Here is a 118,216-nt window from a genome sequence, read left to right as displayed (position 1 = left end):
CACACGAACATGATTTGCCAACCCTAAGAAAAACAAACTCTAATGCTAAGCATTTGTTTCACTATTTGGAAACCAATTCATGGCCGAATGTTTGATCTAGTTGGAATAATAATTGATGAAGAGGCTATATGTTTCCTGGGCAGGACCACAATGTTTGTAAACCACTAGAAATGCGATTGGTCTCTTTCTGATCAGAATTCCAGCTCATACAAAATTGACACTATTTGAACTTTGAAGTCCCAAGAGAGTATAAGACGTACACTTTTAGTCCTAGTACACCTACCTCTCTTTTTCTTCCTCGTGGCCTGAAACTGACCCTTTACACATATTTCCCCATCTGAAACTTGTACTTAATTTATGATTTAATGAATTTTTCTGAGGAACTTCGATGTATCACGGGTTTTTTGCAATGTTGATTGCAACATTTTGCAAACCCTTTTAATTTCTCTCCTACCATTAAGAATGTGCATTAACTTAAACGGTTAACAAGTAAAATGCCTCTTATAACCGGTAAAATTAATAAAAATACATATTTATCCTTTAAAAAATAATTTTAAAAAAAATAAAACAATAAAAAAAGTATTTTGGTCATTTTAACATTCACGTTAGGATTTAACACAAAACCCTAACATAATGGTGAAACTAAAAGGGGATTTAAAACAAAAAAACAAAAAAACAAAAAAAACAAAAAAAAAAAAACAAAAAATTAGAGATATCAACATTACAAATTTTAATAATTGAATGTCAACATTTGCAAATCTGTAATATATATATATATATGAGAGGTAAATAGAGTTTTTTCTTGATTTTTCAACAACGGTACAATACCCGGTTGCTCCAAACTCATGTATATTAGGATATCATTTGAAGACCCTTTTTCATGAACATGATGCTACTTTGTTTTAAGACTAGTTAAGTGTCTTTTCTTGTATTTTCCTTTTATCAAGCCAAATGTGACATTATTTCTATTTAATGACACTCTTCTTTTTAATGCTAAGCCCATCTTTTCTATGACATTTTTTCGATTTAAATTTTAATGACACTGGTTTTCTTCCGACAGAGAGTTTTTTATTCCTTGTAAAATTTTCGCCGGGGGAGGTGTGTTTTCACACCCCCCTCCCCTAGTGGTAGTTACCTACTAGTCTTTTTAGAGCTATGAAATTTTTGTTGTTCCTCCTTAGTGTGAACCAATGGAGGTTAGGTCTCTCCCAGTCATTAGGACTGTGAAATTTTGTTCTCTCCGGTAGATCCGATGGTGGTTGATTTTCCCCTCATCCTCTCAGGCCTATAGTGGCTTGTGTTTTGTATTTTTCTTTTTTCTCTTCTTTTGTTCAGGCTAAAAGGCTCTTCTTCAAGACGTTTGGTAGGGGAGAGGCTAATCTGGTCCATGTCGTCGGCGGTGTGCATAGCCAAATTTTCATCTTCATTTATATTTTTTAAAGCCAGATCTTCGTATTTCCGTCGACTTCTAAGAGACATGAGCTCTTCAGTCGTGTTCACCGTCGTTCTCTGGTCCTGCCACTGAAAGCTACAGCCGCGTGGGTCACCTGTGACCAACGCATGGTCATCACACGCCAACGAGTCTTCTCTCCTTGGGCCGTGCGTGATGGCCACGCTCCGTCTTATTCTGTCAGATCCTTCTGGCTTAGAGTATAGGAGGTCTTTTCCCTCTTATCTCAAATTGTAAGCCTACAGCTTGTGTACAACCACTCACATTGGTGGGACCCATGTGAATGGGTGAGTCCCACCAATGTGAGTGGGTTGTGTAGGGCTCAGTTCCCACAGACATATACTTGCAGTTTTTTTTGATTACGTACGGTATGATTCGCATGTCAGTACTCAATTGATCTGAATGGTTCATATATAATTAAACATATATATATATATATATCTTCATTATATAATAATAAACATGTTTGGTTTCAATCTTTATGGTTGAAGATGCTGATTTAATTTATAGTATTCTCTGATCGTGGAGGTCATCATATTCATTGAATTGATCATCTAACAGTCAACTAATACCAGCAATTTTACCTAAAATAGATGCTTATAATATCGAAAAGAAACAATCTTTTTATTTATTTATTTTAAATAGAGCTGATCGATTCTCTTTCTTCTTTTTCTTTTTGTTGAATGAGCTGATTTTTTAATACCACTTAATATTTATGCATCCTCATGCAGTTTGACCTATTGGTGATCAAAACTAAAAGTAACATTTGAATTATGGGCTTAATTTGTGTCAACTTTAGCTGCACAACATGTGTTAGAAATGACTTCACCTTATCACAAATTGACAATAAGTTTCATCATCCCTTCACCAAATTAAACCTACGGTTGAGTTCTTACAATTGAAAGTTTTTGGTAGCATTGAATATATCAAAAATAATATTTCAGTAAAGTAATATATTCAACAAGCATCTTTCCGAAATAAGATCTTATTAAATAAATCATTTTATATTTTGTTTTTTTGTAAAATTTTAATCATGAAATAAAAAAGAATCATGTTACAATAGTAGTATAACTCCTTTACTTTGCGATCAATCTGCCATGTAGTGAAAGATGGTCTCTCATTCGCTGATGCAGAAGTGTTCAATGGTAATTAAGAGGCTTTCAGTCAGGGACGGAACTAAAGGGGGGCCGGTAGGGGCCATGAGCCCCCCTCAATTCCAAAAAAAAAAAAAAAAAAAAAAGGTCAAAAAAAAATTGCTTACTAGCCCCTACCAATAAAGTTTTTTTGGCCCTTGGCCCCTCACCATAAGAACTTCTGGCTTCGTCCCTGCTTTCAATGGAATGTTTTGCAGTAATTAAGAGACTTCTAGCAGTATTGAAATTGAAAAGACTCATGATAATTCAAATTTTAAAAAGAATTAGTCTAAATAAACCATAAGAAGACCTTATTTAAGAGATTATTTATTCTTATTGAAAAGGGAAAAAAAAAATATGAAGAGTCTTTAGAATAATTAGTAACTATTTATGAATTCTAGTCTTATTAATGAATCTACGTTTGAATCCCAGTAAGGTATAATGGCCAACTACCAGTAGTTGTTGGACCGAGTCCAACCTCAGGTGATCCACACAACTAACAGTGCCACAGGGCGTGACCACCATCCATAAATGATTGCGTCAGCCACTTCCAATCTTTAGATCCAAGGCAATTAATATTAAAAAATAAATGTGAGCCATAGAGTCAAGCCATGTATTATCGTGCACGTATTCCAGATTCTTTACCCCTTTTTCCAATGGTGGTAAGCTACATCAATAAAAATTGAAATTGAGAACATAGTTTATTTCATTGGTAATACAATGAATATTAATTTACTTGTAATAAACATTTATAAAATATTATGACTAACGACATATTCTTACGTCAGCCATGTATATCAAAATGCACAGGTGGTACATGTCGTAAACCTAAAGACCGAGATGCACCTTTCGTCCACATTCTGTCTTTTTTTTTTTCTTTTTTTTTTTTAAACGAGAATCCACATCAATGGCCTTAAAACGCAACACCTATCCCAAACGCCATATAATACAGCTTATTCAGCACATTTTAACACGCTTCACTAACACGTCAGTGACACGTGCGTAATTTTAAACACCTCATATGCCACCAATTTTCAAAAATTATATAAAGTAATTTTTACCCAAACCCAAATTTTAACCCATTTATCATTTCTCCCCAAATATCCCAAACATAGTGACCCTTAGATTTCCATAGATGTTCAACTTTCGGTTTCCCCCAAATCTTCCTTGTTCGATTTTGTTGCGTTTCCCCCAAAGATTCATACATTTAGTCAATTCAAGTGGTCTATACGTTGAAGTAGGTGATTTGCTGTCGTTGGAGCCCTTTTTGAGGTCATCATAGTTTCTGTCGCCAAAGCCTATTTTCAGCACATCTACTAAAACCGAAAGGTGTCTACTCGTGCCCATTTTCCACACATCTATTCTTATGAGTCTTACGTAAATAGACGTTGTTGGGTTTCATATATTCATCGATGGTAGAGAGATTAATTTAGTCAATTATGCATGATGTAGAAATGGGATCGCCAATGGCAAAAGTATTAATCGTTGACGTGTTGTACTATGTGTCGGAAGTAACATCCTACGCCTTCAGCATGTGTGTCAGACCGTACCACGAACGATCGCGGTCATACGCCAGAAGATCGCCTAACCCTAATTTTACAAGAACGTTTGCGATACGCTTGGCAAACGTTCGCAAAAGCCAGATCAGTTGATTCTTATCCACTTTGATTTCTTCTCCTATAAATACCCCCACCCTCACCCTTTTCATATCATTTCTGCCCATTTTGTCTGTAAACCCTTGAGGGAGAGTGAAAGAGTGTTTTAGAGAAAGGAGAATGAGTTCTCTTAGTTTTTTTATCTTCAAGAGAGGTAACATCCTTACTTAGTTTTAGTTTTAATAATAGTTTATTGATGGATTAGTAGTTTTAGTGAGGTTTAACATATCAAGTTTTGCATGGAGGTGTTATTGAGGCTTAGGACTCTGTTAAAGATCATATTTAGACCCTAAGACTTGCTTAGAACTAGTTTTGTGGCTTTTAGTTTCAAATTTGGGATCCTGACCAAACATCGAACGTTCAACATTCAATGGACAAACAAACGATGTCCAAGCCGAACATTCAACCCTCTTGGTCGAATGATCGAAAGACGGTCAGAAAGCCTATTTTGAACTATTTTGGACCTAAAACATGTTTTAGCTTGAGTTTAAGGCTTGTTAGCTTGTCATTGGCTGCATTCTGATTGACAAAATCACTTTTATGTAATATTGCTATTTGATCAGGGATACCGTTTATTTCAGAGTCTTCATTACATAAATGTGCTTCTCAAAGTTCAAAGAAGATTCTGTGCAGTTTCCAAGTCAGAAGAAATCGAATCCCAAGCTTCCATCTGGACAGCTCAGTCATTCGTCTGGACGGCCATCAATGTCTATTGTTCAAGCTTACATCCATCCGAACGTCTCAGCAACACATCCGGACACCCTTCAGAGTTTTAGAAGAATCAAGTGTTCAAGTGCATCCATCTGGACAACGTGGCAATACCGTCTAGATGCCAGTTAGTGTTCAACAAGTAAAAGAATTTCCTTCGCAGACACAGATATGGAAAGACAGCTGCAATTGTTCAGAAATCAGGTCTACACCGTCCGGACGTTATCCTTGATAAGGCAAGACGTGAAGAAGAATTGCAACCATCCAGACGTCAGGGCAACACCGTCCGGACTCTAGTCCTTATTATGGAAATTGCATGCAGCTTAAGTGCAACCATCCGAATGCAGCCTTATTCAGGAAAGAAAATCAGCGCTTTTTGGAAAGCCAATTGCATAGCTAACCGTCCCGACGACCTTAGCTTGCGCCGGACGCCTCCTAAAGAAAACCGAATCATAGTCCATTTAGTTCTTTTGTAGCCTATAAATAGAGGCCTCTAGGCCTGTATTATTTACAGAATCCAGTATTTAATTCTTTAGAGCTTAGAAAGTATATTTTAGGAGTTGTTGTACCGATTCGCTTGCTCTCAAGCCGTTTCCGTTGTGTACTATTGTTGTGCTTGTCAATTGAAGTCTATCTTAGGTATGAAGTCTATCTTAGGTAGGAGCTCTAAGGTAAAGGAATCCATAAAAGACCATTTCAAGTAGGAGACTTGGTTGGGAGGCGTTCACGTTGGGTTACGTATCAGAATACTAGAAACAATCGCTGCATCAGGTATGTGAGTGTTACTGTCTATGTACTAGCTTTGTTTTCTGATAGTAGTTTTCCTAGGTTTGGCTACCCCGAAATGGTTTTACTCTTAACTAACTTTCTACTTCGTTAACAAAATATTTGTGTTACTTAAATTCTACATTTACAATATTTTGTTACACATTGTGCACACACACACGGTAAATTAGAAGTCATTCTATTTTTTAATTGGTATCAGAACTTGATACACTTTGTTTAGATTTATTTCTTGAGTGTTTTCCTTTTTTGATATGTCTAAAAATCTTAATATTGTTTCTGCCTTTGATGGTATGAACTATGGCTATTGGAAAGCTCGCATGCGTTTCTTTTTAAAATTCATTGATTGTTGGCAAATTATTGCATCTAGTTGGACTAAACCAGGGAATGCAACTCTCGAACTGATTCCTGGAAGAAACGCACGACTTGCTAACAATAAAGCTCTCCATGCTCTTTGTTAAGCACTTTCACCGTATGAATTTGCAAAAATTTCAAATTGTGAAATCGCTCAAGAAGCATGTCAAATCTTAGAAACAACATATGAGGGCACAAAACTTGTTAAATCTGCCAAACTCCAAATGTTGATTTCTATATTTGAAGAGATTAAGATGCTTGAAGATGAGACATTCGGAAAGTTTCACTAAAATGAGCGACTTGAGAAACTCGATGGTAAGTCTTGGGAAGATAGTCTCGGATGTAAAACTCATCCGAAAAATTATAAGATCTTTGCCTAAGCGTTTCAGAATTAAGGTAACTACCATTGAAGAAAACAAGGATCTATAAGAGATGAAGATTAAAGAGTTGGTGAGATCTTTTCAAACGTATGAGCTTTCCCTGCCTCTAGTCAAGAAAGTCAAGACTATTGCCCTCAAGGCTTCCAAGAAAAATGCCAGAATCTTATTTAAAATGACACTTATAATGAAGATGATGATGTGGCAATGTTGGCCAAAAATTTCGGGAGATTAATGAAGAATGATAAATTCAAGAAGAAAATCTTCGAAAGACTGAAAAAGGCTCCTAAAGAATTTGAGCTTAAAGAAGCTGAGAAGAAAGACCCAAGAGGTCCCAGATGTTTTGAATGCTCAGGCTTTGGGCATATACGGGCCGACTGTGGGAATCTCAAGCAGGGAAAAGGGAAGGCCTACAATGTGACTCTCAGTGATGAATTCGAGAAGAAGAAACTCCTGCTCCAGATCAATTTCTAGCTTGTGGCTCCACATGAAGACGAGGAGAATTCTTACTACTTTGAGCACAGTGATGAAGACGGGGAAGAACTCAAAGAGGCTTATAAAATCCTCTATGTAGAGTTTGAGAAGTTAAGGGAGACTCGCAAGCAGCACATTCATGAGTTGAACAGTTTACAAACTGGGAAGAGTTCATTGCTACTCAAAATACAGGATCTAGAGAAGAAGTTACTGGAGACACAACTACAGTTGGAGAGGGTCACTGATGAGAAGCTTGCCCATATGCTGTCAATCCAGAAGAGCCCAACAGACAAAACAGGACTCGGGTATGTAGCTTCTCCCTCTAATATCCCCACTACTTCTAGGACTGTTTTTGTCAAGCCCACAGCCTCGAGCCTCCAACCACTGTAATGGATAAACGAAAAAGAAGTCATTGGTGGAGATATTCCTGCTACTACAAAGGCCACTCAAAAGCTCCCCACAATTAGACGGCCTCTTATATGCCACCACTGTGGGTTAAGTGGGCACATCTAACCTCAGTGCTCCCTTCTCGAAGCTCAGAGATCAAAGGTCAAGAAAGAGGTGCCAAGACAAGCTATATTTGGCACTAAACCTCTAGCCCAGCATCAAGCTCCCTAGTATCAAGCTCCATGGCATCAGGCTCCCCAGTATCAAGCTCCATGGCATTAGGCCTCACGGCATCAGGCCGCACAGCATCAAGCTCCTTAGCATTAGAGGCATCAACAACGATTTGTACCTGCCAATCAGAATGGCAAACCCAAGACTAACAAATCAAGGCACTTCATGAAGAAGTCATAGAAGCTTGAGGATGGTCAATTCTATAGGGAGCTGCCTATATGGATGTAGAGTATGATACGGTGGATGGATCACCAAATGAAGTCCCGTAACAACCACCACCAGAAAGGCAGGCATGGGTCAGAAAGGAGGAAGACATTCACCCATTGAGGGGGAATGGACTCACCTAGTTGGTGAGGGTACATGTGCATAGGATTTGATTTCTAATCATAGAGCATCAGGTTTGATTGCATTGCACTATTTTGACATATCTTTGTTTGCTTTGTAATCTAGGAACCATTGTTATTTTTCCCCCTATTTCTCTTGTTGTTTTTGAGAAAATTTTGCAGGTACTATTTGAGGATGATAGAAAAAGCACGTTGGGCAACTGTTTTTTTGTATTGGTAATTTTGATCATTTCTCCTCATGGACAGATTTGATCTTGTCACACATGCTAGCTTTAGTTTTTATTTTCTTTACCTTTGAAGCATGTTTTTGTTGTTTTCCATTTAAAATTAAAAAAAAAAAATGGGGAAAAGATGCAGATTTTTTCTCTTTCTTTTAAATAGCTTTGTAGATATTGTATGTATTTTTGCTTCATATCTCAGTTCATTATGCATTGATTGACTATGCTTAGATATGATTGAGAATTTATGCCTAATATCTGCCAAGTTTTCATGTGCATCTTAATACCGAATAGTTACCTTTCTCATGCGATAATTTTGTGCACTATTCAAGGTTCCCTTAAGGTACATTTTTTTTTTCTTTCTCTAACTTTTAGCTTCTGGACATTCTGATAAGAGAAATTTTTTTACTAAGATAGTCAAATTGATCAACTCTCTAATTGAATCTAGAACTTAAAAATTTTGGCATTCTTTCTAGGTTGCAGCACTAAGTGATAAAAAACATTTAAAAATCAATAAATATAGACAAATAAAAAAATCCACTGCTTATTGTGCTATAAATCTGTTCTTAAACTTGTCCCTAAAGAAACAATCAGTAACCAAATCATTGCGAAAGTAGACGGTCACTAAAGGACTAAGTAAAAGAAAAGTTATGCATCTTAGGGAGAGTGTATCAGATGTAGGTGACTAGGCCCTAGTAAAATAAGGTTTGACTTTAGACTGTTTTATCATTGATTTCTTTCTTGTTTAGAAAATTCAATTGCTTTAAGTCATATTCTTGAACTTCATACCTTATTGAGAAAGTCTTCACACACATACGCATTGTATGAGTTAAGTAATCTACTTATAATTTCTATTTGTAGGGAAATTTGTGCTAATTGAACTCGTAACTCTCACTTCTGTATTTGCATATTTTTTAAATGTTATTTGACTCCTATATCAATTGATTATACATGCGTGTTTTGAAGCTATTTTTAGGAAATATATTTTTTTGCAATTTTTCCTCAAGTTTCAATTTTTCAGTGTGAAGCGTCCGGACGGTATACTCTTGCGTTCAAATGGGTACGATTCAAACAGCCAGATGGTCAAGTGACACGTCCGGACGCACGTGGTTCTGCCTAACAATGACATGGCAGCCCGCGTCCGGACTGCATAAGTGATGTGTCCGAATGAGTACCCTACAGCTTTAAGAACGCATCCTTTTCTCCCTAGCCACCGCATCTCTTGATTTTCTCTTTGTTTTTGTTGTCCTTTTAGTGTGTTTTTCTCGTGTTTCTCACAAGTTATCAGTTCCTTTTGTCCTTTTGTCCTTTTGTGCCTTTTCCTCTCTATTCCAAGTACTTTATTAGTTATTTTATATTCTTTTCAGTGTTTTATTAACTGTTAGAATATTGGATCTTTTGTGGAATTATTTTGTGATAAATGTTGCATAGTATTGATTAATTTATCTGCTATTGAGATTGGGATATTTGTTTAGGCTGTTTTGGGGATATAAGTGTGTATGTAATTTTTGAAAAGTCCAAATTACTTCCGTTATAATGCCAAAATTTTTGGGCACTAATCAAATTCCCTTGAAGTTTTTTTTGGAAATATATTTTGGTTATTCTTTGTAGAACCATGTCTGCTAGCAGTTATCAGCGCAGAGCTAGATAGATGACAGAGGAAAGCATTGCTGCCTCCAGGGCCAGAATTACTAATAGGCCAGCCATTCTAGAGAGGAATGTGGTTAAAGCTGATGTCTTAGAAGCACCTCTAGATGTTATTAATGCATCATTCAGACTTATCACTGGGGCTACCTCTACAATTGTACCTGCATTGTGCTCCCTAGGCTAGTGAGAGAATTCTATGCACATCTGGAGATTGTACAGGATAAAGACAGTGGCATTGTCCTTCAGTTCACTGTAGAAGGGCATGTATTTCAAATTGATCCACAGGTCATCAGCAGGATCCTTGGTGTACCAGTGCTTCATATTTCAGGCAGTCAATTCAATGAGGTTGTGGAGGCTCCTACTTTGGAGCTGCTTAAGGAGTTCTTTCATGGTGTTCCACAAGGCGAGGAGCAAGCTACGAACATCAGAATTGGTGCCTTTTCTCCCCCGCACCGCCTACTTGCGAAGATTGTCCAGCACAATTTATGGCCCACTGTTCGTAGGAGTGACCGGAATCTGAAGAATGCTCAATTTTTGTATGCCATTGTCATGAGGTTGCCATTTTGCTTGTGCAAGCAAATCCTTAATATTATGCTAGAAGCCCGGGATGAGCATACTACATGACTTCCATTTGCATGCATTGTCATGAAAATTATTCTTCAAACTGGGATAGACATCTCTGGAGAGCCTAAGATGAAGATCCAGGATCCACTTGGCAGTCAGACCCTCATGAAATCAAATGCCTAGTTGAGGCATGAAGGCCAAGATGAAGCTCTTTAGCCTCCTCCTGTTCATGTTGAGCTGCCTATTGGAGTGTCCTCTTCTAAGACTGCCCATCAGCTTCCACAATTTGACGCAGGTTTTGCTCAGATTCTAGCCGCTCTAGAGTCTCTTCAGGGAGGTATGAGCTCCATGCAACGGGAGGTTCACTCTACCAACCTCTGAGTAGAGCAGTGCCAGCTTGACATCTAGGAGTGTCTCAAGCACCATCATTTGTTCCCTGATGATGAGGATCATCCATCTCTTGGTGACAAAGATTGATTTGTTTTGTTGTTGTGTTGATTTATTTTGAGATAGTTGTTTTTACTTTGGATTATTGCAATACTTTATAACTCTGGATTTTATTTATACTTTGTTCCCTTGTCCTGTTGAGACTTTAAGGGGCTGGATTTGTGGTTTTTCTATACTCTATTTTACCCTGTCCTTATGAGACAAAATGTAATATCCCAAATTTTTAATAATATAATTAAAAAAAAAAAAAAAAAGACTTGTTGAGTAAGGGTCCGTTTGGGTTTGCGATTTTAAAAAGTACGATTTAAAATAACGATTTTAAAATGTGCGATTTGAAAAAAATGATTTTTAAAAACGCGGTTAAGCGTTTGGCAAAATCGCAGTTTAGCCTTTAAAATCGCGAATTTATCTTTAAAATTCTACGTTTTCAAAAAAGCACCATCTTATCTGCGATTTGAAAAAGCAGATTTTCTGCGTTTTCAAATCGCAATTTTTAAAAATGCAATTTCCAAACGATCTATGTTCTGCGATTTGGTTTAAAATCGCACTTATTGTCTACGAAATCGCAATCTCAAACACACCCTAAGTTAAGTTAACTTTATTGATTAGTTAAAAAAAAAAAAAAAAAAAAAAAAAAAAAATTCACAACTTGCACGGCAAGTTATCTTGTTTATTAAATCTTCTTCTCTTCTTTCTTTTCTTGTCTTCTTCCTTCTTCATTTCTCCTTCTTCGTTCTTTCTTCTTCTTGTTCGGAAATCACACAGAGAGTGAGAGGGAGAGTACAGGGAGAGGCAGAGAGTGAGTGAGAGACTGAGGGAGAAAGAGAGAGATGTCGAGAGAGAGGGACTCGGGAGATAGAGAGAGAGATCGGAGAGAGAGCAGAGAGACTGAGAGATCGGGAGAGGGAGCCGAACCCAGGAGCTCGGACTGGTGGACCAGTGAACCCAAGGAGCTCCGAACCTCCATGATCGGCGGCGCGGCTGGGACTGAAATTCGGCGATGGAGGAGCTTCGATCGTGAAGTCGTGATGCCCGTACAACCGCAACCCGATCCTTCGGTGGTGGACTTCCGGCGAGCCAGAAGCCGATTTCCGGCTAGTCAAGGTCTTTTCCGGCATAACCCCGTGATCCGAAGCCCAGTGACCCAGAACCCGACCCCGTGACCCGAAGACCTGAAGCCCAGTGACCCAGAATCCGAACCCGTGACCCGAAGACCTAAGAGGAAGACCCGGTTCTTCCTGTGCGTTTTCCGGCGGGATCAGTGACGTTTTCTCTGGTGGATTTTCTGGGAAAATCCTAAAAGTGAGTAACTTTGTGAAATTAGTGTTATCCTGTGATGATTTAGTTGGATTGACAGCTTGGGTGTTATTGATTTAAATTTATGTTGAAATTTTGTTGTGGGAACCGATTGGGCTCTGTGAGAGTGTAGTGTTGAGGATTGTTTTGAATATGTGTGCAGTGTATCGGTTGACTGAGGGTTATTGTTCCCTGTTCTTGATCAATTGTGATGTGGGGGTTTTAGATATGTTTACTGTGCAAGTCGGATTTGTGTATAGCATGATGTTTCTTGTTTTAATGTTGAGATTTGCTTCTTGTGGGTTGAATATGAGTTTTGGCCTTTAAATGATTATGAGATACTTTATTTGGAGTAGTCGAGTGGGTGTATTGAATTGTGGATGATTACTAGTAGTGGTTTTGTTGACATATTTTATTGTAAAGGATTATTATGATTTTAGTAGGATTCTGGAATAATTTTGGAGTGAGGGTTTTAGATTGGTTATATTATGGATTTGATATTGTTTGAGGAATTTGGTGAGTTGGTGGGTAAAATAGTTTTAGTTGATTCTTTGGCTATGGGTGTTGGCTGTGCTTTTGTTGAAATTTCTTGGGATTGAGGATTTGGTTTATTAAAGTAGTGGTGCTGATTTATGAATATAATTTATGCTGTAAATTGGATAGAGATTTTGTGTATAAAATATATATATATATATATATATATATATATATATATATATATATATATATATATATATATATATATATATATATATATAGGATAATTAAATTTAAGTCTTAAAACTGAAATATTAGAACGCTCCGCTAAATTCGTCCTTGTGTTTTATTTAGGTAAAAGCTCGACCCTGACGTTAATGGCTAATCCAGGTAAGGGGATACAACACCGAAAAACTCCCAATAAGATTTTATTACAAATCTTTTGAGAAAGTGTTGGGGAATTTTACAAAGCGTTTGCTTATGTGATTTTTAATGCCAAGCTTTATTACTCATATGTTATTGTTCAAGAATTTTGTGCATAAATCACAGATACGATTAAGAGCATATTTAAAAGTTATGACTTATACATAATTACAGTTATAATTAAGAGGATTTTTAAGTTATGGATTATGCATATTTATAGTCAAGAAAAAGAGCATTTGAAAGTTAAGATTATAGAGCATTCCGAAGTATATGATTTTATTCAAGAATACAGTGTTGAAAGAAAAGAGGATCTAAAGTTAAATTCTGCACATGACTACAGTTATGAAAGCGGCTCTTACAGTTTTGAAATAAAGTATACAGTTATAGCAGAGCCTACAGTATTACAGAAAACATTCATGTACAGTAATTGTTTAACCCTAAGGCACTATTACAGTTAGAATTGGTACTCATAGGGTAGCAAGGCAAGCATACCATAAGTCGGTGTGTGCTACCAGCCGGGGTTGGCCTTCACCTAGGGAAGATCCCCAACCCGGATGACTTTTCCCTGTGACGACAGGCTGAGTCCATAGGTCCTTGGGACAAAAGCCAACGTGCTCCGCTCACGGGTAACAATGGTTTAAAGTCTGTAAAGGGTTAAACCACAGATAAAGGATTAAAGGGAAAACAGATAAAAAGAATTTATTAAATCATTATAAATTTCATATGCCATTATTTATATTCGTCATTCATTTGTTTTATTAATTGTTCATATGATTATGTCCCCTGCTTTAAAACAATACATTTCTTATCACAAATCATGTTTTTAACACGTGTTTTCTTATAAATCATAAACAGTCTAATATGTCATTTCTTAAACAATTTGCATAACTATAATCTCCAACTTATAATCACTCAAAGATCACATATCATATTCATACTTTTAAACATCATCGTAATTTTAATATATTCAAAAACACTTAAATCATCTAAAATAAATTAAAATCAACATACTATTGGTTTAGGTTGTAAATCAATTTACATTATGCAATTCATCATATGTGAAATTAATTCTTAACAGTGAGTAGAATAAATCTGTCATTATGCATGACTAAAGATTATAGCATAAAGGTTTATAGCATGTTTTACTTCCCCAAGTGTTGTATTTTTCCTTACTGAGTTGTCGAACTCACCCATTTTTCCCTCCACCCCTTTCCAAATGACAACAGTAAGACGAAGTCTTTTCCTTGTAAGGGCGTAGACCTCGCTAAGAGTGATAGTTCGTGATGAACCGGCCAAACCCTAGTATTGTATAGTATGTTTTGTTTCTTTTGGAGAATTCAAAGTGTTGTAAAGAATTATTAATAGAAATGTATAAAAATAGGAAGTTTAAATTTATATGTTGTAAATGCACGCTTCCATTTAAATGTTTTTAGCACTCAAATTCGCGTTTCTCTTATATCCAAAAACGGGGGCGTAACACAAAAAATGGGAGTATTTTTTTGTTTTAGACTGGGATTGTATTTTTAACCGGTCAAGTAATTTTTGTCCCAGAATGGCCAAAGGGGGAGTTTGTTAGTTTGTGATTGGCTGCATTCTGGTTGGCAAAATCACTTTTATGTAATATTACTATTTGATCAGGGATACCGTTTATTTCAGAGTCATCATTTCAAAAATGTGGTTCTCAAAGTTCAAAGAAGATTCTGTGCAGTTTCCAAGTCAGAAGAAATCGGATCCCAAGCTTCCATCCGGACGGCCCAGTCATGCATTCGGACGCCTATTAGTGTCTACTGTTCAAGCTTGCATCCGTCCGGACGCTCTTCAGAGTTTCAAAAGAATCCAGCGTTCAAGTGAATCCGTCTAAACGACATGGCATTACTGCCTGGACGCTAATCAGTGTTCGACAAGTAAATGATTTCCTTCACAGACATAGATAAGGGAAGACAGTTGCAATCATCCGGACGTCAGGTTTACACCGTTCGGACGCTATCCTCGATAAGGCAAGACGTGAGAAGAATTGCAACCATACGGACGTTAGGGCAACACCATCTGAAGGCTAGTCCTTATTATGGAATTTACGTGCAGCGAAAATGCAACCGTTTGGATGCTAGGGCAACACCGTCAGGACGCCACCTTATTCAGGAAAGAAAATCAGTGCTTTTTGAAGAGCCAGTTGCACAGATAACAATCCGGATGGCCTCAGCTTGCATCTGGATGCAGCCTAGAGAAAACTGAATCAGAGTCGATTTAGTTCTTCTGTAGCCTATAAGTAGAGGCCTCTAGGCATGTATTATTTACAGAATTCAATATTTAATTCTTTAGAACTTAAAGATATATTTTAGGAGTTGTTGTACTGATCCGCTTGCTCTCAAGCCGTTGTCGTTGTGCGTTGTTGTTGTGCTTGTCAATTGAAGTCTATCTTAGAGAGGAGTCCTAAGGTAAAGGAATCCATAGAAGACCCCTTCAAGTAGCAGACTTGGTTGGGAGGCGTTCACGTTGGGTTACGTGTTAGAGTGTTAGATACGATCGATGCATCGGGTATGTAAGTATTACTGTCTAAGTACTAGCTTTGTCTTCTGATGATGGATTTCCTGGGTTTGGCTGCCCCAGAGTTATTTTTCTCTTAACTGAGTTTCCACTTCGTTAACAAAATATTTGTGTCATTTAAATTTCACATTTACAATATTTTGTTACACATTGTGCACACACACACGGTAAATTAAAAGTCATTCTATTTTTCAAGGCTGATGTCAGGTTTTTCTCATATTTTAAAGTTGTGAAGCCTTAATGAGACTTTTTGGGGGAGCCATGCGTTACAAGTAAATAAAACTCACATGGGTACTTGTTAACTATTATATAGGTTGTTCTTTATGGTTAAATGTTTATAATGTGTTATGATAGGCCTTGAATCGAATGGTTGTTTTGTCACCGGCGCATCATGCTTGAATGGGGATCACGGTTACGACTTTGATAGCAGCTTGGGCCACCCAAGGTTGGATTCGTTCGAGCTATTAGCGTATGACCGTATACGTACATATCCGGGGTACCGGTGTTGTATTACAGGTCCCTCATAACAAAGTCAACCCTACTAGGAATGGGTTAATATCTTGGGTAAACCATATGGAATTGAACTATAACATGACTCTTTGTTATAAGCATATATTATATCTATATTGCATACATCATCATCTTGTATAAAATGAATAATATTTCAATTCATGTGATTATGACTTAAACTAAGTTCACCATATGATAACATGTATATCATGCGTATTATTACTCTCTAAGTCGTATGCATATTGTGAATTCAATATGTATGGGTTATAAACCCATTTTCTGTGGCATCTTTTGTGCTAGAATGATGTGTTTTGGTTGGTTGTGTATAACTTATTGTAGAAATTGTGGATTCAACATGTATAGGCTATAAACCCAGATTATGAATTCAACTTTATTTGCTATTGACACCCAAAAATCAGCCTATTTTGTCTAGAAAAAATATACCCCTAAAAAAGCAAGAACTATAGTTATCCAATTAGGCATTTCGTGTGAGTTGGGGAGAAAACAAAAACTAGGGTTCATGCGATTTGGGAAGAACATGAGAAAATTTGAGCTTCTTAGCAAGATGCGTGCAATTTGAGAAGAAAAGGTAATGAGCTTCTTAGATAGATTCGTGCAATTTGGGAAGATAATGGAAACCGCGAAGCTGTTGGGAACTTGTTCGTTTGATTTTGGGAGAAAAGAAAAACTAGGGTTTGTTTTGGGAAACAATGATGAATTTGGGTTTGATTATGTTTGGGTTAAATTTTGTTTTTATTTCTGTAATTTTTTGAAAATAGGTGGCATTTAAAGTGTTTAAAATTTTGCACGTGTCACTGACATGCCAGTTACGCGTGTTAAAATGTGCTAAATAAGTTGTATTATGTGGTGTTTGGGACATGTCTCGTGTTTTAAAGACCATTGACATGAATTCCTATTAAAATAAATGAATAGAAGGTGCATCTCGGTCTTTAGGTTTACTACAAGTACCATTTGTGGCTGTGATAATTTTTGAAACTGAAGCAGCCATATAATTTTGGCCTATGCCACGGGTATTAATTTGTCATTTAACCCTATCGATAAAATATTCATGCTTGATGACATAGTATTTTGGGGGCTCCATGAGCAATTACCTACCTCCAACGCTAAAATCCAACCTCAAACTTTTTGAAGGGTCAAACTCTTGTTTCTACAAGTCCATAGTTTAATATTCACCACACGCACAAACCCTAAACACACTTTAGAAACCCTAATATGCGATTCTGGGCTGCTGTGATCGATCACTAGCATAAGGGTGATTGATCACCACAGCCAGTCATCAATCACTGCTTAGGTTTGATCGACCATTGGCTGTCCAAAACCCATTTTGAGCCATCTCCATGTCCTATCTCCATATCCCATCTCTCAACTTTATCAAAATCCACTAGTACTAGAGGACCCTAAAGTCCTAAAGGTAAGGACTTTACAAATCTATAATGCATTGAGGTATCAAATATTCCATCATTAACACAAAACCCTTAAAAGATGTAACCTTTATTACAAAGTTCTAAAACATCATCAATCTACAAAATTGGTTGTATGTGAGCGTGTAAGACACTAGTACAGACCTAGTCTTATATTGTCAAGCTAAGAAATCACAAACAACATATAAAGTCTTAACCTTTTTCTTTAAAAATAGCCAAACTCAAACTAGATTCATGCATTTAAACAACTAAACAATGTATTAAACGAAAGCTAACTAAGCAAACAGTAAAAAAGAGATAGGGTTTCAGATTATACCTCAAAAGGGGTGTAGGTATCCACCTCCTTAGGCACAAGAAACTCAAAAATTGGTTCTCTCTCTCTCACCGACACACTTTCTCTCTCTAGGTGGCTGAGAGGTTAAACAAATCACCTCCCCTAGGGTTCCTAACCCTTTAAATAGAGAAATTGATTGTGCTTGGGAATTCACTACTTTCTTCCTTTTACTCTCAGCAACAAGAGCGTTCAATTCACACTTCCCTTGGCTTGTAAGGGCCACTCAGATTGAACATTTCTAACCCTTATTCAGTTGCTATCCACCCGCCTTGGTTTTACATTGTCTTTTCACTCTCTATCTTTGCTTTCTTTTTCTTACGAGTAGCGTTATTGTTCACACTCATTTTACACTGTTGACGTGACATGTTTTAAATAATTTTTCATTTCAACCACCTAGCCAAAACACGTCCTATCATTACTCTTTCCTTATTAACTACATTCTTTCACATATATAATTTTCTCAATATACCAATCTACTTCGACTTCTTAAGCAAGTTTATGTACAGCAATGCAAGCCGTGCTCCAGGGAAATGTCGTGTCGTGTCCCCGACCAATTTGAGCTGGGGATTTAGTGATTTACTAATTTCATTAGTAGTTTTATTAAAAATTGAATTGGGAGATTCCTTGTAAATCAATGTACCTTCTGCCTTCTAGTTCATATGTCAAGTCAACGACATCATCTAAAGCTAGATATTAATGATTCAACTTTCTAATTTTCAATTATTACTGCATATTAATCACTCTCATTTTAGCTGTATCCTCATTTTTTCTGTTTTTTTTTTTTTTTAATTTTTATTTTTTAACATCCTCTCATCCTCTTCAGGTATGAGTCAGAAACTCTTATGAGATCATGGGTTTGGGGCAAAAAAAATTTACAGTAAGGGTTAATAAGCTAATGTTTTTTTTTTTTTTACCTAATTATATTTTTTGAGAATCGAAAGGGGCCATGACCCCTACCGGCCCCTAATTCCGCGTCTTTCTCTTTCTTAGTTCTATAGTTGCTTTTCTTTTTTGTGTACTTAAAAAAAAATTAAAATAAATAAAGATCTATATATAAACCATATGCCTGCCATGTTTTTTCATTCAGTAGTACACGAGGCTCAATTTTTTTAATTTTTATTTTTGTGAGTTGCAAAATTAGATCTACCTGTTTTTGCATTTATTTATTTATTTACTTTTTCAACTAACGATATTTTTCACACCTATTTTATATCGGCCGACAAAATTAGATCTAATCATATCAACGCAAAATTATGTCAAAAAAATAATTAACTCTCTGCAATCAACTTCTGTCAACGAACTTAATAGATTTCGTTAATATGACATATCAGAGAAAACAAAATTATAATACGTGTTCTATTTAAGTCAGCATCACACTAACGAAATATGTTAAGCCAATGGACGGAATTTGACTATAAGGAGTAAATTATTTTTTTTGCATACCCCAGAGACCTCTGAGTTTATTTTGATACCACATGAAGCTAATTACAAATCATGTAAACCACATAGACTAATTATACATTTTTTATTTTTTTTCTAATTAGAACAAAAAGGCAGACTTTCCGGTATTAGATCTACCGTAATTATTTGTTCGAATTGTTAGTAATTAGAACAGAAAATATAAGAAAGCTCGTATTAAAATGCAGGCTTGATGAGGACAACTCAAGCACCCTTGCATGGCGGAGTACGGCAGTGGAGGCACCACTGGGAGACTCCTTTAACGAGAACTCGTCAGTCAGTGAGTCAGGAAAGGGAGGAAACAGTCTCCATCGATCTCTGGGGTCACAAAGGAGTTATCTAGTGGTCGGTGACGTGGCAAATAATTAATCTTCAGATTTATTTTTGGCCTTCAGCTAATAATTAAAAATGGAATGAAATTGAGAGCTCCTAATAACTTGTGCTCCACTTGATTGCTATCATTTTCATATCATAGACAGACCAACCGGGTAGAAAGTCAAAATTCAAGAGGCAAAAGGTTGTTTGGTGAGTGTATATATTGAATTTTTTTTTTTTTTTTTTTTTAAAAAAATGTTATAAACCACTTTTTTTATTGGAATAACTTCACAAAAGGGTATTGAATTATACGTCGTTTTGAGATAAGAGTACTGAACTAGTAAACATCTCAAACTGGAGTATCCAAGTTTCCAAACGTCTCACTTAAGGGTACTCCGTTAGGATTTGCTGTTAAATCTTAACGGAGTACCCAAAATACCCTTATTTTTTTTAGGAAAAAAAATGCTAGGATCTAAGTGTTAGTCAGAATTTAACGGAATTTACAAAAATACATATGTTTGAATCTTTGAATTTTTTTTTAAAAAAATAAACGCATGAGTATTTTGAAAATTTTTGTAGGATTTAACAGTAAATCCTAATGAAATACCTGTAAGTGAGATATTTGGAAACTTGGATACCCCAATTTGAAATGTTTACTAGTTCAGTACCTTTATCTCAAAACGACGTATAATTCGATACCATTTTGTGAAGTTATTCGTTTTTTATTTTATAATTATTTTACATTTTTAACGTGTCAGTCTCAACCAATCTATGAAGTTTATTTTTATTTTTTAAGAATGACTAATTCAATAGCTGGTTGGAACTTCCGCGTTAGAATTGTGAAATAGTCTATTTTTCTCAATGAAAAAGAGGTATTTTTGTCCCAACTTATTGTGGTTCATTTTTTCGTCCCCGGTAACAAATTTTTTTGACCTCTAGCCCCCGACCATAATAATTTTTTGCTCCGTGTTTACCGTTAGATAAAGCAAAATATATTATAATTAGTTTAACTAAGGTAATTAAAAGGACAAAACACTGTTAAAAGGACAAAAAAAAAACTCATAACTTAGTTTACCATGTACCTAAGTTTGCCCCTCCAACAACCATCTAACAATCTATCAAAAGCTATTATTTTGTGAGTAATAATGAAAGTGATAGTGGTCCCATGTTTGCTTCCCTCAGTATCCTTAAGGGACCACAGGCCACAGCTTGAATTCCTTGCTGTCGAGATTGGAATTAAAGAAAATTTGTTTGCAATGAGATTGGAAATAGAAATAAACAGACCTTTTTTTAAAAAAAAAAAAATTAAAAAAATAAGTTAATTAGGATAATTATGTATGCACCATCGACTAATTAAATGTGCGTTAGGTATTGCGATTTCGTAGATAACATTTGTGATTTTAAATCAAATCGAAGTAAATGAATCATTTGAAATTGCGTTTTTAAAAAACTACGATTTGAAAATGCAAAAATATATATGTTTTTTTCAAATCGCAAGCAAATTGATGACTTTTTTTAAAAGGTAAAATTTTAAAGGCTAAACTGCGATTTTTTCAAACGCTTAATTATGTTTTTAAAAATTATATATTTAAATCGCAAATCTAAACGGACCATAAATCCCATAATGTGATAGTCAACACCTAAACCTTTAATGCTTGAATTGTCCTCTACATATGTACTATAGGATTTGGCTTCGGTGTTATAAACAATAAAAACGTGTTTATGTGTTAGGTTTAGGTCATATTAAAAAATTATTATAAAATTATATAAATCAATTATAACATTACATTTTAATTAAACGGATCAAATCTTTTAACGCTAACCCATTATTTTTGTGTTAAGTTCATTATAGGATTTATAAATCATGCAAAACATTATGAGCTCCTAGTCAATATCATATAACCACCAACAGGTTATCATGAAAGAAAGACATAAACATTCTACTTTTAGATAATAATAATAATAAAAAAAAATCTCATTATTTTTATTTTTATTATTATTATTTTAATGGTGAGAAATCTGTATATACCACTAAAGTTTGGATAATTTCGAACATTTGAGGTGTCCATCACCCTCATTCATTCTAAGTTTGAAGTTTCCAACCATACAAAACAAAAATACCAAAAAATAAAAATAAATAAATAAATAAAAAAGCTGACTTATATAAATTGGAACCAGTAGGCTAGGTGGGCTCCACTACTGGCAAATAAGCACTACTAGGCTGAATAACCTATGCTCACTCGCTAACAACACAAGTGGGATGCACGTTCCAGTAGTTGGTCACGCGCCTCGAGAGTTACGGGAACGTGCGTTGAAATAGCATGGCATAAATTTAAAAAATGGGGTACGTAATCATAAGCGCAGTCGCATTCAGAGAAGAAATCCAATTTGACGCGCAACCACGGCTTCGAGGGTTCGCAGAATATTCGTGAAATGAAATTACTATATGCCATTCTTTATTGGAAGTTTAGGCTTGGGCGGTAATTTTAACACGACTTAATAATTCAATACGAACAAGACACGAAATTAATGAATATGAATCTACTTTAAATGAGTTTGGATCATAAATAGGTCGACTCATTTATGACCCGTTTAATTTAATCTGGCGGGTCGGGTGGCGAGTCACCCAAACATGATTAACTCTTGTATATATATATAATAATAAAAAGGGAGGGAAATAGAAATTGGGAATTAACTCTGATTTTGTGTTTTATGCTCCGTTTGTTTCAACGTAAAATGATTTTCATCGTAAAAGATTTCGACGAAATTATTTTCAGAAAAAATGATTTTTTCGAAAATATTTTTCGGTGTTTGGTTCGCACGAAAAAATTTCGAAATGCAAAAATAAGAGTTTGGTAATTGTCGCCGGAATCCGGCAACGTCCCGTCGCCGTTGCCGGATTCCGGCGAGAAAGTTTGACCGGATCCGACCAAAATGGCTGGATCAATGGCCGGAATCTTTCGGATCCGGCCGGATCAATGGCTGGATCCGTCCAGATCCGGCTGGATCCTGGCCGTTTTGGCCAGATCCGGCTGGATCAATAGCCGGATCCGTCCATATTCGGCCGGATCCTGGCCGTTTTGGCCAGATCCGACCGGATCAATGGCCGGATCCGTCCAGATCCGGCCGGATCCGGCCTGATCAATTGCCGGATCTGGACGGATCCAGCAATATTCCGGCCGGAATCTGGTCTGCCGGTGACGGAATCAGGCGCCGGCAGAATTCCGGCGGCCTGATTTCGGCGCCGGCAGATTTCCGGCGACCGGATGTTGTCGGACTCCGGTGCCAACTGGATCTCGACGACCAACAATTGTTAAATTTTGACGATCGAATATCAAATATGCGTGTAAGGAAGAGTTTTCCGAAAATTAAAGAAGCTTTTACGGTCAAACCGAAAATGATTTTCGTTGACCATTATTTTCGCCCCAACCAAACACCGAAAAATGCCGAAATCATTTTACGCCGAAACAAACAGAGCATTAGCGGAAATTCAAAAACACAAAGTGACAAAACAGTAAAACACAAAAGACCAAAAATCAAAAGAATCAAAACCCTAACTTTTTTATATGCAATTCCTCAAAATTCTTCAAGAGTAATGTTTATCGCATAACTTTTGTACAACTTTAACAACTTTTTTTAAGATCAACCATTTGATATTTATGGTCCACACGTAAGAAAACAGATCTAATAATTGATCATGAAAAAAAATTGCTAAAGTTGTACAACAATCATTTCTCATTCTTCAAATATACGGAAAGATATATAATATATTTATAACTTTTATACAACTTTAACAACTTTATTTTTTATTTTAAAAAAATCAATCATTGAATATGTATGTAGAACCCATGTGTAAATAAACAAATTCAATTATTAGTTTGAAAAAAAGTTATTAAAATTGTAAAAAAATTATGGCAAAAATTATACAACAATAATTTATCTTACGAAAAAAAAACAAATCTATATCTAATTCTCTACTAAAGAAGTAAAGACAAGTGCAAAATCTTTTAATGATTTCACACAAGTCAAAACTTTTTAGATAACGATACCATTAAAACTTAAAAAGAGGATGGGGACCATAATGGCTAAATCCCAGAAAACAAAAAATATTAGTAACGTAAAAGAGCCCTAAGATAAAATTAATTTTTGATCTAAACGATGATTTTAAAAGTTATTTTATTTTTTGATGGACACTTAACATACATATAGAATTATCTGTAAAGAATAATGACTTAAATTTAAAATATGTTTCATGTACATCTTTTTTTTAAATTAACTATTAGATCTGTAAGACCCACACGTACATTTTTTTTTTAAATCACTCTTTGAATCTGTAAGACTTATATGTAGATTCTCATGGATCTTAAAAATTTAATAATTAATTTTTTTTTTTTTAAAAATGTACAATAAATATACAAAAATCATTTTTCGTTAAATTTATGATGGCATTGGAGCACCAACTAACATTCATAGCCTCCTCTACTGCCGCGAAGCAAGGACCCACCATGATAGACTCAAAACTTAAAAGCTCAATTGCCCATGAACAAATGATGAATCTTTTCGCCAAAATATTGGATCTATCATGTATGGACTATGATTAATAATTTTGAATTGTATCAAATATAAAAACATATTTTACATTTAAAAAAAGAAAGGGAAATCTAAACAAAAATAAAAAAGAAAGATTGTTGTATGGCTCCAGAGTGCAGACTCCAGACAGGTGCAGAGTTCAGTTCCACCATATGAGGCAGTAGGCCCCCCAGAGAAGCCATTATTAAGCAACTTATTTCTTATCTTATCTTTTTGTGCTAAATATTATTTAAATCATAATAATGTCAACAGTTAAGTAATGATTATGATAATAATGGTAATAGTTGATGGTAATTAAAAGAAGAAAAGAAAATGGTTTTTTACTATTTGACCAGCTTTTCTTTGCTCAGCACTCGGCAGCGATCCGCCAATCTAAAAAACGTGTCACTCAAAAGAATTACAAGCGAAACCGATTACTTCCACTCTCCCTTTTGGCGGGGGGATTAGTTCGTGTGTTTTCTTTGTTGTTTCATTCCTCCAGGGAAAAAGGGGCTGAGCAAAAAGAGCCGGCACGCAAGAAGACTCTGTTTCAGAGCCTTCGTTTTTGCTCCTGAAACCGACTTGGTATTGGCCGCCTCTGTGTTTTGGTACATGGGTACGTGAGATTTTTGTTGGTCATCCTGTGGTTGAGACTGAGCCTCTTCTCAAGCTGTGACCCCACTTGGGAGTTTTTGACAGAGTACTGAATTCATTGTCTGTTTTCCTTTTTTGTCTAAGTTCTTTGCATGGGAGATGTGCTTGAGCTTTTCTGTCCTCAAACTGGGTTTTTATTGGGTATTCTGTTTAGTTCTGGTATATGTTAGCTTTCTTGACATTGAATTTGATATAACTTACAAAGAAAACTCAAGTCTTTTTGGTTCATTTTCAGCTTATCTTGGCGTAATTAAAGTTTGAATCTTTGGTTTTGGTTCTTTGTCTCTTTTCCGTGTATTCTCTTTGCATGTGAGGTGTGCCTGAGCGGTTCTATCCTCAATTGGGTTTCTGGGCTTTTATTGGCTTTCTTTTCAGTTTTGGTATGTATCAGCTTTCTTGACATTGGATTGAAGTATCAAGCGAAGTCTTTTTGGTTCATTTTCAGCTTGTCGTGGTGGGCTTAATTATAACTTAAATCTTTGGTTCTTGCCTTTTCAACTTCTATTTGGTGTCATTCATCTTAAAAAAAAAAATGAAAAATTTCTATTTGGTGTCAGTTTCTGCGGGTCAATCATGTTTACCGAATTGACGCCAATTTCTAGTAATTGGATTTGAATTGTCTTCTCTTCGGAATGATAAAGTTTTAAATTGGGTTATTAGTTTAATTTTCAGTTTTTCTTTTCAGATTTGTGTTGGTGGTACAGTTCTTTGTTGGATTCGACATGGATTCCAAGTGAAGATCGAAGTTGAGATTTTAGGTTTCAGGCATTTCTGTGATTTCTGATTGGTTTGGTTTGAAGGTTTGAGTTGTGTTCTGGTTCGTGGAGTGAGAGACTGCGGAAAGGGGATATCAGAGAGGGTAGGTGGTGAGAGCTGCAGAATCATTTGAACTGAGTTTCAAATGGCTTCAAGAGTGGAGATTGAAGAAGAGAATGATAGCACCAAAGGTAGTATGTGGGTGTTGGATCAGAAGCTTGATCAGCCTATGGATGAGGAGGCTGGAAGGCTTAGAAATATGTACAGAGAAAAGGTAAGAGCAACTTTCTTTTCAAGATTCTCTCTCATATATAGTATTCACTTGTAAGTTGTTAAAGCAGGACAGCAATTACTCCTTGTTAATAGCATCTTTGCATTGACGGGTGAATTTTTAAATTCCAACTTAGATTTCCAATTAGAAGGCATTGGATTTGTTGAATCTTTTATGCTCGGGTTGATTTTGAGCTATATGCCGAGGATTGCCAGAAATGAATCCATGGACTTAGTGCATGGATGTTGTTACTGGATTTTGGCTTGCATTACTATTGACGATTACTGTAGTAAGCTATATAATTGAAAGTATTGTTAATATGAGATGTGTACCTGCCAGCGTATGTGAAGTGCATGCATGCTGTTGGATTTAGGCTTGCAGTAGTAGTAACTGCCATGTTATTATGCTGTATAATTCAAATAATTGCATAATGTGAGATCTGTACATGCCAAGCCTGTACCAAGTGTCCCCTGGAGCAAATTGATGGATTTTGAGGATATCTTGGTCGTTGGTATTCACATTCATTTTCTTTGCTGATATATTTTTTTTATTCGTGTAGAAATTTTCTGCTGTATTGCTTCTGCGGCTTGCATTCCAGAGTCTTGGAGTGGTTTATGGAGACTTGGGCACTTCCCCATTGTATGTTTTCAAAAATACATTTCCTCATGGACCTGTAGATCCTGAAGATGTGATTGGAGCCCTTTCCTTAATTATATACTCGCTTACTCTTGTTCCACTCCTCAAGTATGTTTTTGTTGTCTGTAGAGCGAACGACAATGGTCAAGGTAACTTGATCTTGACATATTTGTTTTCTGCATTAAAATTTTTATTTGTGCATTTGTAGATTAGATAAAGACAATTCTTAGTACTACATTTTGATCATGTGCTGGACAATCATCTACTTTAGTTTCTAACTCAATAATAGTTAACATATACAGAAAAAATATGGGGTGATGTTATGCCTCCACCTTTTCTTTTCTTTTTTCTTTTTTCCCGGGAAGGGGTGTTGTTCTCCTTTTGTAGCTGATGAAGTAGATTAATAACCATGATTATTGCTTGTTTCCTTTGAGATAATTGGTGGCAAGTTTTATTTTTAGTCACTCCATGTCAATGACTCTGCAAGCATATATTACTTAAACTAGGCAGAAATCTATTGTTAAGATTTATGTTAAACATGCACAATGTATACTGACATATATAAGAACTGTACATGAGAGGCATCAAATCTGATTCTATGCCTGAATTATGAATTTACTTTGTATCTTCTTATTGCCACTTCAAAAGTGAAAGAAATCTTTGTCTTTTAAGGGATTCAATAATATATCGACCGTATAAAACTGAATTTCTGGGTGAAAAGAATTTATTGAAGTCCCTAGCTGTGGGAAAGTAAATACATTGCAAATACAGATACTGGAGAGAACATAAACTTTGTTAAATAGGGTGCTATATTATTGACGCTGCTATTTGACTGACTTTATTGATTTTTTGTTATTGTGTTTCTTTTTCTTATTACCTTTTTACTAAGCTGAAGCAATTTTAGTATGTTTCTTTGAGTTTTTTTTTTCTCTCTCCACAACAGCAGATCACTTCCTGTCTTGTGCAGGAAGATATATAAGCAAACCACGCTGATTAGTTGGTGTCACATTTGTAGGTGTTTTATTCAGAATATAAAAGGTGTTTAACACTTGTACCCTATTTTGTTTAAAAACTGTTAAACGTGATTTTCTATATCCTTTATTTTGTATTCAGTTGTTTTAACTTCATGCCGCATTGTATTAAACATGATTTTCTATAAAAGGTATACGCTGTAGTCGTATACTGCAACACGGGATTGTTTGCATTTTTCACATTGATCAGGCATACTTTTCATTTTTAGGTTGATGCTGCACTATTAAGTTCCCTAAATTTGTCCTCTTTGTGGTGAAGGTGGAACATTTGCACTTTATTCGTTGCTTTGTCGACATGCAAAAATAAAAACTATTCCTAACCAACACCGAACTGATGAGGAGCTAACAACGTATAGTCGTTCTACTTTCCATGAACAATCATTTGCTGCAAAAACTAAGAGGTGGTTGGAGGAATATGCATTTAGGAAAAATGCACTTCTTATTCTTGTCCTTGTTGGCACTTGCATGGTGATTGGGGATGGGATTCTAACTCCAGCTATATCAGGTATACCGTCCTTCATGCTGGAATTGTCTATTTATTTATTTGTTTGTCTGTCTGCCTGGGTAGTCTACCTGACGAAAAAAAGATTTTTTTTTTTTTTTTTTTACATATAACTAGTGGATGTGTGATAAAAACCATTGAATGAGACACTGCAATCAATGAGTGAAATAAGACGAATGAGAGTCATTGTTTCAAACGTTGCCGAAATTGATGGGATAGCAAATGATATCTTGTTTATCACTTAAGGCTATCAAGAAATCAATGGTCCTCTTTATTTCATGAGAATATCACACAATATCTTGATAGGCATAATGTCTGTATCCATCCAATGATACAACTCAAACCAGGGACCCTGCTTGTAAAACGAGGCACCTTAATTTTATTACTACCTTAATGTCGATTCTTTTTACTATTGTTTGTACAAATGTAATAGTTTAAATAATGCATCTACATGCCTATAGGTACACAAAGAAGCTCACTAAGTGAACAGAAATTGTAGTTTATTAATTAAGCCATTTTGTTTTTCTTACTTTCATAAAAAAATTTGTTCAACTTTGATGATTGTGGGAAATGTTTGGTAGATAAAATAACACATATGGTTAAATACAGTTGATTAAATTGAGATCTTATGCCTGATGTAATAACTGAGGCTGCATATGGATCCCAAAGTCCTGTTATTTTCAACTGTATAAATGTGTTGAGAAATCGATGCAAATGTGGAAGACATTAAAGCATTCTTGTGATATATGAATTTATTTAGAGAGTTCTTGACTTTAGTTAATATTAGAGTTGGAAATTTTTTGTCAGACATATTAGATGTACATTCTTGTCTGAAATTCACTCTCTGGCATTCTTTTTCTTTGAACTTCAATTCGAGTTGGTTCTGGGTTTGGTGATCCAGGACAACCAGAACGTTGCATTATGTTAAAATATCTGGCTTTACGAGGAGTGTCGAAATTAATATTTGAAATTTGTCATATGTGAAAGCAAAATCTTTAATACTTGTGGCTTCCCAATATTTCTATGCATTGATTTCTAACATTTTTCAGATTTCACTTTCTTATTAACCATGAGTTGCACCTAATAAATTTTGATCCAGTAAGTAAGATAGAAAGGTTGAGGAAATCAACTGGATGAAATCATCTCCGTCTATTTAAGATTTATGGGGTTATTCAAGCAGTTCAGTATTTGCTAATCCCTGTTTTTAGCTCTTTCCTTGTGCTTTACTCATTTTCAGCATGTCTCAATAACTTATAGTATATATTTACTGTCCATATTAGGAATATTCCTCTATAATTATAATGTCAATATGTTGTTATTTGCTTGAGTATTTTCTTTCTTGAAGGCCGTTTAAGATCCTTAATCCTCTGATCTGTACAGTTCTATCAGCTGTTGGAGGAATCAAGTTTGACAACCCCCATATGAGTAATGGTATTATATCATTCCTGAAACTAAACATTTTCGTATATTTGCTCCTGGGTATCTGAAAATATTTTAATTCTATTAATTTAAATTTCTCTGTTTTTAATGATCACTTTTATGTGGTACAGGTGTGGTTGTACTTGTTGCCGTTGTAATATTAATAGGATTGTTTAGTTTGCAACACTATGGTACAGATAGAGTAGGTTGGCTCTTTGCTCCTATTGTTCTGCTTTGGTTTCTCGTAATTGGAGGAATTGGCATATTCAACATCTGGAAATATGATAGTAGTGTTCTGAAAGCCTTTTCACCTTTTCATATATTCCTGTATTTTAGAAGGAGAGGAAAAGATGGTTGGACTTCCCTTGGAGGTATTATGCTCAGTATAACAGGTAAACTTTCTATTATTTCGGTTACTCCATGTACTGTTTTTAATCCATCAAGGTATATTAAAATCAAAGAATATTTGGTCCTGTTGGATTCTGATCTCTACATATGAATTGTTGCAGGTACAGAGGCACTTTTCGCTGACTTAGCCCATTTTCCTGTTTCGGCTGTACAGATTGCTTTCACCGTAGTCGTCTTTCCTTGCCTTCTTCTAGCCTATTCTGGACAAGCTGCCTTCCTTATGACTAATAAAGATCATGCTGTTGATGCATTTTATCGTACTATTCCAGGTTTGTTCTAATATATAGTCTGTACTGAAAGTAGACCTATGTGATGCAAGAAACAGCAATTAATGATTGCTGAAGGAAAAAAAATAGAATTCACAATTCATTTGTTGAACAGTTCTTGGTACAGTTACTCATTCTGAAATGTGCCCCAGTGCATCTTCTTTCCTACGGTGACTAATTTATGATAGTTAGCCTATATGTGATACTCATAAGGAACTTAATAATAATAAAATAAATAAAAAGCACCATGCCAACAATGTGTAAATTTAGTTGTGAAGGATGCATGTGAAAGTAAATATAAGTTTTAATCAGAGTTGTGATAAATCACATTTAATTTCTTTTTGGTTAAGTAGGAAGAATGTCATCAAGTTCAGGAAAATAAAAACAATATTGAAGATTAATTAATAATGGTTTGATGACATTTATATAGCAAGATTATAGCAATAGTCTTAAATACCAAACGTACCCAAAAGTCATTTTTGCTTGGACAATCTCCTTCCAACTTCATGTGGAAGCATCATAAAGCATTTCAGTCTACAGGTTAAGAAAAATAAATTAAAATAGGAAACAATAAAGGAAAAAGTTAATATATTTATGGAATACAGATCAATGAATCATTCATCATTTTACACTTACATATGTGTGTGGGAGAAATTTTTGGTCTATCCTGAAATCAGAATTTCCATAAGGAAAAGGCTTTTATACAACTTGTATTGGAATTTCACAAGATATTTCTAAGTCTGAATAATATGGCACAAATCATGACGCGCGGACCCGAATATTGAGTAGTGGAATACTTCAGGAATAAATCCTCAAAATCTTTTCCACCTCGTTAATAGTTTGCACACTCTGTTCAATGTTTTGTTGAATCTCTTGACAAATGTCATCCCATTTTTGGCATCATTGAGTGACCAAAGTGTTCTTAGGGCTGAATCTTTATCTGTTGGATCAACTTTAAAGTACTAGACATTTGGATGTGGTGTTCATTTTACCTGTAAAATGTTGAGTTCCTGAAGAGGGGGTTTGTGGCAATACTCTCAAAATGCTCACATTAGCCTTTCTTTTCTCAGATATTTGTATGAGGTGTTTGAACTGTTTAATGTGGCAAGGGTTCCTTGAAAATTTTTATAATCTGAATACAGTGTCTAATAAGGCAAGGGTTTCTCTAATATTTAATCTTATTCTGCAGATAGCATATATTGGCCTGTATTACTTATTGCAACTGCAGCGGCTGTAGTTGCAAGCCAGGCAACTATATCTGCAACCTTTTCAATAATTAAGCAGGCTCTTGCACTTGGCTGTTTTCCAAGAGTCAAAGTTGTACATACATCCAAAACGTTCCTTGGCCAGATATATGTTCCAGATATTAATTGGATCCTTATGATTCTTTGCATTGCTGTGACTGCTGGATTCAAAAATCAAGGCCAAATTGCAAATGCTTATGGTAAGTTCACCTTCTTTTTAATGTTCTGAAGTTTCTTTGATCAATATTCTTCCATTTTGTTCAATATTTTTCTGCTAGGAAATATGTCAATGCGCATCAATGTTTATTCTTAGGTTCTATATATGAAACCCTTCATGAACATATAGATGGTGTGTCTTTTATGCATATGGTTGTGGCTAAGCTGAAGAATTACAACTTTTTCCTGATTCGGTTCCATCTTAGTTTGCAATTCCCCACCTCCCCCCTCCCCTCTTTTTAAGCTGTCAAGATTTACAAAAACTTTTGTATGGCTTTTAAAAATAGTGCAAATTTCCTGTTATTATTCATAGAGTTTGGGTGGGATTTGTGAATCAGATATATATCTGAGGGAAGACCCTTGAGTTGTTCTGTTTTGATTCTCTAATTACAATATATTGTTTATCTATGGAAGTCAACTACTACTGAAAGTAAATAATTTCCATATCCAATTATTTGTAGTGTTTTGCCGTTTATATGAGCCTCATTTGCATGTAGAGGGGGGGGACTCTAGTGGAAGAGCAAAAAGTTAAAAAGGAACCACTCTTGGTTACATAGAGCATGACTGGAGTCCTGATAGATCATTATTGTCTTTTCAATAATACAGTGTGTTGTTTTCAGGGTCTTCAAAGAATACGGTTCTTGACAATAAACACTGTTTTCCAAGTGGTTTTCTAGCTCAAAATTCTACCTTTATATGTAAATATTTTTAATGCATGAGTTTGAAGATGATGACATTATGTCTCAAGTTTCCAACGATCAAACTGGTTCTTTTCATCCTCAACGATCAAACTGGTTTTTGGGTTAAGGTGGCTTCTTAACATCTTGTATCAAGCCCCCTTGGAGTGAAACTCTCCAAGGTGTTAACTCTCAACTCTCACAAATTGAAATCCCAGAAGTGGTATCAAAGTCGATGGTTTATAGCATTGTAATGTCCAAAGCCAATAGGATAAAGGTTTAAGTTAAAAAGTGGTGTCTCAAGATATTGTATCAAGTCCTCACAAAGAGACATCTTTCCAGAATTCTGATGGGTTATGTGGGATTTTTTCTACGTAGAAGCTAAATCTTTTGAGCTTCGATCTGAGTTTTGTGTGGGGGATGGCAGAAGATTAGCAGAGAGGAGTAGAGGTCTCTTCAGAGCAGGAGCAGTGTTCTTGAGTAAGTTGAGTGTAGGATGGTTTAGGACAGGACCTTCCGGGTGGGTTCTAAAGTGCATATTCTGCAACAACGAGGTAATTCTCATGGAAGATTTTTGGAGTTGTCGGAATATGGCATTTGTGATTCTACCGGAGGGAAGAGAAGGTAGCGGATGGGCTAATTGTCTTGCACAATTGAGGAAATTAGAGAAATTCTTTGCTGGGGGCAAAACAGGTGATGGTGGAGACGGAATTGGCGGAGGGAGATTGCCTGGTTTATGTTGGCGCCGAGATCACGTCGAGTGGTTTTTTTGTGGAAGGAAAACTACAGTCGGCCGGAAAATTCGAAGCAGACGCTGATTTCAATTAGAGAGAGGACGCTGCGAGGTGGCTGGGTCTAATCGATTTGGGCCTAGTGAGGGATGAGGCTATGCTTACTACAGGCCCAAGACAAAAAGGTCCAACAAACAATGAAGTGGCTTTGTCGGGAGAGGGAGAGAATAGGGGATTGGGTCATCTGAAGGAGTAGGCCGTAGGCTAAAGGAAAATAAAGTGATGGGCGGGGTGCTGGGCAAGACGGCAGAGCATATCCATTAAGACGACGGAGGTTGATACTGAGCCAGAGGCCACCGATATAGGGTCTGAACCAGAGGGAACAGATGGTGACTCTGGGGGCATGAGGATGGCCAGTTAGGAGTTTTCACTGCCTGGGTTTCAGGATCTATATGCGCAAGGCATGGAGTGGGGGAAACAAAGAATATGGAGAAACAGTTTCCCAGTCTTTGATGGTGAGTGTCAGTTGGTTTCTGATTCGAGTGTTGGTGTAGGTGAGGACAGGGATGAGGGTGATCAGGGGAGTGAGAGTCCGAGGAATGCAGATATCGGGGTGGGATTGTTTGGGTTGGGAGAGATGGATTCACCGTATGTACGCAAGGGGTTATAAGGCTATAAAAATTCTGGTTTTGTTTCGAAATTTGTGGAGTTTGAGGAAGATTCAAGGGGCTATGTGGGTTGTGAGGATGATTTACGGGGTGGGGTTGAGGGGGATGATTATTTAGTAGTGGTGATACGTACAGAAGATGCTAATGAGGGAAGCGAGATGCTGAATATCCAACCATTGGCGGTTTTGGGGGAGCAATTAGGGGATAACTCTGTGTCTACAGTGTGGGTTGTAAAGAGGGTTAAAGGATTTTGTCATGGTGTAGGTCCGTCTTGTGCTGGTTTTGAAGATAAATTGATGGCTTTATTCAATGATATTGAAGCAAATCGTTATTCCAATGGGGTGGGGCATGATAATACTTTGAGTGCAAAATTTGGGAATCGAGGACAACGTGAAGTGAAGAGATTGGAATGTTCGGTAAATTATGATGGGAAAGGAGGTCAATCGTCTAGGCTGGCTAAAAGGGGAGGGTTGGTAAATGTTAATTATGAAGCCTAAGATAATATCTTTGAATGTGCGAGGCATGAATGAGCCCAAGAAAAGAACGAAGATTAGGAGGTTGTTGAGGGAATGGAAGGCTGATATTGTGTGCTTGCAAGAGACTAAAATGGAGGTAATTAGTAGGAGTAATTATCTTTTCCCCCCATCAACTACTGGTCATTGTCAATATGCCACCACAAACTGACACCTCAACCAAAAGAGAGCATTAAACTACCATTTACATACCAAAACCCTCATTCCGTCAGTCAAATTCGTGAAAATACTCAAATACCCTAACTCAAGTTTAAAATTTACATATAATACCTTTAAATTAAACAATTAAAAAATAAATAAAAAGGAAAAGGATAAGGAAAAGAGAGGGGTGGTTGCTGGTGGTCTGCGAGCCACCCCAGATCCAAGCCGGGGTGGCCGCGAGCCACCCCCTCTATTTTTCTTTTTCTTTTTTTATTAAATTATTGTTTGAGGGTATTTCTGTCTTTAAGCAAAATTTAACGTCTAAAAATCGAATATTTCGTCCAATTTAACAAGATTCTCTAACGGAAGGGGGTTTTTGGTATGTAAATGGTAGTTCAATGCTCTTTTCTGGTTGAGATGTCAGTTCGTGGTGACATATTGACAATAACCGGTAGTTGATGGGGGAAAAAACTAATTACCCTTAATTAGTAGGGAGGTGGTTCGTAGTGTTTGGGGGTGGATTCATGAGGATTGGGTGTATTTGGGTTTGAGAGGGGCATTGAGAGGCATGTTGTTAATGTGGGAAGAGAGAGCGGTCGAGAAGATTGAGGAGTGTGTGGGGAGGTATGTGGTAGCATGTGCATTCTGAAGTGTGACGACGAATTTTGATTGGGCATTTGCAGGTGTTTATGGGCGTAATGATGATGGTGGATTTTGCTGATTTTATGAACAGGGTCTCATGGATATTGGTTAGGGGGGAGATGCACGTGGTCCAATTGCCGTGCTTGGTCCAGAATTGATCGGTTCTTGCTCTCTACAGAATAGGAGAAATATTTTCCAAAAGTTTCTCAAAGACGTCTCCCTCGTCTACTTTCAGATCATTATCCATTGTTATTAGATTGTGGAGTAGGGAGACGGGGTAGGGGGTCGTTTAAATTTGAAAATACGTGCTTGCATGCGAAAGGTTTTCAGGAGCAGGTTAAGAGGTGGTGGGGCTCCTACATTTATGAAGGTACGTCAAGTTATGTATTCGCACGAAAGTTAAAAGCATTGAAAGTTGACCTGAAAAAATGGAATAAGGAGGTGTTTGGGAATGTTGGGGTGCAAAAAAATGAAATGGAGAAGGGTCTGAGTGAGCTGGATATGATTGCTGAGGAAAGACCGTTATCTGAAGAAAAAAATATCAAGAGAGAAGAATATTCTAGAAGTTTAGAGATGAGTATTTATCTTGAAGAAGTTAGTTGGAGACAAAAATCAAGGGCATTGTGGTTAAAAGATGGTGATAATAATACGAAGTTCTTCCATCGGTTGGCAAATTCACACAGGAGACATAATTCGATTGAGACACTAGTGGTTGATGGACATCTGACTGATGAGGCAACAGTTATTTAGGATCACATTGCGGATTTCTATAAACAGCTATATTGTGAGCAATATCAATGGAGACTAAGGCCAGATGATTTATCTTTTCTTTCCATTGATGATGGGGAAAGAATATGGATGGAACGAGAGTTCGAGGAAGATAAAGTTTGGGAGGTAGTACAGAATTTCAAAGTCGATAAGGCCCCAGGTCCTGATGGATTTACTATGGCATTTTCCTAAAAGTATTGGGAGGTTTTAAAGGTTGATATTATTGCGATTCTAAAGGAATTTTATAACAGTGGAAAATTCGAGAAAAGTCTAAACGCTACTTTTGTTTCACTTATTCCAAAGAAAGCCGGAGCAGTGGAAATTAAGGATTTTCAACCTATAAGTTTAATAGGTGGAATGTACAAAATCATTTCAAAGGTTCTGGCAAATAGGTTAAAGTCAGTGTTGGGGAAGATTGTTTCTCATTCTCAGAATACATTTATCAAGGGGAGACAAATCATGGACTCTGTATTGGTGGCAAATGAATGTTTGGATAGCCGGCTTCGCTCTAAAACACCGGGTATTATTTGCAAATTGGATTTGGAGAAGGCCTATGATCATGTAAATTGGGAGTTTTTGCTTTATTTATTGGAGAGATGTGGTTTTGGAGAGAGATGGGGAGGTTGGATTGCTCATTGTATTTCAATTGTAGTTTTCTCTATCATTATCAATGGGTCGCCTTTAGGGTTTTTTAGTAGTTCATAAGGTCTACGACAAGGGAATCCTTTGTCTCCTTTATTGTTTGTATTGGGGATGGAAGCTTTAAGTCAGATGCTATCTGCAACGGTGGAAAGTGGGCGACTCTTTGGGTTCTCCATGAACTCGAGAAATCAGAAGGCTATGATTGTGTTTCATTTATTATTTGCAGATCATACCTTGATCTTTTGTGACCCTAATGTTGAACAATTCTGAGATCTTAGATGTTTTGGAGCTGAAAACAACTTGTCTAAATCCGAGATTGTTCCAATAGGTGATGTAGCGGACGTGGAGGAGTTGGCTAGCATTTTGGGGTGCAGTGTGGCTTCGCTTCGTATAAAGTATTTGGGTCTTCCTTTGGGTGCTAAGTATAAGGATTCTAATATTTGGACTAGCATTATTGAGAAGATGGAAAATAGATTGGCGGGGTGGAAGAGATTGTATTTATCAAAGGGTGAGAGGTTAACATTGATTAATAGTACTCTTTCGAATTTGCCAACATATTTTTTGTCCCTCTTTTCTATTCCAGTGGAAGTGGCTAATCATGTGGAAAAAAATTCAGAGGGATTTCCTTTAGGGAGGTATTGGAGATGAGTTTAAATTCCACCTGGTTAATTGGTCTACGATTAGTTCATTGAAGGTCTCGGAGGGGGGGGTTAGGAGTGAGAAATATGATTTAGTTTAATAGAGCTTTGCTGGGTAAGTGGCTATGGTGATTTGCTATGGAAAGGGATGCTCTTTGGAGAAATGTGGTGGATATTAAATATGGAAGTATGAGGGGTGGTTGGTGTTCAAAGGAGTTGGAGTGTGGAAATGTATTAGGAGGGGTTGGGATGCTTTTGCAGCTCATGTGAGATATGAGGTCAAAGACGGTTCTTGAATATTGTTTTGGCATGATGTGTGGTGTGGGGATTTACCTATTTAAAGCTTTTTTTTCCAAAACTATTTACTATTGCGTGTGGTAAGGATACATGGGTGGATGAGAATATGCAGAGACAAAATGGTAACATCTTGTAGAATATTTTGTTTACTTGACCTGTACATGATTGGGAGGTGGAAGTGGTCTCTAGACTTTTTGATATGTATTATCTAAAAGTAAGGTGTGAAGAAGAGGATAAAATTTGTTGGATTCCATCGCGAAGAAAATCATTTGAAGTGAAGTCTTACTATAAGGTATTATCTAGTCCTATACAGTCTTCTTTTCCTTGGAAGAGTATTTGAAAAGTTAAGGTTCCTCCTAGAGTGGCTTTTTTTGTGTGGACGACGACTTTAGGAAAAATTTTAACTTTGGATAATTTACGCAATAGGAATATTATTGTGATGGAGTGGTGCTATATGTGTAAGACTTGTGGAGAGTCCATTGATCATTTGTTCCTGCATTGTATGGTTGCTACAGAATTGTGGAGTACGATATTGCAGCTGTTTGGTGTTGTGTGGGTAATGTCACGATCGGTGAAAGAGATATTAGGGAGTTGGAGGGGGCAAAGGGGCAACCAGTTGTTGGTGTTGATTTGGAGAATGGATCCGTTGTGTTTGATGTGGTGTCTATAAAAGGAACGGAATGCACGTAATTTTAAAAATTGTGAGACTGGTTCGATTAACTTGAAGAAGTTGGTGATACAAACCTTGTTTATGTGGAGAGTGACAATATAGTCTATGTCTGAGTGTTCTTATTCTGATTATTTAGATTTATGTTCTTCTTTCTCTTTGAATTAGGGGTATTATGTATACATTTTGTGTACTTTGTGTTGCACCCTCTGTGCTTTTTTTGAAATATACTTTACTTATCAAAAAAAAAAAAAAAAGCTGGCTCATAGGAGTTTCCTACGAACCGGTTTGTCAGAAATTTCTGTCATTTTAATATATTAGCTCTCAACTCTCACAATCCAAATCCCAACATAATATGTGACAAAAGTTTTATTCTGTCAACCTAACACTATCCTCTTCCTTTACACTCATGGTATGTGTGGGCATTATCATATCAAAAGTTTGCCATTTGTCTGTGTTCTTTTCTGACTATTGAGTAGAAACAGTGTCATGCCAGAATGGTAATTGGCGATTACTTTTTAGCAAACTAGCATGCCATTGTAAGGTCAAATAATTTAGTTCATATTTGTGGCATACATTTAACTACTTTTTGCCTGTGACTTGTGATCACATTTCCAGCTTTTCTTTTTCCTGAATCAAATCTTGCAATCGAGTAATATTTTGTGTTGCAACAGGAACGGCAGTTGTAATAGTCATGTTGGTAACCACATTGCTCATGATTCTAGTCATGTTATTAGTGTGGCGCTGCCACTGGATCCTTGTTCTGATCTTTGCTGTCTTATCACTGGTTGTTGAGTGCACTTACTTTTCTGCTGTACTCTTCAAGATCGATCAAGGGGGGTGGGTTCCCCTTGTAATTGCAGCAGCCTTTCTTCTCATCATGTACGTTTGGCATTATGGTACGGTGAAACGCTACGAGTTCGAAATGCACAGTAAGGTTTCAATGGCATGGATTCTTGGGCTCGGTCCCAGTTTAGGGCTGGTCCGGGTCCCCGGGATTGGACTCGTGTACACTGAGCTAGCAAGTGGGGTTCCTCACATCTTTTCCCACTTCATCACAAATCTGCCTGCCATCCACTCTGTTGTTATGTTTGTCTGTGTGAAATATCTTCCTGTCTACACAGTCCCAGAAGAAGAGAGATTTCTTGTAAAGCGGATTGGACCCAAAAGTTTTCACATGTTCCGATGTGTAGCAAGATATGGCTATAAAGACCTCCACAAGAAAGATGATGATTTTGAGAAGAAGCTGTTCGACGCCCTCTTCTTGTTTGTCCGACTTGAATCCATGATGGAAGGGTGTTCAGACTCTGATGAGTATAGTCTCTATGGCCAGCAAACCCTGCAGTCTAGAGATGGGCTGTTAGATAACAATGGCAACTCAAGTTCTTCCAACGTTGACACTGCTATATCGTCGGTGGACTCGATCGTTCCTGTTAGATCTCCACTGCATGTAAACAGCACCGTATGTTCATCCGGTCAGGGAAGCGGTCAGACCGAGATTGACGAGTTAGAATTTTTGAAGAACTGCAGAGATGCTGGGGTGGTTCATATAATGGGAAATACAGTGGTGAGAGCAAGGAGGGATTCAAAGTTCTACAAGAAGATAGCCATTGATTATATATATGCGTTTCTTAGGAAAATATGCAGGGAGAACAGTGTGATCTTCAATGTACCTCATGAGAGTCTTTTGAACGTTGGGCAGATTTTCTTTGTATAATGCTTTGGTGATGATATATACAGTAAATCTTGTTTATTCATATGAGCGAAACTGTAAAGTACAGGGTCATGTTTGCGTGCTGCTCTGATCGTGTGCTTTTATATATTTATATTAACAACACATACATGAAGCTAATTCGTAAGTGACCAAATACACAAGCAAAAGTTGAAGTAATATACTTATTTTTCTTTTATTCCCTTATATGGTGGTGCTTTTTAAAATTACTATTTGATCAAAATTTAATGGTGATTCATCCAAAATCTAATAGTAATTTTAAAAGACACATCACATTGGGGGGTTAAAAGTAGGGGTAGCAATTCGTGTTCGTATGTCGAGTTCGAGTTGTATCGAAGTATAGATATAAGACTATATAGATTAATCTTAATCCAATCAATTTAATTAAACAGGTCAAACCCCGTAACCTTAACTCTCTAATTTTGTATTGGGTCGTATTGCGTGTTGAGTTCGTGTCGAAGTATGGGTAGAAAATTATATAGGTCAACTTTAATCAGACCTATATAACTAAATGAATCAGACTCTTCAACCATAACTCTTTAATTTAGTATTAGTTGTATCGGGTTTACGAATCGTATAAAAAATTGACAGTCTTAAAGAAAAAGGAGATAAGAATGCATTACTTTATTTTATTTTATTTATTATCAATTAAATCTATGTGCAAAACCTTTAACAAAAATCTATATCCCACAGCCGTCGCTTCACCTCCCGAAAAGAGAAGTTGAGAAGAGTAGGGTAGGTGTGAGAAAGCTATGGCAATAGAACTTAAAAAACTATTTCTGTCTTATCCTTCTACCAAGCCAAGGGGCCAAAGATAAGGCTACTGCTTTTCTTGACAATCAATTTGCTCCTTTTAATTTAAAAAGCAAGTTGATTTTTGGTGATGGGAAATATCACCCACCCCTTAGGGGTCCATGGGGCTTGATTGTCTTCGGGCCCATAAGGGGTCGGCTTGCTCATCGGACGAGCTGAGCATTATGACAACTCGGGACTCACCAGGTAAGGGAGTTTGAGCGACATATTGTCCTCCGAGAGACAACTAACCATTAGACCCTCGAGTGTCGATGACCCCCCAATGGCCCAATGGACCGAGAGCCCTCCAACTGACCGTCACTTACTCAGTGGTCCTGCATATATAGCACGAGGGCAATATAAGGAAAGGTATTCCCCGCCAACATACTTGCCTATTCAAACTCAGCGTTATACAAGAAAAGATTGACTCTACAAGGGATCATCGCGGGTATATTCATAAAGAAATGTCTCTGTGATGATCCACCACCTTCCATACTAGACCATTGACCTTGATATCTCCCATATCCGGCTACTTGCCTTATTCATGGTAACCCTATAAAGGAGATAGAAAACCCTAAGTTTAAGGTATACACAATATTCACCATTTCTCTGATAGCCTCTAACCTTTTTTAAAATTACCTTACTCACTTAGGTATCAGTGTCCTCTACCGGTAGCTCCCGTCAAGTTACCAGTGTTTGTTCTTCGTTTGTCTTTGCAGGTTTCTTTGACTAAATTACAATGGTGCAACCAACTGTATGAACAATATTATTATTATTATTGTTGGGAATAATCCCACTCAGACCGACCCATCCAAAGAATCATGGGCCTTCAGGTCAGTATCGGCTCAAGGAGAATCAGCGGCCAAGACAACAGGACTCCTCGGTAGTCCTATCCCGAGAGATAAACATCGAGTAGTTATCCTTGGGAAAGCTATACCCAAGAATAATACAGTCCCATGAATGCAAACATCCCAAGATTGAGAGTAAACTTAGTCAGCCAAAGCCTGGGACAAGCATGTCCGGGGAACTCAAGTATCAACTCCACCCCAAGTCGAATTAAGGAATGAGTCACAATCCAGGTCTCCTGGATCGGGATCAATTTAGGGAAATCCAGGATTGAAACTAATCCCGGATTTGTTGCCAAAGATCTCACTTGGAGATTGATAAGGAAAGAACCCTAAGATTAGAGGATAGCAGAGTATGAGTCTATGGCCATTTCAAGGCAGTCCTGAGACAGATCCCCAGAAAGAAAAAGGAAAGAGTTCAGAAAAGCTGATGGGGAAAAGCAGAGGCTAGTAAAGAAATTCAAAGATTACAAATTTACACCTCTCAATGTTGAGATATCAGAATTCCTCGTGGAGATCAAGAGAGATCCGGAGTTTCACCGACCACCGAAGATACCAAGTAATTCTCCTTAGAAGAACGAGGACAAATATTGTGATTTTCATGAACAAACAGGCCATTACACCAAGGGGTGCATAACCTTGAGTTTGTTAATTGAGGAGCTTATAAAGAATGGTAAACTGGTTCGGTTTTTGGGAGAGTAAAAGAATCATCTAGGAAATAATAGGCCCCGGAATCACCAGGACTACCATCCCCAGTATGAGCAACCTAGGGATTATTATCCCCGAGACTGTCCTCAGCTAAATGAGAGGGATCAGGAGAATGATCCCCGGAAGGATATTGAAAGAAGTGAGGGCCAAGGAAGCAAGAGTTCACAACGTAGAGAACCGAGGAGATTATAGCCGAGATCAGGTAGAGAGGATTGTTGGGAGTCCCTAGCAAGACTCTTATTTTTCATAGTTATGTTTCAAGGAACTATGTTATCATTTCAATTCTAATAAAGACAAAAGATTCCTTAGATTTTGGGAATAAGTGTATTCAAAATAAAAGAACGGAGCTGACTTAAGCATCGAACTGTTCCTGATCTAGAGATCGGGAACTCGTTGAAGTCACTTCTTTTACAAGAAGGAGACTGGAGCCTAACCCAGAGAGACAACTCTAAGATAAATCCAAAGAGACAACCCTGCAGAGAAAACCCTAAGATAAATCCAGAGAGACAACCCTGCAGAGAAAACAAGCATGGAAAAAAAAACCCTATAAGTAAATCTAGGGAGACAAACCTATAGAGAGCATGGGAGAAAAACGTAAGGCAAATTCAGACTGGGAGTCAACTTAGTCAGCTAAGGCCCGGGACAAGCATGTCCCGGGAACTCAAGTATCAGCTCCACCCCAAGTCAAATTAAGGAAGGAGTCACGATCTAGGTCTCTTGGATCGAGATCAGTTTTGGGAAATTCGGGATTGAAACTAATCTCGGATTTGTCACCAAATATCTCATTTGAAGATTGATAACGAAAGAATCTTGAGATTGGAGGATAGAAGAGTCCGAGTCTAAGTCATACTCTCACAGCTCTCCTAGGCCAAAGAACACGAAACTTCAGCAGTAAGGGTGCTCATCATTCAGCCTATAAATAGGCTCATACCCCATGTATAAAAACAGACTGAATATTTTATGCATATGACATATTTTTCTCTTAGAAACTGACTTAGCCATCGGACTGATACCTCTGGAAGGGTCTCCTAATTTTAATTGTTTTGTAGGATTCTTGAAAAAGTGTAAAGAACTTTGAAGAACGTGTTGTTTACACCATACCGAAAACTGTCATGGAAATTTACTTAGAAATTAGATCAGGCGGCCAACAAAAAGAAGCAAAAGGAAATAGAGGAGGTTGAATGTAGATACCACAGGCAAATATAATAAGTACATAGCTTTCATTTTCGTTCATTAACAGATGTGCCGCTTCAATAACTTGATCTTTGTTTCATCGTGTTGATTAGTCCAAAAAATAAACATAATCAATCAAATATTTAGTGTTACTTGTTTTATGGGATAGATTTTGAAAGACAAGGACTACCAATATTTATTTTAAGATTATTTATAGTTCCCAACTACTCAGAAGCAATCTAGTGCTTGGCGTTGTTGGAAGAAAAGGGCAAGGAATAGTAGGTGGCGCCTTTGCTTAACTCGTGGGTAGCCACTAGCCAGAGAATCTGAGATATTTGTAGAGCGTGGCGTCACTGGCAATTTGGCGGTTGTTTTGTAATTTTAATTGGGTAATTAAAGTTAATAATCTAATTTATAAATTGTTGCATTTTAATTGGGTAAAGTTAATATTGATCACAAATCTAAAATCTAATGCCTAAATTATTTAAACTGAAAGTGTAAATACAAATATAAAAGTAGTATTTATAGGTTAAATTTTATGTAATAGATAGTCAGATCAAATTTGATATTGAACTCAATCAATTGATACTAAAGGGTGGTGGTAGCTATAATTGTGATATAATGGCAATGGAAATCAACAAAATAATTTGACAAGCTTTTTGGCTAAGTGGTAGATAATAGTGGCCTAATAATGCATGAAACTACCTCAATAATAATAATAATAATAATAATAATAATAATAATACAACTAAAAGAAACTTGGTTAAAGTTTAAAATTAATTTCTTTAATGCCATTGAGATTGTCTAAAACTTGAGAGTGTTTAAAAAGGCTTTTGTTGTTTATCCAAAAATATATATATATATATATATAAAAGTTTCTTGAACTAACAATCGCTTTTAGATTAGCCTTCTCAATTTTTAAGTGTACTAATGTGACCTATCAAATTATCAAAATGTGCCAAAAAAGTTACTTTTGTCGAAATATTCTTATAATATCACTATTTTCCTTTTCTTTTTTCTTTTTTCTTTTTTCTTTTTTTAAAAAAAGTGACTATTGGCCATATTTTCTGGTAAGAGCATTTACATTAAGTTTTTCAAAATTTGAAGAATAATTCTACTTTTTCTATTTCTTTTGAAAAAAAATTATACATCCCATTCTTTACATTTCCCCTACCTCATTCTTTATTCTATTAAAATATTCAAGCTTTTGGAGAGAGATGAGAGTAGTAAGAATTTTTTATTAGGCTTAAAGAAAGAGAAATGAATAATCAAAATAAAGGATGAGAAAGAACCAGATATAGGGTGATTTTAAGGTGTGGTTCTTCAATATATATATATATATATATATATATATATATATATATATATATATATATATATATATATATATATGAAACTATTGAATTTTCAAGTGTGTTAATGTGACCCATCAAACAACCAAAGTGTGTCAAAAATACCACTTTTTTTTTAATTATATTCCTATAATATCCTTATTCTCTTAAAAACTAAAATAAAAAAATTAATAAAAAAACTTTTTTTTCAACAAAAAAAAAAAAAGAACTTAAAAAAAAAATTAATATAAAACTAAAAAGTTAAAGAAATTTAAAACTAAAAAAAAAAAAAAAAAAAAGAAAAAAAAAAAAGAAAAAGAAAAAACTAAGGGGCGGCTCGGTAACCACCACTTGGCTAAGGGTGGCCTGTGAGCTACCCCCAGAGGTGGCTAGGGGTGTCCGCGTGCCACCCTCGACCACCTCTGGGGTGGCCTGAAGGCCACCACAGAGGATGCCAGGGATGGCGTGCGCCACCGCTAGCCCATAGGGGCTCGAGGTGGCCCAAACCAGAGTTAACTTTTTCTTCTTTTTTTTTTTAATTAAAAAAATTAATTGTTAAGTTTTTAAAAGGTATATATATATATATATATATATCTTTTTATTCACAATGATACTCGTCATTATTTTATTAGTGCTGACGTGGCACACAAACGAAATTCGTCAAGTATTTTGATGGAATTTGACTATAGGGGGGGGATTTAATTTTATAAATGTATATTTTTTAATATATAGATATAGTTTTTAGTAAGAGTGACACATGCCATCATTTTATTGGTGTTGACGTTGAAACTAACAGAATCCGTCAAGTATTTTGACGAAATTTGACTACAATGATTAAATTATTTTTTTATTTTTTAAAAATAGTTTAGTTTAATTTTTTTTTTTTTTTTTTTTTGGTAAGAGAATAGGGGTATTACAGGAATATAATAAAAAATTGGCCTTTTTAGCACACTTTGGTAGTTTGATGAATCACTTTAGCACACTTAAAAATTCATGGACTATTTTAAGATCAAATGTTAGTTCAGAGGCTTTTTTATATTTTCCCAAAAATAATCGTCAAGTGTTTTGATGTTCCGAATGTGAATACTCTAACTAGATTTACCCTTGTTCTTAAGTCATTTTGTAACACCATGATCCTATATTAGGAAGAGATGAATAGCTCACATAGAGTGAGTGGTTTATAAAAATACTTATAGGTGCTAAGTCTCACGTTGCCTAGTTATTAGGTGAAATTTGACTTTATAAGGGATTGTACGAAAGCTCTAAATCGACTAGTCATTTTGGGGTGATAGCCTAAATGTGGTTAGCACTTTTCCCTAGATCGTTACAAATGGTATCAGAGCCACCTAGTAACGACAAGTCATGTGGTACTGGAGTACTGTATGACGTGGCCCTAATGAGGACGTCAGTGATTTAAGGGGAGTTTGTAACACCCCGGTCCCATATTGAGAAGAGATGAATAGTTTACATAGAGTGAGTAGTTTATAAAGATACGCATAGGTGTTAAGTCCCATATTGCCTAGTTTCTAGATGAAACTAGGCTTTCTAAGGAATTCTAGGAAAGCTCCAAATTGACTAGTCCTTTTGACGTAATAGCGCAGATGTGGCTAGCGCTTTTTCCTAAGTCATTACACATTTCCACGCCATCCATGAATAAATAATCCCAACAAGTAAGTTCACTTGAAGGAAATTCTAGTAGTATTAAATCATAGCCCTTTTAAGGGCATAAGTTTGGCCAATCTTCTTAAAGTTGTATCAAGAGGACAAAAGGAAGGGCCAAATTAAGGAATTTTCATCAAAGTAAACAAAGTTGCTCTTGACTATTATGGGAATTAATAATGCATTTCTAAGTAGGGTGGGCAATTCGTGCAATCGGGTCGGGTTCGGGTCAACCGACTGACCCGATTATTTTAACGTGTCAACCCGAACCCGACTCGATTATTAATCGGGTTGTGACACGCGGCCCGAACACGACCCGATTAATAATCGGGTGACCCGAACACGACCCGACTAACCCCGAATATTAACCGTGTCACCCGTTTACCCGACACGACCCGACACGAGAATTCCTAATATTTAACTTAAGCAAAATTAAAGTATTAAACCGAATAGATTAGAACTAAATTAACTAATGTATCGAAAATTTAAGAAAAATGAAAAACCACTTGAATTCCTAATAATATGTTTTTATTATTTACAATTTTACACTTTGTTACTTAGGGTCCTATATAATATATATTATAGTAATTCTACAAATATTTTATCTATTTCGGTTTGTCTATATATTGATTATATTCTACAAATATGAGAGGATGTTAGTAAATTTGTAAATAGTAAACATAGTATAATATATATAGTATTACATATTAATTATAATACTTTGATAACAATATTTAGTATGTTAAATTAACATATTAAGTTATTAATAGTTAGTATATATTATACTTATATTATAGTTACTTAGTTATATAGAATATATTAGACTTACTATTTGTTCACATTATACATATACCATTGTTTATACTTTGTAGTTATATATAATAACATATTATTAATTTGTTACTTATAAACTATAGTTATGTAATATATTTTATAATATGCCTTATATACTTACATATTATATATTTATGTTATTAATAAACGCATAGAGGTTGTTCATAAACTTGGGCTTGAATTCTGCTGTGATCACTCATTGAAACATAGTATAATATATTAGTAAATAGTAAACATAGTATAATATATATAGTATTACATATTAATTATAATACTTTGATAACAATATTTAGTATGTTAAATTAACATATTAAGTTATTAATAGTTAGTATATAACAATATAACAATATTAAATTAAATAGTTAGCATATATATATAAACACATATATCACATCACACATGGTTAACAATAGTTATATATTATACTTATATTATAGTTACATAGTTATATAGAATATATTAGACTTACTATTTGTTCACATTATACATATACCATTGTTTATACTTTGTAGTTATATATAATAACATATTATTAATTTGTTACTTATAAACTATAGTTATGTAATATATTTTATAATATGCCTTATATACTTACATATTATATATTTATGTTATTAATAAATGCATAGAGGTTGTTCATAAACTTGGGCTTGAATTCTGCTGTGATCACTCATTGAAACATAGTATAATATATTAGTAAATAGTAAACATAGTATAATATATATAGTATTACATATTAATTATAATACTTTGATAACAATATTTAGTATGTTAAATTAACATATTAAGTTATTAATAGTTAGTATATAACAATATAACAATATTAAATAGTTAGCATATTTAATTGTAGTAAATTCATCTTGTTGGTTAAATTGCAGTAATTTTTGACAATTACATTGGCTCTTGGTAAGTGCAAATTAAATCAACATTATTTCCATTACTTCAATTGTCCAACAAATTAATCAATTTTTTTAAGCAACCCATAGTGTTAGAATATTACGAGAATTGTAGTATATGGTTTATACAAAAATAAAATATAACGCATAAGTTGTCATATTTATTTATCTTACCAAATTTCTGCATGCCTTGTGAAAGTGACCAACTACCAAAAAATGAAAAAAATTTGAAACCTACTCTACTTAATTGCATTTTCTTTTACTAATATTAGGTAGTGAATCTACCAACTAGGGGGGCCAATTCTGAGTTAATAATCGGTTATATCCCCACCAAGTTCATCAACCACATTTAAGCTTCTTTATCAAATATTTAATATTTAATTATTTATATTCTGTTAAAATTTAAGAGGAATACAAAAAGAAAAATGCTAAGCCATTCCTCTCAAGTTAAACTTAAGTTAACTAAACATAACTAAAATTTTTACAACTATTAACTACTAAGGGCAAGACATAAGTTACATAATTCAGTTTCAGTTCGTAAGGGCAAAACAAAACCCATAATTAAAGAAAACGCATCCACATATAAGCCAATGTCAAGGAATATTAATAGAAGCTGTTCCTGATGAACTTGGAACCAAAACATCATTGGAATTGAGATTCAAAGTCAAAATATCTTCTTCAAGCTCTTCAACATTCATTTTTGTCAATTCTACATCAAAAGATAAGAAGAATTAGTGTAATAAAAAATAATAATATAAGTTAATGAAAAAAATAAATATACAAATAACAAATATTACCTTCCTCTTCAAATAACCAATCCCGAGTGCATATCAGTGCCTCAACAATATCAGGTTTGAGCAAACTCCTATATTGATCAATTACACGTCCACCAACACTAAATGTAGATTCTGAAGCAACTGTGGAAATAGGAATGCTCAAAATATCATGAGCCATTGCAGCTACAATAGGATAACGACATTCATTTCCTTTCCAATAGGAAAGAATGTCAAAATCTCCACCCTCAGCAATTATCAGTCTGGGTTCATCGAAATAAACTTCTAATTGACTCTTATTTGCATGAGCATTCCCGCCAGAATTAATAAACGCCTACAATAAAAAAGATAACGTGAACATAATTTACTAAGGAGTTAAAAGTATATATATTATATTCTAAGTTATTAACAATAACACATAAATCACAACATAAACATATAATTTTACCTTCATCGTTGCGGAAGTCCGCTTGACAGCCTTGACTTGTGGTTGGGATGCTTGGGAATTAACATTTCTTGTATCAAGAGATATGGCGCTTGAAGATGTAGATGAGGAACCACCGTACTCCAAAAAAAGATAGATCATTTTGTCACGAACATGACAATACTCTCTACAATTATTAGCTCCATAAAGCCTCGTATAACAGAAATTTACAAGTTCAAGCTTGTAACGAGGATCCAACGCAACTGCAATAGCCAATACTACACTAAATTCTGACCAATATTTCTCAAATTTAGAGAGCATTTGTGCTGACATTAATCTCTTATATTCATCTTCGCTCTCAACTTCTTCCTTCAAAGTTACATAAATATCAAAGATCACAGGAAAGTAGAGGTTGGCTGTGGGATACTTGGTACCAGAAAACTCACATGTAGCATGGTAAAAAGGAGCCAAAAAACTACATATATGAGTAGCTTGTTCCCACTCAGGTGCAGTAGGGCAATGCTGATAGTTTGAATCAATCATCTCTAAATAACTAAAAGCACTTCGATAATGAATAGCAGTCTCAAGCATAAGATATGTAGAATTCCATCTGGTTGGCACATCTTGTTTTATCCGCTTTCTACTATCCAATGACATTTTATTCACAGCCAAAAGGAAATTTTGTTTTCTAATTTGTGATCCTCTAACATACTTCACACTGTCACGGATCTTTTGAAGTGCACTATTAATCTCTTTCAAACCATCTTGAACTATCAAATTAAGAATGTGTGCACAACAACGAATGTGAAAAAACCCGCCTTCACAAACAAGGGCTTTCTTTATGTTCAATTGATTTCTTAATAAACCAACACAAACATCATTAGAAGAAGCATTATCCAATGTTATGCTGAAAACCTTGGTCTCAATCCCCCACTCTTCTAGCAAATTATACGTCTTTTCACACAAAGATATACCATTATGTGGTGGGGGCATGAATGAAAAGTTTAACACCCTTTTAGTTAAAACCCAATTCTTGTCAATAAAATGTGCTGTGAGACACATATATCCATCAGTAGTCAAAGAAGTCCACAAATCAGATGTTAAACAAATCCTACTAGGACAACCATTCATCATAACTTTAACTTTTTGCTTCTCCCTCATATGCAAGCTTTTCAAATCAGCCTTAAGGGTATTCCTAGAGATAAGAGGTGCATCAGGATGCAAGTATTTTATCATCTCTCTCCAACCATCATACTCAACAAATCAAAAAGGCAAATCATGCTTAATAACCAAAGCAACCAACAGTTCTCTAAATTTTTTGGGACAAAATTTAGAGTTACTTACAGACAGAGATCCCTGACTTTTAGATAAGAGCATCTGCCCAACATCACGAGTGCTTCTCCTCGGACAATTTTCTAAGTGGCGCTTCAAATTTCCAGTTCCATAAGTACTTGGAGCCAAGTACACAGCACCACACAACTTGCATTTTGCCTTTAATTTCTCACCCTCCTTACCATGAATGGCATCAAAATGATCCTAAACGGCTGAAGTCTTTCTACGCTTCTGGCCTTTTTTCAAATTTTTCCCTTTCTCCTTCTCCACACAAACAGAGTCGTTTTCTTCTTCTCTCGTAGTCAATTCAATCACATCATCTTCAAAGTCTCCAACAATATCATCATCACCAAGTACTTCATTACTCATCTGCAAATATCATTATTAGTAAATTAGTTCTTCATCCAAATTAGATAGTATATAAAATGTAGCTCACAAAGACAACTTGAAAGTTAAAAGGCTAATAATTTTACCTGCTCAGGCTGCTCTTGATCTTGATTCATGATTGGACACAAGTCATACAATAGATGACCGTCTATAAGCTAGCAATCGAAAGAAGTACAAAGAGACTTGAAACAATGAAACCTGCCAAAAATATCATCAAATACCAAGGTAAATTTGTAAATCTTATAACTTTGTAAATAATACAAAATCTCATACTAGGAAAAATGCAGCAAATAACTTTGACAAAAACATTGTAAATACTGAAATCTATCATAGAATCTTAAAGAAAGTTGATTAGAGAAAGACTTTTGTCATCCTAATTAAGCAACCATAGGCAACAACAGATTCAATTAGTTGTTAGCTAACAGATTTAAGCATTTATTTGTAGTAAACCTTTATAATTGCATACATTGGGCTCTCGATATGAGATGCATATGTATTCTATTTTTGTTTGCTAATTTTGCCACTTAACAAGATAAATTGCTAACCTTTTTATTTTGTTTGATATTTTTTTTCTTTCAATTTTCTTTTCAACAGGGAAGAATTGATGGAACTAAAAAAAGGCCAAGCAATTCAAATAATGGTTTCTTCATACATTATATATGATAACGGGTATAACATGAACACAATTACTTTCCAAAGCACACAGCAACGGTTTCAAAGACATTAGATAAAAAAGTTAATCAAATTTTGGTTGGAGACTTGCAAATAAAAAGTTTAGACTGGAGAAAGACCATAAAGAATGAATCATGGGTCATCAGATAGGAGCGAAAGACTTGCAAATGTGATAATCACAGAGTATCATCTGAACTATGCATTACTGATCATCACACGACCCATATGACTAAAAATATGTTAATTGACTTGAGTTTGAAAAAAATAAAATATTTAATCACAGCATAAACAAATTGAAGGCCTCAGAAGGAAGGCAGTAGTGTTGACTGTAATCACGAACTGTCATACATTGCGCAAACACCGTTTGTTTCATCATCGGCAGCAGTTGAATCTTACAACAATTAGATTCACTTGATTGCATATAAAGAACAAAAAAAAAAAGTTAAACAAACCAAGAAATCAGCAAAGCTTTTACATATCTGCATTAATTCCCTTTTCCTCAATTTTCTCAGCAAACAATCAGCCTGTAAAGTTACTTAAAAATAGAAAACTTAAACAAAAAAAGGCCTCAGAGAGAAGATTAGATTGATCAACATATATAGATTCAGACATATGCTTGTCTTAAAAATATGTATTCAATCATCGGCCGACCCAATATGCAAATCAAAATCATACCCACAAAAACCAAACAGATCCAAAGCTTTCAGATGGGTTTGCGTTGTTGCTAGCATAATAATAATACATGCTACAATTTCTTCTAATAATCTATCCCAAGCTCTTCAAAATTTCAAATATAAAAATCAATTGAGACAAGATAAACTGATAGAGCATACTTTTTCGATCTGTCGCGCCGGTCGGGCGTGCGGAGTGCGGTGGGCCGGTGGCCGGTGGACGGGCGTGCGGAGTGCGGTGGCCGGTGGGAGGGCGTTCGGAGTGCGGTGGCCGGTGGGTGGGTGGGCGGGCGGGCGGAGTGCGGGCCGGCTAGGGTTCAATCTTCAGAAATCAGAAATCAGAATAATGAGAATATCATCTGATTTTTGATTTTTTGTCATTTTGAGATTTTTTCACTTTCGGGTTAGTCGGGTTAGTCGGGTTACCCGTTACCTACCGTTACTCGTTAGTCTAGTTTTTTTTTTTTTTTAAAATCCTAATCGGGTCACATTCGTGTCTGGCGGGTCAGCCCGCGGGTTGACCCGCCAGACACGATTATAATCGGGTTGACCCGATTATGACCCGAACCCGATTACAGTAAACCCTAACCCTATTTTCCCGTGTCGTGTTCGTGTCGGGTTCGCGGGTCGTGTCAAAAATTGCCAACCCTATTTCTAAGTAGTCCACATTTGCAAAGAATTTCTAGACTTAAAATCCTCTTTTCTGACATGCAAGTGGGATCTAACTGTTTAGATTATTGGTGCATATTCTGGATATATTTGTTTTTGTTTTATATTACAGATATGTCTAGCAAAATGTCAAAGACTGAGATTCCCGCTGCAAAGGCAAGGATCGAACAATGGACCATCATGAGAGAATGTGCCGTTGTCAGATAGGATGTGATGGTACCTCCATTTGACCTCATCGACCATATTTTTCAGGAAAATAATTGGCAGAGCATGTACACTTGCAACACAGTCTATCCTAGACTTGTGTGAGAATTTTATGCTAACTTGAAGATCGACCAGGTTAGCCTGATGCGTCCCATCCTGAAGACCAAAGTCTGTGGCCAATCAATCATAGTTGATGCTAATCTTATTAGTGATGTGATTCACATTTCTGTAATTGCTGCTCTTGGCCTTCCTTATCCAGATCATGTGGAACCCCCATCCATTGAAGACTTGAGGATGTTATTTGATCCTCAAGGGGTTGAAGAGTGGCATGAAGAAATGTGGAACATTGCCATTGGATGGCTACAATTTCATCACCGGCTCCTGGCTCGTATCATGATGCATAATTTATGGTCGCTCTCTAGAAACAACAATATCACCATTTGTAGGGCCATATTTTTATATGCCATCATCAAATGTAATCTCTTATGTCTTTGCAAGCACATAGTTCAAACTATGATGGAGATGCTGGTGGAACATCAGATCGAATTACCCTATGGCTGCCTGCTAACAAGGATTTGCTTGAAGTTTGTCAAGGACATTCCTGCATATGAGCCTGATGTCAATCATGAAGGAGCTTTTGGGAAGCATACAGTGATGAAGTCCAATGCTCAGCTGCAGAGGCATATGGATCCAGAAGAGCAAGATCATCCAGCTCCACGTTCCCATCTAGAGCCGTCAGTAGCTTCTTCCTCTCAGGGGGCCTCCTTCTAGTAATGCAGTATTGAGTGCACTAAAGCATATCACGGGTCAGCTGCAGTTGTTGTGCAAATTTTATTAACTCGCAAGTGCGCGAATTGTTTGCAATAAAGGGTTATGCAAGTGTGAGGTCAATCCCACAGAGAAATGGTCAAAAATCAGTTTCTTGTTTAACCAATCTCATTTTAACCTAGTTCCAAATGTTGAGGTTCAAATATACAAAATAACAACTAAGTTAAAGATGATGAAAAACAAAATATAAAAAGAATTAAGGCGTAAGAATCCACCAAACAAATCCAACAATACACACTCTTGTTTTCTATTTAAACACTCAAAGAATATTTAAGCTTAAATTGTCATTCAAGTTCTTAACCACATATGTTAGAACCATTTAATGAATCCAACTCAAAGATAAATCACAAAGAGTACCCATTTGAAATCAAATCATCCATTGTATTCATTCAAAGAACAAATCACAATGAATATCTTCTTTCAAACCGATAAATCGATGTATCCATCGGTTGAAACACATTAAATGTCCTACTTCTTCAACAAAACACATTCATTCCAAAAGATAAAGCATTAAAGTGAATGGAACTTAAATAACATATTAATAGAATATCAAATGTACAAATAGTATAACAAGAGTGTGAGTGTTATCAATGGTGAGGTTTCATCCTCAACCTTAGTTGAGAGTTTTAGCCTCCCATAACTAAAAACACCACAAAAGCTTGAAGAAATGGCATAAACTTAAAGGAAACTTAAAAGAAAAGAGTTATAAAATGAAAATGGTTGCTGAACTAAGCTACAACAGAAGAGAAAATGCCCTAATCAACTGCCCAAAATTTGATGGTTTAAAAGGGGGGGGGGATAACTATGGCTTTATAGAAGAGCATTAGGGTTTGATGGCTATGTAAAAAGACTCCTCTACCCCTCTCTAGGGTTCATCTCTTGCAAGAGACAACCAAAACACGAATGTAGTGTGACCTGCTGTAGAAATCAGAGAAACAGGTGTTTTTGGCATGAGAAATGGTCTGATTGGAGTTCTGGCACAATTCTGCGTTTTTGTTAGTTCTGTCGGGTGCGCTCGAGCCCACTCGGCTTGAATGTCTCTGCAGCGCATCGTGGTGTGCAGATGGCTGTTATGCTCGATGCACTCGAGCTCAACAGGGCTGAGCTCGAGCCCATTCGCTTGAAGGGCTGTTGTGGGCATGTGTGCTCGAGCCCAACAGGGCTGTGCTCGAGCCCATTGCCTTAAAATTTGAATTTTCAGTCTTTTTGCCTAAAAACCTCCAGTTTTTACTTAATGACTTACAAAATGCTAAAACACCAAAACTAACAAAATACATCAGAAAATAACAAAGCTAAAGACCTAACAAATGCAAGGGGTCCAAATATACAATATTTGACACTCATCAGCAGTCTATGCAAGCTCAGTTCTTGTCTATGGACACCTGTTTGATTGAGCACTTTTAGTCTGTTGACGAGCGATTCCAAGTGCTGGATGCCAAGGTGGAGCGAGTCAACATCAACATGGGGGCATATCAACAACATTAGGGCTCAGACCATGAAGGAGTTTAAAGTGCTGTGTTACTTTATTTTTTTATCATCTATTTCGATGCACTTTTATTCTGAGTGAGCTACTTTCATGAACATCTTTGATTATTGTTCATTGATTTTTAAACCATTGTGATTTATTTTATTACTATGTTTACCCTTTGTCCTGCAGAGACAAAAATAAAGAGTAATTTTAATTTTTGGTATAAGTTGTTTTTGTCCCAAAATGACCAAAATGGGAGTTTGTTGGTTTATTTTTATTGGCTACATTTTGGTTGACAAAAACGCTTTCATATCAGGGATTGCTATAATAGGGATACCATATTTCCAGAATCTTCCAGAAGAATATTGCAGAATATTAATTCCAAATATGAAATTAACTAATCAAGACTTGAATCTGCACAGAATATCTCTAAAGAAGGCAAGTTCATGTTGAAGAAAATATGCTGGAGACTTTACAGCTCAAAAAATAAGTTTTCTTACAGTACGTCCGGACACCCAGATGGCAGAGTCTGGATGCGAGCCACCGAGAGTAGAAGTTCTATGAAGGTCTGAATGGCTTAGCAGACGCGAACCACTGAGAGCAAAAGTCTTATGAGGTCCGGACGACCCAGCAGACGCGAGCCACAGAGAGTAAAAATCTGCAAGAAGGTCCGGACACTAATGCGATGACTACGGATTGTGGAAGTACTTTATGCAACCATTCGGACACTAAGGTTGTAAGTCCGGACGCGCTTCAGTGATTACTTGAAGTTTTAAGTTGCAGGTCCAAACGCCAAAGGCTAGGTCCGGACACCACCTATGAAATCCGAGTTTGAGTAGAATTAGGTTTTCTGAAATCTATTTAAAGGAGCTTCTACATTATTTATTTGTAAGGAATTTGTATAGAATTCTATTGTGCTTAGAGAGGGTGTTTAGACAGAAATTAGTAGATGTGCTAGCTCTCTTGGAGTATTTGTGTAATTTGATCAACCATTGAAGTCTAGCTTAGAGAGGAACTCTAAGTTAAAGGAGTCCATTGAAGAACCCTTCAGACAAACGGTCTAGTTGAAAGACGCTTGCGTATAGGTATGCGTTAGAGTTCAAGATACGATTACTGCAATAGGATTTGTGAATACGACTGTTTTGTAACTAGCTATTTCTCTTCTGAATAGTGGATTTTCTGGGTTTGGCTGTCCCATCGTAGTTTTTTTCTTTGTTTAAAGAGTTTCCACTTCGTCACCGAAATATTTGTGTTCTTTATTTTTCGCACTTTATATTTTGATTGTATGTTTGGTTGTGATCACACACGTCCACATTAGGAGTCATATTTATATTTTAAAATACAAAGGTCAAATAAACAACCCTCTAAACTGCTTGATGAAAAGCCGCAGAAAGAAAATACTAGAAATAGAAAATACAGGTGAACTTTTAATGAGTTTTATGCTGCTACTGTAGGAAGGACACAATAGAATAGTACGAAAATGGAATAGGACAATACAAAAGCTATTTAGAAGCTGCGAAAAAAAAAAAAAAAAAAGGGTAATTACCTTTTCTCCATGAACTACCAAAAAATACGCGATGCCTCTATGAACTACTAACTCGACCAAAATAGAGCATTCAACTACCAAAGATAACCATTTTCCCCCCTTTCGTTAGTCACACGCCGTTTTACCCTCATTTTCTTCCTCTTTTCCCCCTATGAACTACCACCATCTTCCTCTTTTCCCCCCATGAACTACCATCATCTTCCAACATGCCCCCATATAAAACGGCACATGACCCGTTGACCATTTGTTTTAACCCCTTTGACTGACGGAAGGGGGGAAAATGGTTGTCTTTGGTAGTTGAATACTCTATTTTGGTCGAGTTGGTAGTTCATGGGAGCATTGCGCATTTTTTGGTAGTTCATGGGGAAAAAAGATAATTACCCCAAAAAAAAATCTTCAAAGAATGAATACCAAACGGTCATAGAAATTCATGGATATTCTTGATGGCCAACGGTAATAAGCTTCAAAAATTCTAATGACCAAACGGTCAGAAACGTAAGATGATTCTTTTCAATAAAAAGTCTTCAAAGTTATGTTTGAATAATAAAAAAAACAAAAAAAAGTCTTCCAAGTCAAACGTTAAAAAACCAACGGCTGAATAATAAATAACAGTTTGTGTGATCTAAGAGATGTGCCCAACAACCTTAATAATTTTGTTTATTTATTTCTTCTTCTTTCTTCTTATTATTTATTTACTTTTACTTTTTTTTTTTAATGTTTTTAACAATGATCGGTCTAAGAGATATGCACCGTCACATTAGCTCAATGAGTGAGATGAGATGTATAGTATATAGCATTATTTTAATATTTTATTTCACAGATTTAACGGTTTACGTGATGCCACATTGTGAATATATTGCCACACACCATTTAAAAGTTTTATATGACATGATATTGTGTACATTGTTAAATAAAACAAAATAAAGTTTTAAGCATAAAATAACTCATTTCCATTTTACTTGAAATCTTAGGCATCAAAACGCTTGGACAATACCACATATTAAAATATCTTGCTAACCACAAAGAATTTTCTTCAAAAAAACTTATTTTTCATTTTTGTAGAGACGTTTCTTTTGCATAAAATTAAAAGACAATTTTTTGCTCAATTTTTTTTTTACACCATAAAAGATAAGAGCATGATAAAAATATACTTAATTCTCAATTGTAACATACTAACTTTTTAATATATGGTATTTTCTAAGAGTTTCGATGTCAAAGTTATGTAATTTGAAAACCTACAAATATTTTTTATTTTTTATTTTTTATTTTTAAAATTATAGAAAATCTTAATTCATGTAATAAAGGCGCAAAGGGCTGCCATCATAATGGCCTTGAACACATTTACTCGGTTATATCATAGATTAGAAAAATATGGGTTTATTAGTCAACTTAATAAATGTAATACAGCTGTTACTATTTGATTCATTAATACAAAGCCATCTTTCATTTGGTTCTTAATTAAATATAGTCGACAAAAAACATTTTCACATTTTGCAGTCAGATTGAAATTACGAAAAAAAGAACTCAAATGAAGATGCTTTCATTGTTTGAGAGAGAGAGAGAGAGAGAGAGAGAGAGATTAGAAAAAAAAAAAAAATGATTCAATGAGTCCTAACTCTAGCTCTTACAGTAACATTCTTTCTTTGTATTTCATAAGAATTAAAGGGAGGTGAGGTACGTTGTGGTTCAATGCTGGCCAGATGCGTGCATGTATATGTTTCTTGAGTTTGTGTATCGGAGTTAGTGTTTATGTATGGATATAACACTATACAGGTGAATTTTAATTTTATTCATTTAATTAAATGGATCAAACTCTTAAATTTTAACTCGTCAATTTCGTATTGGGTTCGTGTTAAATTTATAAGTCATGTAAAAAATTGTCAGACCTAAATGTCTTATGTTAAGTTCGGGTCGTGTCGATGCATGATTGTAAACTATATATGCATGTGTAACCTTAAGCCGATCCATTTAATTAAATAAGACAAATCCCTCAACCCTAGTCCGTTAATTTCATGTTAAATTTATAGGTCATAGAAAAACTGTCAGCCCTATATGTAACTTATCAATTTTGTAAACAAAAAGGAAATAGTCTTGTTTGAAAATTAAATGGTTGTGATCACTTGGCCTAAGAAATTGTTGGAATAAGTGGCTCGTACTCTCTTGGGTATAGAGAGTAATATGAGAGTACCATTATAGGATACTTTGGGGTTTTCCATATATGTTCGTATAGTAGAATTTTGTTATAAATGTGTTATGCTGTAACCTTAAATTATTATTGAATATAGCTGCACTCCTGTGGACGTAGATAAATTGCCGAACCACATAAATCTGTCTTAATTTTCTCTTACTCTCTCTTTTTTTATTTTATATTATTCATCATTGTTGTATATGGTAACAATAGAAATCAATAGTCACCAATGTTCAAGCTTCGCAATTCGAACTAGGATTACCTGTAATTAGATTGTTCAAATTGTACATACAATTTATACATTTTCACATAAAAGAGAGCCTAAGGAGTCTACCTATTACGATGGTTCAGGATACAAGCTTTTTCTGTCAGAATTGCTAGTAATTTTGGGAGTTAATATAAAATACTTCATATTAGATTTATCTGTCCAAATAAAATTAATAAATATTTGATTGTCCAACCACCTACTCAAACAGGTAAATCTCATTTGAAATCTCTCGCAATACTTGTCGAAATTATTAACGGTTGTTATAAATAATTATTATAAATCCTTATCGGTGGGCCTACCTACTTAAAAGGCAGGTAAATTTTTATAAAATTCTCATAAACAAATGGTTAGGATTCTCATTAAGGATCATTAAGATAGGATGCAAGTCATTGTTGGCATTGCATTGCATGCAATAGACGCTGTTTTTGATAGAGGACTGGATGGAGCCCACCTGTCAAGAAGAGTGAAGTGGACCCCATGTACAGCTCGGATAGTTGATCTCAGTGCACTGGGAGATGAGAAATAAAACAAAAATACACAAAACCCATACATTTCACTGTAAACTTGGTTGCTAAAGACCAAAAGAGTACGAGAAAGACTGGAACTCACGTGGACTTTCAGGTGAATTAAATGTGTAGTGCTGTTCTATTTTCAATTCAGTTTCTGGGTTTTGATTCTTGACCCTTTGGTTGAACCCCCAGTTGGGAATACTGACGAGCAAGCAAGTAATAGCAATGACTCTGTTTCTTCTTCTTTTGCTTCTCTGTTTTTGCTTTGAAATATGTGAGATGATCTGGAGCTGTGTGATAGGCAATTGGGGTTTTCTGTATTCTTTTTCATCTTATTTATATCACTATATGAGCTTGTTTGCATTGAGTTAAAGTCCCAAGCTTTGGTTTTGGTTCATTTTAAACTTGTTGCCACTTTATTGGTGGGTTTAGCAGCTCATTGTGGGGGCATAGATTTGATCGAAGTAAGCGTCAAGTTTATACAAGTGGACTTCAGTGTTCTATTGGATTGGGGAACTGGATTGGGGAACTAAGTATGATTTTGTAGTTTTTCGTGGGCTTCATCATTGAGCTCAATGTGAGCATGGATTTCAACTGAAGACTTATTCTTATTGTGAAAATTGGTTCAGAACAGCATTGAAATTTTTCAGAATCTAAACATGGTTCTTGAGTTGATTCATTTTTCTTCTTTCAGTTTATTATGTCATTTCCGATTTATGATCTTCACTCCCCAACTGATAGACTCTTGGTTACATTGATTATTTCTTCCATCACCAATCTGAGGTGATCTTTATACCATGATAATCGGTGGATTTTCATCATTATTTTGCTAGGTTACTTGTCTATTCTATATGGCTCTTGTGGACCCATCTGCCAACCGTTGTTGAAGCCTATCAGAATCAATATATTTCTACTTTGAGATTAGGAAAGCAAAAGGCTAAAAAGGTGAAAATTCCATCTGTTTATGTGAGTCTGAAGACCCATCTTCATCAGTTCCTAACTTCCTATGGGGTCAAAAGAAGCACTTGCAGAATATAAGAATTGATATTGGTTTTAACATTTCATAATCATCAACTTCTATAAATCATTGACTGCCAGTGTCAGTTTTCATCTGTTTTTCACAAAGGGTTCGTCTTGTAACTGTTAATGTATGCTCGATATACAGTGTTGGTCCACCTCCTAATGACAAGCTTTTGGGACTATTGGCTATTGGGTTCCAAAACATGATATCAGAGCCTTGTTTGTCTAAAAGGTCTAGCGTTCGAATCCCAGGAATTCCCAGTTGTTCTGTTAAACTTGGTGTTTGTTCTGTTTCCATGTCTATTATAGGTTCCACTTGCAGAAATTATGTACAGAATCATCTGGAGTCTTAAAATTAGTTAAAATATGGGATTAGGACATATCATTATATTGCATGGGGTTAGTGAGAATATGAAATAGACTGGGCATTTAACTAATTTTAAGACTCCAGAACAAACACCAAGTTTAACAGAACAACTGGGAATTCCCGGGATTCGAACACTAGACCTTTTAGACAAACAAGGCTCTGATATCATGTTTTTGGAACCCAATAGCCAATAGTCCCAAAAGCTTGTCATTAGGAGGTGGGCTAACACTGTATATCGAGCATACATTAACAGTTACAAGACGAACCCTTATATTCTGCAAGTGCTTCTTTTGACCCCATGGGAAGTTAGGAACTGATGAAGATGGTTCTTCAGATTCACATAAACAGATGGAATTTTCACCTTTTTAGCCTTGTGCTTTCCTAATCTCAAACCTTTTTGGACTTTACAACGTTGACTAAGATATAAAGGAAAACTTAAGAACTCTGTTTCTGTTCTCAATTCTTTTACAAAGTAAAGATAAATATTGAAAATTAAATTCTCTATCATATTATGTTATTGAGATTGAGGATACGGAATTGGATTTTTTGCAGGTTGATGTACAATTTTTGTGGCCTTCATTTTAGACAAAATATTTAAAGGATGAGAAAGTGTATCCAGAGAGATTAACTGGTGGAAAAAGGAAGAATCATTTGAACTGAGATGCAAATGGCTTCAAGAGTGCAGACTGATGAAGACGCTGGTGAAAGAAGTAAAGTGTGGATTTTGGATCAGAAGCTTGATCAGCCCATGGAGGAGGAAGCTAAGAGGCTTAGAAACATGTACAAGGAAAAGGTGTGATGCATTTACCTATTTTGAGACTCTCTGTCTCTTTCTCTCTTTCTGTGAAACACTTTACTGGAATGAACTATTTCAAACCTAAATTGAAAATCTGACTCAAAATTCAAATTGCAAAGGCTTTGAACCATTCTAATTTCTTATGCTGAACTATTTTTGTTTGCTTATCGCTTGTCTAAGGATAAAGAAAATGAAATTGAAAAGAATTCATGAATTTTGTAGGATAAGTTCCTCTGATTAAAGTCTTGTTTGCAATATGGTTGAATTTATTGTATGGTCTGAGAAGGACATTGCCTGCATATACCAAGCATGGCCTGAGTAAAATAAGGAGAATTTGAATATATATATTTGTAATATTACTCTTTTTGCTGATTCAATTTTGTTTCCTCCAGAAATTTTCAGCATCAATGGTTCTTCAACTTGCATTCCAAAGCCTTGGAGTAGTCTACGGAGATTTGGGCACGTCTCCCTTGTATGTTTTCTACAACACATTTCCTTCTCGAATTGAAGACCCAGAGGATGTGATTGGAGCTTTATCATTGATTATATATTCCCTTAGTCTTGTTCCACTCCTCAAATACGTTTTTATTGTTTGTAGAGCAAATGACAATGGTCAAGGTATATTACTCTTCCCTACAAAGTTACTAATTGCAATTCTATTTCATGTACTTATTAACCTTTAAAAATTATGTCAGTATTATTTTGAACCACTTGACACAATAAATATTACAAAATTTTCAATATCTAATGATACAAACAATTGGGATTTATGGTTTGCTATTATGGCCTTTTACCTTTTATGTAGTGTCATTCATTATCAGTGAAAGGAACGTTGAGGTTGATGACATGTATTTCTTTCTTTTCTCATTCTGTTAAATTTGATTTTTGACAATTCTTATATCTTCTTAAATTTGGAAAATTGTTGGAAACTTTTCTTGGGGAAAACTCTATCTCAGAGCCAATTTAACAGTAAACATTGTTGAAGAAATTAAAGCACAAATGTACAATAATGAATACTTCAACATACACTCACATCTAGTGAAACCAGAATGTACTAGATTTCACCTTCTTTGGAGGAATCATATATGTTGGTAGACTACTAGGCATCCTCCATTGTGAGGTTGCTTGTTCTTTATGGAATGCCCTTTTCAGTTATTTTGGGCTGTCTTGGGTGATACCTAGTAGAGTAGTTGACTTGTTTACTTGTTGGTGGATTGGTGGTAGCACCCGGAATGCTACTATGTGGAAAATGTTGTCTTTTTGCCTCTTGTGGTGTCTTTGGAGGGAAAGAAATGATAGAAGTTTTGAGAATCGTGAGAGGACATTGGCGGAGCTTAGAGTCATTTTTTCTTTTTCACTCTTTATACTTGGACAACTGCTTTTGTAGCTCTCCGGGTGCTTAGTTTTCAAGATTTTTTTTTTCTCCTTCTAGCTGAGTGTTTCTCCTATATATTCTGTGTGTACCTGAGTAATTTTTTCACTTTTAGTGAGATTTCGATTACTTATAAAAAAAGTTACTCCATCATGTGAATGGATTATACATTAGGAGTTTATGGTTGTGAAGAATGTAAAGGAAATTGCAAAAATGAATCGTTTGAAAGTATTGAATATTGAAATAAAAAATATTTTATTTAATATGAAGTACCATACCACTTGTCTCATATTACCATACCACTTGTCCATTACGAAAAGAGAGAGAAAAACATGGAGTACTATATTGATATTGCTTCTATCTGCCAGACTGCAACGTTGTTTTTCCTTGTCTGCTTTCCATCAAACTGGTTGTGCAGTTAAGGATTTACTGTAATTAATTTTTTGAGTTTTTTCTCCAAAACAGTAGATTTTAGTTTATTTATTTATTTTATTATTATTTTTTGTTTTAAAAAAAAAATCAGGCCATCTAGAAAAATCTATGTTCAATGAACAAGTTAATTTTTTAGTAAATATTATCCTTTATTTTACTTTTAGTGTTGAGATAGGTAAAAAATGATCCTTCCCGCTCTTTTATATCATATTGTTTTTAAAAAATAATATTCTTTATCCCTTGATGTACTTTGAACATTTTTAATGGCATGCTTCCAATGGTGGTATGGCATAATGCTCATCTTCTCTCATCGTGATGAGGCATATTTCCCTATTTGATGCTGATGAGTCACCGTTCCTCGAACTTATACTCCACAGGTGGAACATTTGCTCTTTATTCTCTACTTTGTCGGCATGCAAACATAAAGATTATTCCTAACCAAGATCGGACTGATGAGGAACTAACAACTTATAGCCGTTCTGTATTCCCTGCTGAACAGTCATTTGCTGCAAGAACCAAAAGATGGTTGGAGGGAAATGCATTCAAGAAAAATGCACTTCTTGTTCTTGTACTTATTGGGACTTGCATGGTGATTGGGGATGGGATCCTGACTCCAGCTATATCAGGCATGTATCCCTCATCCTTGAATCCTTGGGCCATTAGATCTTCCCATCTATCTTTATGAGTATTCTATTGACAAATGAACAGATTCTTTGTGATACAAAATGTGTGTTTGCTACAACGCAAAGGACCCCTGATTGAGATCATGCAAACAGTAAATGAAATATAAGAACATGGTTCAGCAGTACTGTACTTGGTGTCCACAGATAGGAGGAAATGGATATGAATGTCTCTTAGTGTTTCATTTGCCAATGAGTCAGGCTGGTGGTCAGAGTCTGCCCATGCAATTCTTAGTACTTATGCAGATATGATTGGAATTACTAATAATTTGATAGAGGACAAAAAAAGATTGTAGTATAGTTAATGCTTCATGCACCATTAAAGTAATCTTAGAAGTACTTTTGCTTTTGGAAGCCAAAAGAAAATGTCAAAAAGCATGTTTGGTGTTGAACTAGTATTGAGCCTAATTGAAGAACATCAGAAAAATCATTGTCATGAATACCATTATTGTTGGCAATACTTTACTGATACATTCTCAGCTCTTTAGTGAAATATTTTACTTTGTATAACCATTTGCAGACATGAGTGGACACTTTCTCTTTTCACCAAAAGTAAATATGTTAATCTGTTTCGTTTTCACGTATGCTCCTGAGTCTTAAATAAATTGATGCCTTAGATCAAACCATTTCATATCTTCTGAATTATTTAAGACTAATACTATATAAATATATGAGTCAATATCCTCTGCGCTTTTTAATGATTTGACATTATTTATATAAAAAAGAAAAAAACATATATGAGTCGATATAGGCAGGCTTGATGAGCTCTGAAATGTCATTTTTTTTTTTTCTTCTTTCTCAAAATGTTTTTTTATTTTTTTATATATGAAAAAATGGATAAGAATAATTTATCAGATCTCAAGAATTTTTACTTTTTATTATCCAGCTCAGCATTGAGTCCTTATAAAGCATCAATTACATATCCAATAAATTTCTCTATGGGAAAACAGACAAACTAATACACTACCTTTACATTTTGACCCAAATTGAATGAAAATGGCTGGCTTACTATGATATATTTTTATTTAACCAAAGAGGATTGTGGAGGACCACCATCGGAAAATAAAGCTTTTTTTTTTTTTTTTCCATAAGTTTTTATTGATACCTCCAGAAACTATCGACCAAGATTTAATACTCAAATGTGCTTTGAAAAGATTACATTAGCAACTCTACTGGAATCTGACAAGATAGAGGAAATTATGTAGTCTAAATCTTGAATGGTCAAAATGTGACATCAGAATGCCTGAATTTTTCAATGTCAGTGCTATAATTAGTTGTTTAACTCTGTTGTCTATCAGCTTGGGAGTTTCTCTTTTCCATTGAGCATATGGATATTGAACTAGTGAAATGAAATCCTTGTAGACTCATGCACAAATAGGGCTTGGCTTTCCAATATTTGGCATTCATTCTGAATGCTGGATGTAACATAGTATATATATAATTTTCTATAAGAATTTTATATTGTGGCTTGGAACTTTGGCCATAGCTTCAAGGATTTGGTCCCTAGTAAAGGGATTTCTTGAGCCAATATAAAAGACATTTAGGTCGAGAGTAGAATTTCCTTTAAAGACTAGTGGATTCTGGCTGTGATTGGTGTTGATATTATAATATCTAGTTCAGTATGAAACTTGTTAACTACGCAACACATTAAAAGGTTTATATTCTGTCATTGAGACACAAAGAAAAATAAATGGAAATTCTAATGCAAAAACAGGGTAGCATAATTACCAACTAGAACTATGAGGAATTATGAAACCCTAATAGCCGTTCATTTGACATGGCAGGTCCTGTGAGGATTCGCATAGTCCATTCCCAGATTTCTAAGTTCAAAAACCTTTGACACAAAACCTAATTACAAGGGCATTTTAATTGGTTATTTCAACTAGCTGAGTATCTGTTTATTCTAATAACGGTGTTATCATATTCTATCAACATCATTTACACATTGTAGATGTTATTTTTGGGGTATTTTTACAAGAATGTATCTCTCTCTCTTGTCGGCACGAGTTAGTACGTGCTGACTCCTCTCTTCTCTGATGGGGTTGTTAAGGTGGTGTTCTATTTAATCCAAATCGTTTTGAGTTGGCGGTGGAGGGTAGTTCTTGAAAGATGCAGGGGTAACGTTCATTCCATCTACTTGGGTAAAGCTAATAGTTGTTGGTTGTAGCCACCATAGAGGAGGAAACAAAAGTGTTTTGCACATGCTCTAGTGCTGGTTTCTCAGCTCTCCTCGCCCAACACTGCTTTAATATGCTTGGGTAGATCTTGGTAGTGGAGGAGCATAGTGGAGGTAGACGTAGGGGACATATCCTAGTGCCAAAAGGGAGAGATGACAAAGGATGGAGGTCCTTCGCGTCGGAGCTGCGTTCGGTAGTGCAATTTATCCAGTCGCTATACGATGGCAGGTTTGCTGGGGTTCGTAATGGAGGTCGTTCGTTGCTAGGCGTGGGCAATAGTCAGTCAATGCCAGTGTTGAAATCTTCGATGGAGGTGGGTGGGAAGAGGCTGTTTGCAGAGGTACTTGCAGGACCGAAGAGAATTCCAGCAGTGTCCTCATTGATGAAAGGTGTTTCTGGGAACTCTAATGTGTTTGCACCAATGGGACAGATAGTGACTAGGTGGCTTTTGTCTGGAATTGCGTCTGGGGATGGAGGAGATCCTCGTACCTTTGCTGGTTGAGTTTGCTCGAGGGAGGACAAGGGACGTTTGGGTGAAAGTTTTGATCTTCGCACCCTTAGAGAGATGTGGATACGCATAAATTTGGATGTGGTCTGTTGCTTAGAGTGGATTGACTTGGGCTAGGGCCTAGGTATTTGTGAAAGTAAGTCAGGCCTAGTGGGTGTTGAGCCGAAGCCCAGTGCAGAAGAAGTCCTGTCTATGCCCCTTGTTTTAGCAAGTATCTTAGGCCCCCCTTCAGTGGTCCACGTTGATCGAGACTTTAAAGGTAAGGTCCCGATGGGCTCTGGGGGCGCTCGGTTTAAGTTCTCCCTCAAGCCTAAAACAAAAATTTCACTAAAATGGGGAATGAAAGCGGGAGTTGGGCCACCGGGTTCAGGGCGCCCTGTGTTGGGCTTAGACACGGCGAAGGGTAAGGGTTGATTGTATGGGTTAGCCTGGAGGATAGGTCGCAACCGTCGCAACCACTTTTCCTCAACCTTTGTAGGAAGAGGATGGGGGAGTGCTCTCCCTGGCATTTCTGGCTTTGTGCCGGTAGTCTTTTGGTTTGCTCCACTGCTACCATTCCTCGTGTAGGGGAGCACTGTAGCAGTACCAATTACTGATATGGAATTTAGTCTGACAATTGAGATTGAAAAGAAGAAAAATGGAGAATCGAGAGAGATAGAAATGGAGAGACAAGCTTTACCGATAGAGATTGGCAATTCAAGGAGCCAAACAACCTCCTGATTCAACGTGGATACAACCAACAGAATGCCTTCTCAAAGGACTTTCCCCCCTTTTATACAATTCAGACACACAGACCCGCCCAAACTAACAGCAGAAATTCAAATACTATTAAGAGTAAAACGACAGCATATTTAATAGGCATTGCTTATTCCTTGCATGCTTGACAGCTCCAACTCCAGCTAGCAGCCATCAGCAACTTATTCCTGCCACATACCCACACAGCGCCACATGTACTTCCAGCTGTAAGAAATGAACATCCATCGGGGGTAGTGTCGTGGCAGCTGTTGAAGAAGACCCCAGTTTCAATTTCAGTTGAGACACATGAAACACTGGATGAATTTTTTATGAAGGGGGCAAATCCAAAGCATAAGCCACCGATCCCACCTTCTTGATAATAGTGTAAGGGCCATAGAAACGAGGGGCTAACTTGAGAGCACGCCGAGTCACCACCGAATTTTGGCGGTAAGGTTGAAGCCGGAGGTAAACTTGCTGGCCAACCTCAAACTGGCGTTCACTATTTAAATCTGCAAATTTCTTCATTCGGTCCTGAGCTTGCTGCAAGTTATGGCGAAGGAGAGTGATAAGCTGAGCTCGTTCCTTTAACAACACATCCACAGATTCCACAGCAGTAGTGCCCGGGACATAAGACATCAACCGGGGAGGAGGAATGCCATAGACCGCCTCAAATGGAGTCATACGGATGGAAGAATTCCAGGTGGTGTTGTACCAGTATTCTGCCCATGGAAGCCATGAAGTCCACTGCTTAGGACGGTCCTGGGAGAAGCAACGCAAGTAGTGCTCTAGACTTTTGTTGACAATCTCAGTCTGGCCGTCGGACTAAGGATGGTAACTGGTACTCATATTCAAGGTGGTGCCCTGCAACTTAAAGAACTCCTTCCAGAAAGCACTAGTAAACGTAGGATCACGATTTGATACTATAGAGGTTGGCATCCCATGTAGTTTAAACACATGGAAGATGAATTCACGGGTCACAGAAGCCGCTGTATAAGGATGAGGAAGTGAAATGAAGTGGCTATACTTAGACAGCTGGTCCACGACTACCCAAACCACCGAATGACCGTGAGATACAGGAAGGCCTTCCACAAAATCCAAACTAATGTCAGTCCAAATCCTATGAGGTATAGGAAGTGGCTGCAAAAGTCCAGCAGGGAGAGTATTCTCGTGCTTGTTCCGCTGACACAGGGCATTCTCTTATAAACTTCTTGAGATCCTTTTTTAGACCCTTCCAGTATAAATCCCTCCTCGCCCTCTGCATAGTTCTTTCATAGCCCAAGTGACCTGCCAATGGATCACTGTGAACAAAGTTTAAGACCAGAGTCTTCAATTGCTGATCATTGCCCAAACAAAGTCTACCCTTGTAAAAGACCACACCATCCCTGAAAGTATACTTATTAGAATCTAAGCTGTTGGCCTGCCATTTAGAGAGCAGGTCCTGTACTTCTTCATCCACCTGATAATGTGCTTTCACCTCTGAAATCCAAGAAGGAGTTGGAATTGAAAGAAGAGACAAACTGAGTTCCTCCTTCCATCCTTCCCTTGTTTGCTACGCCTTTTTTGTATTCAACCTTGAAACTGTAGCCAAGCAGCTTAGTAAGCCACTTTTGTTGGCAAGGAGAACCAACCTTCTGTTCCAATAGGAATTTTAAGCTTTGCTGATCTGTCCTTACCACAAAAGTCTGTCCCAAAAGATACGGCCTCCACTACTGGACAGCAGTTACCAAAGCAAATAGTTCCTTTTCATATGTTAGACAGATGAATAGCTCTTCCCTTCAGTGCCTTACTCAGGAAGGCAATGGGCCTCTGGTTCTGTATCAGCACTACTCCCACCCCAATTCCACTCGCATCACACTCAATGACAAAGGGTTGAGTGAAGTTTGGCAAGGCAAGGACAGGGGCTTGAGTAACGGCTTCTTTCAGCAGCTGAAATGCATGTTCAGCATCTGCATTCCACTCAAAAGAGTTCTTCTTAAGTAAAGAAGTCAGTGGAGCAGCAATGGTTCCATAATTTTTTATGAACTTCCGATAGTAGCCTGTGAGACCTAAAAATCCTCTCAAGGCTTTCACAGTCTTAGGAAGCGGCCACTCAATCATAGCCTGAATTTCCCCTTGATCAGCCCTCACCCCTTCACTTGAGACTATATGTCCCAAGTAGTCCACTTCAAAGCACCCAAACTTACACTTAGTCCGTTTAGCAAAGAGCTTATTCTCCCTCAGCAGCCCCAATGTAATTGCTAAGTGACCTAAGTGTGTGTCAAAATCCTTGCTGTATACAAGGATATCATCAAAGAACACAAGTATGAACTTCCTCAAATATTGCCTAAATACAGAATTCATGAGACTCTGAAATGTAGAAGGAGCATTGGTTAAGCCGAAACGCATAACCAAAAACTCATAATGGCCTTCATGAGTACGGAAGGCTGTTTTTGGTATATCATCCTCAACTACCCTGATTTGGTGATAACCGGATCTTAAATCCAGTTTAGAAAAGACCCTAGACCCCCACAATTCATCCAATAATTCATCTACTACTGGAATAGGGTGCTTATCTTTTATTGTGACACTGTTGAGGGAGTGGTAGTCCATCCACATCCTCCAAGATCCATCCGCCTTTCGAACCAACAATACCGGGGAAGAGAAAGGGCTAGTGCTTGGTCGAATAACTCCCGAAGACAGCAGCTCCTTCACAATCTTCTCGATTTCCTCCTTTTGATAAAAAGGATATCTGTAGGGTCTAACAGATACAAGTCGTACCCCCGGTTGTAGTTTGATGGTATGATCATGAGCCCTGTGTGGAGGCAACTCAGTAGGTTCCTGGAACACATCAGTAAATTGTTGTAGCAATTCCTCCAATTTCTGTAACTCTGCTGCACTTCTATATTCTTCAGCTGCCCCAGGATGCTCCTCTGCAGCCGAGTGGGCCATCAACTGGAAAAGAACTCCTTTCTGTCCAGAAACTCTGAAGCTCTCAGCATCTTCCAAGCTCCACATTTGCCCCTGCTGGAAACCTCTCAACAAACATTTCCGGTTATTAAATGAAAACTCCATTGTTAAGGCTTCAAAGTCCCATAAAATGGGGCCTAAAAGCCGAAGCCACTGAATTCCTAAGACAAGATCACATCCTGCCAAAGGTATCACATACAACTCCACCCCAAAATTCGTTCCCTGCAACTTCAAAGTGGTAACACTACTCTTGCCTGAGCTAGTGACTTCTTGGCCATTGGCGATCCGGACCTTAATGGCCTCCTGTCCTTTAGGTTGGATTCCAAGCAAATTAGCCAAGTGCACATCCACAAAATTGTGTGTCTACCTGAATCTATCAACACAATCACCTTGTGACTCAGCAACCTTCCTAATAACCTCATGGTTTTTGGAGTGGGAGTTCCCGTAATAGCATTAAGTGAAATTTTCGGTTCTTCCTCCACAGTCTCCACAAGAGTGGCCTCATCATTCTCCTCAATCTCATCCGTCAGCACCTCTTCAATTAAAAACAACTTCGGACCTTCACAAACATGGCCCCTGCTCCACTTAGCATCACATGAATAGCAAAGTCTACTGGTATCACCTCCCTTTGGTTGTCCATGACTAAACCCACCCTGGAGCATCTTAGATGGACCTTGCAGGCTCATCCTCAGTTTATATGAGCTGCTAACCACATTGGAACTCCGGAGTTGAGTGCTACTCCAAGAAGTCCGAGTAGTCTTCTTAGCATTTAAAATCAATTCTTCTTGAATTTTTGCTAGGGAATAGGCATCTGTTAATGTTCTAGGGTTGAACATCCTAACAGGAAGCCTAATTTCGTCACTTAATCCTCCTAAAAAGCAGCTCAATTTCAGATTATCCAACAGAAGCTCAAACTGAGACTTATATTCTTCAATACTACCAGTTTGTTTCAATTTTACAAGTGTTTCCATTGGATCGTCATATAAACCCCTACCAAACCTAATCTGGAGAGCTTTGATAAACTCACTCCATGTGGTCAGGTTATTGCTAGTACGCAATTCCTGGAACCAAACCAGAGCTTTGCCTTCCATATGAAAGCTAGAGATTGTAAATCTCTGTGCATCAGAAATACAGTAGTAATCAAAGAACTGTGAGGCTCGGTAGCACCAACCTTCCGGATCTTCTCCGTCGAATCATGGAAAATCAAGGCACAATGACCTTGTCTGAAACGCCTCTCCTCCAGAAGAGTCCGCCTGAAACACTGGATCAGCATTCCTGCTAGTTTCTCCTTGCCTGCCATTAGCATCAATGCACTCCCGTTCCTTGAACTTGAAATGCGAGCTGATCTGTCGAAATTGCTCGTTCTACTTCTTAAGCATTTCTAGCATCTCGTCTTGTGTTCGCCGCAAGTCCTCCTGCGTTCGCCGGAATTCCTCCTGAGTTCGAATGTTAGATTGCACATCTGACTGGTTCTGCCTCACATTCGCCTGGACTTCAGAAGCTACAACGTGCAGCAATTGTAAACCGTCCTGCACCTCACGAACCTCCGCCGAAGCAGATCTAGTCTGAGTCATCGCCGTTGACAGTAAAACGAATTCAAGCGCAACAGCGGATCGAGACTCTGATACCACTTGTAGCAGTACCAATTACTTATATGGAATTTAGTCTGACAATTGAGAGTGAAAAGAAGAAAAATGGAGAATCGAGAGAGATAGAAATGGAGAGACAAGCTTTACTGATAGAGATTGGCAATTCGAGGAGCCAAACAACCTCCTGATTCAACATGGATACAACCAACAGAATGCCTTCTCAAAGGACTTTCCCCTCTTTTATACAATTTAGACACACAGACCCGCCCAAACTAACAACAGAAATTCAAATACTACTAAGAGTAAAACGACAGCGTATTTAATAGGCAATGCTTATTCCTTGCATGCTTGACAGCTCCAACTCTAGCTAGCAGCCATCAACAACTTATTCCTGCCACGTACCCACACACCGCCACATGTACTTCCAGCTGTAAGAAATGAACGAGCTTGCTGGAAGGCTCGTTACAAGCACAGTGAGAACCGTATATCTTGCTGGTGGTGACGCAGTGTCTTCATTGTGATCTAAACAGATTGTCTCAGGTCCCGCCGTTGCTTTTGTGTTGAAGGTGTCGTACTTGGAAGCTTTCTCGCATCAATTTTCTCAACCTTCCTTAGAAGCTGCCGTTGAGGAGCGTTGGCTGATCTTTGGATCAATCCTAGTGGTGTTGATGTATTTGGTGGTGCTGAGTTACCTAGAAAAATGGCTCTCTTAGTTAGTCAAGTTGATAGCCTGGGTGCTAGTGCTATTGTCTTAGAGCCTGTTGGTGGTTGTTGGTCAGGACCTCTTCGCATTGCATCAGACCTTGGGTCTGCTAAGTGGGTTCTTGCTATTGAAACGGGGATATTATATTCTTCACCGGTTGTTGATCCTTCCGCTCCTTGTTCATCTTCGGGTCTTGTGTGGGAGGTTAGTGTTAATGGTGATAAGGGAGAAGGAACTGCTCTACCTGCTTTGGTTGGGATGGAGTTGGGTTGTGATGGAGGGAACAATTAGCTTGTGTACGACCCGACACTTTTCCGGGACGTGGATCTATTCAATAGGGAGGAAGCCTCGTTTTGCACTCTCATAAGTTCATATCCTCCTGCTGTGTTGGGGAAATCTAGTTGCTCAAGGTTAGAGTACTTAGATTGGATTTTGTAGAGAATGAAAGAGATCTATCGTGTTGTGGGGGATTCGTGTGTGGGTTTTAAGGAGCAGTTTATGGCACTTTTGACAGTTATTGAAGCAATCCGTCTTCATAAGGTTTCGGCTTCCAATTCTAAAGTAGGTATCAAAGGTAGTAGGGAGTGAAAAAGACTAGAATGCTCTATTAATTATGACTCCAAAGATGAGAGTTCAAGCCGTGGAAAAGGAAAGGAAAGGGGTTTTTTAGCTCTTAATGAAGCCAAAATTGTTACTTGGAACGTGAGAGGGTTGAATGAGGGGGATAAATGCAACTGAGCCCTTTTAGGGAAATGGTTATGGGGATAAGCCTATTAAATATGGCAGTCAGTGGGGTGGGTTAGGAGGGGGTGAGAGGAGTTTTCTAGATGTTCTAGTTTGAAGGAGGGTGATGGGTCCAAGATTAGTTTCTGACACGATGTGTGGTGTGGGAAACGACCCCTTAAGGCAGCGTTTCCAAAGTTGTATAGCATTGCCTGCCTTAGGGATGCTTCCGTGGCTTATCCTCTTTAGTTCTTTAATGGCTTTCCTCAGTGGAACATTAATTTTGTTAGATCGGTGCATGATTGGGAGTTGGAATTCTTTTCCTCGTTTTTGATAAGTTGTATTCCATTAAGCTGGAACATGATGGTGTTGACAAGCTTTGATGTAAAATTGTTCTATAATGTCTTATTCCCCCATGACAGCAACCTCTTTCCTTGGAGGTGTATTTGGCGGAGTAGGGCCCATTTGAGAGTGACTTTCTTCGCTTGGTTTGCTACTTTAGGTTAGATCCTTATAGTGGACAACTTTAGTAAGCAAAAAATCACGGTAGATTGGTGTTTCATGTGTAAGAAGAGTGGAAAAACCATTGACCACCTATTTCTCCATTGCGAGATGGTTAGTGCCTTATGGTACTCTATTTTCTATCTTTTCAGCTTAGCGTGGGTCATGTCTCGTTGAGTAAGAGATCTCCTCACTTGTTGGAGAAGGAAGATTGATAATTCTCAAAGTGAAGCTTTGTGGAAGATGATCCTGCTCTGTCTGATGTGGTGCATTCGGAGACAAAGAAATAATCGGAGCATTGAAGGCAGTGAGAGGATAGTGGCAGAGCTAAAGGCCTTATTTTTTCATACCCTTTTTGAATGGATAGCTGCTTACGATTGTTTGCACATTTCTAGTTTTTGTGACTTTCTTCTTTCTTTTTTTAATCTCTTTTCTTTTTTCTATTTAGGTTTTTCTCTTGTATATGTCCTGTGTACTTAGGTACGACCTTTGGTTTTTAATGAAATCCTTTTACTTATTAAAAAAAATGGGTAAATGTATCATAAATCATTGAGTGAACGCGTGATTTGAAGGCACTCTCACTTTTTAAAAATAAAGATTCGCTCCTTAAGTTTTTCGCGAATTTGAAAATGGTCATTCCATGTCTTTTTCCGTCCAGTTTTGCAACGTCCGTTAGGGTGAGTCTTCGTTTATCCACATAGGCGTTGACACATCAGCTAAAACGACACCGTTTAGGGTATTTTTTTGGCCAAATCACCTTAAATTAATATTTTTTGTTATTAAAATCTATAAAATAAAAAAAGAAAAAAGAAAAAAGAGCCCATTGCCGATGAAATAGAGCTGAAGGTGAAGGTGAAACAAAGTTGGATGAGGGACTGGTTTGAGTTGAAGAAGTTGTTTGATTTTTTTATTCCATTTGATATGAAGAATAATTGATCTATACAAAGGAATATGAAGAATAATTGATCTGTAAAAAGAACATTTTGCTGGAAAGAGCCGATGGTAGACATGGTGTTTGAGAAAATGACACATGGAGGAATCGGAAACCACTCCCTTGTTTATATTTATATATATAAATCTCTGTCAGCATGTGAAGGTTGTGCACCTTTATCTTAAATCTTTTGCCTGTAGCTTTCTGGTAGTGGAATGAGATTTGCACACAAGCATGTGAAAGACAATCATGAAAAAACAAGGAACCATGTTTGCACACCTGTAAGTTTTTTATGCTTGGATGAGTCAAAACTATTTTGTGTTCATCTGGATAGACATCATTTTCCAACATGGATAGAAAATGACAATCATGCTAGGAGAAATGCTGATCCAAAAGAGGGTTACTCCACCAAGTCAGTTGGATGAGGTATAATTTGACTATCTTTCTTGGTTGCTCTCACAGAGGACTGACGATGAGCAGTGAGTCATGCCCTCTAGTTTTGCGCGATGTGAATAGACTCTTCCAATCGAAATATATATAGAAATTGGGTATATTTACTCGTTAAGTTCTTAGAGCATTCCTAGTAGCCTCATCAAAATAGCTTTTTAGTTATTTTGGTGAGTCAATTTGATGAAAACACTAAAAAACCACTTCCAGCAGCCTCACCATTTTAACTAAAAAGTTTTGATGAGTGAAATTACTCACCAATTCTGATGAGTGAAATTTGATGAAAACACTAAAAAACCACTTCCAGCAGCCTCACCATTTTAACTAAAAAGTTTTGATGAGTGAAATTACTCACCAATTCTGATGAGTAATATTCACTCATCAAATTTTGTTTCACCTTTCTCTCTCACATGATCAGCACACTTTTTTCCTTTTTTTCTCTCATTTTCTTCTCTCATCTCCCATCTCTCTCACACGATAATGTCCTTTTTTCAAGGATATGAAAGATTCTTTGTAAAAATATTAAATAGAGAAATAATAAAAAAATCTGAAAAATTATTATTTAAATGGAATAGTGAATATTGACTAGTTAAAATGGTGAGGCTGCTGGGGGGATTTTCATAAAGTGGCTCACCAGAATAGAATTTTTTTTTTTTTTTTTGGCTATTTTGGTGAGTAAAATTTGGTGAGGCTATTAAGAATGCTCTTATAGATGATATATATATATATAGTTTGTTAGAATCCATGTATAATATGGTTATGTTCCTCATTTATTACAAGTCATTATGTCCTTTTGGGGGTCATTCTTCAGTTGAATACAAATGTAGCCTTGGTTTCTTCAAGCAACCAAGGTTGGGATGAGGTTTGCTCGCTCGAAATTGTTTAGCGAAGAGAATTGCTTGCAAGTCAGGTTAGCTTTTGTTGTTTTTTGCAGAAGAAACTAGTATTTGGAAGGACCACAGAAGAGAAAAAGTTGCAGTTATTGTGGGCAAGTAATTGCCAATAAAGTTATGATAAGATTATCTGCATGAGAATTGCTGAAGTAGGGTTTCAGATAAATTGAAGGAGAAAACTCTGAAATTTGTGGTTGGAATCCAGCGAGTCGGCGACCATTGAGATCAAAGCTCATTTATAAACAAGGAGTGGTTTCTATTTTCTCTCTGTGTCATTTTCTCAAACACTGTAGAAGAATAGATTATTTGGCTTTGAATGCTTGCTCATCTAGTGAGCGTCTATTCAATATATATAGAGATTACATAGAATACAAGATAACTTCTAACTTCTAGCTTCTAGCTTCCTGATCTAATACTATCTCTTGGAGATAAGTCTTATCTAATACAAACTGTAATCAGTAATCTAAGACTAATTTAAATACAAGTAGAACTCTTATCCCTAGGAACCGGCTGTCACTAGGAGTTGTGAACTACCGGAAGTCTTATCAATACACTCACTAGAACTCTTATGTGTTAGAGACGAGTTAGGAGTGTGTTGTGTGTTAATATCCTCCCTCAAGTTCAACGGGAGTTCACGGACGTTGAGCTTGTATGATAGACGATGGAATCTCTTTGAAACCAGGGGCTTAGTGAGGACATCTGCAAGTTGATCTTCACTTGGAACAAATAGAATCTCTAGGTCTTTGGAGGCAACCAGCTCACGAACAAAATGAAAGTCAATGACTACATGTTTGGTGCGAGCATGAAAAATAGGATTAACGGACAAATAAGTTGCACCAATATTGTCACACCATATCTTTGGTGGAGTAGAAAGTGTAAGACCAAGTTCTTTGAGTAGAGATCGGATCCAGATCACTTCAGCAGCCGTGTTAGCAACAGATTTGTATTCAGATTCTGTAGAAGACCTAGAAACAGTAGGCTGTTTACGAGAACTCCAAGAAATCAAGTTGGAGCCAAGAAAAACACAATAAGCACCAGTTGAACGGTGATCATCCGAGCATCCTGCCCAATCAGCATCTGAGTATGCTTGAAGAGAAGTTGTTGAGGTCTTTTGTAACAACAAACCATGAGTGATGGTACATTTGAGGTATCTAAGGATTCGCTTGACAGCTTGCCAATGAAGTTTGGTTGGTCGATGCATAAATTGGCACACACGATTAACCGCAAATGCCAAATCCGGGCGTGTAAGAGACAAGTACTAAAGGGAACCCACCGTGCTTCTATATAAGGAGGGTTCTTCCATAGGATCACCTGTAAATGCGGATAAGGCTGCAGAAGATGACATGGGAGATGATACTGGTTTTACTTCCGTCATGTTTGTTTTGGAGAGTAAATCCCGAATGTAGCGCTGCTGGGAAAGTAAGAGACCATCTTTCACGGGTATAACTTCAATTCCAAGGAAGTAGTGTAACTTTCCAAGGTCTTTAACAGCAAAATCAGTGCTTAATAGCTGTAAGAGTTCATCAATGGCAGTGGGAACAGATGAAACAATAATAATATCATCAACGTAAATAAGTAAATACATAGAGACGGCTGCAGTATGATATATAAACAAAGAAGAATTTGCTTTTGAGCCAGTAAAACCAAGGTCAACCAATTTCCCACTAAGGCGAGCAAACCATGCTCGTGGTGCCTGCTTCAAGCCGTAGAGAGCCTTTTTCAGTTTGCAGAGGTGATGCGGATACGAAGGATGAATAATCCCCGGAGGTTGCTTCATATAAACATCCTCGGATAAGAAACCATGCAGAAAAGCATTTTGGATGTCAATTTGTCTCATAGACCACCCAGCAGAATAAGCATGTGATAACACAGTTCGGATGGTAGTTGGTTTGACAACAGGGTTGAATGTCTCACCAAAATCAATGCCTGCATGTTGGTGAAAGCCCTTAGCCACCAATCAGGCCTTATGACGTTCGATAGACCCATCTGCCTTCCTTTTAAGTTTAAAAATCCATTTGCAGCCAACCACATTCGTCGCAACCGAAGGAGGAACAAGTGTCCAAGTGTTGTTTTTGAGCAAAGCATTAAATTCGGTTTGCATGGCAGTGCGCCATTCACTAATCTTGATAGCATTGGTGAAACATGTAGGTTCTGTAAGAGCAGCTTCAAAAAGTAATGCCCGAGGGAGAGGGTAGCGCATTGTCCCGTTAGTGAGCTGTCTGATGGTCCGAACATTATTTTGAGATCGGGTCCGCATAGGATGTACACGGAGAGGTTGCTGTATAGAGGACACATCCGGTTCTGCAAGAGATGAAACAGAAGAAATAGAAGGGCTAGAAATACTGACACTAGTAGGGGAAGAAGGGGTATTGAGAACAGGGTTGGTGGGTGGAGTTGAAAGTGCTAGGTTGTTGGGAAAAGATGGGGTTAATGAAACAGACACAGAATTGGAAGAGGAAGGAACTAGAGCTGGAGTAGTGTTGGAGAAGGGAAAGACATCTTCATGGAAGATGACATCCCGAGAGATAAATATGCGGCCAGTTTCAGGGTGGTAGCATTTATAGCCCTTATGACTTGTGCTATATCCTAAGAAGACGCAGGGTTTGGATCTAAGTGAGAATTTGTGAGAATTATATGCCCGAAGATTAGGAAAACACTGACACCCAAATACCTTAAGAAACTTATAATCTGGAGTTTGAGAGAAAAGTTTCTCAAAAGGAGACAGATTTTTGAGTAGGGGAGTCGGCAGTCGGTTTATGAGGTAGCAGGAAGTTAGGCATGCATCATCCCAAAATTTCTTTGGGAGTGAGCTTGTTGCTAAGAGAGCCAAGGTTGTATCGATGAGGTGTCTATGTTTCCTTTCCACACACCCTTGTTGTTGATGAGTGTGAGGGCAAGAAACATGATGGACAATGCCAATGGACTGAAAATATTGGTGGAGGTTGTGATATTCACCCCCCCAATCAGTTTGAACAGATTTTATTTTGGTATTAAGAAGACGTTCAGCCATGGATTGAAATTTGATAAATACTGGCATAACATCAGATTTGGCCTGAATAGGGTAGACCCAAGTAAACCGACTGAAAGCATCCACAAAAGAGACATAAAAACGATTTCCATTTATTGAAATAGATGGGGAAGGACCCCAGACATCGGAATAAACTAAGTCTAACGGATTACAAATAGAAGTTTTAGACACTAAAAAGGGCAATTGATGACCCTTTGCTTGTGGACAGACCGGGCAGGGCACTGTTGCCTTATTGGATAAAACAGGAAGCTGAAACTTGGATAGAACAAAGTTGACCGTTCGAAGAGCTGGATGTCCCAAACGGTGGTGCCAACTATGTGAAGAAGTCCTCTCACCAACGAGTGCTTGGGATTGAGATGAATGCACTGGCGACAAAAAGAGGTGATAAAGGCCATCCTTAAGTGGGCCGTGATGAATTGGGAGCCTGGTCTTGCAATCCTTAATAGTAAAAAAAGAAGAGTGAAACTCAAAGAAAACATCATTGTCAAGGGCAAATTGACGAACAGAGAGGAGATTCTTGCATATATGAGGAACATGAAGAAGTTGTTTGAGGAGAAATTGTCGACGAGATAAAGAGAGAGTTGCAGAACCGGAGTGAGAGATAGACAGACCTGTACCATTACCTATTCGGATTTGATCTTGACCAGAGTACTCCTCAGAGGATATGTTCAGATTCTGCAAGTTGCTGGTAAGGTGGTGTGTTGCACCAGTATCCGGGTACCAGTTTTCTTCTGGAGGAAGAGTAGGGGAAGAGTAATAGGCCTGAGTAGGCTGGTACTGGGCTGAGGGAGGTCCAGCAAGTGCAGGGTCAGGACGCTGATAGCATCTGGGGGCAGTGTGCCCAATTTTGCCACAGAGCTGGCAGACGGGCCTAGAAGAATGGCCTGAGTCAGGGTAAGAGGTGCTTCCTCTGCCGCGGCCAAGAGAGAAATATCCTCGACCACGGGAATTGTTGGTGCGACCACGACCGCGATAGCCCCGACCGCGTGAAGGTGCACCTCGTGTTGAAAAGTTGGCAGTGGGCACGACAGGCTCAGGAGTGAGATGGTGTTCGATTCGCATCTCATGTGCCAGAAGATGGCCGTAGATTTCATCGAGAGTCAGAGGATCCAGCCGTGTGGTGATGGAGGTAACAAACGGATCGTAATCTGTCCCGAGACCGGCTAGGAAATAGGATGTTCGTTCAAAGTCGTTGAGGTGTTGGCTGGCAGCAGCAAGGTTGTCACAGAGAGCCTTGAACGTTTGGAAATATTCTGTAATTGATGCACTACCCTTCTTGGAGGTAGCAAGTTGATAATGAATCTGCATTACCCGAGACCGGGCTTGAGAGGCAAACATGGACACTAAGGTAGTCCAAAGTTGGTGCGCGGTAGCACAACCAACAGCATGAACAACGAGTGGTTCAGTAAGCGTGGAGATGAGCACGCTGAGTAGCATCTGATCACGTTGGCACCAAGCTAAAAATTCTGGATTTGCTATGGTGGCAGGAGCATTTGGACTAGTGCTCGGATTTGGAATTGTCTGGGCCGGAGGTGTGGAAGTACCATCCAGGAAGCCATAAGAATCTTGGGCTTTAACAAAAGCCATGATCTGAGTTCTCCAACTAGGAAAATTGGCATTGGAGAGTTTGATTTGCAGAGTATGATTCATGTTTGGGACGGTAAACAGGACGTTGGATGAATCAGACTTGGAGGAAGAAGTCGGGGAAGCAGACATGATGTTGAACGGAAAAAAAAAATGGAGACGTGAGTCTATAGGGGCTCTGATACCATGTAGAAGAATAGATTATTTGGCTTTGAATGCTTGCTCATCTAGTGAGCGTCTATTCAATATATATAGAGATTACATAGAATACAAGATAACTTCTAACTTCTAGCTTCTCGCTTCCTGATCTAATACTATCTCTTGGAGATAAGTCTTATCTAATACAAACTGTAATCAGTAATCTAAGACTAATTTAAATACAAGTAGAACTCTTATCCCTAGGAACCGACTGTCACTAGGAGTTGTGAACTACCGGAAGTCCTATCAATACACTCACTAGAACTCTTATGTGTTAGAGACGAGTTAGGAGTGTGTTGTGTGTTAATAAACACCATGCCTACCATCTTCTCTTTCTAGCAAATTGTTCATTGTTCCCATGTGCTTCAATTTCCTTTTTACAGATCAATTATTCTTCATATAAAATGGAATAAAAAAATCAAACAACTTCTTCAACTCAAACCACTCTCTCGTCCAACTCTGTTTCACATTCACTTTCAGCTTAATTGCATCAGCAATAGTTTTTTTTTTTAGATTTTAATAAAAAAAATTAATTTAAGATGATTTGGCAAAAAAAAAACCTAAATGGTGTCATTTTAGCTGATGTATCAATGCTTATGTGGATAAACAGTGACTCACTCTAACAGACATTGAGAAACTGGACAGAAAAAACACGGAATGATCATTTTCAAATTTGTGAAAAACTTAAGGAGCGAATCTCTATTTTTAAAAGGTGAGGGAGTGATTTTTTAAAATTGCGCGTTGACTCAGGAATTTATGATACATTTACCAAAAAAAAAAAAATGTCTTAAGGGCGAAATTTTTGAAAATTACACGGTAATTGTTATTGTTAGTTCTCTCCTTAAAAGATGCTTAACCATACAATCTCTTGCAGTTCTATCTGCTGTTGGTGGGATAAATGTGGGCCACCCCGTGATAAATAATGGTATCTCCATGCTTCTGGATCAAAGCATTGTCTTTATTTACTTCCTTATATCTTTAACTCTTTCACATTTTCAGTTTACTAACAATTTATAACTTCCGCTATTACTGTGATGCAGATGTAGTTGTGCTTGTTGCTGTTGCTATAATAGTAGGTTTATTTAGCATGCAACACTATGGTACAGATAAAGTTGGTTGGTTATTTGCTCCAGTTGTTCTTGTTTGGTTTCTCTTAATTGGAGGTATTGGCATGTTCAATATTTGGAGATATGATAGCAGTGTCTTGAAAGCTTTTTCTCCAGTTTGTATATATCGTTACTTTAGAAGGGGAGGGAGAGACAGCTGGACATCCCTTGGAGGTATTATGCTTAGTATAACAGGTAAAACTTTTTATTATGGCAGTTGATCTATTTTCCTTTTCTTTTCTTTTTATTTTTTTATTTTTTTTAACATATATAATTTTAAAAAAATAATATTGCCCTTTCAATTGCATGAAAATCACGTAAAAAACTGGTGAATTTTATTCCCTTGACTACATGTGATCTATTACAGGAACGGAGGCACTTTTTGCTGACCTATCCCATTTTCCAGTTTCATCCATACAGATTGCTTTCACAGTAATTGTATTTCCTTGCCTTCTTTTAGCCTATTCTGGACAAGCAGCATATCTTTTGAAGAACCCAGATAATGTCGGGGGTGCATTTTATCATTCAATTCCAGGTTTGTTCTATGATCTTCAGTCTGTAATTCATGAATGCAGATAGCTCTAGAAACTTATTAATATGTGGTGCCAAAATAGATAAAAAGTTTTTCAAAAAAAAATGTGAATACCTGAAAGTTTTTCTGCTTGAGTGTAATGTGGACATTGAGAAGTCATGCAGAGACTTTTTATTAAGATGGAATGTAGAATAAGTTGAACCGTAAACCCACCATTACTCTTTCTCAGGGCTTGTGATCTGATACATAATGATCATAAATGTGATAGAGGCAAAGTAGAAAAGGATTTTAGCTTATGCTTGTCCTTAAAAGCAGGGTCTACAGAGTGTGATCTGGATACAGACGTAACCTCCAGTGTTTTTGTGTGAGTAGGCCGCCATAATGACTTGGATATTTGCACTTGAACTTGGTGGCCCATTAATGTTGGAAACCGATGTGCATCACAAACACATCAAGAGCAGCAGAAGAAAATAGGAATGAAACCTCATGTGTTGCATGTATCACAAACTTTTCAAAATAAGCACACAAGCACAAAGTTAAGCAAGAATCACATACCTTGAATTGTGCAATTTCAAAAATCAGTTTTGATACTCTTTCAAACTCCTTTGATCTTCTCCTCAATGTCTATTGAAGGCCAAGAGTGTGGGCTCTAACTACACATGAACACTCCTTAAATAGGCTTGTAAGACCTAGAGACCAGTGGCCGCACACCTCTAGGAGTATTCTCCTAGTGTAATTTGGCCAACCCCTAATAGGTTTCTTATAGCTTGAGGATGAACCCCAAGAGAAAATAAAACCTAGCTTGAATGGGCTTAGGACACGTGTCATCTCATGATTTGTCCTAAGTTACCATTAATTACAACTTATTCTACTAAAAAGTTGTAATTGTGTTCTAGGATATATTTTATTATACAAGAGCTCTCTTGACTTATTATAATTGCATATGAACCCTCTATGAAATATCCATTGCGAAATAAAGTCAAAATAAATATACAGTCACTTTATTTTAACTTTCTCTCAATTCTTTGAGTCTTCGATTTAATCTGTTGATTATTCTTATACTGTTAGAGTCCAATTCTAGGGAGTATATTGTTGAAACGTAGAGGAAGAAGAATTATTCTCATTGCATATTCACCTCATGCGATTATATCATTTTAAATAGAGAAACCATAGAGAAACCCTACGAACTAATATGGAAAGAAAATACAATCAGAATAAATCAGAGAATAAAATCAGGACCCAATATGGAAAGATCCGTTATTTTCAACACTCCCCCTCAAGCTGAGGCATAGATGTCTTGCATGCCCAGCTTGGATAAGACTAAATGAAGAGTACCACTAGAAACACTCTTTGTCAAAATATCCGCCAATTGTTCTCCAGTCTTCACATATGGTGTGCAGATGATATCTTCTCTGAGTTTTTCTTTAATGAAGTGTCGATCAATCTTAACATGTTTGGTTCAGTCATGTTGGACTAGATTATGAGCAATACTGATGGCTGCCTTGTTGTCACAATACAGTCGCATTGAGTCCTTGGAGTCAAACCTAAGCTCTGTCAAGAGTATTTTCAACCATAATGTTTCACACACTTCTTGAGCCATAGCTCTAAATTCCGCCTCTGCACTTGATCTGGCAACCACAGACTGTTTCTTACTCTGCCATGTAACCAAATTACCTCCCACAAGTCTACAATAACCTGATGTAGACCTTCGATCTGTAATCGAGCCAGCCCAATCTGCATCTGTATAGACTTCTATTTTCAAGTGATCATGTGGAGAAAACAACAGTCCCTTACCCGGTGAGGATTTTAAGTAGCGAAGAATGCGATAAACAGCTTCCATGTGAGGCTCTCTCGGAGAATGCATGAATTGACTCACCACACTAACATCATATGTATTGTCTGGACGGATATGGGATAGATAAATCAATCGCCCAACCAATCGCTGATATCTGCCCTTATCCATCAAGGAGCTTTTGCCACATTCTCCCAGTTTAACATTTACCTCTACTCGATTGTCAGTAGCTTTACACCCGAGCATTCCTGTTTCATTAAGAAGATCGAGTATGTATTTTCGTTGGGAGATAAATATACCATGCTTTGACCTTGCCACCTCAATGCCCAGAAAGTAATTCAGAGTCCCCAAGTCTTTTATTTCAAACTCATTTGCAAGACGATGTTTTAAGTTCTGCATCTCCCCATCATCATTGCATGTCAAGACAATATCATCAAGATACACAATTAAAGCTGTTACCTTTCCTTGAGAGGAATGCTTGATGAAAAGTGTATGATCAACCTAACTCTGCTTGTAACCAAATCTTTGCATAGCCCGAGAAGACTGCTCAGACCATACTCTTGGAGATTGTTTCAGACCATACAAAGCATTCTTTAGTTTGCACACTTTTCTTGCTGAGGACGAATCCTCCAGTCCAGGGGGAATTTCTATGTAAACTTCTTCTTTTAGGTCTCCACGCAGAAATGCATTTTTCACATCAAATTGATGTAGAGGCCAGTCCAAGTTTGCAGCTATAGATAATAGAACCCTAATTGAGTTCATCTTTGCTACAGGTGCAAATGTTTCCTCATAATCAATCCCATAGGTCTAGGTAAAGCCTTTTGCAACCAGTCTGGCTTTGTAGCGTTCCACAGAACCATCGGCCTTATGCTTGATAGTGAACGCCTACTTGCAGCCAACAACCTTCTTTCCATTAGGTCATTTGACCAAATCCCAAGTCCTGTTCTTGTTAAGGGCTTCCATCTCTTCATGCATCGCTGTCCTCCATTTTGGATCACTAAGTGCCTCCTGTAGATTTCTAGGAATAGACACAGAAGACAATTTGGATACAAAGGAACGATATGGTGAAGAGAGATGTTGATAAGAAACAAAATCAGAAACTAGATGGTGTGTACATGACCCAACTCCTTTGCGTTGTGCAATGGGCAAGCTTGTATCATTGACAACAGGTATTACAGAATTCATATCAAAAGTAGACAGAGTAGTACCTGAGCCCGGATTAGATGTTTGGCATATAGCATCAGGAATTGTCTTAACTTTCTGGCGTTTGGAGTAAACTCTCAACTCTTCCACAGGTGTTGCAGATGGCTGATCAATAGGTTTAGTTGGAGACTCATTAGTAACCTGTTGTTGTTCTTGCTCTGGCTTTGGCATAGGAGTAGAGATAGGTAACGGACTTAAAAAATCCTCTTCATCAATCTGACTCTCCCCCTGAAGAGGAGTAGGGGCGGACGAGAAGTAGGATTGTTGCTCAAAGAAAGTGACTTTGTACCCCTTTTGAGTGGATGGTGATAACATTTGTACCCCTTTTGAGTGAGAGAGTAGCCAACAAAGACACATTTGAGTGATCGAGGGTCTAACTTACTCCTAGTAGGACCATGAATATGGACAAAGCAAACACAACCAAAAACTTTTGGAGAAACACCTTTTTGCAATAGAGACAGGTGGGGACAACACTTCGAGGGGTGTTTTGAAATCTAATACCCGAGAAGGCATCCTATTGATGAGATATGTAGCAGTGAGTAAGGCGTCCCCCCAATAACATTTGGGAACATGCTTGTCAAACATAAGGGAACGAGTTACCTCTAACAAGTGCCAATTTTTCCGTTCAGCCACACCATTTTACTGTGGAGTATCAACACACGTGGTTTGGTGGATAATGCTGTGTTTGCGAAAATAGGCCTCGAGATTACTAGACCTTTATTCGCCCCCATTGTCAGAGCGAACAATTTTAATTGTGGCATTGAATTGAGTCTGAACCATCTTATAAAACATCTAAAACATAGAAAACACATTCCTTTTGTCCTTTAACAAGTAGACCCATGTGATTCGGGAAAAATCATCAATAAAAGACACAAACCACCGAGAACCAGATAAAGAAACCACTTGTGAAGGACCCCACACATCAGTATGAACAAGAACAAAAGGTGCATCACTTTTATTGATACTAGGAGAAAAAGACACACGATGGTGTTTTGAAAGTTCACAAGTTTCACATTGAAACTTAGAAACATTATTATGCAAAAATAACACAGGAAACATGTGTTGCAAAATTAAAAACGAAGGATGCCCTAAATGTTGATGCCAGAGCCAGATTCTAGCTACCGAGTCATCCGCCCGAACTGTATGATAAGCCTGTATGAGCCGACCATGTTTGTCGAGCTAAGAGTCCAGATAGTATAGGCCATCCTTCAAACTACCACTGCCAATCATCTTCCCCGTGGCTAGGTCCTGAAAGGTTAGGGACATGAAGAACAAAGGCCAAGGTCATAGAAGGGGACACAGAAGCAGATCCTTTACCCGATACTGGCGACGGAGAACTGTCAGTTATTCTAACTTTGTCTCTGTCTAAACAAGGATTATATGATGAAAATATAGGAGACATACTAGTCATATGATTAAAGGCACCGGAGTCAATGACCCACAGATCATCAGGTGGAGTAGCAAATGCATTTAGAACCGTGGCTAAATTACCTATAAGAAACGAGGCTGATGCTGCAGTAGCTGGTGTGTCTAGGGGTGGGCATCGGTTCGGTAGGCGGTTAAGTCGGTTAACCGACTTTTGTCGGAATATAGTCGATGAATTTATTTCGGTTAAGCGATTAATAAGCGGTCGGTTTAAGTTGGTTAAGCGGTTAATCGGCGGTCAGTTAAGTCGGTAAAGCGGTTAATAGGCGGTCGGTTAAGTCGGTAAAGCGGTTAATAGGTGGTCGGTTAAGTCGGTTAATATTCAGTTAACATGGGTAATGAAACAACGTCGTTTTGATTTTTTTAAAGGAAAAAAAATAGGATCAAACGTTTCGTTTTTACTAAAACGACATCGTTTCATTTTATGTCGGTTCGGTTAATCGGTTCGAAATCAAAGGCGGTTCGGTTCGGTTACAGCTTAAACGGCGGTTCGGCTCGGCTCGGTTACCAAACCAACTTTCGAAATAAAATTTTATACCGACTACCGAACCGAAAATTAGTCGGCAGAGTCGGTAGGCGGTTCAGTTCGGTTCGGTAAGCGGTCGGTAGGCGGTAGGCGGATAATTTGCCCACCCCTAGGTGTGTCCAATCGAGACATAAGTCGATGGAGTGTTTCTACCTCGTCTTTACTCAGTCCCCCTGTATCTGTAGTAGAGGAAGAAGTATCAAGTGTGGGAGTGGCCATCTTAACTGTGGAAGTATGTTGGGCTCGAGGTCTGAATCCTCTACCTGTGCGACCTCCAAGACCTCGAGTAGGACGGCCCTGAAGCTTCCAACAAGTCTCCCGAGTATGTCGTGACCTATTACAGTGGTCACATAATAATTTATCTTTATCATCCGAAGTCCTTGTTGAAACGTAGAGGAAGAAGAATTATTCTTATTACTTTATGATCTCATGCGATTACATCGTTTAAAAAGAGAATCCCTACGAACTAATATGGAAAGAAAATAGGCAATACAATCAGAATAAAATCATAGAATAAAACGTAATCAAGTAAGACCCAATATAGAAAGGTCTGTTATTTTCAACACTCCTCCTCAAGCTGAGGCATAGATGTCTCGCATGCCTAACTTGGATAAGGCTGAATGAAGAGTACCACTAGAAACACCCTTTGTCAACATATCTGCCAATTGTTCTCCAGTCTTCACATATGGTGTGCAAATGATACCTTCTTTGAGTTTTTCTTTAATGAAGTGTCGATCAATCTCAACATGTTTGGTTCGGTCATGTTGGACTGGATTATGAGCAATACTGATGGCTGCCTTGTTGTCACAATACAGTCGCATTGAGTCCTTGGAGCCATAGCTCTAAATTTCGTCTTTGCACTAGATCTGACAACCATGGACTGTTTCTTACTCCGCCATGTAACCAAATTATCTCCCACAAATTTACAATAACTTGATGTAGACCTTCGATCTGTAATCGAGCTAGTCCAATCTGCATCTATATTGGCTTCTATTTTCAAATGATCATGTTGAGAAAACAACAATCCCTTACCCGGTGAGGATTTTAAGTAGCGAAGAATGCGATAAACAGCTTCCATGTGAGGCTTTCACGGAGAATGCATGAATTGACTTACCACACTAACAACATATGCAATGTCTGGATGGGTATGGGATAGATAAATCAATCGCCCAATCAATCGCTGATATCTGCCCTTATCCACCAAGGGGCTTTCGCCGCATTCTCCAAGTTTAACATTTACCTCTACTGGATTGTCAGTAGCTTTAAACCCGAGCATTCCTGTTTCTTTAAGATCAAGTATGTATTTTTGTTGGGAGATAAATATACCATGCTTTGACCTTGCTACCTTAATGCCTAGAAAGTACTTCAGAGTCCCTAAGTCTTTTATTTCAAACTCATTTGCAAGGCGATGTTTTAAGTTTTGCATCTCCCCATCATCATTGCCTGTCAAGACAATATCATCAACATATACAATTAAAGTTGTTACCTTTCCTTGAGAGGAATGCTTGATGAAAAATGTATGATCAGCCTGGCTCTGGTTGTAACCAAATCTCTACATAGCCCGGGAAAACCGCTCAAACCATGCTCTTGGAGATTGTTTCAAGCCATACAAAGACTTCTTCACTTTGCACACTTTTCTTGTTGAGGACGAATCTTCCAATCCAGGGGAAATTTCCATGTAAACTTCTTCTTCTAGGTTTCCATGAAAAATGCATTTTTTTACATCAAATTGATGTAGAAGCCAATTTAAGTTTGTAGCTATAGATAATAGAACCCTAATTGAGTTCATCTTTGCTACAGGTGCAAATGTTTCCTCATAATCAATCCCATAGGTTTGGGTAAAGCCTTTTGCAACAAGTCTGGCTTTGTATCGTTCCACAGAACCATCGGCCTTATGCTATAGTGAACACCCACTTGCAGCCAACAACCTTCTTTCCATTAGGTAATTTAACCAAATCCCAAGTCTTGTTCTTGTGAAGAGCTTCCATCTCTTCATGCATCGCTGTCCTCCATTTTGGATCATTAAGTGCCTCTTGTAGATTTCTATGAACAAACACAGAAGACAATTTGAATACAAAGGAACGATATGGTGAAGAGAGATGTTGATAAGAAACAAAATCAGACACTGGATGGTGTGTACATGACCTAACTCCTTTGTGTTGTGCAATGGGCTGACTTGTATCATAAACAACAGGTATTACAGAATTCATATCAAAAGTAGATGGAGTAATACCTAAAGGAGTCGTACCTGAGCCCGAATCAGATGTTTGGCATGTAGCATCAGGAATGGTCTTAGCTTTCTAGCGTCTGGAGTAAACTCTCAACTCTTCCACAGGTGGTGCACATGGCTGATCAGTAGGTTCAGTTGGAGACTCATTAGTAACCTGTTGTTGCTCCGGCTCTGGCATAGGAGTAGGGACAGGTAACGGACTCAAAAAATCCTCATCCTCTTCAATCTTACTCTCCTCCTAAAGAGGAGTAGGAGTGGACGAGAAGTAAGATTGTTGTTCAAAGAAAGTGACTTCTATAGAGACAGTATTTTCTGGATGGAGGGTGATAACATTTGTACCCCTTTTGAGTGGGAGAGTAGCCAACAAAGACACATTTGAGGGATCGGGGGTCTAACTTACTCCTAGTAGGACCATGAATATGGACAAAGCAAAAACAACCAAAAACTTTTGGAGAAACACCTTTTGCAGTAGAGAGAGGTGGGGACAACACCTCAAGGGGTGTTTGGAAATCTTGAACCTGAGAAGGCATCCTATTGATGAGATATGTAGTAGTGAGTAAGGCCCCCCCCCCAAATAAGATTTAGGAACATGCGTGTCAAGCATAAGGGAATGAGTTGCCTCTAACAAGTGCCAATTTTTCTGTTCAGCCACACCATTTTACTGTGGAGTATCAACACACGTGGTTTGGTGGATAATGCTGAGTTCGCGAAAATAGGCCTCGAGATTACTAGATCTTTATTCGCCCCCATTGTCAGAGCGAACAATTTTAATTGTGGCATTGAATTGAGTCTGAACCATCTTATAAAACATCTAAAACATAGAAAACACATTCCTTTTGTCCTTTAACAAGTAGACCCATGTGATTCGGGAAAAATCATCAATAAAAGACACAAACCACCGAGAATCAGATAAAGAAACCACTTGTGAAGGACCCCACACATCAGTATGAACAAGAACAAAAGGTGCATCACTTTTATTGATACTAGGAGAAAAAGACACACGATGGTGTTTTGAAAGTTCACAAGTTTCACATTGAAACTTAGAAACATTATTATGCAAAAATAACACAGGAAACATGCGTTGCAAAATTAAAAACGAAGGATGCCCTAAATGTTGATGCCAGAGCCAGATTCTAGCTGCCGAGTCATCCGCCCGAACTATATGATAAGCCTGTATGAGCCGACCATGTGTGTCGGGCTGAGAGTCCAGATAGTATAGGCCATCCTTCAAACTACCACTGCCAATCATCTTCCCCGTGGCTAGGTCCTGAAAGGAGCAATAGTAAGAGTAAAAGATTACACGACAATTCAACTCAATGGTAATACGTGCAATGGATTAAAGTTTAGTAGCAAGGTTAGGGACATGAAGAATAGAGGTCAAGGTCATAGAAGGGGTAACAGGAATCCTTTACCTGATACTGGCGACAAAGAACCGTCAACTATTCTAACTTTGTCTCTACCTGAACAAGGATTATATGACGAAAATAAAAGAGACATACCAATCATATGATCAAAGGCACCTGAGTCAATGACGCATGGATTATCAGGTGGAGTAGCAGATGCATTCAGAGCAGTGGCGAAATTACCTGTAAAAGCGGAGGATGATGCTGCGGTAGCAGGTGTGTCCGGTCGAGACATAAGTCGACGGAGTGCTTCTACCTCGTCTTTACTCAGTCCCCCTATATCTGTAGTAGAGGAGGACGTATCAAGTGTGGGAGTGGTCGTCCCAACTGTAGAAGTATGATGGGCTCGAGGTCTAAATCCTCCACCTGTGCGACCCCCATGACCTCGGGTAGGACGGCCATGAAGCTTCCAACAAGTCTCCCGAGTATGTCGTGACCTATTACAGTGGTCACAGAATAATTTGTCTTTGTCATCTGAGGTCGCATCTGCTGTTCTGTCCCTATCTCGAAATCTGGAATTGTTGCTCGGAGTGCGTTGAGTTGCACCCACAAGAGCGGATTGGGACTGTGAACTGGAATGAAGCATAGCGCTACGACGACTTTCCTCATTTTGAATGTAAGAAAACACCTCTTGTAGTAATGGAAGGAGCTCCTTCCAAAAAATCTGAACCCGCACAGGATCATACTCTGAATTCAATCCACCCAATAACTCATAAATGCGTTCTTCTTCAATCATCTTCTTAATTTGAGCGGCATCAACAGCGCACATAGGCTGCAAATTCTGATAATGATCTAACTCCTACCACAAACTGCAGAGTTTATGAAAATAAGTGGCTACTAGAGAATCACCTTGCGTGAGACCATGGATTCGACGCTTCAAGTCATACTACAGTGCAGCATTCCCTATTTTGGAATATGTCTGAGCAGCAGCATCCCAAACTTCTTTGTTCGTATGGAGAAATAAGTACCCCTAACTGATTTCTGGTTGCATTGAATGCAGTAATCATGACATAACTGTGAAATTTTCTGCTTCCCACTTATCATAAGCGGGATCATTGGACTGTGGTTCTTGAATTCTGCCATTCAAGTATCCCATCTTCCCTCTACTCTTAATAGATAAAAGAGCTGATTGTGACCAAGTAAGATAATTGAGCCCATCCAATTTGACAGTTTGTGATTTGAAGAGTTGGATTGTCACCAAGGGAGGTCACCACCTGACTCACTGCCCCTTTTGTCTGATTTGTCTCCGACATTTTTGAATCAGACATCCTACCAACTATAGTGCTCCAACACAATTGGTGGACTCAAAATATATATATATATATAAATTACAAGGAAAGATGGAACTAGAAATTGAACCATAAAAATAGGTGATTCATTTTGTAACCCTTTTTTTTTGCCTAAACTACAGGTTGTTTAGTAGGGTGAACGACAAACCTGGAACCTCTTTTGAACGACATGTTGTTTTGTGATAAACGACGTGTCGTTTAGTCAAGCAGAACAGTCTCGCCGTCGCCGGAGCTCCACTCGCCACCGCTCACGTCCGCTAGTAGGCCTCAAAAACTTCAGGATGAACCAGAACTCGTTGAACCAAACAAGGAAGGCCACCTTGTTTGCAATTGGTCCATCAAACACACCGAGTAGTATTCGAGATGGATCAGTGTTCACCAAAAACGCCAACGTTCGTCGGAAGACCAGCCCAAAATCTGCCGTTAATACCTTCTGTGGGTTGTGCGACCTAGATTATGGTGAGCCACATCTAGTTGCACAATCCCAAAGGGAAGGCGCGGCAAAACAATGATGCGGCAGAGAAAATTAGGAAACGAACGTAGAACCCAAGCACCCAGAAATGAACGAAACCCTAGGTTGGCTCTGATACCATGTTGAAACGTAGAGGAAGAAGAATTATTCTTATTACTTTATGATCTCATGCGATTACATCGTTTAAATAGAGAAACCCTACGAACTAATATGGAAAGAAAATAGGCAATACAATCAGAATAAAATCAGAGAATAAAACGTAATCAGGTAAGACCCAATATGGAAAGGTCCGTTATTTTTCAGTAGTCCCATCTCGAAATTTGGAACTGTTGCTCGAAGTGCGTTGAGATGCCCCCACAAGAGTGGATTGGGACTGTGAACTAGAATGAAGCTTAGTGCTACGACGACTCTCCTCATTTTGAATGTAAGAAAACACCTCTTGTAGTGATAGAAGAAGCTCCTTCCCAAAAATTTGAACCTGCACAGTATCATACTCGGAATTCAATCCACCCAAGAACTCATAGATGTGTTCTTCTTCAATCATCTTCTTAATTTGAGTGGCATCAACAGCGCACATAGGCTGTAAAATCTGATAATGACCTAACTCCTACCACAAACTACGAAGTTTATGAAAATAAGTGGCAACTAGGGAATCACCTTGCGTGAGGCCATGGATTCGGCGCTTCAAGTCATACTTCAGTGCAGCATTCCCCACTTTGGAATATGTCTGAGCAGCAGCAGCATCCCAAACTTCTTTGGCCGTATGAAGGAATAAGTACCCCTGACTGATTTTTGGTTGCATTGAATGCAGTAACCATGACATAACTGTAGAATTTTTTGCTTCCCACTTATCATAGGCGGGATCATTGGGCTATGGTTCTTGAATTCTGCCATTCAAGTATCCCATCTTCCTTCTGCTCTTAATAGATAAAAGAGTTGATTATGACCAAACAAGATAATTGAGCCCATCCAATTTGACCGTTGTGATTTGAAGAGTTGGATTTTCACCAAAGGAGGTCACCACCAGACGCTCTACCCCTTTCGTCTGATTTGTCTCTGACATTTTTGAATCAGACATCCTACCGACTATAGTGCTCCAACACAACTGGTGGACTCAAAAAAAAGAAAAAATTACAAAGAAAAGAGAACTAGAAATTGAACTAGAAAAATAGGTTCTTCATTCTGCAATCAGTTTTTTTTTTTTTTTTTTTTTTTGCCTTAACTACAAGTCGTTTAGCAAAGTCAACGACAAACTTGGAACCCTTTCTAAACAACATGTCATTTTGTTATAAACGACGTGTCGTTTAGTCAAGCCGAGACAGAACCGTCTCGCAGTCACCGGAGGTCCACGTGCCACCACTCACGTTCGCCGGTAGGCCTCAAAAAACTCCAGGGTGAACCAGAACTTGCCGAACAAAACAAGGAAGGCCACCTTGTTTACGATCGATCCATCAAACACACTGAGTAGTGTTCGGGATGGATCGGTGTTCACCAAAAAATGCTGACATTCGTCGGATGGACAGCCCAGAGAACGCCGATAATACCTTCTGTGAGTTATGCAACCTAGATTATGGTGAGCTACATCTAGTTGCACAATCCCAAAGGGTAGGCGTAGCAAGACCGTGGTCCGGTAGAGGAGTATAGGAAACGAATGGACAACCCAAGCACCTAGAAACGAACGAAGCCCTAGGTTGGCTCTGATACCATGTTGAAACTTTGAGGAAGAAGAATTATTCTCATTCATATTCACCTCATGCGATTACATCGTTTTAAATAGAGAAACCCTACGAACTAATATGGAAAGAAAATACAATCAGAATAAATCAGAGAATAAAATCAGGACCCAATATGGAAAGATCCGTTATTTTCAACATATATTTATTTTAGTAACTTTTTACTAAAATGCTCAGACCCGAGACTTAGAATAATCAATTCCCATTGAATCTATTTCAAATGGATATTTCTTATTTCATAAAGAGATTTTGGATTTCTTGTTGATGAGTAGTATTCTATGATGCTACATGCGATCACCCAGTGCATTTAGATGTTGGCCACGCAAGATCTCACTTCTAAATACATCAAAATGATCTATACTTCACATTTAAGTTCTCATTACTTTTAGGATTGAGAGTCAATGCTAAGTCGTGAGTTCAAGTTATTCTATTGACAATGGTTTATAAAATAACAATTCACTGTGGTCCAGTTCAGTACATTCCAAATACATCAACATCTCAATCAAAAGTCCCTACTTCCATGATCGAGATAGATAATCATAATTGATATGTTATAGTCTTATTAGATGAAATGCACAATTCTATTACCGACTTCAAACTAGGGTTTATGAGCCACAAAATTATGATTTAGATTTTCTGTGTATTAATCTTATTAACCTACTTAAACCATATACAATGTAACTTATGGACTATATTTATCAGATAAACATGCAATGCGCAATGTTCTTGAGATTCTTAGAAAATATAGAACTTTATTAATGATAAAATGTCAAACAAAAATTGAGTTTTAGGGCACTATCCCTAACACCCAAACTCATTAAATCATTGGAAAATGGTCTCCTGAAATCTTTGGAGCTGCCTTTCCATGTATCTTTTGATAGTTTCTAGAAAGCGGGTTTTTTCACGCTGCGGTAGTTGATAATAATAGAGAATTAGATTACAGTAGTAATTTGATTTCTCGAACAACTTATTGGTTTGTGATTATCATGATGTGTGAATTAGTTGCTAAATTTTCTAGAATAAGATAGTTGGAGATAAGTGTTTATTGTTCACAATATAGTAGCAGTAGTTCATTTTTTTTGTTCTAGTATCAGTCAGAAGGAGCTTCACAATCATTGTGGAACATTCATAAATAGTTGGAAATGATTTAAGGTATGGGGACTAATGTAAAGTAGAAGTCAGTTAGGTTTAAGCATTACGTAAAATTTATCCTTATAATTTTTTCCAGAGGGATGATTACCATTCTATGTGGTAAGGGGTTGTCTGACAGATGCTGCTTTTTCATCGTTCTGCAGATAGCATATATTGGCCAGTGTTTCTTGTTGCAACTGCAGCTGCTGTTGTTGCAAGTCAGGCTACCATATCTGCAACCTTTTCATTAGTTAAGCAGGCCCTTGCACTTGGCTGTTTCCCAAGAGTGAAAGTTGTACATACCTCAAAGACGTTCCCTAACCAGATATATATTCCAGATATTAATTGGATCCTTATGATTCTTTGCATTGCGGTGACAGCTGGATTCAGAAATCAAACCCAAATTGGAAATGCTTCTGGTATGTCTATACTCTGTTGGATCTTTTAACACGTTTAATGGATTTCAATCTTGTGGTGGATCTTGATTAGTCATATGGTCCAAACTCATTTGGTTTCCCACTATTTTAGTGTGTAAAACTTTCTTATGTGGGATCGGAATAGTTTATAGTTGGAATCCTTGCATTAGATTGTCATCTACTCAGTTTGATTGTTTGGATCAATTATCAGAAGTATGTTTAACCAAATTAATTTTGTATTTATGGTCCATCAACAGATTAAGGTGGATCCTTTGGGGCTGGGTTGTTTGTGTGGGGCTCTACATCTTGCTTGTTAGTTCACGATCAAATTCTGAGAAGAACTCCATTACAATAAAATTAAAATTAGAATACTATATATAAAGCATAGTCTTAGGCCTGAAAGAAAGATAAACGTCAGCTGGATAAAGTTGCTAAAATGGTGAGTAAACCACTGGAAAATTGAGTTTGCATTGGGTAAATGTTGGCAAGTGTAAAGCATTCAAAACTAATATGAGGTACCCAAGGAAAAAGAGGGATGAGAGAGGAAAAAAAAGAGGAGAAAAACAGGAACTGGGGACATAAGGGCTTGTAGATTTCTAAACAAGTTTGGAGATCATGATTCAGAGCACTGGTGATGTGACATGAATGAATAAAGTTCGTATTTTGTGGATGGAATAATTAAAAGTTTGGAATCTCCTGATTTAGTTGAAGATCTGCTTATAAGGCTCAAATATCATATAAGATATTCTGTTGCTGGTTCAAAATTTTGGGCCAGCATTGTGAATCAGATTTTGTTTTCGTCTTTGAGAGACTTTCGCTGTTCGAAGCTGATTTTCTACTTGCTAACCCTTATAGAAAGTAATGCTTCCTTAGAGAGGGTTTAGTACTGGAATGATAATAAAGGTTCCAAATTAGACTTTCCCATAGTCATGTGAATATTTACCGAAGGGATGGACCGGATAGGACTATTGATGCAGCATGGTGTAGTTTGTCGTAGAATTAACAAACACAAAACTCACAACTCTTTCTAAAACCAAGAACAAAATCAAGGATTTTAGGCAAAATAAGAGAAAAACCTTTTAGTATTTCTTATTGAAAACAAATGAAAAATAAACATAAACTGCGGCTAAGGCTATCCTAAGTGAGTTTATATAGAAAACAAGTCCAAACCCTACTATGAAATCGAAATAAAACAAAACCGTCGAATCATGTTTGAATGGGCAAAAGTCCTGTTCGAACGGAACTTTGTGATGAAGTCCTCAGTCGAACAAGCTTCAACCAAACATCTCAAGTTGTTGTAAGATGCAACACTTGATTGAATGGGCATCAACCGAGCCTCTTGGGAAGTCACCTCAGTCGAACGGGCATCTATTGGCCATCAACCAAGACTCCTTGTAAGTCCGTCCTAAACTCACCCAAAGGCCTCGTTCAAACGCGTACGCCTTCTCTTATTTTCTTCATGAAGTCAAACGCAATTTGATCTACATCATCCTCCCCGGGTTTGAGAGAATCCGCCCTCGAATTTGCATCCTCATTAGATGAGTCTCCTTGTGTATGGAACAAGATGTTTACATTGAACACATGGGACGTCTGAATGTGCTTGGAAGCTTAAAAGTTGGTATGCATTAGGATTTATCTTTTCCATAATCTCCAATGGTCCAATCTTTCTTGCCGGAAGCTTATTATATTCCCCCACTGGAAATTGATCCTTAGTTAATACAACCCACACAAAATCTCCTCCTTCAAATTCCATGAAACGCCGTTTTTTGTCAGCACTTATTCTAAACTGTAGCTTTGTGAACTTCCTGAATCTAACCAATAAAATCTTCAGCTTTAGCATTCGCCCACTTCAAATCAGGAATAGGTGCCAAGTCCAACAATACACCAGGATTAGTTCCATATACAATAAAGAAAGGACAAAAATTGGTGCTCCTATCTGTAGATTGATTGTAGGCAAACTCAGCTTGAAATAGCTTATGATCCCAAGATTTGAGATGATACCAACTAAGCTCCTAAGCAAACCTCCCAATGATTGGTTGACCACCCCCATTTGGCAATCGGTTTAAGGATGATAGGCACAACTAGAATTGTGCTTTGTGTTGGACAATCTCCACAAACATCTCCAAAAATGGCTAAGAAATTGAGTATCCCGATCAGAAACAATGGACAATGGCAATCTATGGAGTCGGTAAACCTCTCAGAAATACAATTGAGCTACATTCACCGCATCAGAAGTTTTACTGCAAGCAATAAAATGAGCAATCTTAGAAAACCAATCAACCACAACAAAGATGGAATCATTACATCTTTGTGTCCTCGGTAATCCCAAAACAAAGTCCATGTTGACGTTCGTCCACGGTTGATCCGGAATGGGAAGTGACATGTACAACTCGTCAGTAGTGGCTGTACCCTTGGACACTTGGCAAATCCAGCATCCCTCCAGAAACTTTGCGACTTCTTTCCTCATGGTTGGCCAATAGAACTGATCTGCTATAAGTTTCAGTGTTTTGTCACGTCTCACATGACCTTCATTGTGTAGCTCTTGAATAATCTTCAAGCGAAGACTACCCTCAGGGAAATGCAATTGATTTCCTTTGAAAAGAAACCCGTCATGTATAGCGTAATCATCGTGATACCCATCTGGCATGTCACTCACGATAGAGCCAAAATATGGGTCAATAGATAAAGAATTTTTAAATAAGTTAAACCCAAGTATCTGAGTCCTCATTGTGGTCAATAAAGTCGCCTTCCTACTAAGCGCATCTGCCCCCTTATTCACAGCTCCCAACTTATGCTTGATCACAAAAGAAAAGTGTTGAACATACGCCGCCCAACCAACATGTCTGGATGAAAGTTTATCTAGGCTATGAAGATGCTTCAACACTTCGTGGTCTGAATACAAGATTAACTTGTACGCCAAGTACGAACTCCAATGTTTCAAGGATTGAACCAAGGCATATAACTCCACATCATAAGTGCTATAGTTGAGCTTTGACCCGCTCAACTTCTCATTGAAATAGGCCACTGATCTTTCACCTTGACTCAGAACAACTCCCATTCCAACCTTTGATGCATCACAATGCAACTCAAATGGTTGTGAAAAATCTGGTAATGTTAGAACAAGAATGGAACTCAACTTCTTATTAATCCGCTTGAATGCCACGGTTGCCTCATCGCTCCAAGGGAATTTTCCAGCTCCAATGCAATCTATGATCAGCGCCATGATTGTGCTAAAATCATGAATGAAGCACCAATAGAATGGCACCAAACCATGAAAACTCCGCACCTCATGCAATGTCGTAGGTAATGCCCATTGCTTGACAGCTGCAACCTTTGACTCATCCATTGACAAACCATCTTTTGACACCACATAGCCCAGAAATAGAACAAAATCCGTCATAAACGAACACTTTGCTAGTTGGCTGTGGTAGCAAAGAACTTCTCCCTGCGCAACACCATGAGAACTTCGCGCAGATGCTGAAGATGCTCATCAATGTTAGTTCTATAAATGAGAATATCATCAACATAGACCGCCACAAACCTGCTGGAAGATCTGATTCATCACCTTCATGAATGTACAAGGGGAGTTAGACAACCAAATGGCATCACCAACCATTCATACAACCCTCTCGCATCTTGAATGCTGTCTTCCATTCATCACCAGGTCGAATCCTAATCTGATGTCATCCGCTCTTCAAATCTAAATTGCTAAACACTGTACCTCCACTCAACAGATCCACACATCATCCAACCGTGGAATAGGAAACCTGCCTCACTGTGATCTTGTTAATGGCTTGGCTGTCTACACAAATCCGCCGTGACCCATCCTTTTTGGGTGTGAGTAAAGCTGGAACTGAACATGGGCTAAGGCTTTGTTTGACATGGCCCTTAGACAAAAAGGCCTCCACCTGATGCCGCAACTCATGCTCCTTAAGACTTGAGTGGTAATAGGGGAGATTGGAAGGTTAGAACCCGGCACCAAATCAATTTGATGTCGTATGTCTCGCAAAGGCGGTAACCCCTCCGGCAAATCCTTTGGGAACACAGAAACAAGCTCCTCCAATAAACCCCTAATTGGTTCCGGTGCTACTCCCCCCTTACTACTCTCCTTGCCCAAAAATACAAATACAATTCCGGAAGCAAGCATCTCATCAACAAATTCTTTCCTTGCTAAGAGATTTTAATTGAGGGTTTATGCTCAACCTCCTTGCTTGGTAGGAGTACAATTTTCACGTTATCAAACATGAAGCTATATGTGTTGTTATTCCCATCATGCATGGCAGCCCTTGCATATTGCCATGGTCTACCCAATAAAAGATGACAAGCATCCATGGCAACTACATTAAAAAAGAATACTAGACAACGTTTAGAAACCGTTACCTCCCTTCTTGAGTCACGCCAACCGGTAAGGACTAAAATGCTTATCTGTCTCCAACCCCAACTTCTACACGACCTCTTCAGACACCACATTCTCACAGCTTCCTGAATCAACCACGAGCCTACACACTTTCCCTCCCACTGTACAAGTAGATTGGAAATTGTTGCGCCTCCAATCTTCCCCTTTAGTCTTACAGGTTGTTAAGCATGCCCTCCTAACTGCCAACAAAGGACCCTTATTCCCCTGGACAAGTTTCTTATCAATTGGCTCCTCAGCATCAACTGCAGGCCCTTGTTCAAAATCAACCAAGGCATCATACCCAGATTCCCTGGACTCAATCAATAGGCCTTTTCCATACTGGTCACCCTTTCTACATTCCACCATTCTATGACCCGGTTCACCGCATTTAAAGCAACGTGTTGGGGCACTAGTCAAGGCTGCCTTGTTAGGCTGCACATTCAGCTACCCTCTAGTTTGTGTAGGTGGTGGATTTGCACCATGTGTAGGGGGATGTGGAATTAGGGTGGTTATTACTCCCAATACCTCCTAGACAACGTTTTTTCTAAATGCAAGGTCCTTTGATGTGCTCCAGAAATATTAAGAGGATCAAAAAAATTCAAGGCGTCTTGAAATTGTTGTTTCATTCCTCCAATATACCTTTATACCAATTGATTATCTAACTTCGCCAAATCCACATGTGCCACCAACTTGTAGAACTCCGCCATGAAATCATCCACGAACCTTGCCTCTTGCTTGAGATTCTGTAGTTATTGGTACATGGTCCTCACACAATTATGGGGAAAGAATGCGGCCCTTATGTGCTTCAATAGTTTCTCCCAACTATTGATCCTCTCCTTCCCTTGCTGCACTCTACTTTGCTTTAGTTGTTGCCATCACACAACAGCTCTTCCCCGAAATTTGATTGCCAACAAAGGAATTCTTCGATCATCAAGTGCCTCCTTGAAATCCAAGACTTTCCCTACAACAATTGTAACGCCCCGCCCTTTAAAACAAGGGCGCAATGGAAATATCTCATTTTTCACATGACGCTACTACATCTTATAACTTACAGCGGAATACATATCTTAAATACATATCTTAGATAACCCTCTCATAATACATTAGAGCTACTAGACAAAACATTTATATTAAACAGATATTTACTATGTGCTTTTACGTTTTAGAATACACACTACTACACTGTATGTCAAAAAGTGCCATAGACAACACATTAGAAAAATATATATCTTAAATAGACGAAGACAGGTTAGTCTATAACAAAAGGGAGACTATTGTCAACCTCAGATAAAGTAGGGATCCTCATCCTCCGCCTCATTTCTTGCAACATCTATGAAATTGTAGAATTACCACAATTTCACAAGAGGATACATGAGTCCAAATTCCCAGTAAGTTTAGAAATCACACCATTTATTATGAGCCTTCTTTTTAGAAAATATCTCTAACATATGTTTATAATAACAGCTATGTAGGGTTTTCTAAAAAGATGTACTTTTCATATAAAATCATAGCTGATAAGATAAGCACTGTAGAGTTTTTTAATAATATATATAGAAATCCACCTTGGAATTCCGGGATATCAAGTTTGAATCTTGACTCCCATATGCTAGTGTGATTGTGCACCACGTGATTCTCCGCAAACGGATTGATAGGTTCATCCTCGTCGTTATACTTATCTTCATCCGCGAAATGAGGATTCATTTGACGGCGAAGACCGTTAGGCCTACCCATGGTGGCAAATTGTTCTGATAGTACACCAATTTGACCCCAAGTCATTTAAGCTAATCACCAAACCGATCAATTTGCTCCTCCAAGCGCTGCAAACGTGCTGTCAGTTGTTCATCACGTATTGTTTCTTCACACTCGTACACATCACCAATAGTTGCATGTCTATTTCCTCCTCCATGTGCTCTTCTTCGCGCCATGATTAGAAAGAAACTTGGCTCTAATACCAATTGATGTAACATGGCGTAGTGGGTCACATAATTAACAAACACAAAACTCACAACCCTTCCCAAAACCAAGAACAACATCAAGGATTTGAGGCAAAATATGAGAAAACTCAGCCTTTGAGTGTTTCTTATTGAAAACTGATGAAAAATAAACATAAAATGTGGCTAAGGCAGTCCTAAATGAGTTTATATAGAAAAACAAGTCCCAACCCTACTAGGAAAGCGAAATAAAACGAAACTGCCGAATTGCGTACGAACGAAACTTTGTGATGAACTCCTCGGTCAAATGAGCTTCGACCGGCTAGCGACCGAACGTCTTGGATCGTTGGAAGATACAACACTCAGTTGAATGGGCATCGACCGTCCATTGACCGAGCTTCTCGGGAAGTCTCCTCGGTCGAATGGGTATCGTCTGAGACTCCCTGGAAGCCCGTCCTAAACTCGTCCAGCAGCCTCGTTTGAATGGGCCTAGGCTCTCGTTTGAACGCGCACATCTTTCTCTTATTTCCTTCATGAAGTCGAATGCGGTACGATCTATATCATCTATGTTTATGGAAAATGACAAGTTTAACTATCTTTGTATCAACTATCTTCGCATGTAATTTATTCACTGATAATTTATTGTATTATCCCATCTCTTTGTCCCATTAAATTTCTGTATACTGACATCTTCTATTTGTAGAATTGTTGCTTTTTCTCCTGTATCATTCTTGTGTTTTTTCTTTTGCAAATAAATTGAACCAGTCTCTTGCATGAATAGTATCCAGTGAATGATGTGAAGCAGGTGATTTTAGGGTTATTCTACCTGGCAAATCTAGTTCAACTTTGTCTATTCTTGAATTTAACTTTGCCTCCATGACTAATGATTCCCTTTCAAGCTTTGCTACCCAAATAAAGATTGCATTCAGTAACATATTTATGTCACAACAGGGACTGCAGTTGTGATAGTCATGCTGGTAACCACATTTCTTATGACTCTGATCATGATACTGGTGTGGCGCTGCCATTGGATAATTGTGCTGATCTTCACTGGATTATCACTGGTTGTGGAGTGTACTTACTTCTCTGCTGTACTACTGAAGGTGAATCAAGGTGGTTGGGTACCTCTTGTGATTGCAGCAGCCTTTTATATCATCATGTACGTTTGGCATTATGGTACAGTGAAACGCTTTGAGACTGAGTTGCACAGTAAGGTTTCAATGGCATGGATTCTTGGGCTTGGCCCCAGTCTAGGACTCGTCCGGGTCCCTGGGATAGGACTTGTGTACACTGAGCTTGCAAGTGGAGTACCCCACATCTTTTCCCACTTCATCACCAACCTACCCGCAATTCACTCCGTTGTTGTGTTTGTCTGTGTGAAGTACCTTCCTGTCCACAAGGTCCCAGAAGAAGAGAGGTTCCTTGTAAAGCGGATTGGACCCAAAAAATTTCACATGTTCCGTTGTGTTGCAAGATATGGCTATCAAGACCTCCATAAGAAAGATCATGAATTTGAGAAAAAGCTCTTTGATAACCTCTTCCTGTTTGCTCGGTATGAGTCCTTGATGGAAGGGGGTTCAGACTCAGACTTGTCTGGTTTAGTTGATGAGCAAACCGCACAGTCAGGCAACACCCTCGAGAATGATAATGGCAACACAGTCTCATCAGAGGACTCAATTGTGCCCATTAATTCTTCATCACATGCAAGCAATACCATCAGGTCGTACGGTCAAGCAAGCAGCCAGATTGAGATTGATGAGTTAGAATTCTTGAATACTTGTAGAGATGTGGGGGTGGTGCACATATTGGGTAATTCAGTAGTGAAGGCTAGGAGGGATTCAAAGTTCTTCAAGAAGATAGCCATTGATTACATATATGCATTTCTTAGGAAGATATGCAGGGAAAACAGTGCCATCTTCAATGTTCCTCAAGAGAGTCTCCTGAATGTTGGCCAGATATTATATGTATGATGCGCTGGTTCTCTCCATACTCATTGTAATTTGTTGATGCCAGTATCAACTTTGTGAGCTCTGGTGAGAAGAGGGGTAACATTGCTCACCTTTACCATATCTAGATTTAAAGGAATAACAGTATCCATGGGGCTGCTATCAAGGATGAGGAATCTGTCTGAGAATATATATATTATCTATAAAATACAGATGTGAGATACAAGCAAATTGGCTGTAATGATTTCAAGTATTCATACCACAACAAGAAGCTTTCTGAAAAGTGGGGGTGTTCCAGAGAACATACTGAGTTAGCGGGATCTATCTTTTTGTTTGTTTATCATCAGTTTTAGGTATGATTTTAACCTTTTTGTAATCAACCAAAAGTGTTTTCGAGTGGCTGCTTGCAGCCTTGCCTTGCCTCTTGATGTATTGGACCTTTCTTTCTTTTAGTGAATTTCTTATTCAGCAAAAAGCAGGGGAAAAAAAAAATTAAAGATTTTAGATCCAGGGATCGATTTTAGATCCAGGGATCGATTTTAGAAAGGCCTAAATCTTAGGGATTAATTTAGTAATTTTATTATTGTTATGTGTTTAAATTTGTTTAAACCAAGGGTTTTCTTGGATTGAGATTTCCTGTTATTAGGGTGACCGAATTTTATAAAAATTTGAACAATCTAAGAGGGGATTGCGGGGTTCATCTACCCCGGACAGCCTAAAATGAGGAATCCACTTGCCCAAGGTAGGTGGCCTCTGCAACTCCTCTTTCTAATAACAGGAAATCAAATCAACTTATCTATCACAATTCTCCTATAATTAGGAGTATGTATTTTGTATTGTAATATCATCAAGTGAATAAGAGCAAAATGTAGCATTAAGGCTTTAATTTGTGGATGTAGCTTATAAACCGAACAAAATGAAATTCTTCGTCTCAATTTTATTATTCCGCTATTTTCTTATAAGAAATTAATACGAGTTGTTTCAGTTGATAAGATTAAGGTGACAACTGATGCAAGGCAAACTGTGGGTGGAGTATTGGTGCATCCCAAACAAACAACAGGGATTTTGTCCAAACAAAGACATTCATCCCAATACACAATCTTAGAGATGATCCCACCTGACCTCCATCAGCATTTGAGAGAGTAGATTCGTAGAGATTTTAATGTTAAGGTTTCAAAACTTCATTACAAATTTACAACCATTGCTAGAAATATTTTTCAACAGTTGGTGAATGGGAATGATGGCATGTTCCTTTATTGTCTATGTAGTTTGCGATTCAGAGTGTACAAATTCTTAGGCATGTGGAGGAACATGGTATTTATTGAAACATTTGACTATATTATACTAGGTGTCCAACGCAGGTATTGTGTTCAAAAACCTAAATGTTTACGAGGAATGTTAGAGCTCTTTCTAATGTCTTTCTGGAGTCATTTTATGCTAATATAGCACTTTGTATTTTTTAATAAAAACAGGAGAGAGAAATTAAGTTGTAGTTTTTCTTTATTAAAGACAGTGTACCATGTCAGCATAGAAGGACATCAGAATGACATTAGAATGAATTCTAACATTTTTCAATGTTTACTTGAATTAATAGTTTATGTTACAATCACAAGTGTCTCACATGGCTTAACTGTAATCTTAACCATGTGTATATATGTTCTTAGGCACCCTTTACTTGCAAGCTAGTTTTCAAAGGTGAATTATATCTATGGTTTGTATCATTTGGTATTAGAACCAGCCACCACGTCAAATATGGGATCAGATGCAGCTTGTTGAGTATAGGATCGAATGAGTTGTGGCTTTGTGATCAAGTCACAGAGAGGGTGACCCCGTAGCCTGATCATGAATTAAAATGTTTTGGTACTACTATGCATGAGTATAATATTAAGTCATTGAATATTGATTGATGAGTGGAACCCCTCCAAAAGAGAAATGGCTACTATCGAGTCAATGTCGATAGGGTGGGCCACTGTAGATGTCAACTGCAGAGCGTGATGGTATGTTATGATCCTAAGAACATCTCACATGGTTTAAGTACAATATTAACCTTGTGTATATAAGTTTTTGGGCACACTCCTCATGCATATTTTCAATGATGAGTTCTAACTAAGGTTTGTATTAGTTTAATACCCTACTTGGGATTGTGTTGAAAAATAAAACTAAACGTAGTTTTGGGCCTTTTTAGAGTAAAAAAGTAATAAAAAAAGTATTTTTCAATTTTTTTTTTTTTTTTTTTTTTTTGTTTTACAGAACTAACATATTTTTTCTTCGCACAACTTTTATATACTAAAAACACTTTTTAAGTTCACAATCTCAACACAGACTCTAAAGGTAAGAACTTTAAAAATAAGCTATGAGGAGCAGCTAGGGTAACGACACAAGTGTCATTTGAGCATATAATATGAGTAAGATCAAGAAAATGGATCCTAACAATAGCACGATGTTCTCTAAAATGCTCATTTCTCTCTCTTGTGAAAACCTTCTCTTGGAAGCTCATTCTTCCCTCCTCCTCCTCTCCCTACTCTTCTCCCTTCCTCATAAAGCTTTCACCTTCGGGTTCTTTTAGTCTAGAGTTTTCTCTAGCCCCTTTCGTCTCTTGTGAGGCCAACTATATCTGACTTTACACGGTATGCCGATGATAACTATAAATTTTGTACCTTTGGTCCGGCTGTAAAAATGCTTTACTTTATCTTTCAAGAAAATCACTTTATATATATAACACATACATTATACATAAGTAAAATTCTGATAGTAAAACTTTAAGAGGTAAATTATCCTTTAAGAGTATAATATTTGTAAAATAAACAACTCGATCTCCTTCATTTCTGAAAAAGTAGAGCTCACATCACACTAAATAAAATCTACGCTTTATTGTAACTGAAATAAATTGTCTTTTTAAGCAAAATGGATTCTTTTCTTTTAAATCTTTGAAATGAAAATACCCCCTTTTTACTTTAACTTTCACTATAGCTTGAACTTAAAAACTTCATCTCTAGATTATCCATGGTTAACTTTAGACCATTCCATGAGTTGGTCTCTTTACTTTAGAACTTTATCTTTAGATCATCTCATGAATATTGGTTAACTTTAGTCCATTTCATGAGTAATGTTTTTAAAAATCTACTTTAAAACTTTTTAAAAATGGCATATAAACTTTACCTCTCAAAATATAATCACAATAAATAAAGAATTCTTATAGTAACATAAGAAACATAATTTAACATTCATGGCATAAAATTTAAAAATAAGTAAAAGAAATGATTGTTTTACAACTCTTGACACAAATCTTGTACACTGGTCACCCCTTCCCGCCTTATTAATTAGAAAATATATATATATATATATATATATATATAAGATTTGTTTTCCTATACGTGGGTTCTAAATATCCAATGTTTGATCTTAAAAAAAAAAATTGTTAGAGTTCAATATATAATGTGTAGTTGTATCCACTTTCCTCTTAAGCCTAGCTAGAAAATGTTCTCTAAAATTCCCTAAATATCTTGATGCCATCAAATGAAAAAAAAAAAAAAAAAGAACAAAAAAAAGGGCCCTTTAACCGAAACCCTACAATTTACAATGTAATCTTACTTAGAGAAAATTCTTTAATCTTAATAAATTAGGACAATGCTACATTTGTCCATAATTTGTTATCTATCTAGCCACCTCTCCTTTTTATTTCTTAATTATAGATCTCTAAGCCTTATTAATCGTTAAACTATCCAAATTCAGTTAAAAATGTCCTCTGCCTCAAGTTCAGGTAAAGCTGTCCTTTTTGTAAGATATTATATCTATATATGGCCTATATGCCACATATACGGTGTTTATTATATTTATTATAAATATAATATACGGTATTACGGTTAGGTAATTTAATTAATTTAGATTACCGTAATGGAATCGTTTAATTGATTTAAAATCAATTAATAATATTGTTTCCTTGATGGGAGGAACAATACGGTACTTACCATATTTGAGGGTCCCTGACCTAGCCTATAAATTAATAGCCTGTGTACATCATCAGTACGTCAATACAGTCATAGGCATAGGTTAAAAGATCCCTCAAATAATCTTTTCTTGTTCTATGCTATTTTGCTTAGCAATAAGTTTTTGTTGAATCCATAATTTCTGTGAACATAGTCTGTTTTTTATTGTTCACGTTCGGTTGTTAAATCATAGTTTTGTGAACATATTTTTGTTCAATCCAGTAGATGTTTTGTGAATACAATTAAATTTGTTGTTCACATACGTTTGAAAACTCATAAATTTGATATGGCAATTTTTTTTATTATTATCACTATTCTGTGTATTGTGATATACTGCCTATTTTTGAGTTGCCATAATCTTGATATGGATATTTTCATAAAGGGGTGGCGGCTAGGGTTCTAATTTTTAGGGTTTTTAACCCATCTGGAACATTACGGGTCGGGTTGGTTGGTGACCGGGTAGGGTTTCGACCCATTAAGGTTTATGGATTGAATATATTTTCGGGTAGGGTTTTTTAAAACCCATGCAGTTTTTGGCCATTTAAGTGGGCTGATCCAATTTGAGCCAGCACTATACATAGACCTAGAGGCCCGACCCGATTAAGTGGGTTGACCTAATTGCCCAATACAGTAGCCCATTTGGAGTCTTGTGACCCAAAAGCCCAACCCAATATAGTAGCCCATTACAGTAGCCTTTAAATAAAATTAAAAATAGTAGGCTCATGTGGGGTTTAGAACTTGGGTTGACCAAGTGTAAAGGGCTAAGGCCATTTACTAAAACATTGAGCCATGTGTTTTATTATGTCCTTATGTTTGCAATTTTATTTCTCTTATGATTTGCATTGATCTGTATTAAAATTATTGTTTCTTTAATACATAAATTGAGGAATATTTTTTAATTGTTAAATTTATATTGTTTAAATATAAATTGCTTGATGCCTAGACCTAAGAATAATTAACAATACCATATACGCTGGTGTGTTTACAGTGATATCCAAAAATGCAATGTCTAGAAAAGTTCTGGCTAGGAAAGTCTTGGGATTTAAGTGTGTCCAAGTGACCCCCCTCACTTTCCTGGGAACTCACTTGGTTGCACCTTGAAAAATGTTGTTTACCCCATTTAGGTATTGGTTTGTTATATTCCTGGGGCTATTAAGGGGGCATCTATAAAGTTGTTAGATGTTAATGAAGTTGCAATTATCATAATAATTTTGGGGAGCCACAACATCCAAAATTTGGATGATAATTGCATCAGGATTACATACATGTAATTATCATTATGATTTTGGGGAGCCACAACATCCCGATTTTTTAATGATAATTACATCAGGATTACACATAAGAACATCATAAAGAATTTTGTTAAATGTTCATAAACTACAGAGTGATTATTATGATTTTGGTAGAGTAACAGCATCTCGATTTTATAATAATTGCATAAAGATCATACACATGAACTTCATATAGAAAAAATTAACATCGTCTTGTAATTAATTCATAAATTTAATTACTTATCCCCACAGGGAAGTTTTTTTATTTTTATGACTTAATTAGAATAAGATAACAAATTTAGTATTGGAAGTAAAATTTTCTCTCGGTTGCCCACAGGTACGGAGAATTTTATTTTTCAATATTTAAATTTATTAGTCTTATTGATAAAGAGTAAATTTCATCCATGATGCAACCTTTGCCCACAGGTAGGTTGAAATTTACTATTTAAATCGGCATTGGCTAATTTAAAATAAAGTTAACATCGTCTTGTAATTAATTCATAAATTTAATTACTTATCCCCACAGGGAAGTTTTTATTTTTATGACTTAATTAGAATAAGATAACAAATTTAGTATTAAAAGTAAAATTTCTCTCGGTTGCCCACAGGTACGGAGAATTTTATTTATTAATATTTATATTTGCTTTAGTCTTATTAATAAAGAATAAATTTCATGCGTGATGCAACCTTTGCCCACAGGTAGGTTAAAATTTACTATTTACTATTTAAATTGGCATTGGCCAATTTGAAATAAAGTTACTTCATAGCATTAAAGTATTTTTATTTTTTATATTCTTGGTCATTGCAGCTATTCATATTACTCTACTTTTGGTAGTTTTATATTCAAATACTTTAAGGTAATATTTTTTCTGACTGAAAAATATTAATATGCTTTTTCATTTGGGTGTTAAAAATTTGGTGCTCCGTGTGGACAAACCACCTACTCCCACGGAATTAAGTACGCCACATGAGATTATTAAGCATGAACGGTGGGAGTGATTTAATCACTTAAGTTAGATGTTCATGAAATCTCATGTCACTAAAGTCATCAGGGATTTATTCCTGAATGTTTTAGAGTCAAAGTTTTATAAATGTTGTTTATGAACATTTAGTAAGTTCAAACAAAACTTGGCTAGCACCCTAATAGAAAAAGCTTTAAAGACAAACCTTTTACAGTTTCTAAAGTGTTTATAATCTCATTATGGGAATGAAGGATATTATAGCTTAGCTTAAATCCCTAAAGATTGAGATTTTTTGAGTCATTGTTGGTCTATTTCATTTTTGAATTCTCTCTTCTAAGTGTAGAATTTTATCTTTTAACACACATAAGGATAAATGGTTAGTAAGTGAACTTCTAACCATGTGTGTTCAAGAATATGAGAGAATCCATAAAGTGTTCACATGATTACTCATGTCAAGGGAAGGACCAATAAATACAATCATGCCCAACACTTATAGCATGAGAATAAGGTGCCAATAAAGTATTATGGCAATCAAGATACCTATTTCTTATGCAATAAGGAAAATTAAGGGCATATAAAGAAAGATTGCATGAAATATAAGAAATGACTTAAAATAAAGAAAATCTCATATATCTAGTATGTCGTGAATCTCTTTTAGTGACTCATTTAAATATGTTGTGGATTGATTATGGTTTAACAATCCACATTGTCAACACAAATGCAGAATCTTTTTAAAATGAATAACACGTGTTTATAATTTGAGGTTGTTGGGATCTATAGGTTAATTTTGAAATTCAGTTATATTTTTTACCTAAAAAATGATTTATATTCCATAATCTTTTAGAAATTTATTTTCTAGTTTGGCTTGTTAAAAATTTCAATTTTATTTTAAACTTGAAATTTTTTCTTATTTTTTGGTGGAATATTGGTTGGGGTTTAATTAAAGTCTATTTAAAATTGACCTACATCCCAATTTTTGAAACAAAATTATTTGTTTGTTTCTGCATACTGATGTTGACGTAAAGTAGAGTCTTTGAGAATTTAAAAATTGCTCTTGTTATGGCTTTGGAGATTGAAATATATCTCCATACAGAAAATAAAAGTCAGTAATTTACTGACTTTGGTACTTGTGTGGACTGCATAAGGGAAAGCATACCAACAAGACCACTAGAGGTGCCAAAGAGAGCCTTTTAAAATTCTTGAGATCATGTACATTGAAAGGTGTTGACATTTTCATACTCATTGCCTAAATGGTCAGAGATATTTTTTATCTCTTTTAGTGATGACCATATAAAGTTTATATATCTCTATCTTCTAAATATTAAAGATGGGGTATTGAATACTTTCAACACCTATAAGGAAGAAGAAGAGAGACAATATGAAGATTATAAGATCTAATATAGGCATAGAGTATTAAGGTAGGTACACACAAAAAGGGAAATGATTAGTAATACTAATCTGTTATTACCCTCATAGAGTAAAGCTTTGAAGACCGTTGTGTATATGTTAAACAGGATTCCATTTAAGGTTGTCCTTAAGACACCTTTTATGAAATAAATGGAAGCCAAGTTTAAATTATTTACACATATAGGGTTGCCTTGCTAAAGAGGGGATTTATAATCCTCGGCTAAGGAAATTAGATTCAAGGACAACCAGCGGATCTTTTATAAGCTATCTAGTAAACTTTAAGGGGTTTTAATGTTTTATTATCCTTCATATAAGCTTAGAGTTGTTGATTGTAAAATTTCTAGAGGATGCGAAACCTGGTGGGAATGTTCATTCACACAAATTGAAATTTGAGGAAGCACTAGAGTTGGCCAAATCTCCTCCTCATAGAGGATGATTGATTGTATTCGAGGAAAATCAGATTGATTATCCCGAGCCACAATCACTTCTAGAACAACCAACTCTTACAGAACAGGTTTAAAATCTATTCTCCCATTGCGAAATGCAGAGGAAGTAGAATTAAGAAAATCCTATAAAATAAGGAGATCAACAATTCTTAGTGATCATGTTGTATATCTCCTAGAGTCTGATGTTGACATTGGACATAAAGATGATCCAAAATTGTTTTCACATGCTATGAGTGTTAGAAAATAATGTTATAAAAAGAAGAATCAAAACAAAAACACTGAAATTGTTAGGAAAATATTTTGTGAGAAAGAACAAAAATCTGAAATAAAAGATAGCTTTGAGGCACGATGAATCGCTATCTTTAAGACGATATTTGCCCCCACTCGGAATGAGTTTGCTAATAGGTTGCTAGCAAATTGCCTCCAAGATACAACAAAGCTATAAATTCTACAGATAGCAATTCTGGAGAATTCCTACAATTTCACTTGTGAATTTCTAAAATTGAGAATGAAAATCTAAACAGTAAAATCGGTGGAGGAATGTTATATTTATAAATATTGAAGGGGCACATGTGAAAAGTCATAACTTTTCATTACATGTAACTGCTATCAGTTACAATATTTATATTATTAACCGTTTCACAACACCCAATAGAGCAGTTGGTCTGATGGATAAGGCGCCTTTTCATGTCATCCAATGCATAGGTTAGAGTCTTCATAACTGCGTTTTTACGGTTTTAATTCTTTTAGACAATAAAAACATCAAAAAACTGTTACTTTGCCGAGGAGAAGACTCGAACCACTGCTCTTTGAGTTTGTAAGAAACTGTTAAACCACTAAGCCACCAAATCACAATTATAATATAATAATCTAACAAAAATATATAACAATGAGTGGAGAAAACTCCACATTGAGATTCAGTGTCATGAAGTAAGAGATAAATCCATTGCTCAAAAGTCAAGCTAGACTCGTAGCCAATGGTTTTACTCATAAGGAAGGCATTGATTATCGTGAAACATTCTCTCCAGTGTCTAAGAATGGTTCATCAAGATAATCATAACATTAGTAGCTCATTTTTTGATCTATAGCTACATCAAATGGATGCGAAAACAACTTTTCTGAATGAGGATCTTAAAGATGAGGTTTACATGAAACAATCAAAAGGTTTTATAAATAACAGTCAGAAAGCTTGCAAATTAAAGAATTCTATTTATGGGCTGTGATAGATCTCTCATTGGTAATATACTTTTTACAAGGTTATTGTTTTATTGTTTATTGAAAAACCTTGTTAATTAGTATATATACCTTAAGGTCAGTGGGAGTACAGTAATCTTTCTAGTCCTATATGTGGATATTATTTTTGCAAGTGGTGATTTAAGTTTGCTATATAAAGTTCATTTCACAAAACTTTGAAATGAAGGATTTGAGTGAAACCTCTTATGTCTTTTGACATAGAGATTCACAGAGACATAAAGTATATTAACATTGTCTCGAAAGGCCTACATTGAAAAAGTTTTTGGGAAGATTTAGAATGAAGGATTATGCACCTTCAGTAGCAATTAAGAGGGACCAATTAAATACAGATTAATGTCCCAAAAGTATTGGAATAAGGGCAGATGAAAAGTTTTTAAAGCGTCTGCATTATGCACAACCATATGACTGACAATAAGAATATTAGGTCAATAAAGTGCTGCAAATAAAGTCTTGCGGTATATGCAAGGAACCAAGAAGTACAACTTAACCTAAGAATACACTTTCCACTTGAAGGTGGTTAGTTGTTCAGATTTGAGTTTTGCTGATTGTGTAGATAGTAGAAAGTCTACTTTAGGGTATATATCTTTTTATTGAGAGATATATCTTAAAGATGCAGTATGCAGACTATAGTTGCTACGTCTACCAAGAAAGCTAAAATTCTAGCGTGCTATGAATTTAGTACACAGGCATGATGGTTGAGACATTTTGTTGAAAGTCTCAATATTGTCGATTTTACAGTTAGACTATAAAGATACTCTGCGGTAATTCTACTATAATCTTCTTTTATAAGAATAAAGAGTAGAAGCAGAAGTAAATTGACATCAAGTATCTCAGTACGAGAGATAATATTAAGAGACATAAAGGGTCTATTGAGCATATAAGTGATGAATTAATGATTGCGGATCCCATGACTTAAAGTTTACCGGTAAAGAAAGAATAAAGTCATGCGAAGTATATGAAACTCATTAATTCAATTTTGCTTGGATAAATTGGTTTGTCTCTTTTTGGTTTATAGACATAAAGTTATTATAATAAAGATTTTGTGCATATTTGTTATTTTATCCATGAGGATAAATAAAGTTAGACCCGAATGACTTATAAGAAGTTCATTCATAAAGCTTGATTATCCATAAGGTACTCATGTAAGGAGTGTTTTGCATTGTGATACATGGAAGGGACGACCTAATTTTATAATGGTTTTACCGTCATGATTCGTGTAAAACATTTCTTATCTGAGTTGGAGGATTCCATAAGTGATTGGCCAAACTAAAGAACCTAATACCATAAGGTCATGTGTCATAAAGGCCAAGTGGGAGAATGTAAGATATTATCTCCATATATGGCCTATATGCCACATATACAGTATTTATTATATTTATTATAAATATAATATACGGTATTACGGTTAGGTAATTTAATTAATTTAGATTACCGTAATGGAATCGTTTAATTGATTTAAAATCAATTAATAATATTGTTTCCTTGATGGGAGGAACAATACGGTACTTACCATATTTGAAGGTCCCTGACCTAGCCTATAAATTAATAGCCTGTGTACACCATCAGTACGGTAATACAGTCATAGACATAGGTTAGAAGATCCCTCAAATAATCTTTTCTTGTTCTTTAGATGGATCGTGGAAAAACTTGAGCAAATATGGCTAGAGGTAAGCCTGAATTCTGTCTTATTTGTTTTCCGCTGCGCATGTTAGTTTAAGTAATATGTTGAATATTTCTAACACTTTTATCCAGGTAAAATTGTCTTCTATCCAGTCCAGGTAAAAATAAAAAATAAAAATAAAATAAAATTGTCCAATGTCAAGCAAAAATATTTAGGTTGTATTAATTCCTTTTTGCTCATTTTATTAGAAAATAATAATAATAATAATAATAATAATAATAATAATAATAATAATAATAATAATACTTATCAAAACAAATTAACTCACCATACATGATCATAAATTATTAAAATTAAATCATACTTCAATAAATCTTCTTTCCATCATTTGGACAACCAAAAATCTCAAAAGGAAAATTATCATCAACCTAAAAATTCAAGCCAAAACTCTCAATTCATCATTCACCTCCAAACAAGAGTCTCCCAATCGGCTATGTCAGTCTATAACACCAAATTAACCTCAATCAATTAATTATACAGATTTACCAGCTACTAATAGATTGGCATTAATAATTGAACTTAAACAATCATCGATCCATACTCAAATTCGAAATTGAGGCATAGAAGAGGGCTTTCGGGATTTACCCAAAATTCTCATGACGTACCAAAATTTACCTAAAATGCTCCATTTGTATCAATGTAGAATGTTTTTCATCAGAAAAGTTTTTAGGAAAATCATTTTTTCAAGAAAATGTTTTGAAAACATTTTTCGGCGTACGAAAAATCACAATATATATGTTTTTAAAAATTTTCGTTTAACCTAAAAAAAATTGAGTTTAGGTGGTGGTCCAATAGTGGTCCTGTAGTGGTCAGGCGGGGCCCAGTGGTGGTCCAACAGTAGTTTGACAGAGGTCTTCTTTGGCATGCCTAGGATTCTTTAAAGAGCTTAAAAAGTACTTGTAATACCTAAAAAGTTGTGCCAAAGAAAAAGCTGGTATGTGTGGTAAAAAAATTTTCAAAAGTACTGTCTTTAACTTTTTTCCTTCAAAAATTACCAAAACACACTTTTAGAACAAACTTAAAAACGAAGCTTTTTCTAAAAAGATTTTTTTTATTTTAAAAATTCTATTTCCCGACGCAACCCCAAAACATGCTCTAACTTTACTTGACAGCTCAACACGTGCTGTCAAGTTATAAGATGAGTTGTGTTTTTCATTGTATTTTTTTAAAAAAAAATAAAAAAAAATGATCTCTTCCCATGAATCAAGACCTTAATAATTCAACTCCCAAAAACTATGTCCTACTTAGTCTAATATCAAATCCAACCATTAATGAGTTGAAAGTCCAAATAAAATTCTTCTTTAGCTCATCTGTCCTAAATTGGTTTTGGGAAAAAAAAAAAAAAAAATCACTTCAACTTTTATTGAATAACTAGCTCATAACCCGTGCTATGCGCGGGTTTCTTCCTTATAATTCAGTTTCGTAAAATAAAATAAAAAAAAAAAAAAAAAAGGGAAGAAGAGAAGGATAGAAAATATAGATAAAAAATGAAAACTGAAAAACACTAATATAATATAATAGGGACAAAAATTTCTTAAAAATTGGTTTATAGGAAATTTTCTACAACTCACATTTAAAAAAGACATGTATCCTTTAAACATGTGAGAAACACATGTTTTTTTATTAATGCTATTAAAAAAGCATTTACGAAGTACATGCTATTTAAATAACATATGTTTCTCACATTTCAAATAACACATGTCAATCTTATATGTGGATTATAAGAAATTTCCTACAAACCGGTTTGTAGGAAATTTCTGTCCATATAATAGTGTTATCTTTTTTGTATTACACAAAGTAATAAAAAAGCTATTCAATAAACATAATACGCTAAAAAATCATCATACCCCGTACAAAAAACAACCATAGGAAACTCCCTCTCACCATCATTTTCTTGAATTTAGTGTAAAATTTACAAAAGATAAAATAAGTAATTTGAATGAAAAATAATATATTAATTACATAAAAAAATAAAGAAAAAAAAGAAGAAGAGAGGAAATGAAATAAGAGAACCATAGAAAATATAGACAAAAAATGAAAAATAAAAAATACTTATAGAATAAATTAGAGTTTTCTTTTTCATATACTTTTCCGGTTCATATGAAATCTTGAAAATCAATATTGTCTATCAATTAAGCACGTTAACAATGTGCATTATACAGGGAAAAAAAATCAGTGAACAATGTAAATTA

General features: G+C 36.9%; 2 protein-coding genes and 2 non-coding genes across 11 annotated transcripts; 2 read left to right on the top strand and 2 right to left on the bottom strand.

The window, feature by feature from the left end:
- The first annotated feature begins 24,527 nt into the window (after positions 1-24,527).
- Positions 24,528-39,745, top strand: LOC133869922 (potassium transporter 11-like). 4 transcript variants are annotated; one of them, XM_062307017.1, is made up of 9 exons: positions 24,528-24,756; positions 25,480-25,824; positions 26,381-26,606; positions 27,748-27,993; positions 29,371-29,421; positions 29,541-29,801; positions 29,919-30,086; positions 31,273-31,527; positions 38,622-39,745. In XM_062307017.1, the coding sequence occupies exons 2-9, from the start codon at positions 25,696-25,698 to the stop codon at positions 39,662-39,664; spliced, it is 2,379 nt and encodes a 792-aa protein (XP_062163001.1). In that variant the 5' UTR covers positions 24,528-24,756; positions 25,480-25,695; the 3' UTR covers positions 39,665-39,745. The 4 variants fall into 4 exon arrangements, with proteins under 4 accessions (XP_062163001.1, XP_062162999.1, XP_062163002.1 ...); XM_062307015.1 differs by having other exon boundaries at positions 24,528-24,840; XM_062307018.1 differs by lacking the exon at positions 24,528-24,756 and adding an exon at positions 24,880-24,935.
- Positions 39,746-51,639: 11,894 nt separating this feature from the next.
- LOC133869987 (small nucleolar RNA snR60/Z15/Z230/Z193/J17) lies at positions 51,640-51,730 on the bottom strand. Its single transcript, XR_009900611.1, has one exon. It is a non-coding gene; the product is annotated as a small nucleolar RNA snR60/Z15/Z230/Z193/J17 (small nucleolar RNA).
- Positions 51,731-51,803: 73 nt separating this feature from the next.
- On the bottom strand, positions 51,804-51,886 carry LOC133869998 (small nucleolar RNA U83). The gene has a single exon (XR_009900619.1). It is a non-coding gene; the product is annotated as a small nucleolar RNA U83 (small nucleolar RNA).
- Positions 51,887-59,867: 7,981 nt separating this feature from the next.
- On the top strand, positions 59,868-105,492 carry LOC133868083 (potassium transporter 11-like). 5 transcript variants are annotated; one of them, XM_062304899.1, is made up of 9 exons: positions 59,868-59,968; positions 61,796-62,036; positions 62,432-62,657; positions 64,221-64,469; positions 82,361-82,411; positions 82,527-82,787; positions 82,960-83,127; positions 96,493-96,747; positions 104,023-105,492. In XM_062304899.1, the coding sequence occupies exons 2-9, from the start codon at positions 61,905-61,907 to the stop codon at positions 105,039-105,041; spliced, it is 2,361 nt and encodes a 786-aa protein (XP_062160883.1). In that variant the 5' UTR covers positions 59,868-59,968; positions 61,796-61,904; the 3' UTR covers positions 105,042-105,492. The 5 variants fall into 5 exon arrangements, with proteins under 5 accessions (XP_062160883.1, XP_062160887.1, XP_062160884.1 ...); XM_062304900.1 differs by lacking the exon at positions 59,868-59,968 and adding an exon at positions 59,976-60,072; XM_062304901.1 differs by lacking the exon at positions 59,868-59,968 and adding an exon at positions 60,106-60,389.
- The last annotated feature ends 12,724 nt before the right edge of the window (positions 105,493-118,216 follow it).

Source organism: Alnus glutinosa, chromosome 5, assembly GCF_958979055.1.
Source record: "Alnus glutinosa chromosome 5, dhAlnGlut1.1, whole genome shotgun sequence".
In the NCBI taxonomy this organism is placed as follows: domain Eukaryota; kingdom Viridiplantae; phylum Streptophyta; class Magnoliopsida; order Fagales; family Betulaceae; genus Alnus; species Alnus glutinosa.
The sequence above is the reverse complement of the archived record's forward strand: the minus strand, read 5'-3'. Positions and strand labels throughout refer to the sequence as shown.

Bases quoted from the DNA above. Each gene is read 5' to 3' on its own strand.
- LOC133869922 (XM_062307017.1), top strand. From the start codon at position 25,696: ATGGCTTCAAGAGTGGAGATTGAAGAAGAGAATGATAGCACCAAAGGT. The intron at 29,422-29,540 runs GTATTATATCAT...TATGTGGTACAG, and splicing joins CAACCCCCATATGAGTAATG to GTGTGGTTGTACTTGTTGCC. The intron at 30,087-31,272 runs GTTTGTTCTAAT...CTTATTCTGCAG, and splicing joins ATTTTATCGTACTATTCCAG to ATAGCATATATTGGCCTGTA.
- LOC133868083 (XM_062304899.1), top strand. From the start codon at position 61,905: ATGCAAATGGCTTCAAGAGTGCAGACTGATGAAGACGCTGGTGAAAGA. The intron at 64,470-82,360 runs GCATGTATCCCT...AATCTCTTGCAG, and splicing joins CCTGACTCCAGCTATATCAG to TTCTATCTGCTGTTGGTGGG. The intron at 83,128-96,492 runs GTTTGTTCTATG...ATCGTTCTGCAG, and splicing joins ATTTTATCATTCAATTCCAG to ATAGCATATATTGGCCAGTG.